The sequence below is a fragment of the Spinacia oleracea genome, chromosome 6 (assembly GCF_020520425.1).
Source record: "Spinacia oleracea cultivar Varoflay chromosome 6, BTI_SOV_V1, whole genome shotgun sequence".
Taxonomy (NCBI): domain Eukaryota; kingdom Viridiplantae; phylum Streptophyta; class Magnoliopsida; order Caryophyllales; family Amaranthaceae; genus Spinacia; species Spinacia oleracea.
In genome coordinates, this window is record NC_079492.1 from 135,882,656 (window position 1) to 136,026,834 (window position 144,179).

A 144,179-nucleotide genomic window follows, 5' to 3' on the forward strand; every position below is an offset into this window, starting at 1 on the left:
AGACTGGGATGGTCGAGTTTGAATCAAGGTATTTTGGTATCAAGTCGATTTCAGTACGAATCATTTGGGTTTTGGATAGATTTTGGGTCGGCCGTTTCAGTTGAGCAAAACCTTTCCCTCCTTGACCTCGAGCACAAGTCCATGACCATGTTGTTCCCCCACAACCCCTAAATTAATACTCGTATTCAGAATGTCTTTGACATGTCCTCTACCAATGATGTTTTGACCTAATAGTTAAGACTTGTGTTCAATAGGCCATAAGCTTGAATCAACTCATGTCCCAACCAGAGGACCATTGAATATTCGGACAATGACACCTATAATAGATATGAGCTCGATCACACACCTAAACTAAGGAATTTGACGTTAGCCTTTCATTTTCCCATTGTGCTTGGCACGTAAATAGTGAAAGAAGTGGTGGTCATTAAACTAGCCTAAGGGGCAGTGTTTTGCAAAAAAAACCAATCAAAACCATTACTGTAATTTACATGAACAAATATAACAACTTTTTCGGGACATTGTACGTAAAATAGTATATGTGACGGTTATTTCTGGACACAAGAGTATTACACAACATTCCTCAAGACTAGTTGCGTTGCTTTCATCAGGAACATGATTTTCTACCAATACTTTTAGGAGGGAGGGGGGCAAAAGATATTATTGTAGAAAAGATCAAGCAATATGGAAAATGTGTCAACAAGATGCTGACCCAACTGAGCTCCTTCAGTCATTTTCGCTGCACATCACCAACAATCAACTCACTAACTACATTTGTATTACCCTTTTGATTCATTCAGGAAAAAAACCAAAAGAAATAAAAAATGATAGATGACATTTTTACACTGAATACTAGCTAATTTAAACAGAATATATCTGAAATCTTAAAGAAAAAGCCCTTTCTAAATCCAGCAAAATAAACTCAAAATCATGTAGAATTACCATTTAACAATTTACAAACTGAAATCTTGTGTATTCTAACAACATTTCAATCTATTTAATTACTATCCATAAATTCCATATATAAACAACAATATATATACTACAAAATTTAATATACAATCCCAATAATAACCATTTTACTATATATCCCCAATCTTTAACTATATCAACCAATATTTATACATATCTCTAATCAACTTGTATGCAAAACCAAGGTGGTATAGTAGTCCTATACTATTTACTACTAGTTACTAGTTACTAGTACTAAATCATTTATTCATGCCACAAAGTCTGGTAGCAACTGAGCTGCAAACCCCTTCCGATTTTGGATATCAATACACTCGAATGCAGCTGCTGGTGAATGAGATGAAGGGCTACTCATTGACCCAAAATCATTGGGTCTTCGAAACTGGATATTCGGGTTTGGTGACATGAATGTATGATTTGTTGTAGAAAGATTATCGAGTTGATTTTCACAGGAAGGAGGAAGTCCAAGGGAAAGTGAAATCCCATTCCCATGAAGAAACCTTGGTGTTTGAGTGAAATCCTCTGTTTCAAACCTGCTTATTTCTCCAATTGGGTATGCTCCTCCTAAATCACCTCCTCCCATTCCTATGAAGTTCATTCCACCTGATATTATTGGATACCCATTCACATTTTGTCTTTCTTCCTTCTCATTTCCAAATTTTATCATGATTTCCCCATTTGTACTCTCGTCGTATCCAAGGACTTCATCGTCATTTCTCGGTCTCTTGGGGCTTCTTTGTGAAATCCCACCTTCCATATCCAGTGAGCTTGTAAAGCTGAACCCATGTAATTGGCTCTGAGTTAAGCTACCTTTGAAGGGTGTGGCGGAATTCGTTTGAATACCAACACCAGCAGAAGCAGAAGCAGAAGCAGAAGCAGAAGCAGAAGCAGCAGGATTGTTTTGATCTTTACAGGCATGAACTTGATGATTTTCAGCAATGTTGTTCATTTTGATCTCTTGGTTTTTGATGGAATTCAAACCTCCTGCATTATTATTGTTATTATTTTCATCATTGTTGCTGTTTTCCTTGCTGCTGCTACCTAATTTCTCCTCTGATAATCCATTGTTGTGTTCTTGATCCTTAAGCTCTTCTGTGTACATTTCTTCGATCATTGGCTTCCATAAACGTACACGAGCATTTATGAACCAATTCGACACCTACATTTCATACATAAAAACAAATCAATACAATCCCTTTTGGATTAAATTTGGCTGTCACGTACATTACTAGTTCAAATTACACTATCAAACATGACAGCTAATTCAAACATACCTGGCTTCGAGTGAGTCCAGTTTGCTTAGCAAGCATGATCTTGTCAGAATCTTTAGGATACCTGATAACACACAAATGCAACAATTTCCAAACAATTTAATAACTTGATCATATTCAGTAATGATTTGTTGAGCAAGTATAGTAAATATGATGCTTACGGGTGCAAGAAATGCTCGAACAGCCAAGCACGAAGAACAGAAACAGATCTCTCAGGCAAACCTCTTTGAGGCCTCCAAGCATTGGGGTTTTGGATCATTCCTAGCTGCTGCAACGCGCGCTGTTGCCTAATCTGATGATCGATGTACTTCAACCTCGACCCTTCAATCTTCCCACCAGCTGATGAACCCGAACCACCTTCTTGATCATCCCCTAATATCTTGTTTGCTGCTCTGATTTGTCCTTGAATCGCGTCTTTCAGACACCGGAACTGCTTAGAAATCGTCTTAAGTGCTAACGCTGTGTATGTCTTTGCTGATCCCATTCCTGCTGCTTGCTCAAATGACTCCCTTACAATTTGCATTTGGTGATTATATTGCCTGTACCTTTGCTCTGCCTAACAACATTTCACAAACAATATACACACTCCTTATCAATAATTAAATCAACCAAATCCCAATATTTTATTAATACATGGTACATGAAAATTTTATAAAAACAAAAAAAGTGAAATGGTTTCAGAAAATCTTGACAGATAAAGACCCATAAATTGTTTTTTTTAAAAAGAAAGAAATAATTTATAAGGGGTATGAGTGATAGTAACTCTTAACAGAAAGTTCTGACACAAATTGCTGTTAAAAGGAAGATGAATCAAAGTCAGTTGAAAAAGACCCTTAACTCAATTCCCATAATTTATAAGATCCCTAACACAGACAGGACTACAATTTCAGTACTACAACTACAAATATATAGGAGCTATTACCTCATCAAGCATGGTAACAAGTTTTGATTTCTTCATCTGAATCTCCTGTCTCTCGGCCGTGCTCAGCTGCCCGCCACCGTGTTTTTCTCTCTCCTCCGATGGAAACTCGGCCGCGCCACCTTTGTTACCCTTCTTAGGTGAACCATCATTATTATTATTAGTAGTAGTGCTACTGTTCTTGAACAAAGCTCCACCATCATCACCAACATGTACAACTTCTTCAAGCAGCTCCTGAGCTGCCTTCAAGTACTTAGACCCTAACACAAAACCCTGCCCACCACCATCGCCACCACCCTCCCCACCTTGTTGGGACCCGACCCGTAGCCCGGGATTCTGAGAAGATAAGCTCAAGGACAGCCCTTGCCTAGCGCGTGGCATGTCACGCGCCTCATGAGATGGGTATCCGTACAAGGTAACATTACTAGGTTGAGGCGGAGAAGTAGGGAGGCGAACAAAGTGGTGTTGAGGGAGTAGTGGCTGGTTGGGTGAAAGGCCGGCGGCGACCGAGTTTAAGAGGAGGATGTTATTAGATGATTGCAGTTGTTGTTGTTGTTGTTGTTGTTGTTGTTGTTGTTGTTGATGTTGATGTTGCTGCTGCTGTTGAGCTAAATTTGGGTTCATGAGAATTAGTGTATGGAAATTATTAGTATTGTGGTCTTGGATTTCTGTACTTGTCCCATGATTATTATGATGATTTTGATAATATGCTGCCATTTTTTATTTTTATTTTGGAAAAATTAAAAAAACAAACAAAAAACAATGAATTGATTGAAAATTAATAGGAAATGAAAAATGCTATCCCATTAAAAATAAAAAGGAGGACTAATGTTGAGAGTGTGGAGGAGGAAGAAAGGAGTTTTAGAGAGAGAAAAATGAGGAGAGAGAAAGTGAAAACATTGATTGGGGGTGTCAGATAATATGATTGGGTGCTTTTCTTTAATTTTTATTTATTTTGGTGATTAAGAAAATCTGAGGGTGCACGTGTTCCGCAATCATCTGCTGTTGCTGCTGCAGATGTGGGGAATTCTCACTGTCAAATGTCAATAGGCTCTAATCCCATCGTTAACTTTTACATCAATTAATCGTAAATTAAATCAGTAATTATATGCAAGAAATGTCCTATTTGCTATACGTAATTACGTATAACGTATCTCCAAAGTTGTAGGAGTATTTTATCCAAAATTAAAGAGGTTATCAATGTATTGTACGCATGTCTATTGTCACACACACATTGAAAAGATTAAGATATTTATTAATTCGGAGTGTAGAATACGTTTATCGATCTGGCTAGCATTCTCTTTGTTTATTGGTTTTGGGTTGCATATAATCTACTTTGATTGGTCATTGGTACTTTGATTTAACATGTTGGAGGGAAATAATATTTTGGTTGCCACTTTTATTAATAAGGTTTATGCCAGATCCATTTCAAGAAATTAAGCCAACATTAGTGAAGATTTCATTTGTCTTGGATCATAATTTTGATTGATAGAAAATTCGACATGGTTCTAGGAAAGTATTATTACATAAACTAGGGGAGTAAATTTTAGCAATTCAGTTCTTTTACATTTATAAATTATTGGTTGCGAATTAACTACATTGGATCTTATAACTATTATAAGTTTTTTTTAAAATTAGCTTGAGAGGGGTGAAAAATAAATATCTAACAAAGACACGTGAACAAATTACTATTGTCTTTTATGCCTCGCTCTTCATAAAAAAAAAAACAATATTTGTTGATTTGTTGATTTGTTAGCTTGTCCCCTTTCCATATAATTAAGTTATGTGTTATACACTTATACATCCACCTAATTTTTAATTACTTATATATCTGAATCTATTAATTAAAACTTAGGACTTGTTTAAACTTGGGTGTCTCTTATATATTTTTTAAATTTATCTTATATAATTTTATTTTATTTTAAAAGTAAGAGAAAATAAGGTGATCAGGAGAACGCATTAGACCATTAGTACGACATGTACACGACATGGATGGCTAAAAGACGCTTCAATTTCTCCATTGTAAAAAAAAGATAAGTTTGATGGTTAATAAATTCTAACTATTATTGTTACTTATTCGTGATAAAAATTAATAAGTTTGGTAATAAATTCGTGATAATAAGTTTGATGGTTAAGAAAAAAGTACTAAATTCTTCAATTGAGCGAGAAACTAGTAGTCTTACCTTATTCTCGATGAAATTACTCATTCTAGTAGTTATGTAGAAATTATTTCTTGTTTTCTTCTTGTTATTTAGAAGTTATTTAGGTTCCACATGATCAAGATGGCTCATTACCTTATTGTTACTTTATTGGAACAGAACCTTGGTAGAAAAGTTTGGTTTTGAAATTTTCTTCTTATATACGAAGTACGTAGTATGTTTCAATTTTCATTTTTGATTTGGTTACAAATGAAAATTAATTGACCTTTTAAGGCCTTTCCTCAAAACATAAATTTCAGAATTCGTGTTATCTTCATCCTTTTTTTTTTCTTTTCATTTTGGTATTGTCTTCCACTTTGATTACTTTCCACCCTTGCTCTGAATATTACTAGTATTGACCGGCCCTTGTCATGCATGGCTTTTATTATGTTTTAAAGGTGAGTTTATTTTTCAATTGATCATATGACTAAAAGAGTTAAATGTATTTCATTTCGAGTTCAGTAAAAAAAACAAAATAAAATGGGAAGATGTTTCAAGGAGGGGCACGTGGAACTTCATATTTCTTGCAAAATTTCCTGCTATTAAATATTAGAATAAATTTATTTATTTTTTATTCTAAAATTACTTTAAAATTCACACTAATTAACTTTGCAAAGGTTCCGGTCTCACCGAAAAAAGAAAATTAGTGCCCTACTAATGTGCAAAGCATATGAGTACTTGAGTAGTGCTTAAGAGTGAGGGTTTGTGTACGTACTGTAATTCTTCGATTCAAATCCCCGCGCCTCATTTGTAACTTATAATGCCTTTGTGACTCATTCGGAAAATTAAAAAAAGGAGATCTACTCAGAGAGATAGATACACCAATGTCCATAATTCGATATCATTATTTTCCTCTCAACACACCAAAATGTGTACCTCACCTCACCCCGCCCCCCTCCCCCTCCAACACCCTCCAAACACTTTTGACTGGTGCCAACCACCGGTGAGTGGCGGCTATGTCTTGCACTCTAACACAAACATGTATATATAGATCTATTGAGAACTTGATTTCGTTGGATTAAATTCAGAATAGTTTTTATACTATTCCAAAATTTTCAAATTATACGGATATTTAGATCAGAATTAATACAGTTGTCCAAATCGTGCCCATGTTAGAGGAGAGTTTGACTACATAAAAATTGGCATGATTATATTATTAAATCAATTAATACTCCGTAATAGGTAGATTAGTTCAATCTTATACGCTAACTCATCTTTTTCTATGTGTGACAATTAGTCTAAACTCATATGTGGGTTATTTTTTTTTAACAGGATCCATTCCAATATCGAATAATGCACAACCAGAATCGACTATGTTACACCTGAATTCTGTTCGGAAAAGATCGAACGTTTGTTTTGTAGAGAGCACTATGTAATATGTACTTCGTATAATATTAATATCAGACCACTTTGTATACAAGACAAAACAGAAAAATCTAACCTGCCAATCTAAATTCCAAAGTTATAAATTCACTTTAACCAGAAAATAGAAATAAAAATGATTAAAAAAAAAAAAAAAAAAGAGGAGAAAATGCTTTGTCAGACTCCAATTCGTTGGCACTAGAAATAGGAAAAAAGGGTTAAGAGTGACTGAGAAAAAGGGGTGAGAGCAGTTGGGTTTGTGCCTTTGTGGGGTTATTTTCTATTGGGCCCACTTTGAAAGATACCCTTTCTTTTTTGGCCCTTTTATCATCTCACAATATTTACATACGTATGTCCCTTTTCTTTCTTTCTTTCTTTTTTGTGGCCCAAAATTAACTTTAGATTGGGACGATAATCACTAACTTATCTTCAATCTCTTGCATGCTCAAACATCTAACACCTCCCTCTTTAATTTAGACCCTACCAGAGTTCGTATCAATAAGTCTTTGACTAGTAAACTTTGATTCAGTGTCTGCGAAAGCATAAATTAAATTGGAATGATACATAAAAGATTAGTCAACAATGAATAGCTTATTTGTAAACTTGTAATCCGTCTGTGTATGTGAACATGTATGCATGCAATTGCAGTATGAGAGATATGAATATGAATCCCTGTGCTTTAGCTGATCACCATGTATCTTCATCTTTTTAATTTCTACGCATTCAACGAATTAAACAAAATTAAATAGGCTAGTATTATGTGGGATAATAACGACTGAGTTGTACGGTAAAATATTGTTAATCTCGAATGGTTGTTCATCCTCGGTAGTCATCATGTGTGGTACTGGTACGGTAGTACCTATTATTTTGTAATTACTACCGTTGAGTTGTATACATCTTGTTGGTAATTACATGTTATCTACTTACCTTATGCATAGTAGGGTGTTGAACATGAGGTACCATATAATTTATTTTGTTGGTAATTACATGAACAAACACGTCTCCTTATTATCTGTCTTTCGATATGATAAAGGTCACAAGTTGCAACAGCATTTAGTTGTCGCAATATTACGTGTTGAAATTTAGTCGGTACATATAGGCGACACGTAGGCCATGAGTCATCATCATATTTTTACTATCAATGCAATATTTTTACTATGAAAATATGTAAATAAAGTAGTCGATATAAAAAAGGAAAGAAATTAGAATATTAAGATTTTCTACCATTTTTTGAAACATGTATAATAGGATATCTATGTTAAATATTTTAGTTTCCAATTTAAATCATGACAAATAAGCACGTCATGTCATCATTGTAATTGTGACACGGCTTAAAGGTGTTGCGACCTTTTATCATTTTCGCTGTCTTTAATTCCAACTCGATCAAGAAATTCACCGTGGGACTCCTTATCATCTCATTTTCCGATTTAGAAAGTAGCAATAACTAATAACTATGAAATTTACTATCGATGTCTCCCTCTGTAGAGAAAAAAACAACATGTGTTTTAATGTTGTGTAGCGAGCTCAACAATCAACATGTACATGTCAAGTTATGCAAAATGGAAATTTCAGATATCATTTTCCCTGTTAATATAAAAAGGTCCATGGAAGTAAAGTAACTGCTATTTCGCCTATTTGTCATCTCCTAGATCATGTCGGCCGTGTTTAATAATGATACTTTTGTGTAGGAAAGCATTTATTTTTTTATTTTAAAAAAAAAAAGAAAAAAGGGTATTGCCGTATTAGGGAGTTCTAGTGATGCGACTGTCCTATCAATGTCAATTACACAGTGTAAATCAAAAATCTTAGAATTAGCATCAATGAAATGTTGACACAAATAAGAAAGAGATAGATAGTAAGATCTTAGAGAAGGAAAAAGACATGCATCTTTGTATTGTATATTTGTATCCAGCATTCCAACTCCTAATGTCTTTTGCAAAAGATAACTAACAAACGCGCCTATTCTTCCGCTTCATGGTATCACGATACGCTATTGTGTTGAGGCTCTGTGCAATGTGCCGGATGATCAAGGCCACCACTTTTTTTTTCTAAAAATCACGACAAGATACGACACGTTGTTTAATACGAAATAGCATATTAAAGTAATTTAAATTTGGTTTAGGCATAAAATTATGGTATGCCACGTCACACTGATGTCTAGATGTTCTTTTGACAATTTTAACATGGAAAATAGCCGGTGGATAGAGTTATTGGACGAGCTAGGCACCTAGCAAACCTTAAAACATGCTGGTTCGGCACAAGTCTTGACCCGCAAGGGGGCGCAACAATATTCATACCTAATTATACTAACAACCACTTATACTTGTCAAATGAAACTTTTTAAAATTGGCATATTACTTCTTTTTTTTTACATAAGCTCAATTTTGCATAAATAAATGAGTTTACGAACTAAGGTCCTTATAGACCATTACATATACTACAAAATAAAATAAAAACATAAGCTTATTAATTGCTAAGATAGCCTGCTCTTCTCGGTTGGCACCCCGATTGTTGACTTGACTTTGTTTACATTGCCACACTGAAAGTAGCATGCCAAAACCATTATTGATGCTTTCTTTGTGGAAGACTGGGATATTGGAACAATAACCTGGAGGTTCCCTTAAAATACTGAAACACTTAAAATCCAAGAAAATAAGTAGAAGAGTTGTAATGACATGAGCTGGTTGCAAAATTGAGCATATTACAAAAGTAATTAAAGTACAAATAATTTATACGTAGTACATAATATATGAGTCCGGATCCTCCAAGGTAGAGTTGTATCTAAACCATACATTTTGAAATCAATGGCTCATATCGATGAGAAAAAATAGGGGGGGGGGGGTGTTTGAAAAGATAATATATGAACCATTGATTTTATCATTCAATGGTTCGGGGCGAGTTCTGGGTGGTTAGGTTCCAGTCCCCTCCCAATTGTTGTTGCAGGGGATCGAACTCGGGTTCTCCCTACCAAATTCAGCCACAATCACCACTGAACCAACAAACAATGGGTAATATTAATATTTTATAAGTTTTAATAATATGTAATTAAAGATATTGGTGGCTAAAAATGTGCACTGACAAGCGTGTCTAGTCAAACCGGTGCGAGTATTTCGGGACGGAGGGAGTAACACGGTTTATTTTTTATTTTATTTTTCACGAAAACAAATTTGGGTTTGTGTTAGCCAAACACAAGTAAATATTGAACCTATACCATATTCTTAAATTTATGCTAGAATAGAAAGTGGAATGAAGCTATACCATAGTAATAAATGTTTATAGAACATAAAATGAGTTTGGGTTAGAGGCTAGAAAATCACAATGGCATAAAGGAAGCTCGTAGTAATCCAAAATACTATGTTATAAGGGCTATGTTTTATTCGACTTATTTTGACTTATCTCAGACAAAATAAGTTTAGATAAGGTCATATAAGTTCAGAAAAAATAAATTTTTTCCAGATATTTCATACACAAATAAGTTTCATACAAAATAAGCTTTTTTTCACTTAAAATAAATTCAATTAAGTTCAGATAGTATAATTTCGTAAAATATAAGTTTAGACAAAATTATAAAAACAAAGCCAAAATTGCCAAGTTGCCGACATTGACATACTTTTGATACACAAAATAAACACAACACCTAAAACGAATGCCAAAAATCCGAAATACGAGTCGTTGTGTTTGCAAGCTCTACGTAGAGTTGACAAATAATATTCAAACAATAGTTTGCTTAGTTTCGTTTCTAAACTTGTAAAAATGAAAATTACGCGACATCAAACAATACAAAATTAAATAAAAAAGAAAAACATAAATAAAAGTGGAACTGTATATCTAATGAGCACCTTGCTTAGCGTTGCATTTCGGCCAATTGCATAACTTCCACCGCCACCGCCACCACCACCACCGTTTTCCTTTATACCTCTTTCAAACTTCAAACCCTCTCTTTCTTATCCACTAAGGAACCAATCACACTCAGCAAAACAGCAATGGGTTTGCTTTCTAACAGGTTTGTATTTGAATTTATGATCTTTTTTCTAATTTTATCAAAGTTTTCAATTTTATTCGGCTGATTATGAATTCCCAAAAATAGGATTGATCGAAACAGCCTTAAACCCGGGGATCACATCTACTCTTGGAGGACCGCTTATATCTATGCCCATCATGGTAATTTATCAGACTTATTTATTTGTTTGGTTAATTTTAGAATTTTGATGGTTTTCTTTTATTGGATGTTTGTTGTTTTTCTTCTTTTATGATTCGTGGGTTTTGGGTTTAAAGGGTTGAATTTTGAATTTGATAGTTTATCTAATTATGTACAATTGTTGTAAATTTAGTTGATTTGGCAAAGGTATAGTTGATCAAAAGGGAGAAATGAAGCAATTGAGGGTTAGGAATGAATTGATGACATTTATTCTGTAAGGATATGGAAGGATAATTTATCGGAAGTGATTCGTAAGTTTAGCTTCTTGTTCGTTTACTCGACTAAGATGAGGTGGAATCGACAATTGAAGCGATTGAAGAAATCGTGTTCACTGTAATTGTTATAGGAATTGGTTCTGCTCTTTGGTATTTAGGTATGGGGATTTTTAATATAATTGACATGTTATAATTCCCAAATGATAAATGTTATCTTAGTTATATGAGTTGGGGCTGCGTTGATGATGCTATTTAAGTATTTTTTAAGTTGTGGCATTCTTATGTAGTTAAAATATGGATCCTCACTCCTCAGTCTAAGAGCTAGAGTGGAAGGTTGTTTGGCAGTTTGGTACATGATTAAATCTTTTATGGTTTACCATTCTGGAGCCATTTCTTATTTTGGTATTGGTTTTCACTTTCAGTTTTGCTAGCCTCTTCCAAAGATTATTTCTTGTGCAGGTCACAATCAAATTGGAACTATTTTAGGCTAGATTGTGGAGCCATTTTTCTGGATTAAACTAGTTGGTGCGTGGGAGTGATGATAGTAACTTGGTTTTCTCTGATTTGGGCCAATTTTTTTTTTTTTTTTTTTTTATAGTGCCTGTCAATGTCCCTTCTCTATGTAAGCGGCAACCCTTCTACTTTGAAGTACATAGGAGGGAATCTTATGTTTTTGTTTGTCAAACATACAAATACTTAAAGAAGCATAACCATTCTAAGTTCTTGAATTGCCTTTTTTATTTAAATCTGTTGATACAAAGATGTTTCTTTAGTTGTTTCTCGGAGTGACTAAGTTTTTCCTGGGTGTGAATATGGCTCCACGTTACTCTTCAGTTGTTCAATAATCCTCAAATCCGCACATGACCATGTGCTTGGTGTTTGTGTACTTTGAAGGAAAGGGAGGGTTACTGGAGATAGTATGGACTCCTATGTTTGAGAAACACTGATGCCATTACTCCATTAGTAACAATGGAATAGTCTCAATGGAGCATAGTCAGTGAAGCTCTTAGCTCAATAGTCTGGTCTAGCTCTTACACATATGGTATGTGATGTTTCAACGAACAACTTTAACCTTTTCTGTGTAGAAGACTTGACGTAGTCATGTAGGCGATTGAGTTGCCTTAATATTTGAGGTCTTCTCTACAGTACAGTTTTCAATATTCCTTAGTTTTGATGCTTAGGGCGATCATGTTTGTGCTACAACTCAGAAATTTTGATGACTAGCGCGTGCTTGTCTATGATACACTATATACACCAGTAAGACACGTAATATATTACATAAAGAAGAAGACATGCAGTAGATTGAATTCAGCTTGTAGAAATTATAACTATTGCAGGGACAAAGAAAGGTTCCAACTTCCAAGTTTCAAGCTCTCGCAAAATCACAGATTTCAATGGCTGTGTTTGTTTGTTTCATGTGTATAATCTCTTCAATACTAGTTTGTTATGTGGCTTACTTATCTGTCATCTCTTGCAGACCAGTTAAGCATCTGAAAAGTTTGTTGTCCTTTTTTTTTCCATAGAATTGTTTTGCTCAGTGTCTAGAAACCTAAGACTGATAATTATATCAGGGATTACAGACATAAAATAAGGTTTGATAAAGTGATGATAACTTAACTTCAATCAAATTATTTTATGTTATTCGGGGAAACAAAGAAATTGACTTGGCAGAGCACATCTGAATGTTCTGATCAACTTAACTTGAGAACTGACGAGTTTGAGTGTGTGTGTGTGGTTGTGTCAGAGATCGATCCTTTTTTATGTGCTCCATCCTCCAGGGTACATAACTTCTAGGACCAACTTTGCTAGTTAATTCCATCTCATAATGGATCAATTATCTTTGATCTTCAATTCTAACATTCAATTCTCTTATTAAAACATGTAGGTATTTTTGTTGGGGACAATAAAGTGATCCACTTCACTAGGCGTGGTCAGGAAGTAGGAACGGGGACTGTTTTGGATGTTCTGTTAGTAAGCTCGGGACCTACTCGATCGCATGTACCATGTCCTACTTGCATTCCTCCTGAAGAAGGCCATGGGGTTGTCTCCTCGTGTCTAGATTGTTTCCTTTCAGGTGGCATCTTATATAGGTTTGAATATGATGTCAAAGCCGCCCTTTTTGTTGCAAAATTGCGTGGTGGGACATGCACTCTCGCTGTATCAGATCCCGATGAAACTGTAGTCCACCGAGCAAAGTACCTTGTCGACAATGGGTTTGGGTTCTACAATGTGTTCAAGAACAACTGTGAGGATTTTACTATATACTGCAAAACAGGGCTAGTAGTAATTGACCAAGTGACAATGGGTCAAAGTGGGCAAGCAGTATCGCTGATTGGGGGCCCACTAGCTGCTGTTCTTTCTTCACCTTTGCGATTTTTAACCACCAGTCCGTATGGGATGGCTGCAATGGCTGTTGGTGTATACTGCACAAGCAGAGTTGCAGCTGATATTGGTATGAGGAAGGATGTCATGAAGTTGGAGGTTGAGGATCTAACAAGGCGGTTAGCTTTGGGTGCGTATCAGGTACTCACCCCCGATCTTCCAGCCCCGCTTGTCAGCTGATCGTGTTTGTGTTTTGATGTTTTAATTCTATAACAAATTTCTAAGTCAGTACCTGATACCAAAAACCAAATGAACTCCTAATGGTTTACTGGGTGTCAGTTTAGTTGACAACACTGTTGTACGGAGTATGTGAGAACATCGCGTTGTGCTGTGACCTGTCTGGGTTTAATGGAAACTGATCCGTTGCTTTACATGATTGTCTGTTGTACAGTTAAGATACATTTCGTTTTCTGGTGATTTTGTATATATTTTGTTTGGTTACATGTACGGAAAATGGAGCTCCACGTTCGACCTTTCCCTTTCCCTTTCCCTTTCCCTTCCCCTTCCCCTTTCTCGATCTCTCTTCTATCTTGCTATCCATACTTTCTAAGACTTGACCGTGCTATCAAATCTGTGTTGACAGTTTATAATTCATTACTTATTATTGTCTCAATTCTTTAGCAATCATACTGTCTGCTAAGAATTAGGATTTATGAGTATATCGTTAGCATTTTCTGTTATTTAATTTTATTTTCTTTCTGTTTTACCGAGTATCACCTTTTGTCCACAGTATACCATCAATTGGGTTGGAATGTCAAATATTTTTATTAAGTGCTCCATGTAAAGTTTTGTTAGTTTCAAATACTTTTTGTTAGATTTGTTGATTTTTTAAACATTACCAATTTTCTTAACTTATGCGTACTTTTTCTACGCGATATATTCATTGTTTGAAGTTTAAAAGGAGCTCTTTGTATACGGAGTAACAAATTATTGAGTACGGAGTAATACACACGAATAATTGAGAGTTGAGAGTTGAGAGTTGAGAGTTGAGAGTTGAGAGTAAACTATTTAAATGAAAATTCCATTTTTAGAGTAAAAACCTTATTTTGAATTTTTCACTTTACCTCATGATATCATATGAAAACTGATTTTGGCCACCTCAGTGTAATAAGTGTATGAAAAATTTGCAGGTCTTGCGTGCTTTCCGCGTACAATAAATTTATTGTATATCGGGATAACTTTTACGTAATTTTTTTTAACTTTTAACAAATTTTAGTTAATTTTTTATTTATGAAGAAGTTTTTGATAGATAAACATTTTAAAAGGTTTCATGCTTACCTTTATACATTATGACTTACGAGTGATTTTGAAAGGATAATTTCTATTAAAAAGAAAATTTTATCACAAAAAAGTAAATGACGGTTAAGCATTTGAGGTGGCTCGGGTCAAATTAACATAGTATTGAAATTCTTTTACATCCGCTTTACAATACTTCTTGTACACAGGTCTTAATTAAGGGTCCGTCATAAAAGTTTTGCTCTTACAACAATGTACTGAAATCAATTTTTAGTGCCAAAATCATTTCCCGGGCTATTCTGGATACCCTACTAACAAAACAAAAGGATGCAAAAAAAGATTGAAGAAGCCAAATATATACTCCCTCCGTATTCATTTAGAAGTTAGACATACGGATTACAATACTCCTTCCGTCCCGGAATACTTGACCTGTTTTCCTTATCGGGCCGTCACTTAATACTTGACCTGTTTCTAAAAATGGAAATATTCTAACAATATTATATTATTTCTCACTCCACCCCTATTAACCCACCTACCCCCTACTCCATACAAAAAATAATTAAAAATTCAACCCCTACTCTCCCCCATACCCACCTCTTAACCCACCTCCCACTAACTACATTAAAATAATACCCCACTATTAACTACTACTCCCTCCGTTTCTTTTTGTTGTATCCGTTTCTATTTTAAGCGTTTCATATTGTTGTATCCATTTAGAATCTATTCTATTTTTGGACATACATTTTATCCTAAAATACCCTTACATTTCTATCTAATTACCAAAATACCTAAAGATTCTACTCATATTCCCACCTAATTTTCCCCACCCATAATATTTAATTCTTTTCCCTTCCCCATATACCCACTCTATCACCTCCTTTATCACCCATCATTATCTCTCCTCTCTCTTACCTTATTTCTTTATTATTTTCTCACTCCTTTATTTATTATAATCTCTTACACCCAATCATTTCTCTTACACCCAATCATTACACTTATACCCATTCAAACCAAGATTCCAATTTTCTTAAAAACCACACTTGATTCCATATGGATACATCAAAAAGAAACGGAGGGAGTACCTATTAAATTAGATAAGTCAATTCAAGTCCCTTAAACTCTGTGCCGGTCAAACTGAGTATTCCGGGACGGAGGGAGTATTCTCCTAATTTTGTAGGAGATACATTTTCCTTTGGTAAATTCTACATTAAAACATTACATCAAAGGTATAGACTCCTCTGTTGTTTATTATGGAGTACTTCATTTGTTCCTTATTGTTCTTTCTATTTGTAATGGAAGAGAATCTATTGAATTATGTGTAATATATAAGAAAAAATATTGTTACGTGGGGTATTGTTTGATTCGTCACAGTGAGTACTTTAACAATATGACAATTTAATAATTTTTAATGACATGTAATTAGAGATATTAACTATGTAACTTGTGCAGTGACAAGTGTGCAAAAGTGAAATGGGAAGAACATTTGAATTTGGGAAGAACATTTAGTAACACAGAGAATAATTCGCATTTCTCACTTTCCCATCTGATATTAAACAAATTGTCTATTGGTCTACTTTCCTTTTTCTTCAATTAAATTACTTACCCACTTTCTTTTCTTATACTTTGTGTTTCTTTATTGTCCCCTAGTCTACTAGTACACTCACATCATTATTATAAGAAAATCAACTCACAATTCTATATCTTTATGTCGATCATTATGCGAGGAAGTCCAAATCCCTAATTGTTATTTGCTAGCAAATGCATAACACAACAAAAAGATAAAAGAGAAAATGTAAGTTACGTGAAACACACAAAAATCTTACATTCTGATAATGTAGACCGACTGACGGCTGTTAAACTAAATATTTTAGCTATAATGCATTATCCAGGCTATTTCATGATTAGGAGCAGTGGCAATCAGCTTATTGGCATGTCCTTCATTAGAGCATCAGCATCCTTGACAGCAGAAAGCTGTCAAGTGATACTTGACTCACTTTAAGTTTCACAATGTTAACAAATAGGCAATGTCAAGTATTGTCTTACTTGACTTGGGTCAGGTTCTTGACCCCTTGGTCAACAAATGTAGATGATAATTTTGCCTTTGCTTTCCTATTATTAAATTTTAAATATTTATTAATTGTTGTGGTGTTGAAATAAGTAGTGTATTAACTGCGTTAAAAATTATATGCTGATATTTTTAGCTTAGTGATTTGAATTGGGTGTTTATTTTGTTATTTGACTTCCCACAAAATTGCATGCAATTGTAAAATTAAACAAAAATAATACTTCGTATCAAACAATAAATAAATAAATAAAATTAGTAACCTTGGGTCAAGATTGTAGAAGAAAATAATACGCGAAAATAGTAGAAGAAAATAATACGCGAGAGGATTTGAGGTGAGATATATGTAAAAAATATATGAAAGAAATTAGTAACCTTGTGTCAAGATTGTAGAAGAAAATGTAGGGGTTAGACCGTTAGAGTAGAGGTATGTCAAGTTAGTGGAAAATGAGGTGGAAGAAGGGGAAGGATGAGAGAGAAATTGGTTTACACTTGACCAAGAGTCAAGGATGCAGATGGTCTTAGGGGTGCAGTATATCTTCATCTCTTGATTTATGTCTTGTAGTTTGATTTAATTCAATGTTTTGTACATTTCTTTATCAAGCTTTAAGACATGTCTTGATCAATCCAACATAGTGAACACTGAGATGGATACAATATTTTGTATTGGCATATCTTCTATGTTAGTGGCTGGAGAATTCATGATCGAGATTAAACAAGTTGGCCCTAAGAATTTTCAGAAGTTGTACCAGAAATTTTTGCTAACCTCGTTTTGTTGGGATTCTTTTTCCTAATCGCTCTGCTTATTTGCTAATTTCGTTCTGATGATAAATTCTATCTTTGAAAACGTACACGGTCCAACAACTAATTATAAAAGTACCCAATATTATATCTTTTTCAACAAAATAAAAATTTTGTGAAAAACAAAAAAATTGTGAAAAAAAGTGACAGTGGAAGTAAAACGGTCAACTTAAGCGGGAAAGTCCCTTTCACATCAGTGTCAATATTTTCTTTGGGTTGGGCCACGCATGGTTGGCTGCCGAAACGTGTCTAAAAGATAAAGACAAAAATTGATGAAGGAGTTGCAGAAAGTAATATCACCTCCCATTGGCTGATTTTTCTTAACCTAAAAGGCCCTTAAGTTTCAATGTTTTGATCGGGAAAATGTACGGAATATGAAAATACTAATGCGTGATTTGTTATATTAACGTCGAGATTTTCTGTCGTAAAAGAATAATTACGTCGTGATATCGTCGTAAACCCGACGTGAAATGAGTCGTTATAATTGACTACCTCATTGCTTGACATATCAAACGGATCGGTCGGGTCGGATTGTAAAAATTTATTTGTGAGTTCGGGTTTAATCGGGTCGGACACTTTCGGATTCGGATTACAAATGCTAGTTCAAGACCCATAATTTTCGGGTTCGGGTCGACCCAACGGATTGAGAGATTTTAATACGCGCATTATATTTTTATTAATTTGGGTAATAAATATACAAAATACGGGCACAAATTAACAAATCTTCCTACAAAAGTTTATATTTAGTCAAATTCATTCATAAAATGGCATATAATTCAAATTTAAATCATATTACACACAACAATAGTAAAAATAACGTGTTTACTATACTTAAAGTTCCTCATAATCTCATTTATTACTATAAATCAAATACAATGATTTTCAATCGGTCGGGTCAAAAACGGGTTCGGTCGGGTTTTGACCCATTACTTTTCGGGTTGTTCGGGTTTGGATAAAATCGGGTTGCGGCTCAAAAAATCTTGTTCAAGACCCAGTATTTTCGGATCGGGTCGATTTTTGACAGGACTACTCATCGCATATATCATGTCGGTAATTAGATAGCATGTCATAGAATATTTCACTTAAAATGCGGGATTTGGGTCCGTCATAATAGCTTTCGTAAATGAGATTGTTTTTTTTGTGTAGTAATTATATAGAGCATGGTAGTTGACTCCTAATAAAATTATCTCATATTATCTTTTACTAAGTATTTATTTATCTATTTAGACTCCTAACAAAATGTATCTCTTATTATCTTTTTACTAGTTGTTGAACAATTACGACGTGATTCCGTCGCAAACCCGTCGTGAAAGAGGTCGTTAGAATTGACTACTTCATCATATCACATATATCGTGTTGGTAATTAGATAGCATGCCGTAGAATATTTGACTTAAAAGACAGGATTTGAGTCTGTCATAATAGCATTCGTTAATCATACTTCATCGGTTCATGTTTACTCGCAACGTTTGTCACTTTCACGCATGCCAATGCACAACTTTGATCATTATTATCTTTAATTCTTTATAAGAAAAAAATATTAAAGTTAATTATTTTAAAAATACACATTAAGACGAATCTAACAAGATCCCACATGACTATGTTTTATAGTACATATAAAATGACCAACAATGGTCAAAGTATAATATGTGAATAGTATAATTACAAATTAAACGTTACGAGTATTAAAAGTTTGAGGAAGTATTTCGTAATCAACTATGTCCAAAGTCACTTGATCTAGATGATTAAGTTTCCTTATTAATATGTTTACAATAACGAAATACTTTATATATTAATATAAATGATTGCAATATCACTTTAAAATTTCGTGCTAAATAAAATTCATATATGTAAATGTTGAATCACACTTGATGATGGGGCGAAATTTGAATTTTAGATGACGACAAAGTTAAAAGTAGATGATTAACTAATGTTGACTAACAAAAAGTGATTTTTGGTGGATTGGTATAAGGATAACATGTACCCACCTTGGTGATTGGGCGAGTTTGAATTGATCGGATTTGAGAACACTCACCCCAATCCTAACTATGTATGTCACTTTTAAATATTTTTTTCAATATTATAGCTAATACAATCAATTTGATACTTCGTAATAAACTTATGTCTATATATTTAAATTTTAGTTGAAAGGAAATTGAATTATTTATCGAATATAGTGTCAGCTTGTCAGCGGGGCGGATTTTTGGGGAGATCTCCTTATGCATTTGCCCCAAGTAGGCGGCAATGAAGGAAAATTTATTGGGTGATGGGATTAAAAAATGTATTCGTCGTGGGTGAAGGAGCGATGACGGATTTTAGATTGGACCCTCCCGAGTCGCTAATCATTCATCTGATTGATTATGAATATATAATAAAAAGGACTATTAACTTACATATAATAATGTTATTTTTATTTACTCAATAACTCTAATAAGAAAAATGTATTTTCAAAGGTGGTATATAATAGAGTTTTAAAATTCAAAACTCCCTTACATAAAAAAGGTCCGAGTCTAGGGGTGGGTGTGGATACAGGGGAAGGGAGGTGGTGAAGAGGGGGTGAATTTTATTTTGTACCCCTCGAGATGGGGGTTGGGGGTGTGTATTGTTCCCGTCGTAGATGGAGGTGATAAAGATGAGAATTGTAAGCGGGTGCGGGTGTGCAGACCTTGCTCCGCCTCAAAGTCATATCTAACTCAATAAAGTAAATGGTCTAGATAGGTGTTAAGTTTGGGTCATGAGGTTGACTGGGCAATTGGGCGAGTTTTAAGGGTGTTATTATCGAAGTGAAGGGCGGGTGAGATAATTTTATGCTTAACACAAGGGTGAATGAGAATGAAAAATAATTTAATCTATTTACCCTTATTGTTTAAATTGTTTTAATAAATAAGATACCGAATGAGCAATAACAAAATTATCCATCATCAATAATTTTTTATTTGCAGAATATCTATAAACTCTATTTTGATGATAATTATCTACCAGATTTCATACAAATTTATATTTAGATTATAAACCGTACATCGCACGGGTACTGTACTAGTTCATATACGAAGTTTGACTTTAATTTTTTTTCGAAACGTACTTATTTATTTATTTGAAACTTAACTTATTTTTATTATCCCTTATAAATTATAATACTATTTCTGTAATATATATATATACATTTTCCTCTTATCTTACTTTCTACTATCTTCCTCTTCCTTATTTATTTTTTAACTTCCTCCTCCTTTCTGGTTTGATTGATGACAATGACGATCTCCTACGATGCATGTTAACTGACCTCAAAATATTTTGAGACTAAGACTTAGTAGTTGTTGTTGTTATTGTAGTCACACCACTTATTTTCATATCCCAACCTTTTATAATTTTACAAATACAAAATTGGAGATATTTAATGGTCAATTGATGCATTGGACAATATGTCGGCCTAAGTGATACAAGTATACAACAGAGGATGTACTGAAGTATAAATCCCAACTGATACTCAAATAAATATACGAATAGAATCAAAAATTAAATTGTGTCAATTCAAAAAGAAAGAGGAAGTACTCCCTCCGTCCCGGAATACTTGACCTGTTTTTCTTATCGGGTCGTCCCTTAATACTTGACCTGTTTCTAAAAATGGAAATATTCTAACAATATTATATTATTTCTCACTCCACCTCTATTAACCCACCTACCCCCTACTCCATACAAAAAATAATTAAAAATTCAATCCCTACTCTCCCCCATCCCCACCTCTTAACCCACCTCTACTAACTACATTAAAATAATACCCCACTATCAACTACTACCTATTAAAATAAATAAGTCAATTCAAGTCCCTTAAACTCTGTGACGGTCAAACCGGGTCGAGTATTCCGGGACGGAGGGAGTATATATTTTTCGGTTTTTTCATGAAATGCCCCTGAGGTTTGCAATAATGCACCAAATACACCTGCGCGTTTCAAAATTCATAAAATACCCCTATTTACTCAAAACTGTTCACCAAATACCCCTATTATGACTTTCCGTTAGTCATCCGTTAAGTCATGTTTAAAATTCATAAAATGCACCTAAATATAAAGGTTTTGCATAGTATACACCTATTTGTAAAGTTTCTTTGCACCAAATACCCAAACTTCATAATTTGAATCCAACGGCTAGTTTTAATTCAATATAGCCGTTATGTTCATGCTGCCTATAAGTAAGGATGTTGTTCACTTGACTTGCTCCATGTTTAGCCCTCTATTTCCTAAATAGCCATGAGTTCTAATTCAAAAACCGGATCCTCTTCCATCCCAAGTTTGTCATACCTAAGAGTTCCAAATAAAAACTGCAATTGTGGGAGAAGATTTGCAATTAGGAGCTCGGAAACGGCTAAAAATCCGCAAAAGCTTTACTACAAGTGTGATCCTTGTGATAATTTCAAGTGGTGCAAAGGTTTTGTTGAGCAGACATTTGATGAAGCTCAAAGCAAGGGAAACAGAGCTGATGAAAACAGGGGAATGCAAGAAGAAAACAAGGGAATGCAAGAAGGAAGCAGGGGAATGCATGAAGAGTTGAAGCTATTGAAGAAGAAACTGAAACAACAGAAACAACAATTCAAGTTTGCAATAAAAATTGGTGTAATAATGTTTGCATTTCTAATTTGGATAGCAATGAAGTAGAGTTGTAACAAATTTCAAGCAATAACATCACTTGTTTAAGCATATGAGCTTTACAAAAACTGATTTCTAAGTGGACAAATGCCACTGAAACTGCACAAAAACATCTTGTCTAAGCAATTGTGTTCTTTCCAAAAAGTGATACTAACTGTAAATTGCCTAAGCTATTTTAACTTTGTGCACCTACAATTCACCAAAAACTGACTAACTTTTAACTTTGTGCATGGTTAAGTTGCTGTGTTTGCTCTTTTCCTCCCCCTTGGACCCCCTTGTGATGTACTTGCTCCTGCTGCTGCTGAAGTGCTTGGTCCAGTGCTTGGTCCTCCATTCTTACATGTCCTTGAGTTATGACCAAACTCCCTGCACTTTCCACATTTCACATTGCTGTTCCTCTTCCCCTTCCTGGGTTCATTTGGTCCTCTCTTTCTCTTCTTAGCAGGTCTGCCAACTTGTCTTTTGATGACTGGAGGCTGAATGGTAGGGAGAGAAAAGTTAGGCCACTGTGTTGGGTCTGACATGGGGTGAATGTGGTCTGCATATGTAAGCTTGTATGCAGCAGACTTGAAGAATGGGGAGACAAAATCAATGGGGTTCAGCCTTTGGTCATAAATCACCCTGAGTGCATGCTTGCAGGGGATTCCAGAAATTTGCCACTTCCCACACCCACAGCTTCTAGTTGATAACCTGATGGGGAAGTTCACATGTGCATCTCTGACCTCAAATTTCCCCCCACCACAGGCTGTAGCATAGCAGAACCTAGACTCTCCTGTTCTTTCATCCACCTCTTTCTTGGCATACTCAGTCAACTGACCATCCTCCATATCAATTGCCATGTCAAATCTTGCCCCAACCCTCTCCATACACCACTTTCTGATTGCTGTACAACAACACAACAACATACAACATTATACACAAAACATCACAAACATCACAAAATAAAGGAACAAAACATGAAGTGGTGAGCTATACCTTCCAACAATGAGAATACAGGCATGTCTCTGTATGGTTTTGTGCATGCATTGAATGACTCCACAAAGTTTGTTGTGTTGTGATCACAACAAACAGCAGGGTCAAACATATGCCTGGACCACTGCTCCTGGCATGTGTCCAAGTATGCAGCAGCATTTGGATCATGAGCAGTGATCTTCTCTAATGCTTTACCATACACATACTCATTGTGTGCATTTGCAGCTATCCAAAACAGTTTGAAGAAAGCAGATCCACTAAATCCATTGTTTTTGCAATTCATGTACAAGTGTTGGCAGCAAACTCTCCTAGTAGCTCTAGGAAAAGTATCTCTCACTGCCAAGTCAACTCCCTACACAGGATATGTTCATTTTAGGCCAATCATATCTGTTGCAATATTATAAAATTGAAACAAAAAAGGAGCAAAATAAACATATACCTTCATCCTGTCACTGATGAAGGTCCAATCATCTTTGTTGCAACCCTCTTGCTCAAACATCTGCCTCAAGCATCTCATGAAATGTGTCCAACTATCACAGCTCTCAGTGTCCACTATCCCATAAGCCAGAACAAATATTTCATTGTTCCCATCAATGCCAACAGCTGTGATTAGGATTCCCTTGTAAAACCCACTTAGATGAGCCCCATCTATTCCAATTATAGGCCTGCACCCCCTCAAAAACCCCTTGACTTGAGCAGCAAAGGAGAAGAAACAAGCTCTGAACTTGGGGTTCAGATCCCCACTTGTAGCACCCCATGAAATCAGTGCATAACTTCCTGGGTTTGTCTGTTTAATCATCTCAGCATACCTAGGAAGCAACTCATAAGCCTCAGCCCAACCACCATGTATCTTCTCTACTGCCATACTCCTTACTTTGTACAACAATCTCTTTTTAACCCTCAATTGAAATGTCTCCTGTGCATACCTTCTCAATGTCTCAACAGGAATTTCAGTGTTGGCCTCAATTAGACTCATCATGTTCTTACATAGCCACTCAGAGGTCACCACAGGGTTCTCCTCCAATCTCCCACAAGTTTTGTGGCACCCACTGATCCCCTTAATAGCCCAACTGACACTGTCAAACATCTTACTTGCATGTATCCTCCAGTCACAAGTTTCACTGCAGTGTACCTCTTACTGTCAGCCCTCTCAACACTAAGTCCAAACCCCTCTTGTATGCAAAAACTCCTCAAAACATCTAGGAAAGTGGACTTGTCTGGAAAGATCAACCAAGGTTCTAATTTGATGGACCCATATGGTTGATGAGTCCATATCTTTCCATTCTTGTAGGCCTTATCCATCTTACTAGAACCATCCAAACATTCCTCAAACAATAAGTCAGGCACATCATCTGTTATCACCTCAGCCTCCACATCAGAGTCAACCCAATCATCAAGTTTATCCTCCTCTAGTTCAGAGTCTGGTTCAGATTCCTCCCAATCTGAATCCTCACTCTCCTCTTTTGAACCTATATCCTCAACATCAGTGAACACCCTTGCACTCTTTGACCTCCCTGTACCCTTCCTACCTATGCCCTTCCCTTTGGATACCCAAGTTCCAGCTTTCTTGGCAGTCACTTTGTTCACCCTGAACCCTGTAGGTCTAGTTCTGCCCCCCTTCCTTTTAACGGCTTCAGACTGATTCTGTGTTGGTGTTGAATGGGGTGGCTGATCATTTTGGGTGTTCTGTGGTGGTGGGGAATGGGGTGGTTGATCATTTTGGGTGTTCTGTGGTGGTGGGGAATGGGTGGGGTGTGTTTGTGGTGATGGGTTGGGTTGCTGTGGTGGTGGGATGGGCTGCTGTGTTGTTGGGGTGGGTTGCTGTGCTGGTGGGATTGATTGTTCTGGAGTTGGGGTGGGTTGCTGTGGTGTTGAGGTGGGCTTTTTTGTTGTTGGGGTGGGTTTTTTTGCCTTTGGTGTGGCCTGTTTTTGAGTTGGGGTGGGTCTCCTCTTAGGGGTCAGTTTCTTGGCTTTAGGAACCTTAGGAGCTTTTGGAGTAGTTGGCTTGACTTTGGCCTTTTGTTTTGGTTTAGGAGAAGTAGGTTTTTTGGAGGGTGAAGATTCTTGTGTGGGTTGTGGTTGAGAGGCTCCTGGAAACACCTCATCAGCACCATCCTTGCTTATAATCCTCACATACTCAGTGCTTAAGTCCTCACAATCAACCACAGGCACCTCCACAGCTACTGTGTACTCCATTTGTTCTTGAAGTTCCCTTAAAATGTCCTCTCTCTCCTGTTTTTTCCTCATTTCCTCTTCCTCCTTTCTTTGAGCCCTAAGAAGTTCATCTTGTCTCTCTTTGAGCTTTCTCTCACTCTCCTTCCTATGATGCTCAATTGTGGCAACAACATTTCTAAACACCACTCCTGGTTTGTCTGTACCCTCAACCCATATTTCAGCAGTGTCCTTACCCCAATTCCATCCCCACATTAGCTTCATTGTCTTATCATCTACCAACTCAACTCTACCACAGGGAGACTCAATAAACAGGGCAAATGTACTAGGTAAAAACACATCCTGCCTAACAGATTCCTCAAAAATATCCAAAAACAACCTCAAAAGACGATACTTTTCCATGTCTGTAACTCTCACATCAAAGCTATGTGATCCATGATGCAATAACAACCACATTGCAGTCATCCTAAAGGGAAAATTTAAGAAAAAAAAACATGAATTTCGATTCAACCAACAACAATTCATCAATAAACAACCACAATCATGATCACAATGAAATTCAACAGGTCACAATCACAACTTACAACTAACCAAACAATTATTCACAACAAATCCAAGGAATAACTAACTTAACCAATCAATTAATCTCAACTGACAATTTCAAAAAATCACTGACAATTTCGCAAAACCCTAACCCTAATCAATTTCGCGAAAAAAATTGTACTTTACAAGCAAAATAAATCAGCGAAGAAGGGATTATTACCTTGAAGTAGATAATCCAACTAGGAAAAGGGCCCTTGTTCGTCCACTGCACCCGAAGCTCTAAATCGCCTCCAAGTTGCCCCCTTTTTGTCGTGAATTCACCAAACGAACACCCACGAACTCGCCAAAAGAGAACGCAACAAATTTCACTAAATTCTTGAAGATCTACCCAGAATTTTGTCAGTTACAGTAGAATTGATGAGGGTTGAAGAACAGGGGAAAGGAGAGAGAAAGAAGAGAAGTTGAGAAGTTTTTTTTTTTTTTTGGAATTTCAGTCACAATTGTTACCTAAATCGCGCCAAACAACAATTAAGGGCAAATTGGTAAAACGTCACTAACGGCAAGCTAACGTCCGTTAAATCCAGGAGCATTTAATGAACAGTACGGAACTTTAGGGGTATTTTATGAATTTTGAAACGCGCAGGTGTATTTGGTGCATTATTGCAAACCTCAGGGGCATTTCATGAAAAAACCGTATATTTTTAGTACGTACTCCATTGATCCAAAGTACTGAAGTAGATAGCTATAGGATTGGCTAGTCCTGTTTTTCCCACACCTGTTGGGCCAGTGAACAGGTTTCTACTCCAGCCCATTCACAAAGTATCAACTCTCAACAGTCATGTTCATTGAGATTTGAGAATGGATTCATTTCTTACTTAGCTAGATAAGGGACTTCGAAAGGTAAATTACTTTATCATTCTACAAGCAATATGTGGGGGTTGGGGGTTAGTATTATCCTAGGACAAACGGAGATTAACTTAAAAATTTATTATTTATTACTAGTTTGGTTTTAGAATGATATTTTTCATAAATTTTAAATGCAAGAACACAAGGTGGTTAATTGGGGGAGGTATGCACGCACGCACGGTGCAGAGACTTTTGAAAACACAGGTACCATCAAAAAATTGAATCAATCGTACTTGTTAACCTCTTTTAGAAACAGACCAAAATGAAACTTGTAACGTTATTAGAAAACGGAGGTAACACATGAATTCAAAAAAATACTCCCAACAATATATACCTACTTAAAAAAGTGCACATAAGCAGTAATTTCGCAAGAAAAGGTTACTACTAAAATATTGGATGAACAATTAAGGTCAATGAAGTACTTTGTTACCGACTTTTGTAATCATAGTAATTAAATTAATTAGCTTAAATTTACATTATTTTCAGGGTGCAACAACAACTTGATGTATTCCGCTATTCAAGGGTAATCATCAAGAACAAGCAAGAAAGACATAATCCCTGGAAAGGCTTGAACAACATCGGCAACTCTATCTTCTTCCTTGATTTCCTGGACAGAATATGCATCTCCCAGTCCCAGACCCAAACCCAAATACCCCATCACAATTCCTATTCACCATTTTTTGTGGAAAGCGCTCCTTGTTATCCTTGTCCTACAAAGCCGCCACTAAGGATCCGAACAACCTATTGTGGAATGGCTATGTCCCATAAGACTCGCTATTCCGGTGGGAATTGTAGCGTAACTTTTCTTGAGAATGCCACACATCTCAACCCCTAACAATGCAGCCCCTTCCCTGAATAAGAAATCAAATACGGGCCTATTTGGATCCACAACGACGTTGATGCTTCCTTTATACACTAATGTGCCTTCTAGCATAGCAGGGGTTTACAAGGATCAACAAGGGAGGTGCATTAAATAATCTCATGTATGCAATTAATCTCTCAATGCTAAGTTACTAAGCATCAAACTATTATAGAAGAACTGCAGATTGCAAGAAAAAAAGGACATCTTTAATAGACAAACAACTATATCAACATGAACCAGAAATGTCAACTTCAATAGACAAACAAATCAAACAAGTCACTAGCACATTAACAAACAACACTGATACAAGTACGACGTACTCTCAAATTCAATAAAACCCTAGTCCAATTAATGGAAAAAGCTTTAAATTTACTCGAATTAACAATTTCAATGGCAAAGCTAACAAAAAAAATCATTTGCGACCAATTAAAGCCTGGTCCAAACCATCAGAAATAGGACAAATTTTAGGTTAAATCATCATTTGTTATGTGAACTAACCCTATACGGCTATACATTTACTGCAAATCTGCAATAATGCTAAATAAACAGAGGAACAAGCAAATAAAAATAATTGATTTCCATGAAGACGATAGTATGAAAGAAAGAAAGTCCAAGGTGTAGGAGAAAATAACCAAGTAAAAGCCCTAGTCAGAGAAATGAATTCGTTAAGGAAAAAAGACAAATATTACCTAAGGCAACTTTCTTGTGACAGCATACGACAAACAGACACAGAGAAAAATCAAGAGAAACATGAAGAAGAAAGTCAAGCTAAGCTGTAACAACAGAATCAAACCTTAGGTCAGTGTTTGGTCTAACATACCAAAAACATAATGCAAGTCGATATTCACAAACATACAAGTACCTCGCGAAAAAAGTGTTAAAACAAGGCAAACCTCTCAATCATCTACCACACGGCACAACACATTGATGAAAGAGAAGTACACTGCAATGATGAAATTCTTACGTCAGACATTCCACTCCTCAACCGGAAACAAAGAAAATTCCAATCCATCAAACCCTAAGATGAAAGCATGAACACAAAACAGGTTGCGCGCTAAGTGAGTACTCTAAAAGAGTAGGAAGTAGCAACATCAGAATAAGATAAGGTAATCAAACAAAGAAAAGGATTAGAAACACAAAATGAAATTTTATATAGACATGAAAGGGATGAAATGTGGAAACATGGAGTAATTAAGAGGATTACCTTGACATCCAAATGAAACTGAAAGGCGAGTAAGCATGAGGATTACCATGACATCCAAATGAAACTGAAAGGCGAGTAACTGAGTAAGCATGCAATGGGCATGCCGATGAGATAGAATGTTCCCAAATTTATGTACATAGCAAACTGCTGCCAACCACATCCCCTGCATACGCCTGTTTCGCGGCCACAAACAACATCATAATTGATTATTAACTACTGACATAATGAAACATAAACTGTGAAAAGAATTAAATTTGGGATAATGTAGGAACTGATAATATGCCTTGAATTGAGTCAAAGAATATTGAAAGGCAAACTAGAGGAGTGATGGATGCATAAGCTTCGATTATAGTGCTACTTCCACTGAAGAAGCCTGCCCAAATGTTATGTCCTAAGCTTAGACCCACAATAACAACCCATGCTAGAAGTACTGACAGCTTCAATGTAACTCCCATTGCATGCTTCGCTTCATTCGTTCTTCCTGCTCCAAGCTCATTCGAAACTCTTGTGCTGTCATTACAAAGCTAAACTATAAGGATCATTATCATAATTAAAAATCAAACAAAAAAAAGGTGTTGCATTTATACCTTCCTGCAGCACTCAAGCCAAACAAGTCCAATGCCAATAACAAAACCAAGGTCTATGTCCATAGGAAGTGGGAAGTTTTTACACTGGTCGCGACAGACCTACTACAACTCTCCTCCTTTACCCGGGCTTGAGACCGGCAGCAAATGCCACAAAGTGACACTCACAGGCGGAGTTAAAAACTTTTTTTTACAAAAAAATGTCTATGAAATAATTTCTGCAGTACAAATCCCAACAAAGAAGAAACAAGGAACATAATAGATGTTTAAATTTTGCTGAAGTTGGCAGATCCTATATCAAAGCTGCAATCACATGCATACAACGGAATATGCAATATGCATGGTTAACTTGAGACAAAAGGAAAACTTCCAATGAACTACGAGTAAGCAAGCTCTATATTCATGTTCACAAAAAACTAGAAACAAGTAACTTATCCAACGCCACCAAGGGAACAGACGATAAAAAGAACGTAACCAACTCTAAGGTTATCTCACAAAAGATACATTTCAAATCAGCAACAGACCACCCTTCACTTTCATGCCTACAAATTCATTGTAATGGCAAACAACCAAAGAAAGGACATCACATTAATATAAACTACAAATATTCTACTCACTAATCAAAACAAAGATATACTACTATACTAGAAGCCTAAAACCTAGAACCATAGTCCCTGAAACCATAACAAGAAACCATGAAGCTGAAGCGTGCCAATGGGATACTTAAAAAATGGGCAACGAAAGGTATGTATGTTTACGAACACAGTATGCACACTTTTAAAGACAAGAAAGGAAGAGAAACTCTTCATGCTTCAGCATATATGTCCCCATCCTAGTCCTGGCAGAAACGACAAAATTGAAGCTATGGCATCTCCCTGAATATTCACAAATCACCAGAACAAGCTCAAGCAACAACTACAATATATATACTTCCCAGAAAGAAGACACCTCATACTCACTGGTGACTAGAAAAACCTGCAACCATACCAGTAAGGCCCATGAGAGAAAGCACAGACTGTATCAGTGTCCAAAACTAGTACTTCGTACATACATAGATGCAACAAAAAAAGAATATAGCACCCCTACTCCTCTAGTGGAAAAATGCTCATACATCTACAATGCAAGGAGTAAATCCAAGAATAAAAAATAAATTGTTAACAATAAAAGACATTATCAAATCAAATATAAAAAACATGACAAGACTAGTTTTGACCAAACATGGACCTGATTCACCTGAAGCATGTTTATGACCTCATGCATAATCCAACATTCCAACCCAAGAGAATAAGTTAAACTATCTATCACACACTGTATGAGATCAAAACCATACAAGAAACATGCATTGAATAACGAAAAATATATAAGCTACCCCCTTAATTCTAAAAAACAGTTTCTCAATCTCCATTGTCTGCCACAACTAAACTTACACCAGCATCTAGAAAAAAAAATTACTGCAGCAGAGAGCTCAACCAAACTAAGCATGATAAATAAAATTAACAATACCATGAATCAATGGCTTAAAAGAGTAAATCCAACCAACGTCCAACATCCCTCCTATTCAACAAGAAACCTCTGAACTGTCAATAACATGAAGGTAATAGCGCAACCAAGCAAAGTGAGGACAACAAGATATATACGTCAAGCATGCATGTGAAGCAAACAAGCCTATAAAGCACATCTTGGAATAGACCAAATGCCAACAAAAATCCATGGGTATGGCGTCAACATAAAACTGAAGCAACTTGCAGGAACTGGAAATACATATACCTGCAGTAAATTACTTTAAGTCGCTAAGCCATAGGTACCGAGTCTACAATTACGCCGCCAACATCAAATTTTTTTAGCCCCTAATTCTCTCAGCTATGATTTTCTCATCTTCTTTAGTAGATAAGGTTTATTTACAACTTGTTCCCTAAAACAGTAGCAATGATGGATGAGGGAACGATGAATGATGATATGATAAACGATGGATGATGCGCTTGACAAGATCTCCATCTTTAATAGTGAATGATGAATGATGAATTATGAATTATGAGTGATGAAATAATGATGATGATGATGAAATGATGATGATGACATGATGGATGATGAAATTGATTAGCGTTAAATTATGGATGATGAAATGGTGAATGGTGGAATGATGAATGATGGAATTAGAGACGATGAATAATAAATAATAAATAATAAATAACAAATAACAAATAATAAATAACAAATACTCCCTCCATATTTATTTAAGAGATACACTTGGTCGGGCACGGGTATTAAGAATAAGAATTGAATGAAATAAAATAATGAAGCAAGTGGGGTTGGGTAGATATTTGAATAAGTAAATAAGTGGGGACCATGTCATTTTGGGGAGTGGGAGGTGGGATGAGTTTCAAAAATTATTTGTTTAATAGGATGGTGGGTCATATGCAATGTATAATTTAATTGGATGGTGGGGTTGATAAGTTACTAAATATGGCAAGTGTATCTCTTAATTAAATACGGCCGGAAAAGGCAAGTGTATCTCTTAAATAAATACGGAGGGAGTAACAAATATTTAATATTTAGTATTTAATATTTAATATTTAATATTTAATATTTAATATTTAATAATAAATAATAAATAATAAATAATAAATAATAAATAATAAATAATAAATAATAAATAATAAATAATAAATAATAAATAATAAATAATAAATAATAAATAATAAATAATAAATAATAAATAATAAATAATAAATAATAAATAATAAATAATAAATAATAAATAATAAATAATAAATACTACCTCCGTTCCTAAATGATCTTTAGGGTTACTATTTGCACGGTAATTAAGGAATTTTGGTGAACATGTGATGGTGGGGTAACAAATGGAAAATGAGTGGCTATAAATTGTCCAACAATGTGAGTGGGTGAAAACTAATATTAAAGTATTGTGAGTGGGTAAGTTATGGTGGGCCAAATAAGAGTAAAAATGGAATAAAGTAGAAGTGTAAAGAACTTTCAGGAACGGACTAAAACGGAAAGCGTAAAGAACTTTTAGGAACGGAGGTAGTAATAAATAATAAATAATAAATAATAAATAATAAATAATAAATAATAAATAATAAATAATAAATAATAAATAATAAATAATAAATAATAAATAATAAATAATAAATAATAAATAATAAATAATAAATAATAAATAATAAATAATAAATAATAAATAATAAATAATAAATAATAAATACCCCCTTGTTCCTTTTTGTTCTTCCCGATTGGGAAATAGTGTGGGAATTAAGAAAATGGAATCTTGTATTGATTGGGTGTGAGAGTAGTAATTGAATGTAAGAGAAAGTAATAAAATAGTAAAGGAAAGTAATAAAGAAATGAAGGAGAAAGAGAAGATATTTTAGTAAAGTAATAAAAAATTATAAAAGCGGGGTTGGGTGGGTGAATAGGGAAATGTGAATGAATTAAATAAGGGATGGTGGGAAAATTTATGGTAAAAATTCTTGTCCAAAAATAGAAACGGGAAGAACATTTAGGAATGGAGGGACTAGTAAATAATAAATAATAAATAATAAATAATAAATAATAAATAATAAATAATAAATAATAAATAATAAATAATAAATAATAAATAATAAATAATAAATAATAAATAATAAATAATAAATAATAAATAATAAATAATAAATAATAAATAATAAATAATAAATAATAAATAATAAATAATAAATAATAAATAATAAATAATAAATAATAAATACTAAATACTAAATACTAAATACTAAATACTAAATACTAAATACTAAATACTAAATACTCCCTCTGTTCCTTTTTGTTCTTCCCGGTTGGGAAATAGTGTGGGAATTAAGAAAATGAAAACTTGTAATGATTGGGTGTGAGAGTAGTGATTGAATGTAAGAGAAAGTAATAAAGTAGTAAAGTAAAGTAATAAAGAAATGAGGAGAGAGAAGATATTTTAGTAAAGTAATAAAAAATCATAAAAGCGGGGTTGGATGGGTGAATAGAGAAATGTGAATGAATTAAATAAGGGATGGTAGGAAAATTTATGGTAAAAAGTCATGTCCAAAAATAGAAACGGGAAGAACATATAGGAACACCCGAAATAGAAATGGGAAGAACATTTAGGAATGGAGGGACTAGTAAATAATAAATAATAAATAATAAATAATAAATAATAAATAATAAATCATAAATCATAAATCATAAATGATAAATGATAAATAATAAATAATAAATAATAAATAATAAATAATAAATAATAAATAATAAATAATAAATAATAAATAATAAATAATAAATAATAAATAATAAATAATAAATAATAAATAATAAATAATAAATAATAAATAATAAATAATAAATAATAAATAATAAATAATAAATAATAAATAATAAATAATAAATAATAAATAATAAATAATAAATAATAAATAATAAATAATAAATAATAAATGCTCCCTCCATTCATAAATAAGTGTCACTTTTGGGCCTCGGAACGGTGCTTAAGAAAATTGTAAAGTGTGTAAGAGTTAATGATTGAGAATGTTTTTTTTTGGGGGAAAGGATAGATAATGTAGATAATTGTTTAATTGAATAAAGTACAAATAAAAGTGTATGTGGGGATTGAAAAGTGGAAAAGTGTAGAATGTGTAAGTAAAAGTAATTATGATTTATAGAAAAGTGGGAAAATGCATGGAAAAGTGTATGGAAAAGTGAGAAAATTACATGTGCAAAAATAGAAATGCGACATTTATAAGGGAAAGCCAAAAATGGAAAAGTTACACTTATTTAGGAACGGAGAGAGTAACAAATACTACCTCCGTTCCTAAATGATCTTTACGGTTACTATTTGCACGGTAATTAAGGAATTTTGGTGAACATGTGATGGTGGGGTAACAAATGAAAAATGAGTGGCTATAAATTGTCCAACAATGTGAGTGGGTGGAAACTAATATTAAAGTATTGTGAGTGGGTAATTTATGGTGGGCCAAATAGGAGTAAAAATGGAATAAAGTAGGAGCGTAAAGAACTTTCAGGAACGGACTAAAACGGAAAGCGTAAAGAACTTTTAGGAACGGAGGTAGTAACAAATAATAAACAATAAATAATAAATAAAACTAAACTGAATGAACTAAAATGTCCTGAAGTTCAACCAAAAATAACAAGGCCCAATTAGATATAGTCCGGGAAGGCCCAATTAGATATAGTCCGGGAGTAAAAATTTGAAATCAAATGAATGAGCAGATACCAAAAAAAGAAAAATGATACAGAAGAAATATATACTTTATATGGATGAGCAGAATACATGTTATATGGAAGTAAATGTTACATGGATGATCAAATGAATGGGCAGAATACATGTCTACTATATATACAATATTTAATAAATATAACAAAATTGCTGAAATAAACACCGAAATAAAATAAAAAAACAAAAAATGCCACCAAACAAACAGGGCCTGTAGCCTTATATATAACCTCAATGTAATACATGAATAAAACAAACCAATCTAGATAAAATACAACAGATGTTACATGAAAATCAGTGTCCTCTGCCCTGCTGAACTAGTAGTCTAGTACTCACCAAATCGTTTACCAATCCGAGTCACTAGTAGTCAAAACCTTAAAAACATTGCCACTAGACATGGTTCCCAGACTATCACACCAGAGCTCACTACCTTAAAAACTAAGGCCAGTAGACATGGTCCCAAACTATCACACCAGAGCTCACTATCTCACAAACTAAGGCCAGTCAACATGGTTCCCAGGACAACCACATCCTAAAAATCATAGGCGATGTCAAACAGAAAACCGAAGAGCAATGCAATACAGAAAATCGCATAAAAACCTTAATCACAAATCTTGACACGACCTGAGGCATATTCATAGATCTATATCAGGAGAGTCATATCAGAACATCAGAGACGAAGTAAATCAGAAACTCCCCCATACAGCAGACCACTTAGTCTCCCTATTGTGCATGTTTAAATAGTATTTTGCATCAGCAGAAGCTACTGTCACAGCTGTCAAACTAACAATTAAAATAAAAAAAGGAAAAGGAGTACAAAAAGGAAAATATATAACTTGAAGAATACATAGCCCAAAACCAAATGCCCATTAAAAACTCCAACTAATGGCATAATCTAGGCGTACAAGCTGTGTAAACATGTGACAGATTGCAGCTCTTCTCTCTTTCAAAAGCAATAAATCTCCATACCACCACTCTCATAGTCTCATATCAACATCCACAAGACATAACCCACATCAATTTTTCTCTGTATCCCATAACATAAAACACAGAAGAAAGCCCAAATACCAATTACCACTGTCCCAAAACCATGTGTATCTACCACATCTTACACCAGAACCAAAAGATAACATATCTGCATTGAAAACATGGAATCATTAAAGCCCCAAAAACAATAGAACATCTCCCTAACATCCCAAACCATTGGAACTTATCCCTGATATCCAAAAACCATATAACCTGAGACCACTTCACCCAGCGTAATTTTCCAGACAATTAACCTCATGCATTGGAGATCACTACACAAGCAAATGTTGGCATATAACTGAGCAATGCTGACACTTGTACAGGGCACGGAGGACTCCCACTGGAATAAGCAGAAATATTACAAGCAACACACCAATTCCCAATAAAAAATCGCCCGAGCAGAGAAAATCAACAGCAAATGCTACCAAATAACTCAAGAAGAAAGAGAACACATTCTGATGACATGCCAAAGTGAAAGCCTGGTAACCCGAAATGTAGGATTATCTTGAGATTCCAGATTACTCCAGGAAACGGAGATTCCACCTTTATAAATCATGTAAGCAACAGATTGTGAAGTCAGCAATAAACTGCTTTACTGAAATACAAATTCACAAGATATAAAAGAAAAAAATTTTGGAGGAAAAAGAGTACAAAATCTGTGAAAAAATAACCAACTACACTCTCTGCAGGTCTGGTGTGCAAATGTACAAAAAATCACCGTCAAAAATGTTAGAAAAATCCCCACACGCAAGCCATGTCAAAACATCAAAGTGCACCAATAGCTCAATTTTGAGAGCAAGAAGTCATGAAATGATTCAGGAAGAGAAGCCAACAACAAACCAAGAGCAATTTCACCTAGCAAGTCGCAACGGACAGAAGACTTCTGAAGATACACTCTTGGAACCATGAAAATCCACAAAATCTTAACCATGGAACAGTTGAACTCCTGAAGTTAAGAGGGATGACGTACAAAAAGCCAAGAAGTAGGAGGAGCTTCAGGAATCACAAAATCAAATTAATTTATCATAATGAAGGTCGGAGTTTTATAGATGGGCATGTTGAAGACCAAGCTACGCATGGTACACAAATTTCGTAAGTGAAGGACACAAAAGTTATTTTACATCAGCGGAAGATAGTCCATGAATTCAAAGTTCCACCATTCGGAGACAACATATCATAAAAACTACTAATGTCACACTCATCAACCAAAAGTCACACATGAAGGCACACAGAGCAGTACACCCAAAAATAAATAAAAAATCTCTGAGGGCTCACAGAACTGTAAAACCCAAAATAAAACATTTTCTTGAAAACCTACCCACTTCGTCATAAATGATCGTTGTCAAGATACAACAATTCTAGAAACATAATCTACTTCTTACGCACATGTCAGAAACTAAAAGATGCAACAACAAAACTCAAACCTCATACCACAAATCACTTCAAGTACCAATTACCAATCCTGAACAAATCAAAATGTTGGTAAGAACAGAGCCAATAATATCTGCTTCATTCACTGGAGCCAAGAGAACAGAAGTAGATTAATCCCTAAAACCAAATTGTGGGATAAACTGAAAGAGAGTGAGAAACTCAACCTTGCAAAGAGCTTGGGACGATCTTTTACCAGTCAAAGCTCAATAGCTCACTTACATTCTCTACAACCAAGAGAAGAGGGGAGGGAGAGGAAGAGCAAGAACCAAAGCATCATCGAAACCCGAGCTCCATACCTGAAGTCCTAAAGGCTCTTAGAAACAGAAACTAGCTGCAAGAGTCAAGCACCATAGCAGAAGCGGCGTACATAAAATGGCTCCAAGGGTTTATTAGGGTAAAAGAAAAGAAAAAAAGAAGAGAAAGAGATGCCACTTCATCTAACCCAGTGCATTAAAACTCGAGTACCCCACACCCTTTAGACGTAAAGAATTAAGAGCATTGGCGTGCTAAATGCTTTTCATCCCACAAGTTCCGTAAGGAACATCAACAGCAAGATACACATTCTATGAGAAGCATAAAGGGAATATTCTAATACCAGAATCATTTATTTTTCTAAAAAAAATAAAATCATGTAATAGATCTTGATGCATAACTAACCATTTTGATCGAATGATGTCAAATGCAGAAACAACTGGTTGTATACCTACAAAATAAGATAGACTAAGGATGTTCACATTTTGATTTTATTTTGTGTAAAAGAACTAGAACCATAAAGTTTAATAGTTCTGCAATAAAAACAAACCATAAAAGTTTCTGAAATCCAGTCTCCAAGCAACCACCACACATCAATTCCAAACCAATCGAAGCCAAATTAACCAGCAAAAATTATAAGACAGCCACAACATATCATGAGCCACCAACATCCATACGTTTCCAAGCACCAACACTTTATGACGCAAGCAAACCTAATAAGACCCAGATTTCAGGATTAAGGACAGGATGGGAAACTGCATCTACACTTCTAGACAACTCTTATCAAGATCCTTGTACTACCAACTCTAATAAGACCCATATGATTCAAAGTCATTGAAGCACAAGATATCTCCATACAAGATGAGTAAAAATCTTCAGAATATAAACTGTAAAAAGGAATGATCAATACTAGCCACCAGCTACAAAATTGACAAAAAAAGATATTATAATGAAGAAAATAAATTCCAGCAAAAGCCTAGGAGAACGTAACCAAACACCATAAGAATCCAATTGTGAAAATCCAGAATCCAAATAAAGCAAGAAACTCAAGAGATTGAGAATGAGTAAAACCTCAACTGAAGAGTGAATAGAGTCAATAGACTGCAAATTCTAACATCAATATTGTACACCATTGCCCGTGTAATTTGGTTTTTGAAAGTAACTAATCAGAAAAATGAAAAGAGAACAACTCACAACACCCATCCCAAATCACAAGCTTACATTGCATCAGATGTATCAATATCCTATTGCTGCAAAAGGTCCACGATCAAAAAGGAGGAGAAGATTACGAACAACAGAACACACTGCAGGCAGATAAACAAGGAACCAGTATAAAATCTGAAGTTACAACATTAAGGCCCCAAATTGAGAATGAGTGAATTAAAATCATCAGTTGTTTGAACGATAAATACACCATCATCAGATGTTAACCTGTTTGCAACCTATCAAAACAGTCACCTATGTCATTTGGTTTCCAGAGGAACTTTGTCGGAATCCAGCATCGTTTGATCATGAAACCGGTAAACATAATCAAGAGAATTTCACGAGGCCAAATCAAAAATGAATTCTGATCTGCAAGAGATTAAGTAAACTACAGGAACAGCAGTAGTCAAAACAACTGTTCAGAAAGGACTCCAAAATCCATCAAATATGCAGAACAAAATCGTCTAGCACAAACCTTTCTGCAAATAACGTTATCGGACAACGGAGTCAACTAACAACTTACTTGATCTCCAATTAAACAACTCCCGAGAAGCAACTGCATGACCATTGAAAACAAAACAAAGAACTCCTCCAGCAAAAATAATCAATAAGTCACCAAACTCCTAAAGTCTTCAACTATCATCAGCGTCAGAATCCAAGGGAATTGCTCATTTTACACGTATATCAGCTTCAGACAGTTACCAGATTGCCTTCAATTTAGAGGAACAACTATTATCAACCTTCAGCGAAAATCATGTACTGCTCACAAGTAATTAATTGTGTGCAGACTGTAGATAGGTCACAGCCTCACAGACAGGTCTAGTGATCAAATAGAAATGACCTTTCTGCCATGATAACAAATTTTCAATAAAATAAGCAACAAGCATGAAACAAACAACAATGCGGTCCCAGTTTGATAACAATTAATTCCAATGTTGTATCGTTAATTGATTATGACCAACCACTTATCATGAATCAAGAGATGACTTCACAAAAGCGAATGGAAGTGGAAGTGGAAGGAAAAGAACACCATAAATCTGCAAAAGTTAAGCGCCACAACAGTCGAAACAACAAACTGAAAGAACTTTGCTCCCAAGAAAGCCAATATTTATCAGCAATTAAATCAGAGAGTCATGCAGAAAGTGCACAAACCAACCAGACCGTAATGTTCCTCCAAGTAACCCAGCAGTTGGATCAACATAATGTCCTTTGATCAACACGAAGTCCAATAAAGAAGCAGTTGTCTGTTTACCTACAGAACAATTCATGGCTAAAGGATGTCTGCTTAAATTAGTCTGGGGGAATGTTAGAAGGAAAGATGAAGGGCTCCGTGGAATAAGAGAATAAACGATTAACACTCGGTCACTCACCACAAAAGGAAAAAGGAAAGTACACATACCATATACCAGGAAGCTGTAGCTAGAAATTCACCCACGGAGTAAAAAATTATTAAGAAACAGAACTCATACTATCACACAAGCCTTAAAGGAAACAATACTTACTCTGAAATACTATCAGAAACCAATCATTATCCAGCAAGCATGCTACCACAATGGAGATGCTACCTACCACAAATTAGCAATAACTTAACTACCACAAGAACCGCAAGTTTACAACACTTGCCAACAGAAAAAGGGAGAACATTATGTAGGAGAAAAGACACATGAATCAGAAAAACCTGCCCCCTGCAGCTGCCACCGCTTAGCACCTAAGACACAGTAACAACAATAGTATGTAAAGAAAACGTAGATAAAGGTTGCCTTTCAAATAAAGAAATAAACATTTACACTACCCCAAGACTTAAGCAAGTGTTGCTTTCTTCGGGGAACACAAACAGGAACGGAACTTCATCGACCCCATAGATGTGATAAACCTTGTCCACGTCGATAAAATGCGACTTCAAAGGGAAAAGATATTGTTGATTGGAAGGATGAAGGGGTCTCTGAGGACAAAAAGATTCTAACCGCAAACTGTTGATCCTAAGTATTACACACCATGAGAACTACCAAATATTGTTGTCTGCGAGAGAAACAAACCATAAAAATTTTCATCCCCAGTCACCAATTGCAGCTAGTACCATATCAAGAAGTGCCAAGCCATAGGAAAACAACAAATTCAAAAATCACCAATAAAAAATTCTTACAGTACGCTGTACGCCACAAGATCACAAGTCAGTAGTCTGCAAATTATATTGGTTCTGAAGAAAAGGTTACCTCGATGAGAACACTTACATCCCTACGCCCCCACCTCGAGCACAAAGCTATTATCCCACAAATCAAGAATAGAAATATAAAAAAACATTACCAACACTAGGCAAAAAACAGAACGCATACCTGGAAGCTTAGGCTAGAAATAGACCCAAAAAAGAATAACAGCAAATGAAATTTCCCAACATAACACAAGCCTTGGGAGAAAGAAACCCAATACCACACATGACTCAGAGAGAGTGGAAATCATTTACTGATATCTCCAACACAAGCAAGAAAGCAATCATGAGAAGTATTACCACTGATCTTAGTAACCCTGCTAATCACATAGGGAGGAGAACAATATACTGATAAATTGATAATTAATATTATTAGAGAAACTTGACGCCACCACGAAGAACAAGCATGCGTTACTTACATACAAATTCAATTCCCATGATAAAACAGGAATAGGAGGAAACGGACAGCAACATGGAGGCTGGAATTTCCTACACCGAAGTCCCTATTTCAGAATGAGTGATGTAAATTGAATCATTTATTGTTAAACACCAACCACACCATCTGATGTTAGAAGAGATATTTATTTCTATCAAGTATAAATACCATAATGTGTAGTTTGGTTTCCAAGAGGAACTTTGTCTAACTCATCATCACCCCCATCACCTGTTCACGAAACAGGCAAACACAAGAGAAGACTTGGAGGGGAAAATACAAAACAGAAGCCTAAAATTTTCAAGTGACTTAGAACTGCAAGCACCACAATAGAGGTGGAAAAAGCTATACAAAACTCCAAATCAACAAATCAAAATGTTTATGCTGATCAAAACCATCTAGGGTAAAAACCTTTCAGCGAATAACAATATTCCCAGGGAACGCAGACAACAAAGAACCTACTCACCAGTATTTCAACCAACATGAAGCAACTGCAGCAGAAAAAACAAAACAAAGACAAATTGTCCAGCAAAAATAATCAATAAATTAACCAACGCTTGGAGAATTCAGACCTCAAAATTTAGTTCCAGGAATTCCGCATGTCATAGAATCTGAGGTAGTCAACCACTCTTAATCCTCATACTTAGGTCTCTGGGCAATACTTGGAAATATCAGAAGAGCACTTAGCACACTAAAAATAAATAGGAAATAAAAAATAAAATTTGTTTCAATTGAAAATATGACTATTTGTAAGGAATCAACTTATTTGGATTTCGACCTCTTGTGCTTTTGCTGTACCAAATCCAACCCAAAGAAGAAAATTAGATAGAAAACAATTTTGTTTCAAATGAAAATATGAAATATGAATTACTTAAAAAAAATTGTTAAAAGTTTATGTTAAAGTAACATCAGATAAGCCAAGTATAACTGAAAAATATATAACAGAACAAAAAGATGAAAATAGATGATGATGATTAGAAGATAAATGCCGTTTAAAAACAGTTCAAAACTAGGTATTAAGCAATATTTACAATATAAAATATCAAGAATATATACGCCATATGCGCTTGAAGGAAAAACAGAAGCCATAATACAGTTTACCAAAGCAGGGGAGAATCGAAAGAAACTTCCATTGCCAACCGAATACTGCAGATATTATTAAGAAATAGAAGTATGAAGTCTGAAATAAACAGCACCAGTCTCTTATTTGGTAATAAGGGATTCTAAACGTAAGCAATTAATACCATCGTCTATAAGATTTGAATTTTTCATAGCAAATTTTTATCTCCAAATCCTCAAACTTGTTCATCATCACAAAATCACGAGGTGATTTGGATAAAATCATAGCGAACAGAAACGGAACGCCTGAAAATCTGTTAGAGTTTATGGGACTACAACCAACACAACAGCATTCAAACCGACAAATAGAATTGCATATCAGCTATGTGAAATCCTCATAAAGCACAAACCTTTGTGAGGATTGCATATCAACAATCGGCCTACTTGATCAACGATCATACAACCAACTACATACTCATCAAAAATCAAACCAAATTCTAACACGAACCTTTTGGCGAAGCAACTGCATAATCTTCAAAATCTAACCAAAATCTAACACTGAACCTTTTGGCGAAGCAACTGCTTAATCATCAAAACAAAACCAAAATCTAACACGAACAAAAATTCAATCAAACCTCAATCATTCAGCAACCGAATTAAACAAATAGCCTTCCGATCAGAAATTATCAACCAATCAGAAACCTTGTAGAACAGTACAAGAATATAAATATGAAATTCGGCGATAATACTTCAAACCCCTAATTCAAATTTGATTGAAACCCTTAATTCCTAGCAATTGAATTAATATCCTCCGTCTTAAAAATTGCGCAAATATTACACCAATCAATCGGAAAGAAGCCAAGAAAGCAGCAACAATCAATAAACCAGCCTATAAATTCGGAGAATTCGAACTTCAGAAATACAATCAAACCCTAATAATTTAGCAATCGTATTAAACAAACAGCCAGAAACCTTATAGAGCAGCGCAAGAACATCAATATGAATATAAACCCCTAATTCAAAATTGATTACAACCCCTAATTCTTCAGCAATTGAATTAACAGCTTCCGTCTCAAAAAAATTGCGCAAATATTACACCGATCAATCCGAAAGAAGCCTATAAAGTAGCAACAATCAATAACTCAGCCGATATATTACGGAGAATTCGAAAATCAGAAATCCAATCAAATCCCTAATTATTCAGCAATTGGATTAAAAGGAAAACTACCAACCAACCCATAACTATAGGGGAAACACAAGAACATAAGTCTGAAATTGAACAATCCAGGTAGGGTATTAACGAAGATAACGAGATAAACGACGCAAGAAAGTGTAAACCATACGAAGGTCGAAGATATAGAGGAAAGGGAGGGTGGGGGGCTATATTTATAGAAGAGGGTAGGCTGGTTGAGGCGGTTAAGTCTTCCAAATTTGACGCGGTTTCGGAAAGTTGATGAGTTGGATTTTTTTAATTTTCCTTTTTGTGTTCAACGATTTTGGGCCTAACTAGAACTCTCAAAAGTAAAAACGGTTACTCCTTTTTGTAGAATTAATTTGTTTACTCCCTCCGTCCCGGAATACTTGACCTGTTTTCCTTATCGGGTCGTCCCTTAATACTTGACATGTTTCTAAAAATGGAAATATTCTAACAATATTATATTATTTCTCACTCCACCCCTATTAACCCACCTACCCCCTACTCCATACAAAAAATAATTAAAAATTCAACCCCTACTCTCTCCCAACCCCACCTCTTAACCCACCTCCCACTAACTACATTAAAATAATACCCCACTATCAACTACTATCTATTAAATTAAATAAGTCAATTCAAGTCCCTTAAACTCTGTGCCAGTCAAACCGGGTTGAGTATTCCGGGACGGAGGGAGTACTTTTTATAATACGCCGAAGTTTTTTAATTACTTGAAATGAGTCCGTATGATGCACGGATCAATAAAGTCAAATTACAGAGGGAATATATAATTTGTTACTTTTTTTTAATATATATATATATATATATATATATATATATATATATATATATATATATATATATATATATATATATATATATATATATATATATATATATATATATATATATATATATATATATATATATATATAGGGTAAAAGTATTAACGATAAAATTTACGTCGCAAGCCCGGTAATTAGATACCTCGTCAATATTTTACTTAAAAGACGGGATTTGAGCCCGTCATAAATAGTCTTTCGTTGGGCACCTTGCTTGGATAGTGTCGTTTGGACCTCAACAAGTTTGGGGAAATCATTTTCCGTGTGAGATTTCCCCATATGTAATGATGGACAAATTATCCCTTAATTAATGCACTAATCGATTTTTCTCCTAAAAAAAAAAAAACCATATATAATGATGGACAAATTGCTCGGTACCCTGGTAATCTACATCATATGATTTTCAGAAAACTAAAATCCAAAATCTGGAAACCACAAAAGTTCCAGTTTTTTGTTGTCAGTTTTCGAAATCGATAAAACAAATTCAAATACAAAACAATTTCAGTGTGTAACTAATTGCTTTGAATGCTTCACTAACTGGTTAAAATAGTAAACTAATTGGTTAAAAAACTTAACTAATTGGTCTGAAAACTTTTAGGTTAAATAACTCACTAATTTGTTTACATACATAACTGATGAATGTCAATACTCAATTAATAAGAACAAATGCGTAACTAATACATGTGTACTGTTAATAATTTACAGTCTTAATACATACATGATATAAAATAAGATCAAAATGGCAGGTATAAACAGATCAAAACTAAAACTATTGGTGTCATAGCTAAATACATAAAAATTACAAACTAAAACAACTGCAGGGTGATAAAATCTACGAAAAAGTAAAAACATAAGCAAGTTTGAGCAGATGAAACAACTTAAATGAACGGAAAAAAAGCTTTAAAACCTAAATAAAAACTAAAAGTGAAAGTGAACAAAAACAAGTAGAATCAAAGGTTACAACGAAAATGGAAAAAACCTTAAATCAGTAAGAAAACCAAAGGATAATCCCTAAAAGTAGACCAAAAACCAAAACGAACATGTAATCCCCCGTTTTTTATACATTTTATTTATATATTTTAACGAATATTTAGTATATCTAATATATATTTAAACATAAATTACGGATTTTAGAAACGAATATAATTGAAATATAATTATTTTATTTCATTTCGAACACTTTTAATGATTATGAAATCAAAATGTATTTTCGAGTTTTACTTTAAAACGAATTCGAGTTGCAAAACCATGTTCTATTGAAATTAGAAAACAAGTCCTAACCCATTGAGGATATCCTACTCCTAGCCCAATTGGGCAAAGCCCAAACAAAAAAATAAAACCCTCCCCTTCTCCTTCCTGATTCACATAAAACAGAAAAAAAAAAGAAAAAAAAAAAGAGAGACAAGGAGCCTTCTTCAACCTCTCGACCAGCAGCTTCATCGACCTCCACCGCGCCGCCGTCCCAGCCACCGTTCGGTATCTCTCCTCCTCCCCTTGTTCTTTCTTTCTTTTTTTCGTTCCTTTCCTCCCCTCTGTTTTTCGTTGTCCATTAGCTTAGCCTTTTCGTTTTTCGCAGCATCACCGCGGCCCAGCCACCGTCGCCGGTAGACCTTGCCGCGAGCCACTGTCGTTCCGCCGTCCAGCTTTTCTCTCTCCCTAATTCGTGGTTATTTCTTAAACCCTAAGTAACTAATTATTTTAAATAAAAGTTATTAATTTAAATTATGTTCTTGATATTAAATTTATAATTTTTATGGCTTGAACATGATTTTCAGTTTTGGGTTGCTAATTATAAACGAATTATTTTCAGTTTTGGTTAATTAAAAATTGAGTTAGGGTTTATTCATGATTTATTAGTTTGAGTTAAGTTTTCTTGAATTAAAGTTATGAGTTTTGTGATTTAAATTATAAATTTGAGATTATATGAATTTTATAATAAAGTTATTAATTTTCAGATTATCTAATTATATTGAAATATTGGTTTTTGATTGTTTAAAGTATGAAATTCAAAGTTTTTATGATTATTAATCATGATAGGTTGAGTATGGATCATTGAATTGGTTGTGTTGAGATACTAGGAACGTAGATTGACCATGGTGAAGCTTTTAAATGAATTTATATTGCTGAAAATTTAAAGTACGATGTTTGCAAAAGTTTTCAACGAATTTCAATCACTAGTTCAATAATTATGATGCTAGGAAATCAAATGTTTAAGTTTTGATATTGGGGAAGGCTCTAAATATGTTTAGGATACATTTAGAATGCTTTATTATGGTTGCCAATGATTAGAGGTTGATTGAGATTACTTGTTGGTTGTTTTAGGCGGAGAATTCTCTTTAGGCGACTTTTGAAAGTGTTAAAGTGGCCTATCAGTTTGTTTACACAAGGTACGTACATACCTGTGTGCTTGGAATGTGTGCTAATTGTTGAAACCATGTTGAATTGTTGATGAACTTGGTTATGTTAATGTTGTTGATGAACTTAGTCAGGTTGAAATTGCATGTTTGATACTGTTGGATGAACATATTAAACCTTTATTGCATTTTGAGGATTATAACATGTTAGTATGGAAGATTGATGCAAACATGTTTGATTGGGAACACTAGATTATTCAGTATATAATTCAGATCAATTAATTGTTGTTCCCTTTTTAGCTTTTCACTACTTTATGAGGGCGGAGGACCTTATTTAGTAAGTTGAAACCTTATACCCATATTCAGGGGTTGATCAGTATTAAAGAAAAGATTGGAGTTAATTGGAATGAGTCTTGTTTGATGCCTTTGTGATCACTTACTCAATTCCAAGATACAAACAGTTATAAATAAATGTGAGTTGCATGCCTTAGGTGATTGTTGAGTCATAACAGGGTGTCAATTTGTAAATCATGTAAAGTGAAACTGAGTAGCAATAGCTTTAGACTGTGCACGTCTAAAGTGACGGACAAACAGGAGTTGGGGTTCATGGTGGTAGCCCATGGCCTTTCATTCGGACCGGATTGATCACCGCGTCCTATTTTCAGTCAAACGTTCCTCGATATCGCAGGTCACTGAGGTTACGGAGTCGCGCCCGTACCTCGCCTAGCTAGAAAACTCGGTCCATTGCCTATTTCAATTAAAATAATATTATTGTTATAAAAGTCTAGTCCAGTCTAGCCTAGTCTAGTTAAGTATGGTCGTCAGATTATCATGCTTTGTCTGCCCTTAATTATGTTTAATAGTATCATGTTAGGATTATTATTGCTTTAGTATGTAGTACTCAGCTTTGCTGATTACGTGCTTTGTTTGTGTGTGTTGATCATGGCTATGCCTTATTGATCCTGTGATGACCCATCTTTGGTGAGCAGTCTCTAGGGATCAATAAGCATTGCCCATCTACAGGTTTGAAGATGATGCATCATTGGGATCGGGATTAGAGAGCTTGTAGTTCTATTTGTTTAATTAAGTGATTCAATTTGTTAACTTGGATTTAAAACTTGTCGTACTATTCGTATTTCCTTATTTCAGTTAATTGTTTTGGACCTAATATGTAATAGATTAATTATGAACCCAAAAGTTAGTTTTATGTTTTCCGCTGCAAAATTCTGAATAAGCCGTACGTTTTTACACGGGCGATAATACTTTGATAATTCCCTAGAGTTATATTTAAAAAGGGGTTATTTTAGAAAATGGGAATTGTCGGGGTGTTACAAAGTGGTATTTTTGAGCTAAAGGTTTTACTGACATTTCGTGTCTACCTTTTATATCTTAGGCGCCTAACCAACTAATTAGTTACGTAAAAGTAATTTCACACTAGTGAATAAATTTAAAGTTATTAGCTAGAAATGTTTGAATTTATTTTAATATTGACTCTTGAATCGTGCTTTGAAATACGTTTTTGGTTATGCGAATTAATGTATTTCGATTCTTTTGAAATTCAAATTAATATTTCAAAAAAAAAAAAAAAAAAAAAAAAAAAAAAAAAAAAAAAAATTACTGCTGCTGCTGCTACAGTACCGTAAAAAAAAAAAATATATTTTAATTATTTATCGTTTAATAATTATTCTTTTAATCAATCCAATTCTTATAAATCATTCTTGTTTTATTCTTTTATGCTTCAATGTTTGATATACTATGATTATTTTGAGAGTTGGGTAGTATAGGAAAGGGCATATAGAATAGAATCATTGTGTCTGCATTATGTCAACATGATTGTAATTTCTCTACCTGCTAACTGTCGTGTCTTTCCTATGCTTTGCGATTGATATACATTCTTACTCATTGTGTATTGTGGGATCATACGGTAAGTGAGAGTACTAATTACTAACATAGAAACTATGTTTAATTGTTATAGATCTCTAATCATGTCTGGCATGGAAGGAAATAGAATAGGGAGCAACTCTAACCCTATTATTCTAAGCGATGATGAAAATGAAATGGATTACGAGTCTGACATTAACAGTTACACCAGCCATGAACTTGTTCTGCGTCGAGTTTTAAGAGCAGGAGAACCTGATAGTGATGATGAAGCCCTTCGTGAATTTGATCGTGCTAGAGGGCAAACTAGGGTCGATATTTATCAAGCTGTTTTGAGACCTGAAAGCGATTCGGAGCCTGAGTTTGAGCATGAATTTGGGTTTGAGTTCGAACAAGAATTTGAGTTTGAGTTCGAGCATGAATTGGAGGTTGAACCTGAGTTTGAGTTTGAGCCTGAACATGAACCTGAACCTGAACCTGAGCCTGAGCCAGAGGAAGCTAATCATCAACTTCAAGGTCTACGAAGATCCTCTAGGCCAAGAAAAGAAGCTTATTATTTTGATATGGATGACGATGATGAACTTAAATATGAGTTATTCACCCTAGAAGGTTATAGCGAATCAAAGGACAAGTCTGATGATGTTTCCCTTTAGCTTTGCTTACATATTTAGTTGTGTGTGAGAAAAATGTTGGACAATCCGCCCAACCATAGTTTATGTTTATATCGTAGAACCTTTTTACGTTATTTTGAGAACAGGTGTGTGTTAATATTTAGGATTGTTATTGACATTCTTCTGAGGAATAAAAGTTAGATTATTGACTATCTAAAGGATCAAAGTTTTACGGGCACGCAAGGGGAATGTTTTCTTCTTTTATTCTAACTTATTATTCGTGATGATTGAAGTTATTCCTCGTCTCTCAGTTGAATGTTTTGCATGATTGTTCATTTCGTGTGCATTTTGAATGTTAATGTGATATTGCATTGCTAGAGGATAATGTAAGTAAAGTTTTGAACCTGAATTAGAGCATATTAATTTCAGGTCGCGCTCTGGGATGGCCAATAATAGTGACCTAGCTGCTGCTATTCGCCTCTTGGCGGAAAAACTAACCCAGGAAAGAACTGAGCGTCCCGATTCTGCAGGGGACATGTTTGAAAGGCTTGCGAAAGTTAAGCCACCATACTTTAAGGGGCAGGCAGACCCCACCTTCCTTGAAAACTGGATCAGGGAATTTGAGAAACTATTTGGGGCGGTAAACTGTCCTGAGCATATGAAAGTAGGCCAAGCTGTCCTCTACCTGAAAGATGAGGCCGACCTTTGGTGGAGGGAAAATGGGACTAGACTAAGTGCTGCTGAGGGATTCAATTGGGATTCTTTTATTGTTGCTTTGAGGGGGAAGTTTTATCCTCCTTTTATGAGGAAGCAGAAAGCCCAGGAATTTATCAACCTTAGGATGGGGAATTTGACCATTGCTGAATACTACAGTAAGTTTATAGCTTTGTCGAGGTTTGCACCTGAGGTGGTAGCTACCACTAGTGGAAAAAACCCCTGTTGTAGCCCCCTTGTTGAGGGGGGCATACATAAGCGCGCCTCAATAGCTACTTAGTCAACGCGGGTCAAATATTTTACTATTCTATTGAGGCGGGCTTTTGTGGTGTTCGCTTCTACAGAAGCTGTTGAAGGGGGCTTTCCTTGCCCGCCTCAATAGAAAGAAGCTGTTGAAGGGGGCTTTTAATTGCCCGCCTCAATAGGGTCTTTCTGTTGAAGGGGGCTTTTAATTGCCCGCCTCAATAGGCTACATTAAATTTAAATCAATTACAACCACCGCCAAACAGATAAGCTAGATCTCTTCACATCTCGTCGTACTTCACATCTCTTCCAACGCATACCTATCCTCACCGCGCGACTCCACCACCACCATAACCACCACCACCACCTTCCTCACCGCGCGGCTCCACCACCACCATCTGAAGGAGAGTTTCCCCACCGTCGTCTTTCCTACCTTCGCGCGACTCCATCTGTTTCACACAATCGATTTGTGAAGCTAGGTTAGTTTTTATTTGCAATTATTTGGGTAATAATCCTCTTTTTTCTCGTGCATTTTCCACTTCATTTCATTTTTGTTTGATTTCCCTTGTTCATCGACCTAATTGCCCCTGTTTGTTGTTTGAATTCCTGCTCGACCTAACTCCATCTGTTTTTTGTTTGAATTCCTGCTTGAATTTCATTTTTGTTTGAATTTCTCGTGCTAGGTTAGTTTTCTTGGCGAACTAGGTGCGCTGTGCTCGGTGCCGGCTTTGCTGGCTTGTCCGTGGCGTGGCATTTGCTATTCGTACGCATCTCTCTCTTCTCAACTCTCAACCTTTCTCTTTCAATTATAATTATACCATGCATTTCAGTTTTTAAATTGGGTATTTCAATTATACTTGCATTTCAGTTTTCACAAATTAGGGTATTTCAATTATACTTGCATTTCAGTTTTCATAAACCAGGGTATTCAATTTTAAGATACGATAGTTTGTTTGTTTTGGCAGCACAGCCCCAAAGAATTGAAAGTAAAAGTTGACATTTTTGATGATGTTGGCATTGCTGGCGGCGCTTCTGGTGTTGCTGGAGGCCTCGTTCCCCTAAAGGTTACTGTTTTTTTTATGTGAATAATTCATGTTGTCCATATTTACTATTTTGGATGCTTTTCTCATTAAGTCATCATATATTATATCAGTGAAGCTTCTATGGAGGGGTGAAGAATGCTGGACTGAGTTTTTGAATCTTCTAAATGTTGCAGAAGCTGCTGCCACGGCAGCTTCTAGTCCTCACTTTCCACTCAACACTACTGATTTCATTGTTCGAAGAACGTTAGTCTTTTTTCTTGAATTTATCTCATAAAGCCAATGCTTATAATATAATTCTTAGTGAAATATCTCATGGTGTAAGCTTCACTTCAGGGGCATATTGAGACCAGCTGTTAGTGAAAAGATTTTGGATGTCATGCATCAAGTAATTTATCTTCACCTAATTTGCAGAATGTGGGATGTAAATAAGAATATGTCTCCAAAATGGATAAACTCGGGTTGATTGTTATAAGCAGAATGCTCAAAATTGTCTAGCAAGTTGTCCAATACAGGCCGTTGATGAAGTTGCTGCAAGAGAGCTTATACCAAATTTATCTACGCCTTTGAACAGAGCCTTCTTTATGCCTAAAGCTGTGAATGTTAATCCCCACCACTATCTTAAGGTGTGAGGATCATCTCACTAATTGTATTATCATATTATGTGCTGAGCATATGTATGTGGTATATGTATTTGATTGATTTTTTTATGCCAGGCACTTTTTCTTGCAAGTGAACATTTGGCCAAGAGGTTGTCATCAACAGGTTTCCCTGGCAAGGAAATAGCTTTGCACAAGAAAGTTGTCACTTCACTAAGTGAAGTGGGAGGTTATTTCTCATTCTGTCTTTAAACGAGCGATAGAGTGTGCCTTCCATTGAGCTGACTGGCTGCAGTTTGTTCATCTAGATGAATATGATGTTGTGATAGTTTGTCTTGGGGCTAGAGTTGACATGCTAGCTGACCTGTCTAGAATGCTTCCTTTAAGGACATGCAGAGGCATTGTTGCACACCTGCAGTTGAATGATCCCTTTGAAGGAAATAATGCCCTTGGTCCAAGTATGCATTCTATGTTAAGTCTAATAAATGCGGTTCAGTATTAATTAACAAGTTAATAATTCAGTGAGATCAAGTGAGCTGAATGCCTAGCTAGAGGCCGCTTCAGTTCAAGTGGAATTAATGATATTAATCCACAGCTTACTCTTGACTGAACCCGTAGGGTCACACAAATAGTACGTAAACGGATCAAGTATTTAATGGCATTAAATACTCCATCTATGAATATTCGGAACCGACGGATCTTGGTTTCAGTGGGAGCTAAGATCGTCACAGGCAAGAAATGAATACTCCGGAAACGATGATATTGCCGGAAACGGAAATATGGATCGTATCGGAAATATGAATATTATCCAAGTCGTAGATGTTGCCGGAAACGGAAACATGGTACGTATCGGAAAATATTATTGGAAATGGAAATATTACCAGAATCGGAAATATTACCGGAAACGGAAATATTGTCAGAATCGGAAATATTGCCGGAATCGGAAAATAATTCCGGAAACGGAAATATTAAATATTTGTTCGAAACGGAAATTAATTCCGGAATCGGAAATATTAAATATTGTTCGTATCGGAAATAGATTCCGGAAATGGAAATTTAATCGGAAGCGTATCGTACGAATTAGCATCGGACGAGGCTTGCCGGACGAAGGCCCAGCACGAAGCCGGGGCCATCGCCCAGCAAGCATGCGCGCCACAAGCCCAGCCAAGGCAGCGCCCAGGCCTACCGCAAGGCAGGCCCAGCGCGCGCCAAGGGCCACGGCTGCGTGGGCCGTGCTACGCGGGCTGCTGCTTGCACGCGCATGGGCAGCCCTTGTGGCTGCCGTGTGTGTGTGAGTTTGTGCTCATGCGTGATTACTGAATCTACAAGAGTCAGTGTATGATTAAATTTCTATTCCTAATTGGATAAATTAATTAAATAGAATTCATGTAGGATTCTAATTCCAATTAATTCGCATCCTACTAGGATTACGATTCCTTTTCCATAACTCTATAAATAAAGGCCTAGGGGTCATAATTTATACATAAGTTTCAAAGTATTCAAAAGTGAGTTTTTTGAGAGAAAATTAAAACACATCTTGCTCATAAAGTGCCGAAATTTTCTAGTACCTTAAGGGCGATTCTAGTTGGTCAATCTTAAGGCGGATCCGGACGTGCTGTGGACTATCTACGGAGGGACGACACTTGGAGTCCTAAAAGACTTGTTCTTGTTCGGTTCGGGCGCAGCTAGGGAGGGCACGCAACAAAGAGTATGCATCTAAATTATGCTATATGATTATGTGTAAATAATATGTTGTCCTGGGTTAATGGTTGTTTCCGCATGATCTATGTAGTGTCATATGTATCATAACCTAACAGTGGTATCAGAGCCCCTTATTATTTTCATAATCTAAATTGCATGAACATGGTTAAATATTACAAATTTGCAAGAATTAAAGGGGGTGATTAATTTTCGTAATTGTTAATTAATTGCAAATTGCGTTTATTTAATTATATGTACGCAGTTTTTCGGCAGTTTCTTCATTACTCATCCGAATTGAGTGATTTTTGTGTCAATTCCGCATGTAAAAGGCATTCTAAAATTTTGACAAAAGTAGTATTTTTCTGCCGAACCCAGAATTCTCAAATTCGAAGCCTAACTATGACTTTTCGAAGGTTTTAGTTTTTCGAATGCAAAATTTCGTAAATTTAAGATGTTAAATTAAATATTTGCGATTCCTGTTGATAAATCTTGAATTTTTGATTGACCTACTGCATATGTTTAACAAGTTTGAATGCCTAGTCTTGTTAATTATGCAATCTAATTTGTAATTATGATTAATTTGTTGAAAATTAGAATAATTTAGAATTAATTTGATTTTCATAATTAATTGTAATTTAATTAGAAACCTATGATTAAAAACCACCATAAAAATTGTAAATTTACGATAAATTTTAAATTTTTATGACCTAGACTTGAATCCATATCAATCGGAAATCAATTGGATAATAAATTTTCGATTTTTTCGCCCTAAAATTATGAAATTAATAATATTTATTAATTTGTCATTAATTTTAAATATAAATTTTAAAATTTTATGCGATTCGTTCAAATAACTTGCACGCACGAAGCAATGGACGCTTCGTGTTACCCTTAAGGGGTGTTGTATAATGCGGGCATGCGACGACGAGCAAGGGAGCTCGTCGCCCGTGCGGCACGAATGCAATGAGCAAGGGCGTAGTGCACGAGCACAAGGCAGCAGCCCTGCCTTGTGTCGTGTGCCACGAGCAATGAACGAATGGGCATGGGCGAAGGGCGAGCCAAGGCAGTCGCGTGTGGGCAGCAAGCGAGCTGCGCCACAACGCGCGCTGCCTCGCACAAGTGCGCGCAGCCTCGCGCGCAGCGAGCGCAAGCTCGCGTGCCACGAGCGCTGCGCCCAGCACTGCTCGCGCGCGCAGCGCGCGATGTCGCTCGCCCAGCGAGCGATGTCGCGCCCTAGCGAGCGATGGCTCGCGCGCGCAGCGCGCGATGTCGCTCGCCCAGCGAGCGATGTCGCGCCCCAGCGAGCGATGGCTCGCGCGCACAGCGAGCGAGCCAGCGCGCCCAGCGAGCGATCTCGCGCGCGCGCACTGCGAGCGATAGCTCGCGTGCGATGGGGCGCTGTGCGGAGGCTTGCGATAGGACAGCAGCAGCTATGCGACGAGCGCATGGGCTGCGCGCACATGGACAGCAATGGCTGTGTGCGTACGGCCCATGGGCGCGCAACGCGTAGGGTGTTTGCGTTACGATTAGATCGTTTTGAATGTTTAATTTGAAAATTTCAGTTCACGTAATTTTAATTAATTTTAAAATTAATAATTTGAATTAATTTCTTGGATTTTAATTTTGAATATTATAATTATAATAAATGGAATTTATTCTAATTATTTTACTAAAATTAAAATCATGAATTAATTTAAATGCGACTGAAATTAAATTAAATTTTGGATTCAATTATAAATTTATATGAGCTTTAAATTTTAATTAAATTTGTATGTTTCCGGTTAGACTAGAAATACAATTTTATGTTTAAAATTAGTAAAGCATATGAATTTATTGGTTTGAGTGGGAGCGCTTTTTAGTCATAAACTCTTGATTAGGTCTACAAATCCTTAAGGTTAAAAACAACTCGATTAGAATTAATAAGGACTGAATAATTGGTAGATTATTGGTGCCCTTGATTAATTGCTGCAAATGTTTACGTGATGCATAATGTGTTTTACTAACCAGCTATGTGGGCCATTCATGATAATGAATGGGTGAATGGTATATATTGTATATGTACTGTTTTGCAGGTTATGAAGTGACTAGTATGGCCCAAATAGGATAGAAAATATGGTCTGCGTACCATTAATTTGAATGTAATTGGTCTAAAGTACCAAAGTTATTTTTCAATTCAAATATGGTCTGCGAACCATCAAATAGTTGTAATTAGTTATAGCTTATCCTATTTGAAGAAAATGGTGCCTCCCACGGAGATTTTCAAGACGGACTTTGAAGTCAAAGCTTCAAGATGAAGTCGGGCCATACTAGATCACAAATATCTTATGCATGTTTTAAGTTATTTATTGTTTTAAATATGTCTTAAAATGCATGAGATCATAAGCTTGATTATGTTGCATGATTAAAGATTTTAGTTCACTTAAAATCTAACCAACATAGTAAGAGCCTTAAGTTCCAAACTTAAAAATTGAGTTAAAAGGTGCCATGCCAAAATATACACTTGCTTGGATATCCTTTACATCAATCTAGTAATAGTTTTCGCTCAGCGAGGTGTTACTTATTGGTCCTAAAGGGGCAAGGTACACAAATAATTGTGAGTACATGTTAGTTTTGGTGAAACTCAACGATATAAGTAAGGAGTCCTTTTATGTCGTGGCAAATTCGATAGGTTTACCTAATAAGTTCTTAGACGTACCTATCAACCAAGAATAGTTTCTAGACTATTAGCAAAAGGCTTTTGCTTACCTAAGATGTTCTAGGATTAAGTCGACAAACTGTGCTTAGTTCTTCAATGATTTTAGGATCTTGGAATCATTTTATTCACACCTGTCGGAACACATAACTTGAATAAAATGCTTAATAAACATTGAATTATGCATGTATGCTAGAATTTAAGTTTATTAAAAGAAACTGTGAATGGTTATTTATTTGTTTATTCTTTTCAATTGTAGTTTTTAATATGGCAAACAACAATCAAAACATCATCATGGGTTCTGAGCTTATGGTCAAGCTGAACCTGACAAATTTTCTTGAATGGGAAGCTAAGCTAGTTGAAATAGTCAAACTCAATGGACTTGAGTATGTACTATCACATCCCATGCCAAGCTACTATGCCAGAGACATGACCCCTGAGAGATTTTACGCCTGGGATGCGGATCTCAAAAAGGTTATGAGTCTCATGCTGAACAATATCCCTGATGATTGGGCTAGAAGGTTTGTAGCCTATGAACCTTTTACGCTCATCAAGAATCTGAGGGATATCTGTCGTGGAAGTACGGAGGACAGGGACCTGAACGTCCATGAGTTGATTGAATCAATGTCTGGTCTAAAGGTTAGTTCTCCCAACAGGTGTTATAGGATGGAGGTCCAAGAAACACATGTTCAGCTCCTTCGCACTAAACAGAGGGTAGGCGTCCCACTGAGGTTCCATGTGGATCTTATGTGTTCATATTTTGATCGCCTAAGTCTACTAGGAACACCAATAAGCGAAAGGATGGCAGTCTCTGTCTTGCTCAATTCACTACACAGTGGGTTTGGTCGCTTCAAGCAACAATACCTAAGTGAACCAAGAGAAGAAACAGTTGCAGAATTTATTCACCTTGTCAGAAAGGCTGAAATAGTACTGGACTGTGAAGCCAAAGATTTACTCAAGGCTAGAAAGAGACCATTCAAGAAAGGTGGAAAGTCCAAGGGCAATGCTAAATCAAAGCAGGACAAGTCCACATCAAGCTGTCTTTATTGTGATGGAATAGGCCATTACAAAAGAGAATGTCCAAAGCTAAAGGAAGATCAGAAGAACGGAACAGTCGTTCCATCTTCAGGTATTTTCGTTATAGACTGTATACTTGCTAATTCAACTTCTTGGGTATTAGATACAGGATGTGGCTCACACTTATGTTCCAATCCACAGGGACTAAGAAGAAGTAGAAAGTTAAGCAAGGGAGAAGTCGACCTACGAGTGGGAAATGGAGCACGGATTGCTGCATTAGCCGTAGGAACTTACTATTTGTCGTTGCCCTCCGGGCTAGTTTTGGAACTGGAAGAATGTTTCCATGTTCCAAGTCTTACTAAAAACATCATTTCAGTTTCTTGCTTAGATGCTAAGGGATTTTCCTTTATAATAAAAGACAATAGTTGTTCGTTTTATTTTAAAGAGATGTTTTATGGATCTGCTAGATTAGTCAATGGACTTTATTTATTAGATCACGACAAACAAGTATATAACATAAATACCAAAAAGGCCAAAAAGGATGATTCAGATCTCACCTATCTGTGGCATTGTCGATTAGGCCATATAAACTTGAAACGCTTAGAAAGACTTCAAAGAGAAGGAATTCTAGAACCATTTGACTTAGAGGATTATGGTAAATGCGAATCATGTTTACTTGGCAAAATGACAAAGCAACCTTTCTCTAAAGTCGGAGAAAGAGCAAATGAACTATTGGGTTTAATCCATACAGATGTATGTGGACCAATGAGTACAAATGCTAGAGGTGGTTTCAGCTACTTTATCACTTTCACTGATGACTTCAGTAGGTATGGTTATGTCTACCTAATGAAGCATAAGTCTGAATCCTTTGACAAATTCAAGGAATTTCAGAGTGAAGTAGAGAATCAATTAGGCAAGAAGATTAAGGCACTGCGGTCTGATAGAGGCGGTGAATATCTGAGCTATGAATTTGATGACCATCTGAAAGAATGTGGAATTCTATCAGAATTGACTCCTCCTGGAACACCACAATGGAACGGTGTGTCAGAACGGAGGAACAGAACCTTGCTAGACATGGTCAGGTCAATGATGGGTCAGGCCGAACTTCCATTAGAATTTTGGGGACATGCACTAAATACAGCTGCACTCACTATAAATAGAGCTCCGTCTAAAGCTGTCGAAAAGACTCCATACGAATTATGGTTTGGAAAGCCTCCAAATGTGTCTTTTCTTAAGATTTGGGGATGTGAAGTATACGTCAAACAATTAATTTCAGACAAACTTCATCCAAAATCTGACAAATGTATCCTTGTGGGCTATCCAAAGGAAACAAAGGGGTATTACTTCTACAATACATCTGAGAACAAAGTGTTTGTTGCTCGAGATGGTGTCTTTTTGGAGAAGGATCACATTTCCAAAATGACAAGTGGGAGAAAAGTAGACCTCGAAGAAATTCGAGTCGAACAACAAACTCTAGAGAATGCTCAAGATGACATTCAGGATGAAACTCAGAGATCTTTAGAAGAATCTGGTGAGAATCATGGTCAATCTAGAAATGTTACCCCGCGTAGATCGCAAAGATATAGATCTCAACCGGAAAGGTACTTAGGTATTTTGACGAACGAGAGCTATGACGTTCTATTACTTGAAAGTGATGAACCTGCGACTTACAAGCAAGCTATGACGAGCCCTAGCTCCAAGCAATGGCAAGAAGCCATGCAATCTGAATTAGACTCCATGTCTGAAAACCAAGTATGGGATTTGGTCGATTTGCCAGATGGCTACCAAGCCATTGGAAGCAAATGGGTTTTCAAACTGAAAAAGGACAAGGATGGGAAACTTGAAGTTTTCAAAGCTAGATTGGTTGCAAAAGGTTACAGGCAAGTCCACGGTGTGGATTACGATGAAACCTTTTCACCAGTTGCAATGCTAAAGTCTATTCGAATAATGTTAGCAATCGCTGCATATTACGATTACGAAATATGGCAGATGGATGTCAAAACTGCTTTCTTAAACGGCGTTTTAACAGAAACTGTGTTTATGACACAGCCTGAAGGTTTTGAGGATCCAAAGAATGCTAAAAAGGTATGCAAGCTAAAGAAGTCAATCTACGGATTGAAGCAGGCATCCAGGAGCTGGAATATACGTTTTGATGAAGCAGTCAGTGACTTTGGTTTCATCAAGAACGCGGACGAATCTTGTGTATACAAGAAGGTCAGTGGGAGCAAAATTGCTTTCCTAGTATTATATGTCGACGACATATTGCTTATCGGAAATGACATTCCTATGTTGAACTCTGTCAAGATTTGGCTTGGGAAATGTTTTTCGATGAAGGATCTAGGAGAAGCACAGTACATATTGGGCATCAAGATTTACAGAGATAGATCTAAAAAGATGATTGGACTTAGTCAAAGCACTTATATCAATAAGGTGCTTGATAGGTTCAAGATGGCGGACTCCAAGCGAGGCTACCTACCCATGTCTCATGGAATGACTCTAAGCAAGACTCAGTGCCCAAAAACACTTGATGAGCGTAGACGAATGAATGGGATTCCATATGCATCATTGATTGGTTCAATAATGTATGCTATGATATGTACACGCCCGGATGTTGCGTACGCACTCAGTGCTACGAGCAGATACCAGTCAGACCCAGGAGAGGCGCATTGGACTGCTGCCAAGAACATTCTGAAGTACCTGAAAAGGCACAAAGATGACTTCCTGGTCTATGGTGGAGATGATGAATTAATTGTTAAAGGCTATACGGACGCAAGTTTCCAAACCGACAAAGATGATTTCAGATCACAGTCTGGGTTTGTCTTCTGCCTCAACGGAGGAGCAGTAAGCTGGAAAAGTGCTAAGCAAAGCACCATTGCGGATTCTACAACTGAAGCGGAGTACATTGCTGCACATGAAGCAGCAAAGGAAGCTATATGGCTAAGGAAGTTCATAGGAGAACTTGGTGTAGTCCCCTCCATTAAAGGACCAATAGCCCTGTATTGTGATAATAACGGAGCTATTGCACAGGCAAAAGAGCCTAGACACCACCAGAGAGTCAAGCATGTACTTCGTAGATTTCACCTTCTACGAGAGTTCGTTGAAAGAAAAGAAGTCGAGATAAGCAAAATTGGAACTGATGACAACATATCAGATCCATTAACTAAACCTCTGCCGCAAGCGAAGCACAACTCGCACACTGCAGCTATGGGAATCAAGCATATTGGAGAATGGCTTTGATGTCTCTGTTTAATGTTTTAAAGTTTTAGAGTTTAAATCTTTGTAAAACATTATTGGTTAATCATTCACAATAAATGAAAGAAATTCATTTTTCCATTTAATTTGTGGTTTATTAAATGATGAGTCCCTTCAATTTGACGATATATTCAAGATAGACTGTCAGGACCAGTCCTGTGACTAAGAAATGTCTATCAAGTGAACTTGAATGTCAAAGGTTGAAAATGGTCCCTAATTGGAGTTTTCTATAAAATTGGACGCATAGAAAACGTTAGACGATTAGAGTGCAAGATGACTAGTAGTTCTGTTTCTTGAACTATGTGGACATGGCAATGTCATAATCATTTGCATAGATACTTACTTTGGGAAGACTAGTATCGGACAAGACCTATGAAACTTTACTGTAAGAGATGAAAGTCTGTCATAAGTAAATTTCATTAAATTATTAGACACTAAATCCTCAATACCTGAGTGATTTGAGATTACTTGTTTGAGAACTGGTTGCTTTGACGTTGACCAACCGTCGCACCGTAAAAGGAGGCTATAAAGGCAACGCTCAGGTAATCACCTATCAAACGAAGTCTAATCTCAAGATCGCAAGATTGGGATTGTCCTCCCATAAATCGGGATGAGATGCTTAAAAGTTGTACAAGGCCACTCGGAGAGCTAGAAACTGTGAAATGCATGGCCGTGCTCGGATGAATCATAGGCTATGATTATCTGTTTATTTGATCAGTTGAACTCTGAAACCGAGGAACACCTCTGGACATAATAAGGATGACAACTCTTACCTTATGTTCAAGAGCAAGCATCGAGCGACAAAGGAATTAGGAAATGCACACTTGTCCCTAAGGACAAGTGGGAGACTGAAGGAAATAATGCCCTTGGTCCAAGTATGCATTCTATGTTAAGTCTAATAAATGCGGTTCAGTATTAATTAACAAGTTAATAATTCAGTGAGATCAAGTGAGCTGAATGCCTAGCTAGAGGCCGCTTCAGTTCAAGTGGAATTAATGATATTAATCCACAGCTTACTCTTGACTGAACCCGTAGGGTCACACAAATAGTACGTAAACGGATCAAGTATTTAATGGCATTAAATACTCCATCTATGAATATTCGGAACCGACGGATCTTGGTTTCAGTGGGAGCTAAGATCGTCACAGGCAAGAAATGAATACTCCGGAAACGATGATATTGCCGGAAACGGAAATATGGATCGTATCGGAAATATGAATATTATCCAAGTCGTAGATGTTGCCGGAAACGGAAACATGGTACGTATCGGAAAATATTATTGGAAATGGAAATATTACCAGAATCGGAAATATTACCGGAAACGGAAATATTGTCAGAATCGGAAATATTGCCGGAATCGGAAAATAATTCCGGAAACGGAAATATTAAATATTTGTTCGAAACGGAAATTAATTCCGGAATCGGAAATATTAAATATTGTTCGTATCGGAAATAGATTCCGGAAATGGAAATTTAATCGGAAGCGTATCGTACGAATTAGCATCGGACGAGGCTTGCCGGACGAAGGCCCAGCACGAAGCCGGGGCCATCGCCCAGCAAGCATGCGCGCCACAAGCCCAGCCAAGGCAGCGCCCAGGCCTACCGCAAGGCAGGCCCAGCGCGCGCCAAGGGCCACGGCTGCGTGGGCCGTGCTACGCGGGCTGCTGCTCGCACGCGCATGGGCAGCCCTTGTGGCTGCCGTGTGTGTGTGAGTTTGTGCTCATGCGTGATTACTGAATCTACAAGAGTCAGTGTATGATTAAATTTCTATTCCTAATTGGATAAATTAATTAAATAGAATTCATGTAGGATTCTAATTCCAATTAATTCGCATCCTACTAGGATTACGATTCCTTTTCCATAACTCTATAAATAAAGGCCTAGGGGTCATAATTTATACATAAGTTTCAAAGTATTCAAAAGTGAGTTTTTTGAGAGAAAATTAAAACACATCTTGCTCATAAAGTGCCGAAATTTTCTAGTACCTTAAGGGCGATTCTAGTTGGTCAATCTTAAGGCGGATCCGGACGTGCTGTGGACTATCTACGGAGGGACGACACTTGGAGTCCTAAAAGACTTGTTCTTGTTCGGTTCGGGCGCAGCTAGGGAGGGCACGCAACAAAGAGTATGCATCTAAATTATGCTATATGATTATGTGTAAATAATATGTTGTCCTGGGTTAATGGTTGTTTCCGCATGATCTATGTAGTGTCATATGTATCATAACCTAACACCCTTGTGGTAAGAATTTAACAAGTTTTAGTTTCAAGCACCATTTAACATTATTATACTGGTTGCTGTGATATGAATGAACGAGGGAAATAATAACTTATGACTTGTGAAGATATGACTGTTAGTGCGGCTGGAGGCCATGATCTATGCAATAGTTACCCTTGATCAAAAGAAGGATAAAAGGCGTTTTCAAAAGAGCTTTTTTTTCTGGTGAAGTTTCTGGATTCTGGAATGTTATAGCAGTTAGTAGCTATAGTAAAAGTAGAGATACTGTCATTAAAATCTCTAAACACTCTTACCTTGATATTAACCAGGCTGATACTGTTAACATCTATTGAAAGGTTGGGATCAGAGGCTATACTGACTACGATTTTGCCGAGAGTGATTTTGTGATGCTCTTTTCTAGGCTTTACTGTTAGCTTATATTGCTAATATGCATGTATGCTCTTGCATTGAGGTGCATTGAGAGCATTTACTTTTTTGGGAGAGGTAAGTTCAGAAATACGGAGTATTACAATAGGTTGGGGAAAGTTCAAATAATTTATACCTGGATTATGCATGAAGACACAAGTGCTTATTGAACATTCATCGTTCATCTCCTCTTTTTTCTTTACATATATATATATATATATATATATATATATATATATATATATATATATATATATATATATATATATATATATATATATATATATATATATATATATATATATATATATATAGGGGAGGAATCCGGTGAGAACACCTCCTTATGTAAGAACACTTCTTATGGTGAGAACAATTTTACACTCTCTATGTTCTATATTGATTAATATGACATTTCCGCTCCCAACTTTGAACTAAAGAACCTAAGGACTCATTTGATTCTTATTACATGACTAATATACATAGTTTTAACTTTCTAAAACTCATTCGAATCTATTTATGCACATTTAAGGCTCATTAGGTCGTTATAGGTCATGTTTAGAGCTAAAATGACATTTCCGCTCCCAACTTTGAACTAAAGAACCTAAGGACTCATTTGATTCTTATTACATGATTAATATGCATAGTTTTAACTTTCTAAAACTCATTCCAATCTACGTATGCACATTTAAGGCTCATTGGGTCGTTATAGGTCATGTTTAGAGCTAAAATGACATTTCCGCTCCCAACTTTGAACTAAAGAACCTAAGGACTCATTTGATTCTTATTACATGATTAATATGCATAGTTTTAACTTTCTAAAACTCATTCCAATCTACGTATGCACATTTAAGGCTCATTGGGTCGTTATAGGTCATGTTTAGAGCTAAAATGACATTTCCGCTCCCAACTTTGAACTAAAGAACCTAAGGACTCATTTGATTCTTATTACATGACTAATATACATAGTTTTAACTTTCTAAAACTCATTCGAATCTATTTATGCACATTTAAGGCTCATTAGGTCGTTATAGGTCAACAACGTACTTAATTATCTCTATAGTCTGCAACTATATCTTTTAATTTTATGCTTCAATGGAATGTAAAGACAATATCGTGAGTGTAAACTTTGGTACTCATATATATTTTCCTTCCATGCAACTTGCAGGCTAGGGATCGAGTCGATTGGAAGAAAGTCAACACGACCTTACTTAAGGTTTGTAATGCATGATCTAAAGGGACCTAAGTGGCTGGATTAGAGACATTTGTTAGATTAGCTCTCTAGCCTTTTGTCTTTAGTTGTTAATATTAGTTGTAATTTGTTAGACTAGCTAGGTGTTTAAAAATTATAAACATACGTACTATATATACGCTTTAATTTGCTCTGTTGGGTTAATATAAATGAAGTTAATGTAATGATTTATTTATCAAAGATAAGCAGATTCATACCTTTGCTATTTTGGTGTTGATTGGGTACAGGTTTCAATACTCAATGGAGTATATATCTAGTTGTGGTTATTGCCGCCTATTTTATATTTTAAAAGAATTTGGAAAAAAAAAATTAATGTTGTTGAAGGGGGCTTTTAATGTACGCCTCAACAACATATGAATTTATGGCGTCAATGTACTGGTATTGGCGCAAAAATAAGGACCTGTTGAGGGGGGCATTTAAGAAGTGAGCCTCAACAGAGGAGGCTGTTGAGGCGGGCTTCTTAAATGCCCCCCTCAACAGGTCCTCATTTTTCGCTTTTCTGTAGAGGTTGTTGAGGCGGGCTTTTGAAAGCCCCCCACAACAGATCACCTGTTGAGGCGAACAAAGCCCGCCTCAACAGATCACTGAGCTGTTGAAGCTACGTCTGTCGCAGCGGGCCTTGTTCGCCTCAATAAACCCAAAATGCCCCCCTCAACAGGTATTTTTTCCACTAGTGTACTGAGGAACTAAAGGCTCAGAGGTTTGAACAGGGGTTAACCGATGAGATCCAACTGGGATTAGGCGGGGAAACCTTTACGTCCTTAGACATTGTGTATGGAAGAGCTGCCCATATTTATGGCCTGCAGACCAGGAGGGACAAAAAGAATATTGTTGTTGGGGATAAAAGGAAAGAGTTTAATGCTGGGGGAAGTCAGGGGAACTTCAAAAGGAATAGAAATGGAAATGGGAATGGTAATGATAATGGTAACTTTCAGGGAAGGAATAACCAGGGGAATAACTACACCAACAAAAACCAGCCTAACAGAGTGCATCACTGTAAGATGTGCAACAACAATCACCCTGGGAAGGACTGTAAGGGGGAATTGGTAACTTGCAACTACTGTCGTAAGAAGGGGCATAGAGAGTATGAGTGCTTTACAAAGCAGAAGAGAGAGCAGAATGGTAGTGGGAGTAGTAACCAAGGGAAACCAGGGTTTAACCATTCGGGGAACCAAGGTTCGAAGCCTGCCGGGGCACCAAACAACCAGGGAAACCAAAACAAACCTGCCAATGGAAACAACAATAACAACAAGGCTCCCAGAAAGCTGTTCGTAATGAGTAGAAATGAAGCTGAACGTTCTGCAGACGTAGTTTCGGGTACTTTCTCTATCAACTCCTTACCTGTTAAAACATTGTTTGATTCAGGGGCAACATATTCTTTTATTTCGACCTCTATTGTTAAAAATTTGAAGTTAGTAGATTTTGAGGCAATTGATTTACCTGTTAGTATGCCTAATGGTGCAACTATAAGGTGTACGAAATTATTTAAGAACTTGCCTTTGAAGATAAAAGATTGCACTTTTCCATCTAATTTGATAGAATTTAATTTGGGGGAACTAGATGTAACACCCCGACAATTCTCTCTTTTCTAAAATAATCTTTTAATATAAAACGTAGAGAATTATCAAGGCATTATCGCCCGTGTGAAAACGTAACGGCTTATTCAGAATTTTGCAGCGGAAAACATAAAACTAGCTTTAGGTTTATAAATAATCGATTACAGATTTAGTCCCCAAAAATCAACCAACGAAAATAAGGAAATATAAATAGTACGACAAGTTTAAAGTCCCAATTAACAAACCCAAGTTAACTTAGCAAATCAAAACTAAATACAAGCTCTCTATTCCCGATCCCAATGATGCAACATCTTCAAACCTGCAGATGGACAATGCTTATTGATCCTTAGAGACTGCTCACCAAAGATTGGGTCATCACAGGATCAATAAGGCATAGCCATGATCAACATGCACAAGCAAAAGCACGTAATCAGCAAAGCTGAGTACTACATACTAAATCAATAATAATCCTAACATGATACTATTAAACGATCAATCCTAACATGACACTAATGAACATAAATAAGGGCAGACAAATCATGATAATCTGAAGACCATACTTAACTAGACTAGGCTAGACTGGACTAGACTTTTATAACAATAATATTATTTTAATTGAAATAGGCAATGGACCGAGTTTTCTAGCTAGACGAGGTACGGGCGCGACTCCGTAACCTCAGTGACCTGCGATATCGAGGAACGTTTGACTGAAAATAGGACGCGGTGATCAATCCGGTCCGAATGAAAGGCCATGGGCTACCACCATGAACCCCAACTCCTGTTTGTCCGTCACTTTAGACGTGCACAGTCTAAAGCTATTGCTACTCAGTTTCACTTTACATGATTTACAAATTAACACCCTGTTATGACTCGACAATCACATAAGGCATGCAACTCACATTTATTTATAACTGTTTTTATCTTGGAATTGAGTAAGTGATCACAAGGCATCAAACAGGATTCATTCCAATTAACTCCAATCTTTTCTTTAATACTGATCAACCCCTGAATATGGGTATAAGGTTTCAACTTACTAAATGAGGTCCTCCGCCCTCATAAAGTAGTGAAAAGCTAAAAAGGGAACAACAATTAACTGATCTGAATTATATACTAAATACTCTAGTGTTCCCAATCAAACATGTTTGCATCAATCTTCCATACTAACATGTTATAATCCTCAAAATGCAATAAAGGTTTAATATGTTCATCCAACAGTATCAAACATGCAATTTCAACCTGACTAAGTTCATCAACAACATTAACATAACCAAGTTCATCAATAATACACATGGTTTCAACAATTAGCACACATTCCAAGCACGCAGGTATGTACGTACCTTGTGTAAACAAACTGCAAGACCACTTTAATAATTCAAAAGTCGCCTACAGAGAATTCTCCGCCTAAAACAACCAACAAGGATTCCCAATCAACTTCTAATCGCTCACAGCTATAATAACACATTCTAACTACATCCTAAACATATTTAGAACTTTTCTCCAATAACAAAACTTGAATATTTGATTTCCTAGCATAACAATTATTGAATTAGTGATTGAAATTCGTTGAAAACTCTTTGCAAACTCCATACTTTAAATTTTCAGCAATATAACTAATTTCAAACTACTCCCAAAACTTTGAAATCATAAAAACAATAACTTTAATAATTTATAATCATCCTACCATGCTTTAATAATTAAAACTCCTATTTTAATCAAATTATATAATCTGAAAATTACCAACTTAATTATATAAAACATATAAAATCTGAAAATTATAATTAAACCATAAAAATATAAATCTAATCCAAGAAAACATGAATTAAATTAATAAACATAATTAAAACTCTAACTTAAACATAATTAACAAAAATCTGAAAATTAATTAGTTTGTAATATCAACATATAATCTGAATTCTAAATTAAATTATCAAAACTAATAATTTAAATTATGAAAACCTTAATTAAATCATTAGAACATAAATATTACATTAATGAAATAAAAGGGTAAGGAATTAACCAAAAGAGAGAGGGAAGGGAGAGTGGTTGGCCGGAGGTGGTGCTGTGGCGCGGCGGCACGGCAACGACAATGTTATGGCGGCGGCCGGCTGGCTTGCGCAAGAAACAAGCAGGGGAGGAGATGGTTTCTACGCGAAGGAGGAGAGAGATCGAAGAGGGTGTCGGCTGGGCAGGGCTGCGACGAAGATGCAGGTGGTGGTTGGCCTGGGGGTCGCGGCTGCGCACGCGGCGGCTGGCTGGTGGTTCAAGAAAACAGAACCTGCGATTAAGGGGAGGATAAAACTAAAGAAAGAGAAAACAAAATAGAAGAGGAAGGGGGAGAGAGTACCGGAAAAGGGGAGAGGAGCACGTCGACGGTGGTGAAGCAACGGCGGTCCGACGGCTTGGCAGAAGCGGCGGACGTGAAGGGAGGAGAGAGAACGGCTGAGAGGGATGAGTGTTTGGTGTTGTACGTGAGGTTGAAGGAGGGAGAGGGTTTTTTTTTTTTTTTCTTTTTTTTTTTTTTTGTTGTTTCCTTTGGTCTCACGTGAATTAGAAAAGGGAAGGGAGTATTGGTTTGGGTTTTATTGGTTTGGGCTTTCCCCAATTGGGCTAGGAGTAGGATTTAGCTTTTATGATTCGAGTCCAAAATTGAATAGGATCGTTTTCTAAATTCAATCAATTTTCGTAATTCAAATTCTTTTCAACTTAAAATTCTAAAATCATTTTCGATTTCGTAAATCGTTGAAAATATTAAAATGTAATAAATAAATGCACGTTAATTATATATTTATTTCCAAAATTCATAAATTCTTATTTAAATATATTAAATATACGTTAAAATATATAAATGAAATGTATAGAATTACGGGGGATTACAATCTACCCCTCTTAAAAGAAGTTTCGTCCCGAAACTTGACACGAAAATTCACATATCTTTCCAAACTTTTGAACTTATTCTTATTGTAGAAGTACTTGTGGCATTTATGTACACTCTTTTGCCAACTTAAAGTTTCTTGAATTACTCATGAACACCTATTTCTTACGCGAAGAATCTATTTACTTGCATCGACATGTATAATTTGCTAAAATAAGCATAGAAATGCATGAAAACACCATAAAATTAGGTAAAAAGCGCGAATTTATATCGCATTCTACCCCTCTTAAAGAAAACGAGTTACGCCCTCGTAACTCATCTCACGGAATAACTTTGGGTATTTCTTCCTCAACGAATTATGTCCTCAATACAATATTTTCACTCAAATCATTCTAGCAATGGACTTCTACACTTTTCCCTCACAATGCCTCAACATGTGACATCGTAATGCTCGCATGGTAACTATTGGTGCAAGAAATTCAATCACTCTAGTTGGTCTTCCCAATTACCCTTAAAGTCAATTAACACAGAATCTCAACATATATTTCATAGTAATCTCAGTCTGTCTATCGGTTGCAGGGTGGAAAGAAATACTCATTTCAATGTTGTTCACAAGATTCACTAGGCCTTTTTGCCAAAATTTCAGACTTTATAGTCGGTAAGGATCTCAAATGTTGTCCCATAAAGATAATGTCTCCAAATCATTCAAAGCAACGCACTAGCAGCTAGCTTTAGGTCATGGGTTGGGTAATTGGCTTCATAAAGTTTCAATTGACGCGACAACAGGTGCGGAAGTCAAACGCTCTTTCAAAATTTAGAAAGCTTTCTCCCATTTCTCACTCCACTCGAATTTTGATTCCTCTTTCAACAAGTTGGTCAATGGTTTTGCTCTCTTCGGAAAGTGTTTCACAACTCCTATAATGGTCATCTAGGCTTAGAAAACTTCAAGTATCGGACACGTTCTTTGGAGTAGGTCGCTCACTCACAGCTTGAATCTTAGCAGGATCTACAGAAATTCCTTCTGTTCAACTTTTCCTTGTTACCGAACCTCATTACGCTTTTCATGGGTGTATAACTTTTGGGCTTTTCTCTTAGCTCTTGCGCCAATTCATGTATTTCTTTACATCTTTTCCAGACAACAATGATTTCTAACGATCCTGGACCACTCAAATCGTCTCTTAGATTTATTCCCTTACGTAACATAGTTCTCAATCAAGTTAGTCCTTCACTTTTCCACTGGTGTCACTTATACACACATGACTTCAAGATTTGTATACTTCATTTAAGAAAAAAAAACTAGATTCTTTCTAAGCGTTTCCAAAGTAATCCTCAAGATTTCATTATGCTCTTTTTGCATTCTTTGAATAAATCAGGATACCATCAGTAATATAATAACAAACTTAATTCGGAATTCGTGGGAAATCTCATTCATCAATTCCATATTTATGGCAGGTGCATTGGTTAACCCAAAAGACATTACTCTAAACCCATAATGACAATAACGAGTCCTAATGAGGTCTAGGCCCTTATCATCTATCCTCAATTGGTGGTACTTCAACACAAATCAGACTTTGAGAACACACTCGCCCAATTCAATTGATCAAATATGTCATCTATCCTAGGCAAAGGATACTCGTTCTTGATGGTGTTTAGCTCCCTAAAATCGATGCATGGTTCCATACTCTTATCTTTCTCCTTAACAAACAACTCTTGCAATTGTGTCTTAATTCGCTCATTTCAGGAGGTGTCATGCTATAAGGTGCTTTGGATATAGGTGTCGTTTCAGGATCTAAGTCTATAGTGAACTCAAAAGCTCTAACAGGTAACATACTTGTAATTTCACTCGGAAACACATCAATGAATCCACTCACAATGGCAACATCCTCGATTGTCACTAACTTCTTTAATCACCTCTGACACACTACAGAAAATAGTTCGTACTCCCTATTCATCAATTTCCTCACTTGCATTACGGAAATAAGTAAAGGTTCTTGGACTTTTCAAAACATCTATATGAGGTCAATTTTCCAATAAGGTTCCTTAAACTTACTTTCTGAACTTCACAATCTACCTTAGCCTTGTACACACTTAGCTAGTCCATCCCCGAAATTACATCTAGGTCCCTCAGACTAAACTTTATCAAATCAGAAGGAAAAACACAATCTTTTGTCTTCAAAGGCAAGTTCTTAAACAACTTGGTACACTTTATGGTTACACCAGTAGGTAGACTAACAGGTAAATCAATCGCCTCAAAATCTACTAACTTCAACTTTTAACAATAGAGCACGAAATAAAAGAGCAAGTTGCCCCTGAATCAAACAATGTTTTAACTGGCACGGAGTTAATAGAAAAGTACCATAAACTACATCTGCAAAACGTTCAGCTTCACTTCTACTCATAACGAATAGTTTATCCGGAGCCTTATCCTGGTTGTTATTCTCATTAGCAGACTTATGGAAGTTCTCTTAGTTGTTCTACGCCCCTAAAGGCTTCGACCCTAATTTCCTGACTGGTTAAATCCCTACTTTACCTGGTTACCACTCCCATTACCATTTTCATTCATATTTCTCTTGAAATTTCCTTGGTTTTCCCCAGCATTAAACTCTTTTCTTTTCTCCCCAACGACAATATTTTTCTTGTCCATTCTAGACTGCAACCCATAAATATGAGCATCTCCCCCATACACAAAATCCAAAGATGTAGAGGTTTCCCCACCTAATCCTAAGGTGGTCATGCTATAAATCTGCAATAGTATTCATCGATGGTCATGCTCCCCATACTAATGTTTATGAATTCCTAAACTTTCTGCTTTCTCATAAAAGGTAGGGTAAACCTTTCCCTTAAGGCAGTAACAATTGAATCCTAATTGAATCTTTCAGCAGCGCTAAGCCTAACTCTATTTCTCTCCACTGTAAATCGGCTTCATCTTTCAAATACATGACAACTTGACCCACTCTCATATTCTCAAGACAATTCAAATCCCCAAACAATTTCTCAAACTCTCCAATCTGGTTTTCTAAAAAGGTGGGGTCATCTTTTCCGCCAAGAGGCGAATAGCAACAACTAAGTCATTATTGTTGGCCATTCTAGAACGCGGCCTGCAATTAGTATACTCTACTTTAGGTTTGAAACATCACCTATACGTTATCCCATACAATTTAATACTTGAATTGACCATAAAGTTCGCCTCAACCAACAATGTTCACATTAATACACATCATTTATGAAGGCACGACAATCGTTTATGAAGGTGCAACGATCGTCTACAAGATGCAATAATCATTGAAAAATAATCATCCTCGATAATTCACGAAAGACATTCACACACTGCACATAGGGCATAACCTTTTGAATCATATTGGTCATGAGGGTCTAGATTGGCCCTCACTTTCTTTATGTACTCAAATCATTTAATATTATTGTGGCAATTAAATTGATCCACAATTCACACTGAGTATGCAACCAATGGAAAATTAATCCATGACGTGTTACCTAAAGGTTGGGGTATTATGGAATCCTCAAAATAGAATAAAGAACAATTCCTTGAAAACTTTAACTTTTATTGCTAACTCCATAAATATTTATTACATCCTTCAAAATAATAAAGAACATTTCAAACTTCAATAAACTTTAACTTTAAACTATTGTAGCTTCGCTACTTATTCTCTAAAACATAAAAGAGTTAAATTAACTATTTATGACTTCAAAATATTTGTGGCCTCTTGCCTATCCATTGCTCCTGAAACTTGCGAAGTGAAATTTAGATCTCAAGATTATCGAACTCTTCTTCAGGGTCTTCATCGGGGTCTTCCTCAGGGTTTGCATCTTCACCCATGTCTTCATCTTGATTAGGCTCACTTGCCATCTCCTGTTCACTTTCGAGCTCTGCATCCGAATCACTAGAGATCTCAATGGTTGGCTCATGAGCCGCTGGGTTAGGATACTCTGCCTCAACACCTACATTCTCATTCTCCACAGCTACATCATTTTCCTCTAGGTCATTATTTACACTAATTCCCATAGGTTCTTCTGTAACTGAATCCCCAACATGACTCCCTACGATTTTACCGTCTCTAAACCCACTTTCTGCCGCTTCAATAATGGTGGTCAGAATTTCTGAATCATATTTCCATCTACCATCCCAAGTTCCATACTTAGTCAAGTTTGGAGTCCCATTATCAGAATGCATGTCTTTAAACTTTTCCTTGAGTTCTAGGTATGGAAATTTGTTAGGTAAGCAATTAATGATTGTGGCTGCTATGATATCCTTTCTCATTAAGATAGGTTGCCCTTGAACTTTAGCATAATATTCACATCCAAACACAATTTTCTTCACGTAAATATCAGGGGTTTCTATATCAAGTTTCTCGAAGGATCCTATGTTAGTATACTTGGAAAGAAACATTTTATTCCTGAAATAAACAATTCAAAGTCTCACTAACGATTTTCCAGCCAAAACATAAACAAGGTTCAATAATCAATAAGTTTGGTGGAATCAAACAATTCTTTATGCACATGTAAATGTAACACTTAAACAATTAGCACATGCACATACATAACAATCAATTTCTTATCATTGACTAGCTACTAATGCACATATAATTCTATCTTATATGCCCTTCTTATACTACCCATCTCTCATAAACTAAAGCATTAGAATCATTTATATAACGAAATAAAAGAACGAAGTTATAATAAAATTATAACATAGAATAATAACATAAATAAAATATAAATAAATAAAGTAAAATAAATTAAGGAAATGCGTAGCGAATAAATTCGAAAATAAAATTATTAATTCGAAAAAGATTTATATTTCCTAAATAACGAATTCTAACTCTTGAAACAACTTTTAAAAAAAAAGTTTTGAACTTTTTAAAAAAAAATTGTACTCATTTTTGAATAATAAATAATAAGAAAAGAATAAAAATTTCGAAAGTCACTTTAATTTGAATAAATAATTTGATTTCGAACTTAAATAAGAAATATTATATACTTTCAAACAAGATAAAAGGAAATCGGCCCCCCAAAAAAAAGTACCAATTTTTGAACACTATAAGTCTATAATACGTAGAATCTCGATTTTTAAGAAATTTATTTTAAATAACTAGATAGTTAGGCGCCTAAAAATTTATTAAAGTAAAACCTTAACTTTCTGATACCACTTTGTAACACCCCGACAATTCTCTCTTTTCTAAAATAATCTTTTAATATAAAACGTAGAGAATTATCAAGGCATTATCGCCCGTGTGAAAACGTAACGGCTTATTCAGAATTTTGCAGCGGAAAACATAAAACTAGCTTTAGGTTTATAAATAATCGATTACAGATTTAGTCCCCAAAAATCAACCAACGAAAATAAGGAAATATAAATAGTACGACAAGTTTAAAGTCCCAATTAACAAACCCAAGTTAACTTAGCAAATCAAAACTAAATACAAGCTCTCTATTCCCGATCCCAATGATGCAACATCTTCAAACCTGCAGATGGACAATGCTTATTGATCCTTAGAGACTGCTCACCAAAGATTGGGTCATCACAGGATCAATAAGGCATAGCCATGATCAACATGCACAAGCAAAAGCACGTAATCAGCAAAGCTGAGTACTACATACTAAATCAATAATAATCCTAACATGATACTATTAAACGATCAATCCTAACATGACACTAATGAACATAAATAAGGGCAGACAAATCATGATAATCTGAAGACCATACTTAACTAGACTAGGCTAGACTGGACTAGACTTTTATAACAATAATATTATTTTAATTGAAATAGGCAATGGACCGAGTTTTCTAGCTAGACGAGGTACGGGCGCGACTCCGTAACCTCAGTGACCTGCGATATCGAGGAACGTTTGACTGAAAATAGGACGCGGTGATCAATCCGGTCCGAATGAAAGGCCATGGGCTACCACCATGAACCCCAACTCCTGTTTGTCCGTCACTTTAGACGTGCACAGTCTAAAGCTATTGCTACTCAGTTTCACTTTACATGATTTACAAATTAACACCCTGTTATGACTCGACAATCACATAAGGCATGCAACTCACATTTATTTATAACTGTTTTTATCTTGGAATTGAGTAAGTGATCACAAGGCATCAAACAGGATTCATTCCAATTAACTCCAATCTTTTCTTTAATACTGATCAACCCCTGAATATGGGTATAAGGTTTCAACTTACTAAATGAGGTCCTCCGCCCTCATAAAGTAGTGAAAAGCTAAAAAGGGAACAACAATTAACTGATCTGAATTATATACTAAATACTCTAGTGTTCCCAATCAAACATGTTTGCATCAATCTTCCATACTAACATGTTATAATCCTCAAAATGCAATAAAGGTTTAATATGTTCATCCAACAGTATCAAACATGCAATTTCAACCTGACTAAGTTCATCAACAACATTAACATAACCAAGTTCATCAATAATACACATGGTTTCAACAATTAGCACACATTCCAAGCACGCAGGTATGTACGTACCTTGTGTAAACAAACTGCAAGACCACTTTAATAATTCAAAAGTCGCCTACAGAGAATTCTCCGCCTAAAACAACCAACAAGGATTCCCAATCAACTTCTAATCGCTCACAGCTATAATAACACATTCTAACTACATCCTAAACATATTTAGAACTTTTCTCCAATAACAAAACTTGAATATTTGATTTCCTAGCATAACAATTATTGAATTAGTGATTGAAATTCGTTGAAAACTCTTTGCAAACTCCATACTTTAAATTTTCAGCAATATAACTAATTTCAAACTACTCCCAAAACTTTGAAATCATAAAAACAATAACTTTAATAATTTATAATCATCCTACCATGCTTTAATAATTAAAACTCCTATTTTAATCAAATTATATAATCTGAAAATTACCAACTTAATTATATAAAACATATAAAATCTGAAAATTATAATTAAACCATAAAAATATAAATCTAATCCAAGAAAACATGAATTAAATTAATAAACATAATTAAAACTCTAACTTAAACATAATTAACAAAAATCTGAAAATTAATTAGTTTGTAATATCAACATATAATCTGAATTCTAAATTAAATTATCAAAACTAATAATTTAAATTATGAAAACCTTAATTAAATCATTAGAACATAAATATTACATTAATGAAATAAAAGGGTAAGGAATTAACCAAAAGAGAGAGGGAAGGGAGAGTGGTTGGCCGGAGGTGGTGCTGTGGCGCGGCGGCACGGCAACGACAATGTTATGGCGGCGGCCGGCTGGCTTGCGCAAGAAACAAGCAGGGGAGGAGATGGTTTCTACGCGAAGGAGGAGAGAGATCGAAGAGGGTGTCGGCTGGGCAGGGCTGCGACGAAGATGCAGGTGGTGGTTGGCCTGGGGGTCGCGGCTGCGCACGCGGCGGCTGGCTGGTGGTTCAAGAAAACAGAACCTGCGATTAAGGGGAGGATAAAACTAAAGAAAGAGAAAACAAAATAGAAGAGGAAGGGGGAGAGAGTACCGGAAAAGGGGAGAGGAGCACGTCGACGGTGGTGAAGCAACGGCGGTCCGACGGCTTGGCAGAAGCGGCGGACGTGAAGGGAGGAGAGAGAACGGCTGAGAGGGATGAGTGTTTGGTGTTGTACGTGAGGTTGAAGGAGGGAGAGGGTTTTTTTTTTTTTTTCTTTTTTTTTTTTTTGTTGTTTCCTTTGGTCTCACGTGAATTAGAAAAGGGAAGGGAGTATTGGTTTGGGTTTTATTGGTTTGGGCTTTCCCCAATTGGGCTAGGAGTAGGATTTAGCTTTTATGATTCGAGTCCAAAATTGAATAGGATCGTTTTCTAAATTCAATCAATTTTCGTAATTCAAATTCTTTTCAACTTAAAATTCTAAAATCATTTTCGATTTCGTAAATCGTTGAAAATATTAAAATGTAATAAATAAATGCACGTTAATTATATATTTATTTCCAAAATTCATAAATTCTTATTTAAATATATTAAATATACGTTAAAATATATAAATGAAATGTATAGAATTACGGGGGATTACACTAGATGTGATTCTGGGGATGGATTGGCTAAGCTTATACAAGGCCAGGATAGATTGTGAGATTCAGAAAGTAAGCCTAAAGAACCCTACTGGGAAGTCAATATCATATAGACTTTTTGGGAAGTCTAGGAACTTTGGGGTGATCTCCGCATTACAAGTGAGGAAACTGGTCAATAAAGGGTGTGAACTATTTTTCTGTAGTGTCCAAGATGTAAGTAAGAAAGTTGGGGTAAAGATAGAGGATGTCCCAATCGTAAGAGAATTTGTAGATGTATTTCCGGATGAGATTCCGGGTATGCCACCGGCTAGAACACTTGAATTTACCATAGAGTTAAATCCCGGAACCGCACCTATATCCAAAGCACCTTATAGGATGGCACCCCCAGAAATGAGTGAGTTAAAGACACAATTGCAGGACTTGTTCGACAAGGGGTACATTAGGCCTAGTGCATCACCGTGGGGAGCTCCAGTATTGTTTGTCAAAAAGAAAGATGGGAGTATGCGGCTATGTATTGATTATAGGGAGTTGAACAACGTAACAATCAAAAACAAATATCCTTTGCCTAGGATAGATGACCTGTTTGACCAGTTGAACGGGGCAAGTGTATTCTCAAAGATTGATTTGCGTTCGGGATATCACCAGTTGAGGGTAGCTGAAAAAGACATTCCTAAGACTGTATTTAGGACTCGTTATGGCCATTATGAGTTTACAGTAATGCCTTTTGGGTTAACCAATGCACCCGCCATATTTATGGATCTGATGAATAGGATTTTCCATGAGTTCCTAGATAAGTTTGTGGTGGTATTCATTGATGATATTCTGATCTATTCGAGGAATGAAAAGGAACACGATGATCATTTGAGGGTTATCTTGGAGACGCTTAGGAAGAACCAGTTGTATGCAAAGTTCTCTAAGTGTGAATTCCGCCTGGAAAAGGTAGCATTTTTGGGGCATTATGTGTCAAAAGAAGGGGTCTCTGTGGATCCTGCCAAAATTCAAGCTGTGAGTGAGTGGCCTACTCCAAAGAATGTGTCGGATATTCGGAGTTTCTTAGGTCTAGCTGGGTATTATAGGAGATTTGTGAGAAATTTCTCAAAGATAGCAAGACCCATGACCAACTTGATGAAGAAAGAATCAAAATTTGAGTGGAGCGAAAAATGTGAGGAAGCCTTCCAAATTCTCAAAGAGCGTTTAACCTCAGCACCTGTTTTAACCTTGCCTGATGGGAATGAAGGGTTTGAGGTATATAGTGATGCGTCGAAGAATGGGTTGGGGTGTGTATTACAGCAAAATGGGAAGGTGATTGCGTATGCGTCGCGTCAATTAAAACCATATGAGGTTAATTACCCTACCCACGATCTAGAGCTAGCTGCGATTGTTTTCGCTTTGAAAATTTGGAGACATTACCTCTATGGGGCAACATGTAAGATCTTCACAGACCACAAAAGCCTAAAATACATTTTCACCCAGAAAGATCTCAACATGAGACAAAGAAGATGGTTAGAGTTGATCAAGGACTATGATTTGAACATTCAGTACCATGAGGGGAAAGCAAATGTAGTTGCCGATGCATTGAGTAGGAAATCTAGCCATAGTATAAATGTCTTGGTAGTGCCTGAAGAGTTGTGTCGAGACATGCAGAAACTTAGCCTGGAAATAGTAAATCCTGGGGAAACCAAAGCAAAACTGAGTGCATTGTCATTGGGGTTGTCCATATTCGAGGAGATTAGAGAAAGTCAAGCTGGGGATGAGTACTTAGGGAAGATCAAAGAAAAGATGGGTCAAGGGAAAGAAGTGGATTTCAAGATTCATGAGGATGGTAGTTTGAGGTTCAAAGGGAGATGGTGTGTACCACAGAAGTGTGAAGAACTCAAGAGACGTCTTATGGATGAGGGGCATAATACTCCATATTCTGTGCACCCTGGGGGTGACAAGTTGTACAAAGACCTGAAGCAAATCTATTGGTGGCCTAATATGAAACGGGAAGTTGCCGAGTTTGTGTCTAGATGCCTAACATGTCAGAAAGTCAAAATAGACCACAAAAGACCCATGGGGAAAGTTCAACCTTTAGAAGTGCCTGGATGGAAGTGGGATTCCATTTCGATGGATTTTGTTACTGCCTTGCCTAGATCAAAGAACGGAAATGATACCATTTGGGTTATTGTGGACCGTCTAACAAAATCAGCCGTGTTTATTCCGATTAAAGAGACATGGAAAAAGAAACAGCTCGCAAAGACTTACATTAAGCATGTAGTGAGGTTGCATGGGGTCCCAACCGATATTATCTCAGACCGTGATTCAAGATTCCTCTCGAAATTTTGGCAAAAGGTCTAGTTGAACCTTGGGACAACTTTGAAAATGAGCACTGCTTTCCACCCTGCAACCGATGGTCGGACTGAGAGAACTAACCAGACTATGGAAGATATGTTGAGGGCTTGTGCGATTGACTTTAAGGGTAGTTGGGAAGACCATCTAGACTTGATCGAATTTTCATACAACAATAGCTACCATGCAAGCATTAAGATGGCACCTTTTGAGGCACTATATGGGAGAAAGTGTAGAAGTCCCACCTGCTGGAATGATTTCAGTGAGAATATAGTCTTGGGAACGGAATTCATTGAGGAGACTGTCAGGAATGTAAAAATGATTCAGGCTAGAATTCAAGCTGCCCAGGATAGGAAAAAGAGTTATGCGGATTTGAAAAGAAGAGATGACGAATTTGCAGTAGGTGATAAAGTGTTCTTGAAAGTATCACCAACCAAGGGTGTGATGAGATTTGGGAAAAAGGGCAAGCTAAGTGCCAAGTATGTAGGCCCATACGAGATTCTGCAACGAATAGGGAAAGTAGCATACAAGTTAGCCTTGCCAATGGAGTTCGAAAAGATGCACGACGTGTTTCACATTTCCCAACTAAAGCGCTATATCCCTGATGAGCGTCATATCTTAGAGCCTGAGAGAATTCAGATTGATAGTAGCCTCACATACGAAGAAAGGCCTGTGAAAATCCTTGACAGAAAAGTGCGTAGTACACGCAATAAGGACGTCAGCATAGTGAAAGTGCTTTGGTCGATCCACTAGTATGAAGAGGCAACGTGGGAAGCCGAAGCTGAAATGAAGATCAAGTATCCAGAGTTATTTTCTGAGGTGAGTTACGAGGGCGTAACTCGTTTTCTTTAAGGGGGGTAGAATGCGATAGAAATTCGCGCTTTTTACTTATTTTTATGATATTTTATGCATTTCATGCTTATTTTAGCAACCTTTACATGTTGATGCAAGTAAATAGATTCTCCACATAAGAAAATTGTGTTCTTGGGTATTGCAAGTAACTCTTAGTTGGCAAAAGAGTGCACAAGAGTGGCACAAAGTACTTCTACAATTAGAATAAGTTGAAAAGTTTGGAAAAATATGTGAATTTTCGTGCCAAGTTTCGGGACGAAACTTCTTTTAAGAGGGGTAGATTGTAATCCCCCGTAATTTTATACATTTTATTTATATATTTTAACGAATATTTAGTATATCTAATATATATTTAAACATAAATTACGGATTTTAGAAACGAATATAATTGAAATATAATTATTTTATTTCATTTCGAACACTTTTAATGATTATGAAATCAAAATGTATTTTCGAGTTTTACTTTAAAACGAATTCGAGTTGCAAAACCATGTTCTATTGAAATTAGAAAACAAGTCCTAACCCATTGAGGATATCCTACTCCTAGCCCAATTGGGCAAAGCCCAAACAAAAAAATAAAACCCTCCCCTTCTCCTTCCTGATTCACGTAAAACAGAAAAAAAAGAAAAAAGAAAAAGAGAGACAAGGAGCCTTCTTCAACCTCTCGACCAGCAGCTTCATCGACCTCCACCGCGTCGCTGTCCCAGCCACCGTTCGGTATCTCTCCTCCTCCCCTTGTTCTTTCTTTCTTTTTTTCGTTCCTTTCCTCCCCTCTGTTTTTCGTTGTCCATTAGCTTAGCCTTTTCGTTTTTCGCAGCATCACCGCGGCCCAGCCACCGTCGCCGGTAGACCTTGCCGCGAGCCACTGTCGTTCCGCCGTCCAGCTTTTCTCTCTCCCTAATTCGTGGTTATTTCTTAAACCCTAAGTAACTAATTATTTTAAATAAAAGTTATTAATTTAAATTATGTTCTTGATATTAAATTTATAATTTTTATGGCTTGAACATGATTTTCAGTTTTGGGTTGCTAATTATAAACGAATTATTTTCAGTTTTGGTTAATTAAAAATTGAGTTAGGGTTTATTCATGATTTATTAGTTTGAGTTAAGTTTTCTTGAATTAAAGTTATGAGTTTTGTGATTTAAATTATAAATTTGAGATTATATGAATTTTATAATAAAGTTATTAATTTTCAGATTATCTAATTATATTGAAATATTGGTTTTTGATTGTTTAAAGTATGAAATTCAAAGTTTTTATGATTATTAATCATGATAGGTTGAGTATGGATCATTGAATTGGTTGTGTTGAGATACTAGGAACGTAGATTGACCATGGTGAAGCTTTTAAATGAATTTATATTGCTGAAAATTTAAAGTACGATGTTTGCAAAAGTTTTCAACGAATTTCAATCACTAGTTCAATAATTATGATGCTAGGAAATCAAATGTTTAAGTTTTGATATTGGGGAAGGCTCTAAATATGTTTAGGATACATTTAGAATGCTTTATTATGGTTGCCAATGATTAGAGGTTGATTGAGATTACTTGTTGGTTGTTTTAGGCAGAGAATTCTCTTTAGGCGACTTTTGAAAGTGTTAAAGTGGCCTATCAGTTTGTTTACACAAGGTACGTACATACCTGTGTGCTTGGAATGTGTGCTAATTGTTGAAACCATGTTGAATTGTTGATGAACTTGGTTATGTTAATGTTGTTGATGAACTTAGTCAGGTTGAAATTGCATGTTTGATACTGTTGGATGAACATATTAAACCTTTATTGCATTTTGAGGATTATAACATGTTAGTATGGAAGATTGATGCAAACATGTTTGATTGGGAACACTAGATTATTCAGTATATAATTCAGATCAATTAATTGTTGTTCCCTTTTTAGCTTTTCACTACTTTATGAGGGCGGAGGACCTTATTTAGTAAGTTGAAACCTTATACCCATATTCAGGGGTTGATCAGTATTAAAGAAAAGATTGGAGTTAATTGGAATGAGTCTTGTTTGATGCCTTTGTGATCACTTACTCAATTCCAAGATACAAACAGTTATAAATAAATGTGAGTTGCATGCCTTAGGTGATTGTTGAGTCATAACAGGGTGTCAATTTGTAAATCATGTAAAGTGAAACTGAGTAGCAATAGCTTTAGACTGTGCACGTCTAAAGTGACGGACAAACAGGAGTTGGGGTTCATGGTGGTAGCCCATGGCCTTTCATTCGGACCGGATTGATCACCGCGTCCTATTTTCAGTCAAACGTTCCTCGATATCGCAGGTCACTGAGGTTACGGAGTCGCGCCCGTACCTCGCCTAGCTAGAAAACTCGGTCCATTGCCTATTTCAATTAAAATAATATTATTGTTATAAAAGTCTAGTCCAGTCTAGCCTAGTCTAGTTAAGTATGGTCGTCAGATTATCATGCTTTGTCTGCCCTTAATTATGTTTAATAGTATCATGTTAGGATTATTATTGCTTTAGTATGTAGTACTCAGCTTTGCTGATTACGTGCTTTGTTTGTGTGTGTTGATCATGGCTATGCCTTATTGATCCTGTGATGACCCATCTTTGGTGAGCAGTCTCTAGGGATCAATAAGCATTGCCCATCTACAGGTTTGAAGATGATGCATCATTGGGATCGGGATTAGAGAGCTTGTAGTTCTATTTGTTTAATTAAGTGATTCAATTTGTTAACTTGGATTTAAAACTTGTCGTACTATTCGTATTTCCTTATTTCAGTTAATTGTTTTGGACCTAATATGTAATAGATTAATTATGAACCCAAAAGTTAGTTTTATGTTTTCCGCTGCAAAATTCTGAATAAGCCGTACGTTTTTACACGGGCGATAATACTTTGATAATTCCCTAGAGTTATATTTAAAAAGGGGTTATTTTAGAAAATGGGAATTGTCGGGGTGTTACAGAACATCAAATTATGAACAAATTGAACGAAAAGAAGGAGAAATGAAAAAGAACTTACAATATGTTGGCGAAATAGAAGAAGAATCGAGAATGACAAGTCGCAGCTACGAAACCTAAAAGACGACAAAAACCGAAAGAAAACAAAAACGAACATGAAATTATGAACAAATTGAACAAAAAGAAGAAGAAAAGAGAAGGAACTTACCAAATGTCGAAGAAGAACAGAGAAAATCACAAATCGCAGCTACGAAACCCTAGATCGAACAAAAAAAATGGCGATATTAGTACGAAGAAATGACGAACAAAGAAAAACAAGTAAAAATGCGAAAGAACTAACAGAAATTGAACGAAAATGAAGAAAAATCAACGAGATGAAGCTTTCTCTCTCCTCATATGGGAATAGTTGAACAGACAAGGTTTTCCTCTCTCTAAGTTTGTGAACAGTGATTTGAAATGAGGAAAAGAAGGGAGAAAGAAGCTTTTATACGCGATCCGAAGAGAAACCCGCGGTACTGACTTGACCCGCGAACGACCCGTGGATAGGGCGTCTGACTGGTCAGACGATCTTATTTAAAAGTTTGTATAGAATCTATTACATTAAATTAAAACAATAAAAGAATGTTCGATGTGCAACAAATGTAGCTTTTATTTTATTCAACTGTTCTATATTAGTTAGATTCAAGTTTCTTTTGTAAATATCATATGAACTTTTATCAATGAATTAATTTTATTAACGAAAAATATCACTTTAAAAAATAAACTATTTTCGCTTTTCTTTTCCCAAATGAGCCACTAGCGAAATGCAAATGGCAAAATGAAGTGGGTTGATTAAAAAATGTGCCATATGCCAAGAACTCATTACGGTTTTATTAATTGAGTACTACGGAGTACTACATTTACTATTTACTATCTGTATTTACTACATTCTCAAGTAGGAATGGTAAACAAATTTTCACGTAGTGACATTTCAAGGCGCGATGCACCGACCTCAACATATTTACCTTGACAACAAATGAATATTTTTTTAGGAAAAGTACTTTTTTTTGGATATATAATAAAAATTGCATTAAATGAAATATTATTTACCTAATACAACCTAAACAAGCTAATCATTAATTAAGATTTTCTGTGACCATTATACAAATTGCTAAAAACATAAAGATTATATGATCTCTTCTGATGACATTTGATAGATTAACCAATTTCATAGGTGGGACAATATGAGTGGAGTTTGTGCCAAAATGTGGAAAAATCAAATCCCACTATACTTGGACAAACAAAATTGAATTATTGGTAAGATTGGTATCGTTAATTACCCATGAACTAGTTTAAGCTTCGCAAAGAACGGGACCAATTTAAACATTTAAGCTGAGCACAAATCGAGGGCCTTCCTTTTTTTTTCTTGCCTCTTCAACATTGATTGGACCAAAACAATTCCGACCATTAAGTTATTTTTTCATTCTAAAAATATACTCGAAATTAATTTTCGTATTGGAGGTTATTTTTCAACTTGTTAAAAGGATAAATTGTTGATTTTAAGCTTAGAATGTAATCGCTCAATAATTTAGAAGCCAAATCACTAAGTTGAGATTATTCAAAACTAATCAAGAGTTAGATTTATTCTACAGAGATTAGTAAAAGTTGATATTATAGTGTTCTCTTCACCTGAATTTCATTTATCTTATCTTATCTTATTGGCCCTGAACTTATCTCTTATTGGCCCTGAACTTATCTTATCTTATCTTATCTTATTGACCCTGAACTTATCTTATTTTATCTTATCTTATCTTATTGACCCTTATCTTATCTTATCTTATCTTATCTTATCTTATTGACCCTTATTTTATCTTATCTTATCTTATCAGACCTGAAATAAGTGAAAATAAGGTGAAGAGAACAGAGCCTAATATGTCACTAACTTGAGAGTTGAGATTATTCAAAATTAACCAAGAGTAAGATTTATTCTATGGAGATTAGTGAAAGTTGAGATTATTCGATATAGACAAATATGTAAGGGGACATAACTTAATGATTAGTGATGACTAGTGAAAGATCGAATATCCCAAAATTTCAAATCAAATAACAAAAATTCGTACGGTAACTTTTGTGTAAGACCGCCTTACTGAAAAGATCACTTTGATTATTTAACTAATTGATTATATTAGTTAACTAATTATTTCTAGTGCTTAACTAATTATTTTCATTGTTTAACTAATTGGTTTCAGACTTTCAGTGCCTAACTAATTAGTTCAAGTGTTTAACTAAATGATTTTATTGCTTAACTTATATGACATCAAGGTGGTCATTTGTGTAAGACCGCCTTATATAAAAGTTTGTAAAATTCGTATAGCAAATTTCGAGTATTATATATGGTCCATCCGAACTTTCAAACTCCCGAGTCCTGACTAGTTTTAAGGTCCGTTTGATGCATGGATTGTATATTAAAAACACAATTACTTGAAGCGTTGAAATTGAAAGGCCATGTGTGTTGCACCGTTGCTCAAGTTTCCCTTAAATCAATGAAAATTGTGCTTGAAATACCCTAGCTGTTTGGTACAGGCAGCTGAGCTACAAGAACACAATGCCAAATAAATGAGATACAAATTTTCAATTCCAGACAAATGACTAAATCCTCAAATTACATCAATTAACTATCTACAATAAGGTTTCTCTCCGAAAGAACAACCATCTACTTGAATAAACCTAAGAAAATAACAAAATAGAAAGAAACCCAATATTTTGCCACACAAGCTGAAGAGAAGAGTCCACTGAAATTTACATATATAACAACCAAGAAAAGAATTGAAACTGAAAAATAAGAACTATCAACTATTATACAACTCCATTATGCTGTAACACTCCAGAATTACCCCCACATATCAAAGAAGCCAGTTTAATGCTGATGCCAGATGGTCGATGAAGTCCAGATCAAAGCAACGCAGCTCAAGATTTCTGGCAAAAGTTATCACCGCGGCTTCTTCATGAATGGTATAATAGGGGAACGATATGAACTCTTTCACTTTAACTAGCAACCTCAACCAAGACTTGGCCACAATGAGCTGAGTTTTGCCGCAAGTTTTGCAGACTTGTAATCATCCCGAAGCTGGATAAATCTGAATTGGTAATCATTGGGGGCACTTTTTTAGAAGAAAGCTTAACAAACAAATTTACAACAAAAAACAAAACTAAGAAAATAGAACTCGCTTTCTCTCTGTGCTTCTCTTTCTCGCTTTATTTCAGGGGCTTTCTGGGATCTTACAAAATGCAAATTTTTGGGCATATCTTTTAAGGCATTGAGAAAGAAATATATTGCTGTTTGGAATAGTTTGGTACCTAGAAGATTCGGGAACTAAGAACAGTGATGCGACTATGAAAGTAGAACTAAGAAAGAGATATATAACTTAAAAACGATTCCAAGTACTATTCTATCAGACGGCTACTTGCAATCTTGCAGAAAACAGGGGGAGAAAAAAGAAAATGAAACGCATAGTAATTTATTTTATTATTTGGCAATGAGCACAGCAGATGACGGGTCAGAAATTCTAGTATCATCCAACCAATGACACAAAAGTATAGTAATACTGGTACCTTTGTGCATCTTTGCGAATACTTGGGGTCCCCTCAAAAAGAGTAGAGAGACTTTCAGGAGCAACGATGAAGACATTGGCCAAACTGGAGACAAAAAACTTTGTTAGTTGTGATTTGTGACAAATGTTAAATGTCTAAGATATCAGTCTCGCGCATCTTACATTCCCAACACTTCAAAATGTTCATCAACAGAAGGAGCATTGAAGCTGCGCACAAATTCTCCATACTCTGTTATGTCACGTTTCAGCCGTAAACCCCCACTGGAAAGTAGAAACAATTACAGGGAGATGAAACCATAATACCATATGTTACTGAACATTACAAAAAATTGAAGTAGGAATAAGAAAGATATTTAAGAAATAAGGGGCATTAGAAAACTAATGTATTACATGTTAATATTTTGAAGTGGATATCTCTAGTAAAGATCAGATTGGTTACAAGAAAAGGTGCACGATCTTGAACTAGATCAGGAAAGAAACAATAGATAGCCGCATCAAATTGTTTTTTATGCAAATGACATGCTGCATCAATAACCATGCGCTTAAAGTAAAATCACATGCAACATTACAACAAGGCTAAAACAAGAAAACAGTTGATCCTTTCTTCTAAACAAACAGAAGTAGAAGTGGTTCAAAGCAGAGAACCATTGCGGATTCCTAAAATCTAATGCACATACAAAGATCACGTCCTTACTGTTTTTCTTCTTCCAGCTACTCTGCCACCATACCCCCTCCAAAAATGGGGGTTTTCTATGTTGTGTACATCCATATTGTAATGTCACTAAGAATGACCCTTCGTAGCCAGTAGCCAGTCCTTGGCTCAACTGAAGGAGTTGTTCAAAATGGGATTTTATCGAGTTAATTGAAAGATTGGACCGTTTTGAGAAGGCCAAACGGAACCACGATTATTACGATCAATTTTTCCTAGACAATTCAAAAAAGTAAGGCGAATAGAAGAGAGCCTTGATGGTTCATCTTTTGACTTTTGTACTAAAAGGAAGCAATGTAATACCACAAGTGCAACTATTCCAATAGGTTACAAAAAATTTACCCCCCCACCCCCACCCCACCCGATGCCCACTGCAGTAAACCCAGTCTAAGTCATTGACTTACCAAGCTCTACAGTAAAAAAACAATTAACCATTTGCATTCTATTTGAATGAAGGATTTTAGGCCAGAAATTGCAGGCATTTATCATGTGAACATAAGTTACTGCAGAGGCAAAATCACTCCAGGTGAAGGAAAAAAAAAGGAAATATAACATGTTATACAGAAAATATTACCTGGGATTGAAAGTGAACTTTTGCCAGTGACTGAGCAGCAACTTATGCAAGCGGTTTCCCTAAAAAAACAAACTAAATTGTCAAAATGTAACAAACAACACAAAAATCTAAAACACCATTTCAACGGAAGAGATTTCAGGCACTAAGTTGTCAACAGTGTGTTTCGCTATATGGTAATGCCACAACCTAGCAGCTTTTCTGAGATTATTCAGTGTGAAGTTACATATAGCACTCTGGTAAAATAACGGGTTTGCTGGCACTCGGTGCTTATGGTGGTGGACATTAGCAATTTAAATATTAAGCACACACGATAACGTTCATATTGTAAATAATGACTTTTACAATTAAACTCAGATACAATGTTGTCATGAGGAGTTGAGGACATGAGGTTTCCTCAGTTCATCTTGCTGGACAGCATAACTATTATACATACTGCAGCATATCCTTAATTACTCGCTCTGTTGCTTAATGTTCTACTCACTTTCCATTTTGAAGTGTTTCATAATTGCCTACTCACTTCTACTTTATTCTATTTTTGGCAAACACCTTTTACCATCTTATTCCTCTATCCCCACAATGTTAACACCTTTTCACTCACTCTCAGTCTCTCTTATTTTATCCACCTTTTTACTATATCTCTCTTACTTAATCCACAATTTTTCAAACTTTCCTAGAAACAAGAGTATACGTTAAGTGGGTAGGACATTTTGAGACGGAGGAGTACTTTTTTATAGCCTGCAGCAATTATGAGAGCCATACAAACCTCATATATATACTGATAGTCTAAAATTTTAGTCACTGAGTCTGGAAGGCCTTATAAACCCTCTTAAATTTTCCCTTAATTTTTATTACAATTCCAGGAAAAAAAAAAATAAGGGCATGATGATGTTAAGTTCCTGCATGTATCATTTGCGTTGTTGGTTTACAGTAAGCTTATGAAAACAAGCTAAGGAACTGTATTATATTATAGATAGGGCCTGCTTAATGTAACAGACTAGCACATCAATATTAAGATGGTTAATATGAAGTTCTTCGACATGCTATTAAGCAGAATCCATATGTTACTTTGGTACAGCTGTGCAGGATATAGAAGTTCTGAACAAAAATTAACATACAACCCACGAGTTAGACCAATAAGGAAGAGAAAACAAGTATGAAAAAGGGAAATACTTCCATTCAATTTAATGGTTCAACGTTAATTTACCACTTATCATCATGATTGAAGATTTCTTTAATTAGCCATCAAAATGCATAGTACTCCAACCGTTCCTTAACGTTCCACTCACTTTCCATTTTGGGGTGTTTCATAATATTCTACTCACTTCTACTTTATTCTATTTTAGGAAAACACCTATTAGGCTTTTACCATCTTACCCCTTTTCTCCACTAACTTTCTCTTACTTTATCCACCTTTTTTTTAGGAAAATTTGGTAATATTAATCCAACTTTTGGCCGATTTTTTTTTATTAAGTTCACCTACGACATATTTTTTAATAATCCCACCTTTACTACCCAACGACTTTTATTGGGCCTAACATGTAATAAACTTGTTGTAGACGGTAATATGTCTCTACGTGGAAGTACCCTCTCTCGATATATTCAGTCACTATCATCAATTCATCACCATCTCGTTGACTTTTTCACCGATTTTCGATCACTTAAGCCCAATAAAAGTTGTTGGGTAGTAAAGGTGGGGTTATTATAAAATATGTCGTAGGTGGGATTAATAAAAGAAAATCGGCCAAAGGTTGGATTAATATTACCAAATTTTCCTTTTTTTTACCCCCCCACACCTTTTTACTACGTATCTCTTACTTCATCCACCTTTTCTTACAGACACATTTTTTAAATTTTCCAAGAAACAAGACTCCGACTGAAGGGAGTATAAACTACACATAAAAGCGATAATTGAAATGATGCAGTATGTAGTCTATGTACACTTCAAGATAAAAGAGTGGAAGGCAAATTTTTAAACCACATGCAACAATGGAACTCGGTGGTGAAGAATAAAACATGATAAAAAGCAGTACTTTCCAGCACTCTTATGAAATACGAAGTATGCAAAAGTACATCAACATAAAAGGAAGTTACAAAAATTTATACCAATTCCGTGAGAAACGCCTGCTTGTTGAGACCCTCTAATGCAGTGAAAGCAGACTCCAGGACACGTGAGAGATATGTAACAACTCTGCAGGAGTAAAAAAATTGACATAAAGAACACAATTAATGCATTAGCTTCAATTTCTTTTCTTCTTCTTTTTTTCTGAGGGGAACATTAGCTTCAATTTCTAACTAAGCATCTAAGAATTACTTTAAAAAAAAGTCACTGAGTTTAAACTTTAAACAACATAAGTGACGCTCTCCCTCAGACGTTCAATAAAGAAAATCACAACTTTATATACAGAGTTGGAAAATATTAATACAATCATACAATCAATAGTGACATATGCTTGTAGATCTATGACTGATACGCTTTAGATTTAGTTCTGGCCAAACACAACAGAGGTAACCAAAAAACATTTCCCTAAATGAAGGAAAGAAGTACCTGGTACATGCACTAGTAGGCCTATGATCAGGAATAATCCCATCTTCAGGTGAGCGATAATCAGTTGCCTTTTGTTCAGCTGACAATAATCTTTCCACCTGCTCATGGGCCATAATACAGATTAAAGACCCTAACAGATAACATAACATGAAGATCTGTTTAGGCAATATGAAAGTCTCGCTGAAATCTGGCAAACCAGAAAATAAATCCACAATTGAACCACGAAATAAGTGTGTATTTGAATCTATCAAGTTCATGAAGTAAAAGGTTCCCTTGAAATTTGAAAAGTAGGAATTAATCAAGAATCAGGTATCACACCTCAGCCATCACAGTGTCAATGCATTGTTGTAGTCCTTTATGAGCTGCAGATTCTGCCTTAGACATTGCTGTAGCCATCTCTTCACATGATGCAGCATGTGCTCCATCAACAGGAAGTAAAAGCCGAGATATCGAATTGGCAAAATTCTGGAGAGAAAATGGTGTCTTTAGTAATGTTTCACTAAGGACAAAGGCAACAGTATAACCTAAATTAACATACTTGCTGGACCAAAGCAACACTACTGGCACAACGTTGTACAGCAACCATGAAAGATCTGAAACTGCTTTCACCAGCGGCAGCAGCTGCTTCTGCCTATACATAACCAAACGACATCAATTGAGCAAGCAATGAGGATGCCCAATATGAAAAAAGTGCTTTCATGTGTTAACGTCGTGATCTATCAACCACATATTAGAAGTATACTGTTTTCCTTATTGTCATTATATTACTAATGTTTCAAACAGCTGTTCAGTGGGTAAGACAAGTAATTACAGCGGAAGCAGCGGCAGCAGCAACTCTTCTGCTGATATTTGTTCCAAGAACAAATCTTTCCCGTAAAGCTGCAGCTTCTGTCAAGCCTTCCCTGGCCCGTTCAAGGCCTTCAGTTAAGTACTGACTGACCTGAGCGTACACAAATAGCCACGAAATGTAAGTCATAATAGTTTAGTAACCAAAGAAAATACCAGAAAGAAGAAGCCAACCCACTTACTTGATCCAAAAGACAAGTGAACACGGCTCTTACGTTCGCTGCAAGGACAGAAGGCTGTACAAAGATAATTAAAAGTTCACGTCATTCAACAACCATCAACAATTCCTCACACAATTTAACAATGACTGTACTAGATTGTCTTGCACTAATAAATAACCATATCAAAGAACTAGATGCATACAGCAGCAAATCCAACCATAATTAGCTCACTTTCCAGAATGTGGCACGTTTTGGTACATGGAATGGGTACAAGAACGTAACTCAATACCAAGTAATTAAACTAGTACGTGACAGTACCAGCGCACCATATACCACATACCAATACACACTAGTTCATGGTTCAGTGGATGATAACTTGATAAGTGAATTAGATAAATACTGCCTTCAACTCCACAGGTTTGGATCAATTCCCTGAATTACTTTTGGAATTGGAGACACCAACAGTAAGAGGGTGATACAAATTAAGTCAGACTGAAAAGTAGATCATTAGAGTGATATAAAAATGAAAAACATTAGCAGGCCAAGCATTCTCTAAGTTTCGACTATAAAGTACCTTGGAACGTCAGGATACACAAAAAGGTATTGAATTTCTCCACATTTAAGGCGCTCTGGAAAGGAGATCTAACCGTTCATGGACCTTACAGGATACATGTCTTTTTTTTTTTATGGAAAAGGATACATGTATTTGGGAATACTCCAGAGGGAATTTAGTTCAGTGTTTTAGTTAAGTTATTACCCGCCAACATAAATGTAGAGCATCCTCTGTTCTACATTAATAACTGACACGAAACAGATGCATATAAAATCTCAGACCAACGACAAGATACTCAAAGAGGGAATGGAGTTTCTCATGTATAAAAGGCGACAGGGGATAGGGTTGAAGCACCTTCATCTACCTATCCAAGACGATTTTGCAGAGGTGCACTAAAACGCACTTGCGGGATTCATAAATTCAGAACTTGGCAAAGCATAAGCATAAAAACATAACCAGCCTCCAGGATAGCCCATAATACATTCAAACTTGGTAGTGTTTTAGATTTCAACTAGACAATTAATGCAGATACCAGCATTTCATATAGCAACAAAGTCTTCACAAAAACGCTGTCAAGAATACACACAGACACAGAATGTGGAACTGTGGTAAGAAATATAAATACTAAGAGAACTTGAAAATAAGAATTACCTGCGCAGAAAATAAATTGCACCTGGATACAGCTTCCTCATTCCAGCGTACAAATTCTGTCACCACCGCGACAGATATCTGTTGGTGGTTAGAAGCTATAGAAGCTCCTTTAGATCGGCCAATACTGCCAGTTCCACTACCTAACTCGGCAAGACTTTCAGCACGCAATTCTTCCATCTACATGGTAGATTAAACATCAAGCAAAACCAATGATTAGAACATCGCTACAGGAGTACAGTCTGACAATATTCAGACATATAAAGGAAAACAGGTAACACGAGGCCCAACCTTTGCTTGGTATAGTTGCTTAAGAGAGGCCCTTTCATGTTCAGGGTACTCATCTTTATGTGCAGAAAATAGGGATTCCGTCAGACCTGATACAGAAAAAACGATCGGCTGTCAGCTAAAGGCTACAACACCTTTAGAAGGCTAGGCTCTATTAGCAGGTCTTAGGAAAATGATGAACATTGCTAGTGCCTAAGCACCTAACCTATCACAAAAATACAAGGCCTTAGTATGTGAGACATGATCGTCACCAGGAGTACTGTACGCTAAAAGAGTCATGACTACCAGCAATTGCTTTTATTTGGCGCCTTATCAAAATAGTACCACGTTGATAATATGCACATATTTGACCGCAGACAAATCCCTTGCACAATATGAGTTGTACTTTTGCATGTCATAAAGCATAGTAGAATAGAAGTTTTACAGAGTATATAGCAAGAGCAGTAAGAAACTAGACATTACTGGGGGGGGGGGGGGGGGGGGGAGTTTGTTATACATGAGGATCCTAGCTAGCCATTATCTATTTCAACAAAAATTCAAAAAATGCACCAAAAAAAGAAAGAACATAAAGCAAATATCGAATACCAAAAAGAATTACCCTCGACATCCAAGTCTCCACAGCCCACTGCACGAAGGTCTCTTGCAAGTTCCTGTGTTTTCTCATATGCCACAGCTAACATTCTGAGGTACTGCACCAAACGTGGGAAGAGAATGATGAGTTCCCCTAAACAAGAAAGCAATAAAAACATAGAAGAGGTAGCCCAAAAGATGGAATTACAACTTACCACCAGGAGCCCACCCTCCTCCATTGAAGGTGGATGCAGAAGAGATGGCTTCCGCAACAGCTTGTCTAAAAGGGCTGTGACTCGTTGTTCCAAAACTCTCTGCAACAAGTTACAAGAACAATCAACAAAAGGGCTTACCAATACATAAGGTCCTCATATACATATCTGGATGTTCAGCAACACTAACAGTATTGATGATTCCTAAAATTGACATTGGGAGAAACAGAACAAAAAGGATGAAATTGAGGAAGGACAAACTCCTACAAAGATACCATTTATCCAAAAAAAATATTGGGTACCTGAACAAGGATCGCCATAACTTCATTTGGAGAAGGGAAAACAGCCATTATCGTGGCAGATTCTTTTCTCACAGTATCTGTCACAATTTTTAAATGAAGAAGAAATTAGGAGGGCACAAAAGCCCCTGATTCCAGGATTTGAATCAGGTTTCCATTATCTTTCTTCGAATGTGAAGAAAACCTTCTTGTTTCATTTTGTCAATCCTCTTCATCCTCTCCTCACATTAAATCTTTATTGTGCATCAAGAGTGAAAACCAACCTGCGATCTCCTTGTATAGTGAAGAAAGACCACGAGCAACATTACTTGGATTGGCTTGTGAACCTTGCTCACCCAGAACTAATCTGTTGTCTGCACTCATGATCTCCACATCAATAAACATTGGACGTGTTGCCACATAGTGTTGCATGGCACTGCTACCGCGGTTAAACTGCTCAAAAAGATATATAATAACTCAATGATCTGGAAAATGACAAATTATCAACATCCTATTGCAAACCAAACTGAACATCTAATGAACTGGGAGAAGATAGAAACCAGCAACCACACTAGAACAACTCTAAGAAGTTTGAAGCATAAACTATAGTTCACTAATGTAGTCTTTCTCATTGCCAAAAGCAAAGTAATCTTTCTCACTTCTTAAGTTGTAGTAGTGTAATATATGAGATTGTGAGCAATGGTAATAAAGGAAAAGATTAACTAAATGAAACAATTCCAGGTGAGAGAAACAGAGAGACTAAGAGGAATAACTTAACAAAGTCAGAGGACACAAGGACACAAGACTTAAGAAATAAACTCCGTATCAGGGGAGCTCAGCAAGACTAAAAGTTTGGATACTTTGGGAGGAGCCTAAGCACGTTTAGTTAGGTGCACAACGATTGACAAAGCATGCCACGGGAGAAGAATATGGATTGCTAAATAGTTGGTAACAACTTGTGTGTCCCAGTAGGAGCTAAATGACTTAGCAGAAACATCTATCCAAGCAGAGGTTATAGTTCTCTTAAGATTTTAAACTAACAATTAAATCCATCATTTCATACCAATAATTCACTTCTTCTGCCAGGCTTAAGCCACTACTGAAATGAAATGTACCAAGAAGTACTGGAGACTTCAAGCTTGATCAATAATTTTGCAGACTTAAGTAGACCAGCTTGAAACCCAGGCAAGGAAGAGGAAGGTTGGGATTAATTTGTAAATATGACGTTTCTATCTAAAAATTCTTACTGTTTCTATTTCCTTGATTTTATAATGAAAACACCTAGAACAAGAAGGCTTTTCTGCTACATCCATCCCTTGAATAAAGCTAATCGAAGCTCCTACAAGATTCAAAGACAGGAATTGGCTAAATGGAGCCTCCAGGAGATGTACCAACCAAGTCATAATATCACATAAACTCAGACCACGGTCTACTTAAGGCCAATTAAGAAGGCATTTGTTTGTTAACTTTGCTATCATGAATGCAAGACATGTAATTCATCATATTATCCAGATAATTGTAAGGCGCGCAGATATTTGACTGATTAAGGCAAAAGGAAAATGGTGCGACAATATGGAGAGACCAAAAAGTTTTGAGAATGAGCACTGGATTATCTAATGCCCTAGGTACAAGGCACTAGATCAGCTGATGACAAAACATGGACTTTTGTGTCAAAAATAATCAACTTACTGTTGGAACCAAGACAAATGCTCAAGGAGTTATCACATCAAGTACAACAAACATAATGATGGCTCATCGAAATGCCCATTCTTGTAATTATGTGACGACAAATATTATTATCATGTGAACAAGGTAAACCACGTGACACTAGTATACCTCGTTTCTGGAAAGGCGATTGAACAGATGAATTACCTGGGACAATATTTTGGCACATTCTGCCATGGTTGATAATTCCCTTCTTTGTGATGCAGCATCAAATCTTTGTAATAATCTGTTCTCCAATTCTAAATAAGGAACAAACAAGTAAATTTTTTAAGAAGTAATCAAGACCCAAAACAAGGTCCAGAAAATTGGAGGCGGTTAGTAGACTTAAAATAAGAAACCATAAACCTACGCTTTGCAAACTTATTAGATTCATTGTTATAAAACATCGAATGCTCCAACAACCTTAACATTCCTCTATACATCTTCTGGATTAATGAGCAAGAATGATATGGAAGTCTTTACTATAAAATACTACGTAGCTGATATCAAATTCTCAAAAAATACTAAGCGGTACTTTATATGATTAATCAATGGCATACATCCAATGACAAATTCAAATGCTCCAACAACCTTAACGTTGCTCTACACATCTTCTGGATCAATGAGCAAGAATGATATGGAAGTCTTTACTATAAAATACTACGTAGCTGATATCAAATTCTCAAAAAACACTAAGCGGTATTTTATATGATTAATCAATAGCATACATCCAATGACAAATTCAAATTGTAGTGGATAACATTTATGACTAAAACAGAATACCTAAAGCAGAATAATAGACTAACCATTGCAATACTCCTGGAGATTACCAACAGCAACTTCCAATCCTCTACTGGCAGTGGCATTTCCTGTGGCCGATTGTACTCCTATCCCTTGTCTTCCTATATCTTCCTCGGCAAATTGCCCTATTCAAGCAGCATGAGAGATGGAAATATGAACTGGTGTTTTTAAAATTCAATGCATGAATAAAGAATAACAAATAAGACAATCCTCTCTGTTTGATTTAGTAATCGGGAATATGAACAATAAAAATCATCAAAACAACAGCATTATAAGCTCAACTTTATGGGTTAATGTGACATCTTACGTAGCTTCTGTGCAATTGAAGCTGCCTCAGCAACACGACTGTCATCAGAAAACAGAGGCGAAAGTTCCATAAGATCTCCAGGGGTGCTGTTGAACTCCATCAAATACTGCAAATTTTGATTTAACACTACATATTAGGCCGATTTTGACAAACTATCTCGGAAGTTCCAGTATTTAATAATACCTTTATCAGATCTATTGTTTGACTTGCAGTTTCTCGCTGAGCATCTGCACTCTGGCAAAATAAGATACTATATAGATTAACATCAGCAGCAAAACCAAACATATTTAGAAACTTTAAAACCAAAATAACACAAGCACGCATATCTTCAGCACCGAGTAAGTTGGGGTCCATAATGAACTAAAGATAATAAAAGGTTTTATTACATGGTAAGTTTATATCTAAAATAAAATTTAAATGCATAGAAGGCATTTCACCTGCAAATGATCTCCGATTTTAGCTGCAGTCTGTCCAACACTTGAAATGCGAGAATCCAACCTCGCAAAGCTATCAAATAACCCATCTACGCCTTTTTCCAGCTGAAAACAATAAATATAGAAGATATGATTAAAATTTATGACAATCAATTGTCTAACGACTTCACATGCAAGGTTTGTGGCTCAACAACTTTGAGAGAGTGATTCAGGAGCAAGATCTTATGCAATTTTCCAATGCAAAGTCAACAAGTCAGCATGCACTTAAAAATAGTTATTGGGAATGGAAGGAGCCGATAATAGTCTCAATTTTGTAGCTTGATGGAAAATGGTAAACACTCATGAATAAGGTATAGGACTTACTAACTTAGATAAACTCAAATTCTTATATGTCTAATTAGGCATAGGGACTTACTAACTTAAATCAACTCAGATATTTATATGTCTAATAAGGCATAGGGATATCCTCAAGCCATACCACTTCCTACACTTAAAATGACAAAAACAATAAGCTAGACTAAACAATAAGACTTATTAAACAGGATTGAATCAACAAGACGAAAGCACGATGCATTTAGCAAACTAACCTCAGCAAGTGTTTTTCGATGCTTAGCATCCTGTTGGGAAACCTCCTTTCTAAGACTGTTGAGCCTTGTATCAACCTTCATATGCCACCACATTCAATTTTAAAAAAAAAAATAGAGAAAAGCTCCAAATAAAACATTACACTAGAACACAATCAATTAATCCTTGATCACCGAAGCTTGAACAGAATACCTGCTGCCGGAGATCAATCAACTCCTTACAAGAATCCTTGAAGAGTGCCAAGAGAGCATCTACTTCTGGAAACAATGGCATGGCATTGGAGACCCCTTGTCCTACTTTTGTGACATCCGAGGACGAATTTCGAAAATTCCCATTTAACATTAAATCATTGCCACCAAAATTACCATGACCGTCGGCTGCGTCGCCGTCATCCTCATTATAAGATGGTAGTAACTCATTCACCAAATTACCAAACAATGCATCAAATGAAAAATCCCCCTACAAAAATAACAGCAACAATTACACCTCAAACCCCTCATTCTCTTCTTCTTCAACATCTTCTACTAAAACGGTATAAAGCAAATCGGCAATGCAACCATTTGAAACAATAAAATCCCCAAAAATGAGTACAATTGTAAGTTAGGTTACATTTGTTTTACCTTAAAATCTTCAATATCCAAAATCAAAGGCCCGTTACCAGTGCCCTCTTTCATCTCCTTTTTCTGCACAGAAAATGAATTGATTCCAAAAAACCAGATTGGAATTAGCTAGATTACAACCAAAGAAAAGTTCACTGGGTTCAACTGAATCCCCAAATCGAAAAAAACAAATAAAAATCGGAGCTCGAACGTCAAAACGAAAATGAAAAATTAAAAAGCTGTTAAGAGTTGGGATGCCGAATTAGGAGAGAGAAAATACCTAAGGGTGAGTGATTCAGAATTAGATTTAAGGGTGGTCCAACAGATTTCTGATCGATCTCGTCGGAAAGTTGCTTTGGCCGGAGCAGTTTGCTTTTGAAAGTTCTTATTTGTTCATCAAATTGGGGGAAGGTAATTTTGACGATGAAAGGACATTTTGTATGATGCGCGCGTGTTGCGTCAGCGCTCCGGACATAATCGAGACACCACACGGGCTAGTGGGCTACTACTCCTACGAGCCTACAAGCTGGCCTATCTACGACGGACTAAACTGAAATCTGAATTAGTTGGCTACCCCTCGGGCTCGGTCCTTCCATGTTACGAAGTTGTTACGGAGTACAAATGGAGTATGTCCCGCGTTACTACGTTAAAAATATTCACGTTTACTATTTTTTTTGCAATGATAACATGAAATATGTATATGAAGATTATATTGAGTGAACGACCCATAAACAGAGTGTCATGTGTCACGTATGCTTTCTTATAGACGTCTTTTAATATATTGTATATAAGGTTACACTTTCCTTTTAAACAAACTCGAGAAAATGATTGGAAGTAACGGAATGTTGTAAGGAAATAATAATGTGATTCTAATAAGAGTTAGTAATACGGAGTATATTTTTAAAATATTGTGAAATGTGCATTGGTTTTACGACTCCTTTGGTTATACAAGCAGTTATTTTGTACTCCGTAAATGAATACTCCGTATATAGTAAGAGTATACTCTGTAATTGTTAGAGTATAGTGTATTTATATTGTTCATACACATTTCATCAAATTGCATTTCATAGACTCTAGCTAGTATAGGGAGGTTGACTTTGTTAATATGTGACCGTTGTATATCCTTGGGAAGCAAGTTCTTTGTGTAGTACTGATTGGAACAGCTGTATAAGCTGTGCTTGAGGGCATTGCTTTCCTCTACTATTTATAAGGAGAGATTGAGATGAATAAAGATGTAAAAAGAGATTATCAGTGAATTTAATATGGTATCAAGAGCAAGAGAAAAATCCTAACTTTTTCCCCTTCTACTGTATTCACGAGATTGTGTGGCTGCAATTCAGAATTTGTTTCTGTTGGTATACACTCACCTATTGCTACTTCTAATCTTATTCTCTCTTCTGTCCTACATAACATCAAAGCAAGGCGCAGGATTACAAGCAGCATCAACAATGATCATGTTCAACCAGCAATACAACATTCTAGAAGCTTCCCCACATGATCAGTTTCCAGCTCTAACAACCTGCCTTAAATCTAGGGAGTTAGTTAGTGATTTTGTTAGGCTGCATTCTTGTAATAAGTTGTATCTAGTCAGCTGCAAAATCTGATGTGTACAAATAGAGCTATCTCATTGGATGCAACACATCATCCTTAGATTGTATATATATCATGCTTGCTGTACGAATTTATTCATCAATCAAATAATAAAAATTCTGTTTGATCAAGTTCTTAGAACTCTCTCTCTCTCCCTCTCTCTCTCTCTCTCTCTCTCTCTCTCTCTCTCTCTCTCAAAGCTTAACTGTAAATCAGTTTAGCAAAGAAATCATCCTAAGTGTTGATTTCTAATATGGTATCAGAGCAAGTAATCATACGATCCTGCTAAATTTCTTCTTCTGTCCAGATTGATTGATCTTTCACAATTTGATCAAATTTTCTTTGAAATTGCAATTTCAAAATGCCTGCAGATCAAACAGATTCATCTCAAAATCCAAACTCTGTTTACTATCTTAGTAACAGTGATTTAAATGCCACGAAATTAGTGAGTATTGAATTGGAAGGAAAATATTTCAGTGATTGGAGACGTTCAATGATGATAGCTTTGTCAGCAAGAAACAAGTTGTGCTTTGTTGATGGCAGCTTCTCAAAATTATAGGATGTGGAATAGGTGCAATTATCTGGTAATTTCATGGATGTTAGCTTCTCTAGAACCAAAAATTGCAAGAAGCATTTTGTATCTCAAGACAGCAAGGGCAATATGGCTTGAACTAGCAGATAGATATTGCAGAGAATCTGGACCTCAGCTGTTTTCTGTTCAACAACAACTCAGTGAGTTGAGTCAAGGTGATGATGAGGAAGTTTCTAGTTTCTTCACAAAGATTAAGATGTTGTGGGATCAGCTTGATGGATTAGAGCCTTTACCTGTTTGTGAATGTACTGGTTGTAGCTGCAATCTTACTCAGCAGTTGCTCAAAACACAGCAGAATCAAAGACTAATTCAATTTTTGATGAAACTGAATGAAAAATATGAGCATCCTAAAAGCACTATTCTCATGATGAATCCTCTGCCTACAATTTCAAAGGCATATGGTTTACTTCTACAGGAAGAACAGCAGAAAGAAGTGCATAATCACAAGACACAGACACAGACTGAATCTGCAGCATTCAATGCTAGAAGATTTGACAACAAGCCATACAGAAATCAGTATAACAATAATTCTAACTCTCAATATGCAGGCACTAGAAATCAATTCAGGAACAACAACAATAACATCAGGAATAATCTCTTCTGTGAGCATTGCAAAATGAGAAATCACACTATTGAGAAGTGTTGGAAACTACATGGCTACCCTAAAGATTTCAAAGGAAAGGGAAAGAGAATAGCAGCGGCAGCTCAGTTAGATGAATACACTCCTAAAGAGATTCAAACAGCTGCAGAAGGACCAGGAGTGGTACATGCCACATTTACTGAAGAACAATACACACAGCTGATGAATTGCTTACACACCAACAAGTTGCTAACCAAGCAGAGAATTCTAGCTCTCACTCTCTTGGCTTAGCATCAACCTCAAGGTAAATTCTGTCTCATGTCTAATTTTAACAATCAATGGATCCTAGACAGTGGAGCAAGTGATCACATGTGTTCAGATTTATCTGTGTTTAACTCTTTTGAACCTGTTCCTGATGGTAAACATACTATAACTATACCTGATGGCACAGAACTACAAGTTAAACACAAAGGTATCATACATCTAGGTGGAGGAATTACACTTAGAGATATTCTTCATGTTCCAGGGTTTAAATTTAATCTGGTCTCTATCTCCAAATTGTGTTGTGATGCAAATTTCTCAATCTCATTCACCAATGGCAACTGTTTTATTCAGGACCCTTCCAAGAACAAGCATATACAGCTTGGTAAGATGCAGAAAGGATTGTACACTTTGTGTGAAGAATTCTTCATTTCAGACTTGCATTTAGATTCAAATAAGTTTGCTCTTTCTACTGTTAGTTCAAAAGCAGTTCAAGAAGCCAAACTGTGGCACTTAAGACTTGGACATATGTCATTTGGGAAAATAAAGAATGTACAGGGTATGGATGTAAAGGGTTGTTTAGCTGAATCTTTTTGCCAAATCTGTCCTTTGGCTAAGCAAACTAGGCTTTCCTTTCCAACTAGTTGTATTAAAACTACTAAGCCTTTTGAGTTGTTGCATATTGATGTATGGGGACCATATTTCATTTTGGACTCATCTAAGTGTAACCATTGTTGATGATTACACCAGAATGACTTGGACTCATTTCATGAAAAATAAAACAGATTTTGTAAAGATCATGGCTCAATTTTTTGTTTATGTTGAAACTTAGTTTAACTTTTCAGTTAAGGGGGTTAGATCAGATAATGCCCCTGACCTTAAAGAAGGAGAAATGAAGGAATTGTTTCTTACTAAGGGTATTTTAAACCAGAAAAGTTGCAGCCATACACCTCAGCAAAATGGTGTGGTAGAAAGAAAACACAAACACCTTCTTGAAACTGCTAGAGCATTGGCTTTTCAATCTAAACTACCTGATAAATACTGGAGCAGTTGTGTTCTTACTGCTACTTACCTAACTAATAGAATGCCATTGAAAAGCATTAATTTCTGTACACCCTATGAAAAGCTCTTCCACACTAAACCTGATATTTCCCACTTGAAAGTCTTTGGTTGCCTGTGCTACATTACAACTGCAAAACCCAACAGATCCAAATTTGATCCAAGGGCAGATCCCTGTATCTTTCTTGGCTATCCTCCCAACCAGAAAGCTTACAAGGTGTTGAATCTAGCCACTAATAAACTAATTGTTTCCAGGGATGTTTTCTTTCATGAGAAACATTTCCCTTTTAACTACACTTCTTCTCCCAAGTCCACCTATTCTACCAAATTCTTTCTTCCTGTTTCCACTTCTTTTTCAGATTTTACTTCACTCTCTCCACTTTTCCAAACTCCTAATTCTAGTTTCCTTTCTGAACCTCCCTCAACTACACCACCTTCTCCATCTCTATCTCAAACAGACTCCATCCAACATAATCTGTCTACTCAACCTACAGTCACACCAGAATCATCTCCTACCCCACATACAGACTCTTCTATTCCCAATCTTAGAAGGTCAACAAGGATCTCAAAAGCACCTTCTCACCTTCATGACTTTGTTTGCCCTAAACCTATCAAAAATTGGTGTAACATAGTTTCTTATGACAGTCTTCCTGATGCTCACAAGGTTCTTATTGTTGCTCATATGGATCACATTGAACCAACTACTTACAAGGAAGCTGCTGGTGACAATAATTGGCTTATAGCTATGGAAAAAGAGATCACAGCTTTGGATCACAACCATACTTGGGATTTTTTTTTGCTACCTAAAGGCAAGAAAGCCATTGGTTGCAAATGGGTTTTTAGAATTAAAAAGAATGCTGATGGATCTATAGAGAGGTATAAAGCTAGGCTGGTAGCCAAAGGATTCACACAAAAGTATGGTATTGATTACCATGAGACATTTGAAGGAAATAATGCCCTTGGTCCAAGTATGCATTCTATGTTAAGTCTAATAAATGCGGTTCAGTATTAATTAACAAGTTAATAATTCAGTGAGATCAAGTGAGCTGAATGCCTAGCTAGAGGCCGCTTCAGTTCAAGTGGAATTAATGATATTAATCCACAGCTTACTCTTGACTGAACCCGTAGGGTCACACAAATAGTACGTAAACGGATCAAGTATTTAATGGCATTAAATGCTCCATCTATGAATATTCGGAACCGACGGATCTTGGTTTCAGTGGGAGCTAAGATCGTCACAGGCAAGAAATGAATACTCCGGAAACGATGATATTGCCGGAAACGGAAATATGGATCGTATCGGAAATATGAATATTATCCAAGTCGTAGATGTTGCCGGAAACGGAAACATGGTACGTATCGGAAAATATTATTGGAAATGGAAATATTACCAGAATCGGAAATATTGCCGGAAACGGAAATATTGTCAGAATCGGAAATATTACCGGAATCGGAAAATAATTCCGGAAACGGAAATATTAAATATTTGTTCGAAACGGAAATTAATTCCGGAATCGGAAATATTAAATATTGTTCGTATCGGAAATAAATTCCGGAACTGGAAATTTAATCGGAAGCGTATCGTACGAATTAGCATCGGACGAGGCCTGCCGGACGAAGGCCCAGCACGAAGCCGGGCCATCGCCCAGCAAGCACGCGCGCAGCCAAGGCAGCGCCCAGGCCTACCGCAAGGCAGGCCCAGCGCGCACCAAGGCCACGGATGCGTGGGCCGCGCTGCGTGGGCTGCTGCTCGCACGCGCATGGGCAGCCCTTGTGGCTGCCGTGTGTGTGTGAGTTTGTGCTCATGCGTGATTCCTAAATCTACAGAGTTAGTGTATGATTAAATTCCTATTCCTAATTGGATAAATTAATTAAATAGAATTCATGTAGGATTCTAATTTCGATTAATTCGTATCCTACTAGGATTACAATTCCTTTTCCATAACTCTATAAATAAAGGCCTAGGGGTCATTATTTATACACAAGTTTTAAGTATTCAAAACTAAGATTTTTAAGCAGAAAAATCAGCCAATATTCTTGCCTACCTAACCGAAAATATTAGAACCTTAAGGGCGATTCTAGTTGGTCAATCTTAAGGCGGATCCGGACGTGCTGTGGACTATCTACGGAGGGACGACACTTGGAGTCCTAAAGACTTGTTCTTGTTCGGTTCGGGCGCAGCTAGGGAAGGCACGCAACAAAGAGTATGCATCTAAACTATGCTAAATGATTATGTGTAAATAATATGTTTCCTGGCTTTATGGTTTTTCCGCATGATTTATGAACTGTCATATGAATCATAACCTAACAGTGGTATCACGAGCCCCTTATTATTTTCATAATCTAAATTGCATGAACATGGTTAAATATTACAAATTTGCAAGAATTAAAAGGGGTGATTAATTTTCGTAATTGTTAATTAATTGCAAATTGCGTTTATTTAATTATAGTTACGCAGTTTTTCGGCAGTTTCTTCGTTACTCATCCGAATTGAGTGATTTTTGTGTCAATTCCGCATGTAAAAGGCATTCTAAAATTTTGACAAAAATAGTATTTTTCTGCCGAACCCAGAATTCTCAAATTCGAAGCCTAACTATGACTTTTCGAAGGTTTTAGTTTTTCGAATGCAAAATTTCGTAAATTTAAGATGTTAAATTAAATATTTGCGATTCTTGTTGATAAATCTTGAATTTTTGATTGACCTACTGCATATGTTTAACAAGTTTGAATGCCTAGTCTTGTTAATTATGCAATCTAATTTGTAATTATGATTAATTTGTTGAAAATTAGAATAATTTAGAATTAATTTGATTTTCATAATTAATTGTAATTTAATTAGAAACCTATGATTAAAAACCACCATAAAAATTGTAAATTTACGATAAATTTTAAATTTTTATGACCTAGACTTGAATCCATAACAATCGGAAATCAATTGGATAATAAATTTTCGATTTTTTCGCCCTAAAATTATGAAATTAATAATATTTATTAATTTGTCATTAATTTTAAATATAAATTTTAAATTTTTATGCGATTCGTTCATATAACTTGCACGCACGAAGCAATGGACGCTTCGTGTTACCCTTAAGGGGTGTTGTATAATGCGGGCATGCGACGACGAGCAAGGGAGCTCGTCGCCCGTGCGGCACGAATGCAATGAGCAAGGGCGTAGTGCACGAGCACAAGGCAGCAGCCCTGCCTTGTGTCGTGTGCCACGAGCACAAGGCAGCAGCCCTGCCTTGTGTCGTGTGCCACGAGCAATGAACGAATGGGCATGGGCGAAGGGCGAGCCAAGGCAGTCGCGTGTGGGCAGCAAGCGAGCTGCGCCACAGCGCGCGCTGCCTCGCACAAGAGCGCGCAGCCTCGCGCGCAGCGAGCGCAAGCTCGCGTGCCACGAGCGCTGCGCCTAGCATTACTCGCGCGCACAGCGCGCGATGTCGCCCGCCCAGCGAGCGATGTCGCGCCCCAGCGAGCGATGGCTCGCGCCAGCGAGCGATGGCTCGCGCCAGCGAGAGATGGCTCGCGCGCGCAGCGAGCGATGTCGCGCGCCCAGCGAGCGATGTCGCGCGCCCAGCGAGCGATGGCTCGCGCGCCCAGCGAGCGATGTCGCGCGCGCGCACTGCGAGCGATAGCTCGCGTGCGATGAGCGCTGGCGCGCGCAGCGAGCACAATGTGTGCGGAGGCTTGCGATAGGGAAGCAGCAGCTATGCGACGAGCGCATGGGCTGCGCGCACATGGCCAGCAATGGATGTGTGCGTACGGTCCATGGGCGTGCAACGCGTAGGGTGTTTGCGTTACGATTAGATCGTTTTGAATGTTTAATTTGAAAATTTCAGTTCACGTAATTTTAATTGATTTTAAAATTAATAATTTGAATTATTTTCTTGGATTTTAATTTTGAATATTATAATTATAATAAATGTTATTTATTCTAATTATTTTACTAAAATTAAAATCATGAATTAATTTAAATACGACTGAAATTAAATTAAATTTTTGGATTCAATTATAAATTGATATGAGCTTTAAATTTTAATTAAATTTGTATGTTTCCGGTTGGACTAGAAATACATTTTTGTGTTTAAAATTGGTAAAGCATATGAATTTATTGGTTTAAGTGGGAGCGCTTTTTAGTCATAAACTCTTGATTAGGTCTACAAATCCTTAAGGTTAAAACAACTTGATTAGAATTAATAAGGACTGAATAATTGGTAGATTATTGGTGCCCTTGATTAATTGCTGCAAATGTTTACGTGATGCATAATGTGTTTTACTAACCAGCTATGTGGGCCATTCATGATAATGAATGGGTGAATGGTATATATTGTATATGTACTGTTTTGCAGGTTATGAAGTGACTAGTATGGCCCAAATAGGATAGAAAATATGGTCTGCGTACCATTAATTTGAATGTAATTGGTCTAAAGTACCAAAGTTATTTTTCAATTCAAATATGGTCTGCGAACCATCAAATAGTTGTAATTAGTTATAGCTTATCCTATTTGAAGAAAATGGTGCCTCCCACGGAGATTTTCAAGACGGACTTTGAAGTCAAAGCTTCAAGATGAAGTCGGGCCATACTAGATCACAAATATCTTATGCATGTTTTAAGTTATTTATTGCTTTAAATATGTCTTAAAATGCATGAGATCAAAAGCTTGATTATGTTGCATGATTAAGGATTTTAGTTCACTTAAAATCTAACCAACATAGTAAGAGCCTTAAGTTCCAAACTTAAAAATTGAGTTAAAAGGTGCCATGCCAAAATATACACTTGCTTGGATATCCTTTACATCAATCTAGTAATAGTTTTCGCTCAGCGAGGTGTTACTTATTGGTCCTAAAGGGGCAAGGTACACAAATAATTGTGAGTACATGTTAGTTTTGGTGAAACTCAACGATATAAGTAAGGAGTCCTTTTATGTCGTGGCAAATTCGATAGGTTTACCTAATAAGTTCTTAGACGTACCTATCAACCAAGAATAGTTTCTAGACTATTAGCAAAAGGCTTTTGCTTACCTAAGATGTTCTAGGATTAAGTCGACAAACTGTGCTTAGTTCTTCAATGATTTTAGGATCTTGGAATCATTTTATTCACACCTGCCGGAACAATAAAATCGAATAAAATGCTAATAACTTGTTTGAATTGCATGGTTGCTTTAATTTCAAGTTATTATTCATGATAAATGTTTAGACTTTGCATGCTTCAATGTATGTTTTAATTATTGTTTATAATTAAATATCTTGCACTGCAATAAATCCTTTTAGAAAGGTAACAGTAAATTTCCTCGATTGGTAGTGAATCCAAGAACGATTCACGGAAATGAGAGAAAGTGAGCAATTTAAAATGTACGTTTCTTATATCGACTTTTATGGTTGTTTTCGAGTATCAAAGTCGAATGGCAAACCGATTGGTGCTTGTGAATTCAAAATACAATATGGTTTTGAGATCATAAAGCATTGAGTTTAAACGCTCAGCTTTACCAATGGTTAACAACCTAAAATCCTTTTTCCATTTAATTCTCGAATGAGTCTAGTTCCTAGACATTCGAATAGATCGATGCTTAGAGAACTTTAGAAGCTTCTGGTAAGATCATCTAGTTGAAACAGAATATTCAACATAAATTAAAATGGTAAAGAACCTTGTTGGTGACATTGGACATGTCTAACAAAGTATAAAAGTCAACACTAAAGAATTCAATTCTTAAGACTATAAGAAAGGGTAAAAGAAATAGGAAAACGAGGAACAAATGAAAGGAATTTACGATTCCGTTTCTACCTATAAATTTATGTTTAAAGAGAAGTGACCTAGCAATCAAACTTCCTTGGTATCATATACCGCTTGAGGTTCTTACTTCGGTAATAACTCAAATAATGGAAGCTAGGATACACTAATGACCTACAAGTGGAAAATGAAGCATGGCAATGCTACATTAGTTGTAGGGTCATCTAGTTTGTTTTAAGTCCTTTCAAAGGCTGGAACTAAATGGCTATTTTGTTCCATAATCAGCATACCTAAATTTCTGCTTCAAACACAGAAATACTCACATTCAAGAAAAACAAAAACAATGTTTGTTTGTTTATTTGAATGAAATGGTCAATTACAGGTTGAGTCAATATGCTTGATTAAAACAAACAACTCTTTAAAGAACTTTACTAGGTTCAAATCAAACCCCTGATTTGAGTTCCATTAAATCTTTGGCATTGTTGCTTAGACCATATCAACAAGTTAACATTCATAAGCTCTATTTTGATGGACTTTTGAAAGTTGGTTGATTTCTAGATCAACTTAAGACAAGCTAGTCTTACTTGTTGAAAGTAACAAAGAATATGAACTATTGTTAGAACGCCTAGACGATAGAGTTCAAAGCTAAAGAAAGGTTTTATGACTTTATTATTTCACATGGATTTGAGTGAATATAGGTTTATTTACTCAAATGTGATATAAGTTGAATCTGTTTGGCTAGTTCAAAGATTCAGAAGTATAAAATCCACTCGGCAAGAAATCATAAAGATCTAGGTTAGATCATGTTGATGATTACTTGAGACCAAATATGATCATCAATGATTGTGTATTGTAATTTCACAATCTAGCTCCATAAGATATGGCATATCTACGTTGGAATGATCGAAGTCAATTAGTACTTGATTCGATCAATGATGAATCATAAAGACTTTTCCTATAATTTCTAAAACAAAATGCTCAACTACCACCAAACTAAACCAAATTCGTCAAAGCTATTGAAAAGTAATTTCAGAATATCTTTTCATAATATATCTAAAGAGTTCCTAAACTCAGTGGGAGCTTAGTGTTTGTTATTCAACAAACTAAGGCCCAAGTATAGATATATGTTTCATTGTGATGAGACACAAGGGTATTGTTTCTACCACGAATTTTTGAGAACATAATGTTTGTTTGCTCGAAATAATGTCCTTTTGGAGATTCGTTTCCAAAATGACAAGTGGGAGAAAATAGACCTCGAAAGTTTTCGAGGCGAACAACAAACATAAACGGACATTCCGGAGGCTTTTCGAAGTGCTTCAGAAAATCCGAACTTATTCTTTAAGACTTTAGAAGTGGCTTTAAAGAATAGACATCTCTTAGAAGACTTTACAAGTGCTTCAAGGAGAATAGAATATTCAAAGGACTCTCAAAGTGCCTGTTGATATTCTATTGTTTGATGTTCTATACCCAAGTAGGCATAGAGTTCAAGTCACTGGAACTATGAGATTCTTCTATTAGATAGTAAGGAAACATAGAGTTCTGGTCAATGAAACTATGAGATTCTTCTATTCGATAGTGAAGAAACCTACAACTTGCAGTCAAACTATTATCATGTAGATTAATGAGTTTATGACTTGTAAGAAAGCTATGACGAAACCTAGATTCCCTAAAATGGTTAGAGGCCATATATAGACTCAAATGTTTTAAATGGTTAGAGGCCATAAAACATACTCAATGTTTTGATGACAAAATTGAAATTTTGTTGATTTGCAAGAATAGTTTCACACCTATTGGTTGCAAGTTTGTTTTAAGGATAAAAACCATCAAACATGGAATTGTGTTCACACACAAAGCTAGATTAGTTGCTAAAGGTTACAAGCAAATTCATGGCATGGATTGTGTTGAAACCTCATGCAAAATCGTAATGCTTAAGTCTATAATTCAAGCAATGATTGCATATTGGTACATATGGCAATTGGATGACAAAACGTATTCCTCAATCAAATGTTGGAATAAACTATGTACATGGTATGTCATAGGATTTGTGGATCCAAATAAATGCTTGAAAAGGAAAGCTAGCTTATGAAATCTAAGTACAGATTTAAGCAAGCAATTGGGAGTTGGAACTGTATTTTAGTGAAGCTAATAAGTATTTTAGTTTCATAAAATGTACATGATTCTTATAGATGTATAAGAAGTTTAGTGGGAGTACATAAAAACTTATTTGGTCCTATGTGTATCACACACATATCTCTCTATTGTGAAATAACATTCAAATGCTAATGACTTAGATTTGAAATTATTCATCAATGATGGACCATGGCGAAACTTAGTACATATTGGGTATTAAGATCTATTTACAAAGATCTTATAATATTGTTTTAGATTAAGTAATGGCATTTACTAAATCAAACACGAAAGTCTCCATTGGAGATATTCGACCCATGTGAATAAATCTATGTAAAGAATGTTTGAACTATGTATAAGCATTTACTAAGTTAAACATCAAAGAGTCTAAATGAGATTCTTAACCTATATTATATGTCAAAGAATTTAGCTGGATTCAGTATCTACTAAAATTGAATGAGCTAAAGTTACATGAATAGAATTCAATTGGGAATTATTCTGCAAAAGAATTTATCATGTATGATATAATATGAGGATCGCCAAAAACGTATCGTATGACTTTAGGCATGACGAACATATACCAATCTCTATTGATCTAAGTGAAGATCAACTAGATTGAGACCAAGAATACTTATGGTACTTGAAAAGGTACATAGGAATAGTTCTTGATTCAAGGAAATAAAGATACGCTAAATATTGATGCTACACACATAAACACTGGCAAAGGATCAAGCAAGACCCTTTGGAGTTAACCATTGATAAGGACGAGCTATAGAGCATCGTGTTTTGAAATGGCAACATGGATTGGAGACCATGAGTTGTTGCGTGGGAAATTAAAATATTAATTTCTATGTTCTAAGATATAGTTGGAGAGTCTTCCACATATCTATGAACTGCTTGGATAGGTAAATCCAAACAAAGCATCACTAGCAACCTATACAGTTGAAGTAAAAGTACTTATTGCCTAAGAAGCAATAAAACAGGGTTGTTTGTTTATGTTAAAGAGTTCTTCACTGAACTTGGATGGATCATATGTCTTCTGACTTGATGGTTCTTCATTGCAAGATGCGTAGAACTACTCTTGTAGCTAGAAGGAATAGATCACAAAACAAACACACTCAAAAGATCTTATCATCATATCTCAAAGAACATTCGATGAAAAGGATGTTAAGATTGGCAAAGCATGATAACTAAACCTATGCAACAAGTGAGAAGCAACACTCACATTGTCGCACTGGAAATCAAGCATAGCTTTGAATTCCATGAATTGTTTTAGAAAATGGGTTTGAGGCCCATGGTTGTAAAACATTGGGGTTGAACATTTATCATATATGAAATGTATTTTCATATTCCATTTAATCTTGGTTTAGTATTAAATGATGAGTCCCTTCAAATTTGACGATATATTCAAGATAGACTGTCAGGACCAGTCCTGTGACTAAGAAATGTCTATCAAGTGAACTTGAATGTCAAAGGTTGAAAATGGTCCCTAATCGGAGTTTTCTATAAAATTGGACGCATAGAAAACGTTAGACGATTAGAATGCAAGATGACTAGTAGTTCTGTTTCTTGAACTATGTGGACATGGCAATGTCATAATCATTTGCATAGATACTTACTTTGGGAAGACTAGTATCGGACAAGACCTATGAAACTTTACTGTAAGAGATGAAAGTCTATCATAAGTAAATTTCATTAAATTATTAGACACTAAATCCTCAATACCTGAGTGATTTGAGATTACTTGTTTGAGAACTGGTTGCTTTGACGTTGACCAACCGTCGCACCGTAAAAGGAGGCTATAAAGGCAACGCTCAGGTAATCACCTATCAAACGAAGTCTAATCTCAAGATCGCAAGATTGGGATTGTCCTCCCATAAATCGGGATGAGATGCTTAAAAGTTGTACAAGGCCACTCGGAGAGCTAGAAACTGTGAAATGCATGGCCGTGCTCGGATGAATCATAGGCTATGATTATCTGTTTATTTGATCAGTTGAACTCTGAAACCGAGGAACACCTCTGGACATAATAAGGATGACAACTCTTACCTTATGTTCAAGAGCAAGCATCGAGCGACAAAGGAATTAGGAAATGCACACTTGTCCCTAAGGACAAGTGGGAGACTGAAGGAAATAATGCCCTTGGTCCAAGTATGCATTCTATGTTAAGTCTAATAAATGCGGTTCAGTATTAATTAACAAGTTAATAATTCAGTGAGATCAAGTGAGCTGAATGCCTAGCTAGAGGCCGCTTCAGTTCAAGTGGAATTAATGATATTAATCCACAGCTTACTCTTGACTGAACCCGTAGGGTCACACAAATAGTACGTAAACGGATCAAGTATTTAATGGCATTAAATGCTCCATCTATGAATATTCGGAACCGACGGATCTTGGTTTCAGTGGGAGCTAAGATCGTCACAGGCAAGAAATGAATACTCCGGAAACGATGATATTGCCGGAAACGGAAATATGGATCGTATCGGAAATATGAATATTATCCAAGTCGTAGATGTTGCCGGAAACGGAAACATGGTACGTATCGGAAAATATTATTGGAAATGGAAATATTACCAGAATCGGAAATATTGCCGGAAACGGAAATATTGTCAGAATCGGAAATATTACCGGAATCGGAAAATAATTCCGGAAACGGAAATATTAAATATTTGTTCGAAACGGAAATTAATTCCGGAATCGGAAATATTAAATATTGTTCGTATCGGAAATAAATTCCGGAACTGGAAATTTAATCGGAAGCGTATCGTACGAATTAGCATCGGACGAGGCCTGCCGGACGAAGGCCCAGCACGAAGCCGGGCCATCGCCCAGCAAGCACGCGCGCAGCCAAGGCAGCGCCCAGGCCTACCGCAAGGCAGGCCCAGCGCGCACCAAGGCCACGGATGCGTGGGCCGCGCTGCGTGGGCTGCTGCTCGCACGCGCATGGGCAGCCCTTGTGGCTGCCGTGTGTGTGTGAGTTTGTGCTCATGCGTGATTCCTAAATCTACAGAGTTAGTGTATGATTAAATTCCTATTCCTAATTGGATAAATTAATTAAATAGAATTCATGTAGGATTCTAATTTCGATTAATTCGTATCCTACTAGGATTACAATTCCTTTTCCATAACTCTATAAATAAAGGCCTAGGGGTCATTATTTATACACAAGTTTTAAGTATTCAAAACTAAGATTTTTAAGCAGAAAAATCAGCCAATATTCTTGCCTACCTAACCGAAAATATTAGAACCTTAAGGGCGATTCTAGTTGGTCAATCTTAAGGCGGATCCGGACGTGCTGTGGACTATCTACGGAGGGACGACACTTGGAGTCCTAAAGACTTGTTCTTGTTCGGTTCGGGCGCAGCTAGGGAAGGCACGCAACAAAGAGTATGCATCTAAACTATGCTAAATGATTATGTGTAAATAATATGTTTCCTGGCTTTATGGTTTTTCCGCATGATTTATGAACTGTCATATGAATCATAACCTAACAACATTCTCTCCTATTGTAAAGATGTCAACTGTCAGATGTCTTATTTCACTTGCTTCTTGCAGAAAATGGAAGTTGTTCCAGTTGGACATCAATAATGCTTTTCTCCATGAAAACCTAGATGAGGAAGTCTACATGAGGATTCCTGAGGGTGTTGCTGCTCCTGCTGGACATGTATGCAAGCTCAATAAGTCATTATATGGTCTTAAATAGGCTTCTAGACAATGGTTTGCTCGACTTTTGGATGAATTGAAAACCCAAGGCTTCACACAATCAAAGAATGGCTATTCTTTGTTCATTTAACATGATCATGGTAACATAACTGTGGTTGCTGTTTATGTTGATGAAATAATCATCACAAGATCTAATGAAGATGCTATTCATGCTCTAAAAGCTCATTTGCATCACACTTTTAGCATTAAAGATCTTGGCCTTCTCAATTTTTTCCTTGGCATTGAGATCAACCACACTCCTAAAGGTTATGTTCTTACTCAAAGAAAGTACACCAAAGAACTGCTCACTGATTGTGAACTTGACATTTCCAAACCTGCAGTCACTCCTTTTCCTCTCAACTTGAAGCTCACTCCTGAAGGAGATACTTGTCCTAATCCTGATTTGTATAGGTGCTATGTTGGCAAGCTCAACTTTCTCACTCACACCAGACCTGATCTGGCTTTTGCAGTTCAATCTCTCAGTCAATTTATGCACTCCCCTAAACTCTCTCATCTTGCTGATCTCACTCACACTCTTAGATATGTGAATCATACAGCTGGACAAGGTATTCTATTAAAAGCTACTGATCAACTCACTTTGCAAGCTTTCTCAGATTCTGATTAGGCTGCATGTCCTTCAACCAGAAGATCAGTCACTGGTTATGTGCTTCTTCTTGGTAACTCTCCCATCAGATGGAAGTCCAAGAAATAATCCACTATCTCCAGAAGTTCATCTGAGGCTGAATACAGAGCTATGTCTTAGGCTGCAAGTGAGGTCACTTGGATTGTTAGACTTCTTGAAGAATTAGGGATCAATGGTTTGCAACCTGTTAAACTTCACTGTGATAACCAATCTGCATTACACATTGCTAAGAACCCTATTTTTCATGAAAGAACTAAACATATTGAAGTAGATTGCCACTTCACTAGGGATAAAGTTCTTGAAGGACTTCTTCAGCTCAGTTATCTTCCAACCACCAATCAGCTAGCTGATATATTCACCAAAGTTCTCCCAAGTCCACAACACAGAATTCTGTCTTCCAAACTTGGTATGATCAATGTTTTACCCATACCAAGTTTGAGGGGGGGTGTTGATATACACTCACCTATTGCTACTGCTAATCTTATTCTCTCTTCTGTCCTACATAACATCAAAGCAAGGCGCAACATTACAAGCAGCATCAACAATGATCATGTTCAACCAGCAATACAACATTCTAGAAGCTTCCCCACATGATCAGTTTCCAGCTCTAACAACCTGCCTTAAATCTAGGGAGTTAGTTAGTGATTCTGTTAGGCTGCATTCTTGTAATAAGCTGTATCTAGTCAGCTGCAAAAGCTGATGTGTACAAATAGAGCTATCTCATTGGATGCAACACATCATCCTTAGATTGTATATATATCATGCTTGCTGTACGAATTTATTCATCAATTAAATAATAAAAATTCTGTTTGATCAAGTTCTTAGAACTCTCTCTCTCAAAGCTTAACTGTAAATCAGTTTAGCAAATAAATCATCCTAAGTGTTGATTTCTAATAGTTTCATTATGTCAGGAGACAAGGTGAAGGTGGATATGGCTTATCATCTCGGCTCCAGCGATGGACCGAGAATTGTCATAACACCAATACAACTTCGTGGTGAGAATTACGAAGAGTGGGCAAAGGCTATTCGCACTTCGCTTAAGGCAAAGAGAAAACATGGCTTCATTGAAGGGACTGTCGTGAAGCCAACAGAGGCGGAGAAACTGGAAGATTGGATTGCAGTTCATTCCATGTTGATGTCTTGGCTCACCAATACGCTAGATCAGTCTGCGATAGAAACTCCTGGAGATTATGATGATGCAAAATTGTTGTGGACTAACCTCAAAAGTAGATATTGTATGAGCCTTAGGTGAATGCAAGCAATGTACATCTGAATCAGTTGCTATTTACTTTGGTAGATTATAAAAAAATTTGGGATAGGTTGCCAATGATTAAGGTCGTTTATTATTCAATAAACCGAAACATGAAACATTATGGGTGTATCTATATTAATTAGTAGTTGAAGACTATTATATGAAAGCCCTTTTCTTTTGGACTTTATTGTAGTTTTATTCAGTTCAGTTCAGTTCAGTTGAAACTGCAATAAAGTCCAAAAGAACAGGGCCTTAGTGTTGATGGAAAGTTGAAACTCACATTACCGATTCTTCCAACTACTCCGTATAAGTGTTTGATCATTGATGAGGTTTTTCCACTTTTCTTTTACCCTTCACTTACAAATATATTAGTCTCGTCACTTTAGTTACAGAACATTTTAGTTTATACTCTCTCTGTCTCTAAAAGATTGTTCCCTTGCAATTTTTTGAATCAAACTTTGAAAACTTAGACCATGAATTCTCATTACCGTATAAGAAATAATATAGTTATGTGAGATCTAGCTTGTTAGATTCGTTTTAATATATTTTTTTGGAATATCGACATTTTATAATTTTTACGCGTGTATAATTAAAGTTATTTACGTTTTAAGACTTATTTTGGACACCGTGAAAAGTCACAATCTTTTAGGGAGGGAGGGAGCATATATATCCTAACACTTATAAAGCTTTGAACTTCTATTACTATTCACCCAATAGTGCAATTACTTATATACCCCTAATTTTTTTTTTTTTTTTTTTTTGTCTTATTCTTATCAATAGTGTAATGTCTATTTTCACCCTTCTTTTTGTCTTTACTTTTCTATGAGATGCTCCCCCTTCCATTTTCAACCTAAGCACGTTGCTAATGTTCCATGTGGAATACTACAATAACAATTTCGGAGAGCTTAATGTTGCACGTGGAATGTTAAAATATCAATGAAACCTCTTGTTAACGTATTTATAATCACATATTATCAATTACGAGCAAATCGAGCTTTAGCTTTGTTTTTCTAGAGTTAACCATAAATTTGTAAATGTCCTCTTATAAAATAATTTTTTTATACCTTACGTACGGTCCAATAACTAGTATAAGAAAAGATGGAATTGAGTTGAAATTGACCCATCCTTAATCGGTCTGCAAATATGATCAAATAGTTGATTTGTGATGTTTATGGGAGTTTCGTTACTCTTTCTCTAATCCAACTTTTGTTTTTCGTTGTATGATATCGTTTTCAAATACTTTTACATCACAAATCAATGTTAATTGTCTTCAACAATTTCTTCTTTCTTTACCTATACCGACATGTTAAATTGTTAATGAACATTATTTTCTTTAAATCCAAACATATTATAACCTCAATAAATTCAAGTGTTTTTTTTTCTTTTTCCAGACGCTTATCCTAATCTTCAAACTTAACAATCCATTTCAATCCATCACCATTAACAATCAATGAACTAAACATGTACGGACCTAGAGTTTGTGTTTAAGCCATTTAAGGAAATTAATATTATATCAACTATCCCCTTCATATGTCATTTTGTGGTCCATGCACCCAGTGGCGGACCTTGAACGGTTTTACGAGGGGGGCCGGTAGAAAAAATTAAGCAATATACTACTCCCTCCGTCCCGGAATACTTGACTTGTTTTCCTTATCGGGTCGTCCCTTAATACTTGACCTGTTTCTAAAAATGGAAATACTCTAACAATATTATATTATTTCTCACTCCACCCCTATTAACCCACCTACCCCCTACTCCATACAAAAAATAATTAAAAATTCAACCCCTACTCTCCCCCAACCCCACCTCTTAACCCACCTCCCACTAACTACATTAAAATAATACCCCACTATCAACTACTACCTATTAAATTAAATAAGTCAATTCAAGTCCCTTAAACTCTGTGCCGGTCAAACCGGGTCGAGTATTCCGGGACGGAGGGAGTATGTAATTATACAATTATACACAAATTTTAGGGGGGGCCGTAACTAAAAATACACTATAAAATTTTCCGGCCGGGGGGCCAGGCCCACCCCAGCCACACAAAAGATCCGCCCCTGCATGCACCTTCTCCCCTACCCTTTACCCCTTTAAAAAATTGACACATATTCCTATCTATATTAAAAAAATACCTCACTATCAACTGGAGTACCGTCTAATTAAATATTAAGTCAATTACTTTGTATTAGAATCTACGGTTTTTTCATGAAATGCCCCTGAGGTTTGCAATAATGCACCAAATACACCTGCGCGTTTCAAAATTCATAAAATACCCCTATTTACTCAAAACTGTTCACCAAATACCCCTATTATGACTTTCCGTTAGTCCTCCGTTAAGTCATGTTTAAAATTCATAAAATGCACCTAAATATAAAGGTTTTGCATAGTATACACCTATTTGTAAAGTTCTTTGCACCAAATACCCAAACTTCATAATTTGAATCCAACGACTAGTTTTAATTCAATATAGCCGTTATGTTCATGCTGCCTATAAGTAAGGCTGTTGTTCACTTGACTTGCTCCATGTTTAGCCCTCTATTTCCTAAATAGCCATGAGTTCTAATTCAAAAACCGGATCCTCTTCCATCCCAAGTTTGTCATACCTAAGAGTTCCAAATAAAAACTGCAATTGTGGGAGAAGATTTGCAATTAGGAGCTCGGAAACGGCTAAAAATCCGCAAAAGCTTTACTACAAGTGTGATTCTTGTGATAATTTCAAGTGGTGCAAAGGTTTTGTTGAGCAGACATTTGATGAAGCTCAAAGCAAGGGAAACAGAGCTGATGAAAACAGGGGAATGCAAGAAGAAAACAGGGGAATGCAAGAAGGAAGCAGGGGAATGCATGAAGAGTTGAAGCTATTGAAGAAGAAACTGAAACAACAGAAACAACAATTCAAGTTTGCAATAAAAATTGGTGTAATAATGTTTGCATTTCTAATTTGGATAGCAATGAAGTAGAGTTGTAACAAATTTCAAGCAAGAACATCACTTGTTTAAGCATATGAGCTTTACAAAAACTGATTTCTAAGTGGACAAATGCCACTGAAACTGCACAAAAACATCTTGTCTAAGCAATTGTGTTCTTTCCAAAAAGTGATACTAATTGTAAATTGCCTAAGCTATTTTAACTTTGTGCACCTACAATTCACCAAAAACTGACTAACTTTTAACTTTGTGCATGGTTAAGTTGCTGTGTTTGCTCTTTTTCTCCCCCTTGAACCCCCTTGTGATGTACTTGCTCCTGCTGCTGCTGAAGTGCTTGGTCCAGTGCTTGGTCCTCCATTCTTACATGTCCTTGAGTTATGACCAAACTCCCTGCACTTTCCACATTTCACATTGCTGTTTCTCTTCCCCTTCCTGGGTTCATTTGGTCCTCTCTTTCTCTTCTTAGCAGGTCTGCCAGCTTGTCTTTTGATGACTGGAGGCTGAATGGTAGGGAGAGAAAAGTTAGGCCACTGTGTTGGGTCTGACATGGGGTGAATGTGGTCTGCATATGTAAGCTTGTATGCAGCAGACTTGAAGAATGGGGAGACAAAATCAATGGGGTTCAGCCTTTGGTCATAAATCACCCTGAGTGCATGCTTGCAGGGGATTCCAGAAATTTGCCACTTCCCACACCCACAGCTTCTAGTTGATAACCTGATGGGGAAGTTCACATGTGCATCTCTGACCTCAAATTCCCCCCCACCACAGGCTGTAGCATAGCAGAACCTAGACTCTCCTGTTCTTTCATCCACCTCTTTCTTGGCATACTCAGTCAACTGACCATCCTCCATATCAATTGCCATGTCAAATCTTGCCCCAACCCTCTCCATACACCACTTTCTGATTGCTGTACAACAACACAACAACATACAACATTATACACAGAACATCACAAACATCACAAAATAAAGGAACAGAACATGAAGTGGTGAGCTATACCTTCCAACAATGAGAATACATGCATGTCTCTGTATGGTTTTGTGCATGCATTGAATGACTCCACAAAGTTTGTTGTGTTGTGATCACAACAAACAGCAGGGTCAAACATATGCCTGGACCACTGCTCCTGGCATGTGTCCAAGTATGCAGCAGCATTTGGATCATGAGCAGTGATCTTCTCTAATGCTTTACCATACACATACTCATTGTGTGCATTTGCAGCTATCCAAAACAGTTTGAAGAAAGCAGATCCACTAAATCCATTGTTTTTGCAATTCATGTACAAGTGTTGGCAGCAAACTCTCCTAGTAGCTCTAGGAAAAGTATCTCTCACTGCCAAGTCAACTCCCTACACAGGATATGTTCATTTTAGGCCAATCATATCTGTTGCAATATTATAAAATTGAAACAAAAAAGGAGCAAAATAAACATATACCTTCATCCTGTCACTGATGAAGGTCCAATCATCTTTGTTGCAACCCTCTTGCTCAAACATCTGCCTCAAGCATCTCATGAAATGTGTCCAACTATCACAGCTCTCAGTGTCCACTATCCCATAAGCCAGAACAAATATTTCATTGTTCCCATCAATGCCAACAGCTGTGAGTAGGATTCCCTTGTAAAACCCACTTAGATGAGCCCCATCTATTCCAATTATAGGCCTGCACCCCCTCAAAAACCCCTTGACTTGAGCAGCAAAGGAGAAGAAACAAGCTCTGAACTTGGGGTTCACATCCCCACTTGTAGCACCCCATGAAATCAGTGCATAACTTCCTGGGTTTGTCTGTTTAATCATCTCAGCATACCTAGGAAGCAACTCATAAGCCTCAGCCCAACCACCATGTATCTTCTCTACTGCCATACTCCTTACTTTGTACAACAATCTCTTTTTAACCCTCAATTGAAATGTCTCCTGTGCATACCTTCTCAATGTCTCAACAGGAATTTCAGTGTTGGCCTCAATTAGACTCATCATGTTCTTACATAGCCACTCAGAGGTCACCACAGGGTTCTCCTCCAATCTCCCACAAGTTTTGTGGCACCCACTGATCCCCTTAATAGCCCAACTGACACTGTCAAACATCTTACTTGCATGTATCCTCCAGTCACAAGTTTCTATTGCACACACTGCAGTGTACCTCTTACTGTCAGCCCTCTCAACACTTAGTCCAAACCCCTCTTGTATGCAAAAACTCCTCAAAACATCTAGGAAAGTGGACTTGTCTGGAAAGATCAACCAAGGTTCTAATTTGATGGACCCATATGGTTGATGAGTCCATATCTTTCCATTCTTGTAGGCCTTATCCATCTTACTAGAACCATCCAAACATTCCTCAAACAATAAGTCAGGCACATCATCTGTTATTACCTCAGCCTCCACATCAGAGTCAACCCAATCATCAAGTTTATCCTCCTCTAGTTCATTGTCTGGTTCAGATTCCTCCCAATCTGAATCCTCACTCTCCTCTTCTGAACCTATATCCTCAATATCAGTGAACACCCTTGCACTCTTTGACCTCCTTGTACCCTTCCTACCTATGCCCTTCCCTTTGGATACCCAAGTTCCAGCTTTCTTGGCAGTCACTTTGTTCACCCTGAACCCTGTAGGTCTAGTTCTGGCCCCCTTCCTTTTAACAGCTTCAGACTGATTCTGTGTTGGTGTTGAATGGGGTGGCTGATCATTTTGGGTGTTCTGTGGTGGTGGGGAATGGGGTGGTTGATCATTTTGGGTGTTCTGTGGTGGTGGGGAATGGGTGGGGTGTGTTTGTGGTGATGGGTTGGGTTGCTGTGGTGGTGGGATGGGCTGCTGTGTTGTTGGGGTGGGTTGCTGTGCTGGTGGGATTGATTGTTCTGGAGTTGGGGTGGGTTGCTGTGGTGTTGAGGTGGGCTTTTTTGTTGTTGGGGTGGGTTTTTTTGCCTTTGGTGTGGCCTGTTTTTGAGTTGGGGTGGGTCTCCTCTTAGGGGTCAGTTTCTTGGCTTTAGGAACCTTAGGAGCTTTTGGAGTAGTTGGCTTGACTTTGGCCTTTTGTTTTGGTTTAGGAGAAGTAGGTTTTTTGGAGGGTGAAGATTCTTGTGTGGGTTGTGGTTGAGAGGCTCCTGGAAACACCTCATCAGCACCATCCTTGCTTATAATCCTCACATACTCAGTGCTTAAGTCCTCACAATCAACCACAGGCACCTCCACAGCTATTGTGTACTCCATTTGTTCTTGAAGTTCCCTTAAAATGTCCTCTCTCTCCTGTTTTTTCCTCATTTCCTCTTCCTCCTTTCTTTGAGCCCTAAGAAGTTCATCTTGTCTCTCTTTGAGCTTTCTCTCACTCTCCTTCCTATGATGCTCAATTGTGGCAACAGCATTTCTAAACACCACTCCTGGTTTGTCTGTACCCTCAACCCATATTTCAGCAGTGTCCTTACCCCAATTCCATCCCCACATTAGCTTCATTGTCTTATCATCTACCAACTCAACTCTACCACAGGGAGACTCAATAAACAGGGCAAATGTACTAGGTAAAAACACATCCTGCCTAACAGATTCCTCAAAAATATCCAAAAACAACCTCAAAAGACGATACTTTTCCATGTCTGTAACTCTCACATCAAAGCTATGTGATCCATGATGCAATAACAACCACATTGCAGTCATCCTAAAGGGAAAATTTAAGGAAAAAAAACATGAATTTCGATTCAACCAACAACAATTCATCAATAAACAACCACAATCATGATCACAATGAAATTCAACAGGTCACAATCACAACTTACAACTAACCAAACAATTATTCACAACAAATCCAAGGAATAACTAACTTCTAACCAATCAATTAATCTCAACTGACAATTTCAAAAAATCACTGACAATTTCGCAAAACCCTAACCCTAATCAATTTCGCGAAAAAAATTGTACTTTACAAGCAAAATAAATCAGCGAAGAAGGAATTATTACCTTGAAGTAGATAATCCAACTAGGAAAAGGGCCCTTGTTCGTCCACTGCACCCGAAGCTCTAAATCGCCTCCAAGTTGCCCCCTTTTTGTCGCGAATTCACCAAACGAACACCCACGAACTCGCCAAAAGAGAACGCAACAAATTTCACTAAATTCTTGAAGATCTACCCAGAATTTTGTCAGTTACAGTAGAATTGATGAGGGTTGAAGAACAGGGGAAAGGAGAGAGAAAGAAGAGAAGTTGAGAAGTTTTTTTTTTTTTTGGAATTTCAGTCACAATTGTTACCTAAATCGCGCCAAACAACAATTAAGGGCAAATTGGTAAAACGTCACTAACGGCAAGCTAACGTCCGTTAAATCCAGGAGCATTTAATGAACAGTACAGAACTTTAGGGGTATTTTATGAATTTTGAAACGCGCAGGTGTATTTGGTGCATTATTGCAAACCTCAGGGGCATTTCATGAAAAAACCGTAGAATCTATGTCGGTCAAATCGATTCAAATATTCCGGGACGGAGGGACTATCTCTTTCCAAGTACTCTACGTCTCGAACTCTACCGATAACATTACACTCAACTTATTACCGATAACATTACACTCAACTTATTTTGTATTTCTCTTTTCTTACATCCTAGAAGACAGTCAAGAGACCTACTCTCAGAGATAAAATCGAATTTATCAGAATAATTAAGAAGAGTTAGGGATATTACACCAAAGATTAGTCAGAAAGGGACAATCAAAATACTTCTATCATAAACCATAAGTAGCTAATTAATTAATCACATATTTAATCACATCCAAAACGTATGGAAGTCACTAGTTATTGCATTTAAGGCATCACGTCCACGTGCTTGATCACCTACCAACTTCAGTGCATAACCCCACCATTGTCAAAATGTCAATTGTATATTTGTATCTCTCCATCTAGCATTCCAGCATGTTCTACTTATAGAATATTCCTCTCTCCTTATCCTCCAATGGCCTAAATCTCTTTTAGCCAATCGCGCCCTTCCATGTCATTGTATCTCCACGTCACGCTAGATGTTTCCTACTATCTTATGTTGATACACTTACTTTTTGCCCAATGCACCAAAAAGTATTACTCGCTATGTCATATTTATAGTCCCGTTTCTCTAATCAAGCGCCCTAAATTGTAGTACTGTTTTTATTTCTGGTCATTAAATTCTCCATTTTTTCATCTACTATACCATTAATTAAAAATACAACAAAATAAAAACATGAACTATATTCCACGTTCTCACGAAAATAAATTATCAAAGTACTATATTATACTTTCTCATGTTTATTCCAATTTCTTAAAATTTGTGTTTTTGATCAAACAAGACTATAAATATGTGACATAGGAAACATGTTAAGAATTAGATTGAGTGAAATTGAGCAAGATAAAAATGACGAGACCAAATGGATTGTATGAGTTATTGAAATTATGATTCCCATTTTCTTTTGTAGTAATGTTTGATTAGAAGTATTGCTTATACCCAGTGAAAAAATGCATAAATATAACAATTATCATGTTAAATTTTTGTTAGATTCGTTTTGTTCAAGCTTGATCTCAAACTCACAATACAAATGAAAGTCTTCATGAACAAACCTCAAACACTACACAAAGCAAAACCTTACTTTTAACGAACCAAACTTGAACAAGAATATAAGATTCTCACGCAAGCTCAATATATGTAGGTGAAACATTGTCAAGTTAACCTGAACAAACTAAAGCTCAACTAAACTTGTTTGTAACCCTAAAACACATAAATTGTCATGCAATATGACCACTTATAAATTATAATGTTACACAATCTACCTATATTCCATACAATACAAACCCTAGTTTTATTAGAAAATCACGCTTACACACACAATCACAATCACAATCATATCGTCCGTTAATTTATTGTTGCTGTTTTTTTCTCTTTTCTTGTCTTAGTCCTCAGTTGAATCAAAAATAAAAAATTTATAATGTTACAACTACAAACTTATCATCACTAGATCTATAAATTTTTCTAAAATTATTTTGCCACCAATAAAAAAAAAAAGAAAAAAAAAGGACAGTATGAGTAGTTATTTTCGGAAGCCAAAATGACCGTGTGAGAATGAGTGGTAAGACCGGTAAGTCGGTAACAAAAGGCATATTACCAAAACTCCAAAAACGCAAATAAAATATTCCTCCATCTCTGGACGGCTCAGGTTGTCCAAACTCCAACTAGAAAGCCGTTAAAATTTCCGCCGATCTCTTCTTCTTTGCATCACCTCACATTTTCTCTCTTTCTTTGCTTCACTTCTCTCCTACTTTGCCAATTTCCAGCAAATTCCTCTTTTGTTCAAACCTACGCTTAAACCCTAGATTTATCTCTCTTTTACGGGGAAAAGGGGGAAATTATAGGGCCACAAACTATGAACAATTTCATCCCACAAGCTGTAACATCGTCGTCGACGTCGCGAACTTCACCGGCTACGGCGGCTGGAGGATCTCCCACGAGTGCATTGTCCTTCATCTCTAAGGGGTGGAGGGAGGTGAGAGACTCTGCCGATGCTGATATTCGATTGATGAGAGATAGGGCCAATTCCTTTAAGAATTTGGCATCTTCGTTAGACAGGGAGCTGGAGAATTTTATCAATTCCGCTTCGTCGTTTTCGGCTATTAAATCGTATTCGGCGAGTCCTTCCACGGAAATCGATTTTGTGAAGAAGCTGCAGCCGAAGTTGTCGGAGTTTCGGAGGGCTTACTCGTCGCCGGATTTCAGCCGGAGGGTTCTGGAGAAGTGGAGCCGGCCCACGACATCGAGGATTCGTATTGATTTGTCCGCGATAAAGAACGCGATTGTGGAGGAGGCGGAGGTTGATGGAGGACAAAGAGTAGGACAAAGTGGGAGGGGGAGGGTTAGGTTTACGGATTTTAGGTGGGATTGGAAGACAGAGGGAGAAGAAGGGGAGGAGAAATTTCGGGATTGGGAGCCAATTAGGGCTCTGAAGACTAAATTGAAAGATTTTGAGGTGAAGAAATCGCCTGATGAGATTTTTAGCTCATGGAGGAACAATGAGCTCGTCGAGAAATTCAAGTCTAGCTTGGTAATATCTCTTGTCTATCTTTGTATAGTTTGTCATAATTTCATAGATTTTGTGGTGGTGTTCTCTGGTAGAGTGTTATTGTATGTATGGTGCTGCAACATTTTGGACTTCTTTATGGTATTGTTTGAGACTCGAATTTGTGCAATTTCATAGCTGAATGTGGATGGATGGGACTTGTACCTGTATGATTGTCTTCACAACAGCAAGCTAAAAACCCCCTTCCAAAAAAAGAAAAGTCCAGTCATATGCAGTTGTCTTATTATAGATTTACAGGCATTGGGTTCTTCCATTGTATTGCTAGGGTGCATATACAAAATATTAGTGAGATAGTGGAAGCATCCATTATAACATATCATATATTGACTGCATTGCCTGAAGACATGACATTGTGAAAGTAGCGGGAGGTTCGGTTTGTACTAAATTGCAAGTGGAAACTGATGTCCAAAGAAAGAAAATTTCATGTCTCATACTTTGACAGAAGCCAGATCATTTTGTAACAAAGCTAGAAAGTAATTCAAAGCCAGATATATTATTTTGATCCGGCGTTTGAAGCTGAGGAGAAGAACGGGAGCTATCCCAGAGAGGAGCCCATATGTATAGGCTGGAAACTAAGGAATTCATCTAGTAAGGAAACACCAGTTCCCGTCCAACCATGAGGTTGGGGGAACCATTAAGGTCCCATATGATTTCTCTAAGACAAATAAATTGTTTGACCTTTCTGTTCTGTATTTGGCAGGTGGATTAAATTCCTTGAGGAGTTTAAGTTTTATTAGGAGTTTAGGACTTATTTATTCACCCTTGTTTAAGCTTCATTGCAGATTATATTTTTCGTTTTGTTATTATTCTCTCTTTATTGGAGGGCTAGAGATGGGATGAGGAATGGATGTTACGTTAAGGAGATTGACATTTCACTTTCAAGTTATGTGTTGATTTTTTCTATGGGTCAATAATAGGTGCAAGTATCTGCTTGTCCCTATTAGTATTAGGATTTAGAATTTAGGGGAGTATTAGAAGTGGCTGTAAAGTGTAAGCAAATTTTGTGTGTTGGCGGCTTAACAATGGGTTTTTACTCTTGTGGATATAATTGATTCTTGATATGTCCTAGCATGTCACAAGTTAACACTCTCAACTCGAGGATCTTTTCACAAGTTTTGTTACCTCCCGAGTTATTGTGGGACAAGATTACATATTTAGCATCTTTATGGCTAAGGCTAGTGGGGTTCTCAAGAGTTAATGGGTTGGGTAGGTACCTTGTTTTCCAGATCAGAGGACATCATGTCCTCATTTCTTGTTATCCGTTTTTCCAAGTGTTAATATAATCTCATTTCTTTAAAAAAAAGATGTGATTCACAACTCTCAGTTAGGACAATAGGACGTGAGTTCTTTCCTCTAGAAATCCCTTTTAACATTTGTATCTGGGATTTTAGTTAATGGGCACCCTGGACCTGCTCATATGTTTATATGTCTCCATCTGCTTGTATTGAGTAATTAACTGGTGATGTAGTTGTGGTTTTAGGGTATACTTCATGTGATTATAAATAAAAGGGAAATGATTTTTCAAAGAAAAGTTTTTTGCTACTAGAGTGCTAGTACAGTAGTACAATGTCTTCTACTTAGATTGCCTTGGCAGAAGTAAATATTGCTTGAAAGGTCCTTAACCCATGAACAGATTCTTAATTACTGAAGGTGAAAGGACCGATTAGCTTGCATGATCTTTTATCTTCTTCGACACGAAGAAGCTTGTCTTGCGGTTTCATTACGAATGTTTATGCATTTTCTGATAGATATAGTACTCCACTTTATTTTGCAGAAAGCATTCCGGTGGGAGACTCAGGATTCAAAGGTTGGTATCTGGGTTTTTTCTCCCTAGTCTTTACTTCTGTTTGTTCTATTTAGAATGAACTGGATATTCAGATGTCAACCTTAAACATTGGTTGAAGGTCATGTAGCTATCTCATTATGTAATTAAGTATGTCGTCTTTTTAGTTCTTAGGGAGAGGAGAGGTTGAGAGGATACAACAGTTGTATCTTATGTGATCCATGGTAATGGTTTTCTATTTGGTGTTTAACTCTGGACCTATCAATGCTTAGATTTATGTTTTTTTTTTGTCAATGATTACTTTTTCTTTGAATATTCTTAAAGAGTGCATATTTTTTCTTTTTCTTTGAATATGCTAAAACAATTACAAGCAATCCTGCGCTAACTCAGTACAAATCAGTTTATAGTGCTAGGATCAGTGCAAGTTGTGGTACTCCAAAATGAAAATTCTTCTCTCATTATTTTAGTAAGTTTATGTCTTGCTTTTTACAGATATACCATAATCTCATAGACTCGTTATTGTGTCTGTTGCAGGATGTACCGCCATTAGATGTACCTGAACTCCTGGCATATTTTGTTAGGCAGTCTGAACCCTTTTTGGATCAACTTGGTGTTAGGAAAGGTATATAGTGTCTCTTTACTCTCTTATCAGTTTCTGAATGTACAGACCTTCAAACCAAAAAAAAAAAAACTTTTTTTGGTGTGCTGTACAATAATTTCTTTGATATTGCTTTTGATTCAAGGGACTTTTAGCATCTGTACGATAATTTGTACATAGCTTCTTACTAGATCTTGATTTTCTTGTCTGGTGTGTGTTACAAAGATTAGGGTGTTGCTACGTTGGTTGATACTTCTTCTCTTTCCTCTCTGTTTAGCTTCATATATATTATATTAACTTATATCCTACTAGGGGTTATCTGGGTCGTAGAATCATGTTAAACCTCTTCAGTTTCTTAAGTGGTGCAATTCTGAGTGGCCAAGTTATCACCATTGTTGACACAAATGCCAATGCGAATGAAGCACATAAAAGTAATACCTGAACTACAAACCTGTGATTTGTGGGTAGCATTAAGGCTCTGTTTGGTTCAACCTAATTTGTCTGACATAACTTTATGTGAACTTATCTGTACGTATTCACTTATTTTATCTGAAAATTTCTTATTTGTGTGTTAAATAGTCTGAAAAAAACCTTATTTTGACTGAAATTGTCCGGCAAAAAACTTATTTTGTCTGAACTTATGTTAACCTATTTGAACCTACTTTTCTGAAATAAGTTAAAATAAGTAATTCATAAGTTGAAACAGACAGACCTTAAGCTAGAACCTGAAGCTAACATTGTTTACAAGGAGTGATGCTATTTGAGTTGCTAAAAGCTTATGCTGAAAATACAAAATTCTAAGGGAGTTTACGAGATGCGGAGATGGTATTTTAGCTTTAGTATCGTATGTTGAAAATACAAGGTTCATACGTAGGAACTTGGGATTTGATGGAAATATCACTTTGACATCTCAATCTGCAAATGTGAGGCATATTTATGGTATTCCAGGTGTGGATTTTTCAATTAAAATGTTGACGTTCCCTCTTAATTTTTACTTGCAGATATATGTGACAAGATAGTGGAGGGTTTGTGTAGCAAACGCAAGAACCAGCTTCTCATGCACTCCTTATCAGGTGGGGAATCCTCTGTGATTGAGGGTGATAACATCAATGATGAACTTGATTTAAGGATAGCCAGTGTCCTTCAGAGTACAGGCCATCATTATGATGGTGGTTTTTGGTCAGACTTAGTGAAGCATAGCCCACCTGAGAAGAAAAGACATGTTGCCATTGTCACCACTGCTAGCCTTCCTTGGATGACGGGAACAGCAGTAAATCCGTTGTTTCGTGCAGCATACTTAGCTAAATCTGAAAAGCAGAAAGTAACTCTATTGGTTCCATGGCTTTGCATGTCTGATCAAGAACTAGTGTACCCGAACAAGCTCACATTCAATTCACCAGAAGAACAGGAGCACTATATACGAAACTGGCTGGAGGAAAGGATTGGTTTCAAGACTGATTTCAAAATATCTTTTTACCCCGGAAAGGTATCATTTATGTCAATGCTCCATTGTAGACTTCTTTAGTAGCATTCTGCTCTATGATTTGACATGCTGGTATATTTGCAGTTTTCTAAAGAAAGGCGGAGCATACTTCCAACTGGAGATACTTCTCAATTCATCTCTTCAAAGGAAGCTGACATTGCTATCCTTGAAGAACCAGAGCATTTGAACTGGTATCATCATGGTAGAAGATGGACTGATAAATTCAACCATGTTGTTGGTGTCGTACACACAAATTATCTGGAATACATAAAGAGAGAGAAGAATGGGGCGGTACAAGCTTTCTTTGTGAAGCATGTTAATAATCTTGTTGCAAGAGCCCATTGTCACAAGGTAAGGTTCAGACTTCCTGTTGTCAATTTTTGTGGGATTGATCTATGGTCTGAGCTATGTGGTTCACCAGCCATTTATTTGCTTGGATAGCTATTATATTTAAAGGAAATCTGTTATTCTGGTTTCATTAAATAGACTAAAAGTTGGTTGGGTGTGCCTCAGGTTGTCCGACTTTCAGCTGCCACTCAGGATCTTCCCAAGTCTATCATATGTAATGTCCATGGTGTTAATCCTAAATTTCTAGAAATTGGAGAGAAGTTGGCTAGTGAAAGGGCTGCTGGTCAGCAAGCCTTTTCCAAGGGAGCATATTTCTTGGGCAAGATGGTTTGGGCTAAGGGATACCGAGAACTATTAGATCTCTTGTCAAAGCACAAAACTGAGCTGAGCAGCCTTAAATTGGATGTCTTTGGTAACGGAGAGGATTCACATGAGGTCCAGAGTACCGCACAAAAATTGAAACTCGACCTGAATTTCCAAAAAGGAAGAGACCATGCCGATGATTCCCTGCATGGGTAAGACGACCTGGCTCCTTGAAATTTAGAAGTACCTCTGCTTTTCGGTGCTTGTATAGATTGTTCTGGTTTCTCCTGTTTTACATGTTTACATTTTTCATGGTTGCAGATACAAAGTTTTCATAAACCCTAGTGTCAGTGATGTGCTTTGTACAGCCACAGCTGAAGCACTCGCAATGGGGAAGTTTGTAGTTTGCGCAGACCACCCGTCAAATGAGTTCTTCAGTTCATTTCCTAACTGTTTGACTTACAAGACATCTGACGACTTTGTTGTCAAGGTGAAGGAAGCAATGGCCAAGGAGCCTGAGCCACTTACCCCAGAGCAAAGATACCGACTTTCATGGGAAGCAGCTACTGAAAGATTTATGGAACATTCTGATCTTGATAAAATCCTGGGAATGGATCTAAGAAATCTGAAATCCAACAAAAGTGTGACAAAATCAGTTTCAATGCCAAATTTATCTGATATGGTTGATGGAGGGCTAGCATTTGCTCACTTTTGTTTCACGGGGAGCGAGCTCTTTAGGCTTGCCACTGGAGCAATTCCTGGCTCTCGCAATTACGATAAACAGCATAGCAAGGACCTGAATCTGTTGCCTCCACAAGTAGAGGACCCAATTTATCATTGGTGAAGAATTTAGCTCTAATATTTTGTGCATACTGTATAGTAGGCTATTTGATTAGCTCTTAGAGCTCCCCTAAGGGCTAACCGGCTAAGGCTTGTGGGTGGTTCGTTATAATTACGGGTTGCCATCCATGAAGTCTCTGCTCTAGCCTTGGGAATGTAGTATAGGAGAATCTGATATTAGTATATACGAGTATGTATTCTTGACTGTGCTGTAAGAAATAACGTAGAAAATATGCTCAAAATTAGAAGCCTTTTAGTTTACCTTGATGGCTTAATTATTGTTTTGGTTGTAATTCTCCTATAATTCGGTTAAATAATCTAATTAACTTAGAAATAAAGTCCTCTTCATTATTTCTTTTTTGAATGCGGTACGTTTAATCTTTTGTCTCTAAATCATTCATCCGAAAGGATAGATTAGGTTGGAGTAGCCGTGTAAACTCTTTGGCTTCTTTAGTATAAAGAAAACACTAGTACAAGAGTACAAGTTATGTTCTGGAAATGTCAAATTGGCAAGCTTTTGTTGACTAGTAATACGAGTATACCACAAATGGTTTATAACGACGTACTGATCTCGAATAAACCACAAGACTTGAGGAAAAGTAAACCTAATTTGCAATCCAATTTGACAACGCAAACTGTTATTGTATTCCTATTTCGTGAATCTGCTACCAGATATCTCATATAGATTGATGTGGGAAAATTGCAACAACCTAAACAGCCGATTTATACTTTAACAACGCTTCTAAATCATTGAATTTTGTGAATTTGCCCGAATTGTTTAGACTTTAGACCCAATCCGAGAATGAATGTGACCAAATCCAAGTTGAACACTCAACACCCAAAGATGTGAAGGTGAAAGAAAACCACATAAAACCTTATTCATAGAAAAATTTGAAGCTTTTCACACTGACATACATTCCCCTCTTCAAGAATGTGGTTCGATTCAACTAATATGAAAAACTGTAGGACATATCGATCAATAGCTAAATTTAAATTCTAATGGAACCATGTAAGTTCAGTATTTACAAGCATTTCAAAGCACCTTTGGATGTAATTAAGTAATACTCTGTATGAAGATTACTTGGCGAACCCAGACGCCTTCTTGTATGTGTAGCGCATTGAAATCCACAGATAAGCAAAGAAGTTAGCAATACTAAGGATGACCAAGAGCCAGAAGAAATAATCCAGGTGACCTCTGTTGAGATTATCAGGAATCCACCCTAACTTCCCATGCTTTGTAGTGACATGGGTCACAATCATAACGAGGAACGAGCTTAGGTAATTTCCCAAAGCATTGGTTGCAAGAGATAAAGCAGAACATAAACTTCTCATTGCATCAGGTGCTTGATCATAGAAGAACTCCATCTGACCTATAAATGTAAAAACTTCTGCACATCCGATCAGGAAATAAGGCGGGATTTGCCAGAAGATTGAGATTGGAATCGTTTCCATGTCGTAATAATTGTGTTCTCTCACAATGTTTAGCCTAACAACTTCAACAATCCCTGCAGTAACCATAGCAATGATGGATATCACCAACCCAATTCCCATCCTTTGAAGTTGTGTGAATCCGCGTTCATTTCCAGTGAATTTCTTAGCAAATGGGATTATGAGCTTGTCATAGACCGGGACCCAGAAGATGACACTCAGGGTGTCGAACGCAGAGAGAGAAGCTGCTGATATTTTGAATGGGCCTAGGCGAGGGTCCATGGTATTGCCTTGCAATATAAACATGGTGCCCATTTGGCTGTATACTGCTGAGAAAACAATCCCTGTTGCCCAAATTGGAAGTATTCTGATGATGGATTTTAGTTCTTCAACTTGGGTAACAGTGCACAGTCTCCATGAGTTTGGTGTTCCTTTGACATCATCAGTTTCAGTTGGTACAGCAGCTTTGTCTAAACACCTGAAAAATGGAAATGTTCCACATAAGAAGCAGCACAAATCATTATAGCAGAGATGTAACATATAAAGATTTACAAACTTGTCGTATAAGCTAAGCAATGGAACCAATTAGTTAAGCACTGGAACTAATTGGTTTAACTAATTGGTGGAACCAATTAGTTAAGCAATCAAAGCGGTCTTTTCGGTAAAGTTGCAGATAAAGATAATGTTGACAAGGAATCATTATGAAACCTACATATAAACAAGCCCGAAGAAATAATCGTGCGAACCAGAAGGATTAGGCAAATGAAGTCCTATATACATACCTTAGTTTATCAGTGTGCTCAAGCTTGCGGCTTCCTATAATATTGGATTCGTTGTCAGGTGTCTCATACAGGATGGATTTATCATCAGGAACTTTCACCTTAATTTTTCTGATGGTTGCGATCAGTACCTGAGCAATCCTTGTCAGAGGACTTCCTCCAGGTTTCTGAAATCGATAAAACCTGGAACCTGAGAAAAAGGACACAACAGCAATAGCCATGGCAGCAGCTGGGATACCAAAGCCCCATCCCCAACCAATATTTGTTTGGACCGGAACCAAAACCAAGGAAGCTACAAGGGCACCCACATTGATGGAGAAGTAGAACCAGTTGAAGAAGGAGCTTTTCTTTTCCCTTTCTTTCTCATCATTTTCATCAAATTGATCTGCACCAAAGGATGAGACACATGGCTTGATTCCACCAGTTCCAAGGGCTATTAAGTAGAGGGCTACAAATGCAGCTGCTGCTGAATTCTTCAGTGCATCCACAGAAGCAGAGACTGTCAACAGACTCATTCCCTACATCATACAATACATATATCAGGAACTTGAGTAGTTTATGATAATAAGACAGTTTTAAAGGCATGCATATGTCAAGCAGTGAAGTGGTCCTTAATTCAACTCCAGGAAAAGAAATCAGTAATAAGTTAATAACCCAGAAGACAAAAGAATAAAAACTTGTACTTGAACCGTAAAAAAGTATGTGAACAAACAAATAGAGTCATGTCACACACTAGCCTAGTAGCCTTCAACCAAATTGTCATAGCCTGTGACATAGAACAATTGCAGATAAGAAATCTATATACGGAGAAAAGAGTGGAAGACTGTAGCACACTTACAATAACATAGATGACCGAGAAAAGGGCAATAACCCGATATCTTCCCAAGTAGGAATCAGCTAAAAAGGCTCCGAGAAGAGGCATGATATAGCATGTCCCTGACCAGTTACTGACATTCACTGCTGCAGTAGCACTCCCTTGATGCAAACGTTTGATGAAATAGTTCACAAGATTGGTACTCATTCCATAGTATGCCAACCTTTCACAACATTCATTCCCTGGAAAAGTTACAATACAGTTTCACACAGTCAAGTTATGCAACACAACATTGTATTTTCCTGAAAACAGAGAAAAAACTATGTACTTATTTTCTGATCAGTTTGAATGCATACCAAGTATAAAATAACAAGCTCTCCAGTTCCCAGTTTTCTTCTTGTCAGCTGCATTTCCATGAATGTCAAGAGTTCCATCCTTCACAAGAGTATCTTCTCCTGACTCAATCATCTTCGATACCAGACACACTTTCTCCCCTTTTTCCTAGTGGATTCCTTACAGTGCAGCTTGTGAACTGTCAGATGCAAAATGCTTCAGAATTCAGATGTATAGAAAAGGGGCAATAAAAAGACCCCTCTAAACATTCTCCTATCAGCTAAAGAAATAGAACTGTGCAATGTTTATCATAAAGCATCTACAACCAATGCAGCAACAATACCAAAGCCTTATTCCCAAAAGGATGGGGTTGGCAAAAGCATACACAACCAGGTTCATCAAACAAACAGATTTAACTACGAAAAACATGAAGAAAGTAGAATATTCACAGAAAAAACACCTAGATGAATTGAATATCTCATAAAAAACACATTGTCTTATGTAAGGCCTTATGAAGGTAGGTAAACTTGTAGAAAGAATTAAGATTGTTTTGGACATAAATAGTGCTTGATCATTATCTTATCATATGCAAGTCCACCCACTAGTCAACCCAAACTTTTGACAAATCAAGAATTGTTTTGGTCCCAATTCCCAAATTCAATATTTCTCAGAAAGATAGCCTTGGGAACAATGATAACACAGCCACAAAGGTCCAGCACTAATCATATTGTCAGCAATATAAGTGAATAGTGTGCCATACATAAGGTCCACAGATAATCAATTTCATGGAAGTTAATTTAATTTTATTCAATTCAATAAAAAAAATGATGAAATAATTAAATAGGTCTCCAAATTTGTTATATTTATATGAGATGAGTCCACATAAATTCAAGTCAAATTACTAAGAAAATAAACAGATTAAACACCTTAAGCTTATCATATTAGCATAAATGTTGCTGCTATAACAAGTGGGCAATTTTATCATTAGTGGGTGCACCGTGCATGGCTTCGTGGACCCGGGTGCAACACAGAAGAATTGCACGCCTACCATGACAAACAACAACAACAATCAACAACAAAGATCATGGTAAATCTCAAAAATACAAACAATAAAGTGATGAACACACATCATTACGTATCCATTAAGCAAACCACACTATCCCCGTGACCCCATGATTTCAATGTTGACTAAAAATCAACTCCAATCATAATAATATTGATTATTTAATGTAGAAAGGGGTAAACTGTCACATCATTGCACACCCATTAAGCGAATTACTAGACTATGATTAATAAACTCTTAGAAAAATCTCACTCTATGCAAGCCTAAAAATCTAATCCGAAAATCGTGTAATTAACCCATAATTCGAATTCGCAACAAACAAATTTGGCAAAAGCTACAAAAAAATTGGAATCAAAAATAAAATTGTACAATCGATTATTAATTTGTTATATGTGCCGCAAAAATTGATTAGTGAAACAATTAATTAAACAAATAGAGTAATCGAGTAACAAAATCAAAATGAAAAAAGGTTGAAAAGAATTAAAGTGGAGAATATTGAAAAGAAGAGAGTACCTGGGATGAATGTGTAGTATTAAAATGCAGCAGATTCCGAATCCTTTTAGGAATCGGAGGAGAGAGAAAGAGAGGAATTGGAATTAAGGTTGGTGTTGGAATTCCACTTTGCCTGCTGTTGCTGCTGCGCCTATTTAAGGGGATATATTAATTGACTGAGATTGCTAATGTGAACACACTAAATGTATTTTCTTTTAAGTCAGAAAATAGTGGTATTTTTCATACTATACCTATAATTAAGGAAATGAATTTATATTATTTTATTAACATTATTTTAAGGTATTTATTATTTTTATTATACACACTAATGTATAGCTGTAATTTTCCATCAAAGTATTATCTCTAAAATAAATAGCTGTTTTTTTCTATATAAATTAGATATAGTTTTAAAACTTGTAATCAGTTGGATATGGGATAGACTCGATTATAAGTTTATGAAATAGTATAACGCTATTTTGAAATGGACTTGGATTCAACCTTTGGATTGGGTTGTGTTAGTGGACTAGTTTAGAGTCTAGTTACAACCAAGTCAAAACTTTTTAGGCAAAACAAGATTGAAAAGAAGCTTAGGCCGTGTTCGGCGGTATTGTTTAAGGTAAAGATGGCTGTCGGTCAGGCCGGTCCGAGGACCGATCTGACCCGACACCAAAAAAGCCCGATCAGACTTTTTTTTGGGAAAAAGCACGACAAGATATGACACGGCTAAACACGCTAAATTTAGTAAAATTAGGCTTAGGCACGACAGCCCGACCCGGCCCGGCACGAAAAGCCCGTGCCCTGTTTTTAACTTTTCAGCCCGGCCCGTCATGACACGGAGTCGTATGGGACTGGCTTAGGCCCGACCCGTTTAGGCTCACTGCCCGTGGCTCAGCCTGAAGCCCGACCCAACCCACAGTCATCTTTAGTTTGAGGTAGTGGGTAGCATTTTGACCTAATCAAGACGCTACTTGTAGAATTTGTAAGCGTTTGGCAAGGTAGCGGAATAGGTAGCGGTTAGATAGCTTTTGTCAAACGTTAAAATTAGTAGCGTTTAAGGTAGTGGGTAGTGTTAAGTTTGACAAATTTATAGTAAAGTTTTAAATAATATTTAAGCTTTTATTTTATTTTACTATATCAACCGCTATTTTTACCGAACACTTATACTTCCTCCGTCTTTTAATACTCGCAACGTTTGGACTTTTGCCACTATTCATACAATCTACTTTGACTATTCTTAGCGTTTTTTATATAAGATAAAACATAGTCATGTGGGATCTTGTTAGATTCGTCTCAATGTGTATTTTCAAAATATCAACTTTTTATAATTTTTGCATAAAGAGAATTTAAGATATAAATGATCAAAGTTGTGCATTGGCATGCGTGAAACTAAAGAACGTTGCGAGTATTAAAAGACGGAGGAAGTATTAGTTACCCGCTACTTTGACAGCTAACCGTTATCGCTACTATTCACCGCTACCCGCTACTGCAACCGTTACCCGTTAATCAACCGCTAACCGTTACGCACTACCGCCTACCGGTACTTCGTCAAACAGGGCCTTAGACATGGTTGAAATTTTAGAACACGAGTTTTCAAATTCAACGAGTTTTAGAAATCAGAATGTATATACTTGGCATGGGCATAACCTTTGGGAATACAAAGTCCAATCTAAAAACCCAAGTTAAGGAAATAAAATTATGAGGTAGTAGCTCTCCGTCTCTAAAACATTGTCCAATTGTAATATTTTAGGTTAAATTTTAAAAATTTTGACAATAAATTTTCATTAGCCTATAAAAAATAATATTGTCATGTAAGATCTTGTTAGATTTATTTCAATACTAGCTTAGGTCCCGTGCAACACACGGTTATTAGTAAAATATTTTATTATTTCAATAGTATCTAAATAAAAGACTTATGATATTAGTAAAACGTGAAAGTAAAAGAATATATTGATAGAAATTTGAGGACGCATGCGGAAGTTTTGATGGACCTCAATTGTATAACAAAATTGTATTTTTATCATTGATCACATTAATGAGAATTTTACAACAATATTTGTGAGAGCTCATGTCTCTCACTTATCTCTTTGGTAGAACCCTTGTTTCTACCTCTCACTCATATTTTTGTGGGAGCTCTCTCTTGATTTTCTCACCCTCAACTTAGGCACATACAACCTATTTATAGTTGGTGTATACTAGTTTCTAGATTTTTCTACAGGCAAAATTGTCAAAAAGTACCTTCTTTTTACCTCACTTTGTGAACTAGTACCTTATTTGTTCAGTTTTGTCAAATAGTACCTTTAATTAAAAAATTGTATTAAAAATGACACCTTAGAGTAACAATCCGGCCAAATTGTCAACTTTCCGGCCATTGACTCCGTTTGTTGGCACACTTTGAGTGGGAAAAATACGCGTGTGAACACTCTCTCAGCAATTAACCACATTCAAAATTTTGGTTGAGAATTCCAACGCTCTTTCTTCTTCCCATTTACTAAACTGCTCTCATTCCTTCACTCAACCACCATTTTCAGTAAAAATAAAATCTCAACTCTACAATTTAGCTCCTTCATTCTGATTTTTCTTTCACAATATTGATAAACTTGTCATGATTCAACAAAAGACGATTCCAAACAGATAGGTAATCTGGATTACAAGTATAACCAGAATACATTTTCATTTGCAAAATCTCCTTAACACGAGCAATAGACTGATCATTCATCCGAGAAATCAGATTACCAATAGCTCTTTTACTGAAGCTCTAAAGGAGTGGGATATGAGATTATTGGTTGGTAGTGTTGTTCTTATGAGATTGCTGGTTGTTAGTGTTGTTTTTATGATATTGTTGGTTGGTAGTGTTGTTCCCACCAAAAAAACCAGTTTATTTTCCCCCAAAAAACTTGAGATGGAAATGAGATTGTTGGTTGGTAGTGTTTTTCTTAAAAGAGTTCGAGAGGCGCGTGATTTTTGTATTTACAAAATAACTGCATATTCTATCAACGGTAATTCAATTATATTTTTATTTCATTTTTATCTCAGTTTCCTAAAAAAAATGCAAAGTAAAATCTTTTAAAAAAGGTAAATAACTATATATTTTTTGGCGGGAAAAAATCACACCAGGAAATGACACTTGTCATTCCTGGTGTCTCTTTTAATATATAGTAATAGATACTACATATATGTTAGAAATATCAATTTTTTATAATTTTTAAGCGTATAGAATTAAATATATTTATGTTTTAAGTGGTGTATGGAGGATTGTGAAAAGTCAAATGGAAGAATCTTTTAGAGACGGAGCGAATATGCATGACTTTGTATGCGTAGTTTTGTTAATTTCAAATTCTTGTCCCCTCGACAAAAAAAAAAAAAAAACAAATGCAAAATCCGGTAAAATGTTTCTTAATCACATGTCATGTAACCAACTAACCAATATCCTACATCAATGGCCTCCTTTCTTCATCATCTTTCCTTCTTTTCTTAGGACCGTGTGAGTAAAATGTAACCAAAAAAAGTTTTCTTAATCACATGTCATTTAACCATAAAATTAAATTTGAGGAAAATGAAGAAAAAAGTCGCCATTTGGCATATTTGGAGGGCAAGAAATAGAGCGGTGTTTGATCACAAAATGATCAAGGCCTTCTCAGTGTTTAACGCGTTCTATGTTGACTATATGGATACTAAACTGTTATTGCAGGGAAAGGGAGCTGGTAATTTTTTGCAGAGAAGCCCAGCTTGGAGACCACCTCCACCAGGAGTACTTAAGCTAAACATTGATGGAAGTTGGCAAGCTAAAGATGTAGCTGGTGGAGGGGGAGTTTTTTCGCAGTGAGACAGGTAGCTGGTACATTGGCTTTGTGAGCAAGTACAATGCAGTAACACCCTTTGTAACACCCCAAAATTTGGACCTTTTATATAATCAAAAACCCTGTTTTTATTTTATAAAAACCATCGTCCAAACCTTGGGAGTGTCACTGCTACATTTATTCACCATAGAAAATAAATGCAAAGCAACAAAACAATTTAAAATTATTAAAATCAAAATTAACTAAGTGGTCTAAAAGGTGGCCCGTAAAAACGTTACAACCAATTCCCAAAAAAAATGAATAACAAAATCCAACTTAAAACTGAAATAGAAATTGTCGTGAATGTCCCAAGAGACAGGGGAATAATCGCCAAGGTCATAATGGAAACAATAATAGCAATGGAGGCGGCTATGGAAGGAACTCGAACAACAATGTCAATGGACATACCAACAATGGTAATGCTGGAGCAACAAACACTAACCAGAACAATGGCAATGGGAGGACCAGCAATGGAAGGATATATGTCATGAACCAGAATGAGGCTAGCATCAATGCCAACGTTGTGACGGGTACTTTTCTAGTTAACTCTAAGCCTGCTTACTTACTTTTTGATTCAGGGGCGTCTCATTCTTTTGTATCCACTTCTTTTGTGAGTAAAAATGCATTGAAACCTTCATCGTCGTGTCAAGCCAATATAGTGATACCATCTGGGGAAGTTGTGCTTTGTAAATCCCTATACCAAAACATTTCCATTAATGTAGCTGGGACTGAGTTACCTGCAGACCTTATCCAGTTTAACCTGACTGATTTTGATGTAATCTTGGGAATGGATTGGCTTAGTAAGTACAGGGCTAGAATTGAGTGTCACACCCAGAAAGTGTCTCTTAGGGGGCCAAAGGGGAATAGAATTTCTTACCATGGAGTTGTGTCTAAGCCTGAACTCAGTATTGTGTCAGCCATGACTTTTCATTCTTATATTAGGAAAGGTTACCCCATATACTTGTGCCATGTGCAAGATGTGAATGTAGAAGAGAAAGCCATAGAACAGATTCCGGTAGTAAGAGAATTTCGGGATGTATTCCCAGAAGAAATCCCAGGGATGCCACCAGCTAGGGAGTTAGATTTCAAAATAGATTTAGTGCCTGGGACAGGAGCTATTTCCAAGGCACCATATAGGATGGCACCCGCAGAGATGAAGGAGTTGAAAGTGCAGTTAGAGGAGTTGCTTGAGAAAGGGTACATTAGACCGAGTGTCTCACCTTGGGGAGCACCTGTTCTGTTTGTGAGAAAAATGAAGGAAGAAGTGTTAGGTTATGATACATATGACATTTACATAAATCATGCGGAAACAACCATTAACCCAGGAAACATATTATTTACACATAATCATTTAGCATAGTTTAGATGCATACTCTTTGTTGCGTGCCTTCCCTAGCTGCGCCCGAACCGAACAAGAACAAGTCTTTTAGGACTCCAAGTGTCGTCCCTCCGTAGAAAGTCCACAGCACGTCCGGATCCGCCTTAAGATTGACCAACTAGAATCGCCCTTAAGGTACTCAGAAAATTCGGCACTTTTGGGGCAAGATGGGTGTTTGAATTTTCTCTCAAAAAACTCACTTTTGAATACTTTGAAACTTGTATATAAATTATGACCCCTAGGCCTTTATTTATAGAGTTATGGAAAAGGAATCGTAATCCTAGTAGGATGCGAATTAATTGGAATTAGAATTCTACATGAATTCTACTTAATCAATTTATCCAATAGGAATAGACATTTAATCATACACTGACTCTTGCAGATTCAGGAATCTCGCATGAGCTCAAACTCACACACACACGGCAGCCACAAGGACTGCCCATGCGTGCGAGCTGCAGCCCACGCAGCAAGGCCCACGCATCCGTGGCCTTGGCGCGCGCTGGGCTTGTGGCGTGCGTGCTTGCTGGGCGATGGCCTGGCTTCGTGCTGGGCCTTCGTCCGGCAGGCCTCGTCCGATGCTAATTCGTACGATACGCTTCCGATTAAATTTCCATTTCCGGAATCTATTTCCGATACGAACAATATTTAATATTTCCGATTCCGGAATTAATTTCCGTTTCGAACAAATATTTAATATTTCCGTTTCCGGAATTATTTTCCGATTCCGGTAATATTTCCGATTCTGACAATATTTCCGTTTCCGGCAATATTTCCGATTCTGGTAATATTTCCATTTCCAACAATATTTTCCGATACGTACCATGTTTCCGTTTCCGGCAACATCTACGACTTGGATAATATTCATATTTCCGATACGATCCATATTTCCGTTTCCGGCAATATCATCGTTTCCGGAGTATTCATTTCTTGCCTGTGACGATCTTAGCTCCCACTGAAACCAAGATCCGTCGGTTCCGAATATTCATAGATGGAGTATTTAATGCCATTAAATACTTGATCCGTTTACGTACTATTTGTGTGACCCTACGGGTTCAGTCAAGAGTAAGATGTGGATTAATATCATTAATTCCACTTGAACTGAAGCGGCCTCTAGCTAGGCATTCAGCTCACTTGATCTCACTGAATTATTAACTTGTTAATTAATACTGAACCGCATTTATTAGACTTAACATAGAATGCATACTTGGACCAAGGGCATTATTTCCTTCAGTCTCCCACTTGTCCTTAGGGACAAGTGTGCATTTCCTAATTCCTTTGTCGCTCGATGCTTGCTCTTGAACATAAGGTAAGAGTTGTCATCCTTATTATGTCCAGAGGTGTTCCTCGGTTTCAGAGTTCAACTGATCAAATAAACAGATAATCATAGCTTATGATTCATCCGAGCACGGCCATGCATTTCACAGTTTCTAGCTCTCCGAGTGGCCTTGTACAACTTTTAAGCATCTCATCCCGATTTATGGGAGGACAATCCCAATCTTGCGATCTTGAGATTAGACTTCGTTTGATAGGTGATTACCTGAGCGTTGCCTTTATAGCCTCCTTTTACGGTGCGACGGTTGGTCAACGTCAAAGCAACCAGTTCTCAAACAAGTAATCTCAAATCACTCAGGTATTGAGGATTTAGTGTCTAATAATTTAATGAAATTTACTTATGACAGACTTTCATCTCTTACAGTAAAGTTTCATAGGTCTTGTCCGATACTAGTCTTCCCAAAGTAAGTATCTATGCAAATGATTATGACATTGCCATGTCCACATAGTTCAAGAAACAGAACTACTAGTCATCTTGCATTCTAATCGTCTAACGTTTTCTATGCGTCCAATTTTATAGAAAACTCCGACTAGGGACCATTTTCAACCTTTGACATTCAAGTTCACTTGATAGACATTTCTTAGTCACAGGACTGGTCCTGACAGTCTATCTTGAATATTTCGTCAAATTTGAAGGGACTCATCATTTAATACTAAACCAAGATTAAATGGAATATGAAAATACATTTCATATATGATAAATGTTCAACCCCAATGTTTTACAACCATGGGCCTCAAACCCATTTTCTAAAACAATTCATGGAATTCAAAGCTATGCTTGATTTCCAGTGCGACAATGTGAGTGTTGCTTCTCACTTGTTGCATAGGTTTAGTTATCATGCTTTGCCAATCTTAACATCCTTTTCATCGAATGTTCTTTGAGATATGATGATAAGATCTTTTCGAGTTTGTTTATTATGTGATCTAGTCTTTCTTACTACATTAGTGGTTCTACGCATTTTGCAATGAAGAACCATTAAGTTAGCAGACGTTTTTCTTGCTTCAAGAGTGGTTCCACGCATTTTTCAATGAAGAACCATCAAGCCAGCAGATAGGTGATCTACCCAAGTTCAGTGAAGAACTTTAAACAACCCTGTTTTATTGCTTCTTAGGCAATAATTACTTTTACTTCAACTGTATAGGTTGCTAGTGATGCTTTGTTTGGATTTACCTATCCAAGCAGTTCATAGATATGTGGTAGACTCTCCAACTATATCTTAGAACATAGAAATTAATATTTTAATTTCCCACGCAACAACTCATGGTCTCCAATCCATGTTGCCATTTCAAAACACGATGCTCTATAGCTCGTCTTTATCAATGGTTAACTCCAAAGGGTCTTGCTTGATCCTTTGCCAGTGTTTATGCGTGTAGCATCAATATTTAGCGTATCTTTATTTCCTTGAATCAAGAACTATTCCTATGTACCTTTTCAAGTACCATAAGTATTCTTGATCTCAATCTAGTTGATCTTCACTTAGATCAATAGAGACT

The 144,179-nt window shown here is 36.5% G+C and overlaps 8 protein-coding genes and 4 long non-coding RNA genes across 16 annotated transcripts; 4 read left to right on the forward strand and 8 right to left on the reverse strand.

Annotated features, from left to right (window-relative positions):
- Positions 1 to 991: 991 nt before the first annotated feature.
- LOC110794774 (BEL1-like homeodomain protein 1) lies at positions 992 to 4,087 on the reverse strand. Its single transcript, XM_021999732.2, has 4 exons — positions 3,160 to 4,087; positions 2,399 to 2,793; positions 2,241 to 2,301; positions 992 to 2,125 (listed from the first exon to the last, which is right to left on the reverse strand). The coding sequence occupies exons 1-4, from the start codon at positions 3,871 to 3,873 to the stop codon at positions 1,217 to 1,219; spliced, it is 2,079 nt and encodes a 692-aa protein (XP_021855424.2). The 5' UTR covers positions 3,874 to 4,087; the 3' UTR covers positions 992 to 1,216.
- Positions 4,088 to 10,340: 6,253 nt separating this feature from the next.
- LOC110794773 (protein LEAD-SENSITIVE 1) lies at positions 10,341 to 13,882 on the forward strand. The gene is made up of 3 exons (XM_021999731.2): positions 10,341 to 10,719; positions 10,804 to 10,877; positions 13,015 to 13,882. The coding sequence occupies exons 1-3, from the start codon at positions 10,700 to 10,702 to the stop codon at positions 13,689 to 13,691; spliced, it is 771 nt and encodes a 256-aa protein (XP_021855423.1). The 5' UTR covers positions 10,341 to 10,699; the 3' UTR covers positions 13,692 to 13,882.
- An 8,386-nt stretch (positions 13,883 to 22,268) lies between these two features.
- On the reverse strand, positions 22,269 to 24,358 carry LOC130464288 (uncharacterized). The gene is made up of 3 exons (XM_056833768.1): positions 23,660 to 24,358; positions 23,224 to 23,572; positions 22,269 to 23,131 (listed from the first exon to the last, which is right to left on the reverse strand). Exons 1-3 carry the CDS (start codon positions 24,305 to 24,307, stop codon positions 22,482 to 22,484), a joined length of 1,647 nt encoding a protein of 548 aa, XP_056689746.1. The 5' UTR covers positions 24,308 to 24,358; the 3' UTR covers positions 22,269 to 22,481.
- Positions 24,359 to 27,163: 2,805 nt separating this feature from the next.
- Positions 27,164 to 32,000, reverse strand: LOC110794796 (uncharacterized). The gene is made up of 3 exons (XR_002535135.2): positions 31,259 to 32,000; positions 29,495 to 30,466; positions 27,164 to 29,417 (listed from the first exon to the last, which is right to left on the reverse strand). It is a non-coding gene; the product is annotated as an uncharacterized lncRNA (long non-coding RNA).
- A 2,762-nt stretch (positions 32,001 to 34,762) lies between these two features.
- Positions 34,763 to 44,336, reverse strand: LOC110794772 (uncharacterized). The gene is made up of 2 exons (XR_008923656.1): positions 40,450 to 44,336; positions 34,763 to 40,365 (listed from the first exon to the last, which is right to left on the reverse strand). It is a non-coding gene; the product is annotated as an uncharacterized lncRNA (long non-coding RNA).
- A 6,945-nt stretch (positions 44,337 to 51,281) lies between these two features.
- Positions 51,282 to 63,060, forward strand: LOC130463640 (uncharacterized). The gene is made up of 6 exons (XM_056832830.1): positions 51,282 to 51,475; positions 51,566 to 51,617; positions 51,709 to 51,855; positions 51,946 to 52,057; positions 52,137 to 52,280; positions 62,963 to 63,060. The coding sequence occupies exons 1-6, from the start codon at positions 51,282 to 51,284 to the stop codon at positions 63,058 to 63,060; spliced, it is 747 nt and encodes a 248-aa protein (XP_056688808.1).
- A 19,888-nt stretch (positions 63,061 to 82,948) lies between these two features.
- On the reverse strand, positions 82,949 to 83,400 carry LOC130463997 (uncharacterized). Its single transcript, XR_008924277.1, has 3 exons — positions 83,288 to 83,400; positions 83,156 to 83,204; positions 82,949 to 83,063 (listed from the first exon to the last, which is right to left on the reverse strand). It is a non-coding gene; the product is annotated as an uncharacterized lncRNA (long non-coding RNA).
- Positions 83,401 to 85,436: 2,036 nt separating this feature from the next.
- On the reverse strand, positions 85,437 to 98,789 carry LOC110794771 (exocyst complex component SEC10b). The gene is made up of 25 exons (XM_021999729.2): positions 98,632 to 98,789; positions 98,373 to 98,435; positions 97,945 to 98,211; positions 97,755 to 97,829; positions 97,171 to 97,272; positions 96,917 to 96,967; positions 96,734 to 96,839; positions 96,432 to 96,551; positions 95,794 to 95,885; positions 94,206 to 94,374; positions 93,946 to 94,022; positions 93,647 to 93,745; positions 93,460 to 93,550; positions 92,865 to 92,950; positions 92,577 to 92,753; positions 91,394 to 91,447; positions 91,177 to 91,305; positions 90,904 to 90,996; positions 90,684 to 90,830; positions 90,366 to 90,463; positions 89,924 to 90,008; positions 87,821 to 87,879; positions 86,700 to 86,798; positions 86,539 to 86,622; positions 85,437 to 86,063 (listed from the first exon to the last, which is right to left on the reverse strand). The coding sequence occupies exons 2-25, from the start codon at positions 98,424 to 98,426 to the stop codon at positions 85,985 to 85,987; spliced, it is 2,493 nt and encodes an 830-aa protein (XP_021855421.1). The 5' UTR covers positions 98,427 to 98,435; positions 98,632 to 98,789; the 3' UTR covers positions 85,437 to 85,984.
- A 14,763-nt stretch (positions 98,790 to 113,552) lies between these two features.
- Positions 113,553 to 118,884, forward strand: LOC130464073 (uncharacterized). The gene is made up of 2 exons (XR_008924368.1): positions 113,553 to 113,675; positions 118,643 to 118,884. It is a non-coding gene; the product is annotated as an uncharacterized lncRNA (long non-coding RNA).
- LOC130464072 (uncharacterized) lies at positions 118,089 to 123,175 on the reverse strand. 2 transcript variants are annotated; one of them, XM_056833452.1, is made up of 4 exons: positions 122,753 to 123,175; positions 120,245 to 122,453; positions 119,809 to 120,157; positions 118,089 to 119,716 (listed from the first exon to the last, which is right to left on the reverse strand). In XM_056833452.1, the coding sequence occupies exons 2-4, from the start codon at positions 122,450 to 122,452 to the stop codon at positions 119,067 to 119,069; spliced, it is 3,207 nt and encodes a 1,068-aa protein (XP_056689430.1). In that variant the 5' UTR covers position 122,453; positions 122,753 to 123,175; the 3' UTR covers positions 118,089 to 119,066. The 2 variants fall into 2 exon arrangements, with proteins under 2 accessions (XP_056689430.1, XP_056689429.1); XM_056833451.1 differs by having other exon boundaries at positions 120,245 to 123,175.
- A 1,758-nt stretch (positions 123,176 to 124,933) lies between these two features.
- Positions 124,934 to 131,594, forward strand: LOC110794769 (digalactosyldiacylglycerol synthase 1, chloroplastic). 2 transcript variants are annotated; one of them, XM_021999726.2, is made up of 7 exons: positions 124,935 to 125,839; positions 127,650 to 127,682; positions 128,193 to 128,280; positions 129,258 to 129,742; positions 129,824 to 130,090; positions 130,253 to 130,602; positions 130,712 to 131,594. In XM_021999726.2, exons 1-7 carry the CDS (start codon positions 125,165 to 125,167, stop codon positions 131,232 to 131,234), a joined length of 2,421 nt encoding a protein of 806 aa, XP_021855418.2. In that variant the 5' UTR covers positions 124,935 to 125,164; the 3' UTR covers positions 131,235 to 131,594. The 2 variants fall into 2 exon arrangements, with proteins under 2 accessions (XP_021855420.2, XP_021855418.2); XM_021999728.2 differs by lacking the exon at positions 127,650 to 127,682 and having other exon boundaries at positions 124,934 to 125,839.
- Positions 131,595 to 132,083: 489 nt separating this feature from the next.
- LOC110794768 (protein NRT1/ PTR FAMILY 8.1) lies at positions 132,084 to 136,322 on the reverse strand. 3 transcript variants are annotated; one of them, XM_021999723.2, is made up of 5 exons: positions 136,161 to 136,322; positions 134,608 to 134,783; positions 134,276 to 134,493; positions 133,441 to 133,955; positions 132,084 to 133,136 (listed from the first exon to the last, which is right to left on the reverse strand). In XM_021999723.2, the coding sequence occupies exons 2-5, from the start codon at positions 134,717 to 134,719 to the stop codon at positions 132,308 to 132,310; spliced, it is 1,674 nt and encodes a 557-aa protein (XP_021855415.1). In that variant the 5' UTR covers positions 134,720 to 134,783; positions 136,161 to 136,322; the 3' UTR covers positions 132,084 to 132,307. The 3 variants fall into 3 exon arrangements, with proteins under 3 accessions (XP_021855415.1, XP_021855416.1, XP_021855417.1); XM_021999724.2 differs by lacking the exon at positions 136,161 to 136,322 and adding an exon at positions 135,045 to 135,179; XM_021999725.2 differs by lacking the exon at positions 136,161 to 136,322 and adding an exon at positions 134,928 to 135,055.
- Between the last annotated feature and the right edge of the window lie 7,857 nt (positions 136,323 to 144,179).

What these genes read in the sequence shown, in the direction of transcription:
- LOC110794773 (XM_021999731.2), top strand. Translation starts at nt 10,700, where the DNA reads ATGGGTTTGCTTTCTAACAG. An exon ending in ATGGGTTTGCTTTCTAACAG is followed by an intron (nt 10,720 to 10,803) that starts GTTTGTATTTGA and finishes TCCCAAAAATAG; the next exon opens with GATTGATCGAAACAGCCTTA. An exon ending in TTATATCTATGCCCATCATG is followed by an intron (nt 10,878 to 13,014) that starts GTAATTTATCAG and finishes TAAAACATGTAG; the next exon opens with GTATTTTTGTTGGGGACAAT.
- LOC110794769 (XM_021999726.2), top strand. Translation starts at nt 125,165, where the DNA reads ATGAACAATTTCATCCCACAAGCTGTAACATCGTCGTCGACGTCGCGA. An exon ending in GGGAGACTCAGGATTCAAAG is followed by an intron (nt 127,683 to 128,192) that starts GTTGGTATCTGG and finishes TGTCTGTTGCAG; the next exon opens with GATGTACCGCCATTAGATGT. An exon ending in TCAACTTGGTGTTAGGAAAG is followed by an intron (nt 128,281 to 129,257) that starts GTATATAGTGTC and finishes TTTTACTTGCAG; the next exon opens with ATATATGTGACAAGATAGTG.
- LOC110794771 (XM_021999729.2), bottom strand. Translation starts at nt 98,426, where the DNA reads ATGAAAGAGGGCACTGGTAACGGGCCTTTGATTTTGGATATTGAAGAT. An exon ending in TTATGGCGATCCTTGTTCAG is followed by an intron (nt 93,746 to 93,945) that starts GTACCCAATATT and finishes AACTTGTTGCAG; the next exon opens with AGAGTTTTGGAACAACGAGT. An exon ending in TTGACACTGTGATGGCTGAG is followed by an intron (nt 90,464 to 90,683) that starts GTGTGATACCTG and finishes GCCCATGAGCAG; the next exon opens with GTGGAAAGATTATTGTCAGC.
- LOC130463640 (XM_056832830.1), top strand. Translation starts at nt 51,282, where the DNA reads ATGTTGTCCATATTTACTATTTTGGATGCTTTTCTCATTAAGTCATCA. An exon ending in TTTTGGATGTCATGCATCAA is followed by an intron (nt 51,618 to 51,708) that starts GTAATTTATCTT and finishes TGTTATAAGCAG; the next exon opens with AATGCTCAAAATTGTCTAGC. An exon ending in ATCCCCACCACTATCTTAAG is followed by an intron (nt 51,856 to 51,945) that starts GTGTGAGGATCA and finishes TTTTTATGCCAG; the next exon opens with GCACTTTTTCTTGCAAGTGA.
- LOC130464288 (XM_056833768.1), bottom strand. Translation starts at nt 24,307, where the DNA reads ATGTTTGACAGTGTCAGTTGGGCTATTAAGGGGATCAGTGGGTGCCAC. An exon ending in TCATCAGTGACAGGATGAAG is followed by an intron (nt 23,573 to 23,659) that starts GTATATGTTTAT and finishes TATCCTGTGTAG; the next exon opens with GGAGTTGACTTGGCAGTGAG. An exon ending in TGTATTCTCATTGTTGGAAG is followed by an intron (nt 23,132 to 23,223) that starts GTATAGCTCACC and finishes GTTGTTGTACAG; the next exon opens with CAATCAGAAAGTGGTGTATG.
- LOC110794774 (XM_021999732.2), bottom strand. Translation starts at nt 3,873, where the DNA reads ATGGCAGCATATTATCAAAATCATCATAATAATCATGGGACAAGTACA. An exon ending in TTGTTACCATGCTTGATGAG is followed by an intron (nt 2,794 to 3,159) that starts GTAATAGCTCCT and finishes AAATGTTGTTAG; the next exon opens with GCAGAGCAAAGGTACAGGCA. An exon ending in TTCGAGCATTTCTTGCACCC is followed by an intron (nt 2,302 to 2,398) that starts GTAAGCATCATA and finishes GTGTGTTATCAG; the next exon opens with GTATCCTAAAGATTCTGACA.
- LOC130464072 (XM_056833451.1), bottom strand. Translation starts at nt 122,512, where the DNA reads ATGAATTGTTGTTGGTTGAATCGAAATTCATGTTTTTTTTCCTTAAAT. An exon ending in TCATCAGTGACAGGATGAAG is followed by an intron (nt 120,158 to 120,244) that starts GTATATGTTTAT and finishes TATCCTGTGTAG; the next exon opens with GGAGTTGACTTGGCAGTGAG. An exon ending in TGTATTCTCATTGTTGGAAG is followed by an intron (nt 119,717 to 119,808) that starts GTATAGCTCACC and finishes GTTGTTGTACAG; the next exon opens with CAATCAGAAAGTGGTGTATG.
- LOC110794768 (XM_021999723.2), bottom strand. Translation starts at nt 134,719, where the DNA reads ATGATTGAGTCAGGAGAAGATACTCTTGTGAAGGATGGAACTCTTGAC. An exon ending in TCTCGGTCATCTATGTTATT is followed by an intron (nt 133,956 to 134,275) that starts GTAAGTGTGCTA and finishes TGTATGATGTAG; the next exon opens with GGAATGAGTCTGTTGACAGT. An exon ending in GAGCACACTGATAAACTAAG is followed by an intron (nt 133,137 to 133,440) that starts GTATGTATATAG and finishes TCCATTTTTCAG; the next exon opens with GTGTTTAGACAAAGCTGCTG.